Source organism: Diadema setosum, chromosome 5 (genome assembly GCF_964275005.1).
Source record: "Diadema setosum chromosome 5, eeDiaSeto1, whole genome shotgun sequence".
NCBI lineage: Eukaryota > Metazoa > Echinodermata > Echinoidea > Diadematoida > Diadematidae > Diadema > Diadema setosum.
The window spans coordinates 42,842,186-42,986,364 of NC_092689.1; the positions used below are offsets into that span (position 1 = coordinate 42,842,186).

Below are 144,179 nucleotides of genomic sequence, written 5' to 3' on the forward strand. Positions count from 1 at the left end.
TCATTGTCTCACTAATTGTCCTCGTAGAAGCAGAGTAGAGGTGGGCGAAGGGCAAATATTATTATACATCCACAGGCGAAACAAATTTTACATTGCACATGCTAAAAACGGAAAATCAACTGATACCCCATAATAAAAGTATTTTGTAGCTGAAAATCAACTGATACCCCATAATAAAAGTATTTTGTAGCTGAAAAAAAAATACGAGCTTTTAGAGCCGTTTCGGTTCATCACCACTCCCCCCCCCCTCCCGTTATTTACGGTAAATTTAATTTTCCCCTTAGGCCTAATTCTTTTTTTCTTTTTCGCTATTCACTCTGTATATTTTGATGAAATTCCATGATCGTTCATGCTGTATAGTTAAACTTTACTCATTAGAGTCCTCTGTTGAATGCATTTGGTTGTTTGTTATTTTTCAGTCATATGTTGTTTTGTTGTTGATGTTTTTTCAGTCTGTGAAATGCCCTTACTAAATGATGACGTGTTCTCATCTGTCGCGAACGTGCGCACAATAATTACACACGCGATACAACTATCCGTAGTTGTATCGGTGTGAGAGAATCGCAAATTCCAAACCAATGCATCGACGGTGCTAGTCCCCCCCCCCCCCCCCCCCCCGCAAGAAAAGAGAGAGAGAGGGAGGGAAGAAATAATAAAAACAAAGAAAAAAGAGAAAGAGAAAAGAAGAGACGTTCCTATCTCCCTTCTTCCTTCTCTGCATGTTTATCTGTGCGAGTGTATTTTTTTTTTCCTCGTGACGATCCGATATCTATCGCTCGCTCACCACGCTTTCTGCCTCATCTCAGCGACAGCTCCAATAATCCTTTTATTTCTTTTGCTCTTTCCGCCCGGCGGGACGCTTTTTATATCAAAGCCATCGCCGTCGCCGCAAAGCGACGTGGTCCACCGTTAAAGGGAGATCGCAGTGACGCACCGGTCTTTGTTTCTTTATACAGCAAGCAAATGTTCTATTCATGCCCATCGTAATTTCAACCATGATCAATAATCGAGTTGAGTTTCAATGCGGCGTAAGACTAAGAGGAGGCGCATTACACAGGGCTGCACCCGGGTATCGCAGCCTGTTCTCTCGCATTGGCCGTCGTTATATTATGTTAGCACATACAATGGTCATGCGAGTGTGGGCGTCGGTTTTCCTTTACACTGTACATCTAAAAGAAGAGTAAATATTATGTAGAAATAATTGAGTTAAAGAGAATAGTAACACCACTTATCTGACATTCTGTAATTCTGTGAGGCCATACGATTTTGTTAATTTGGCACAGGGTTATTTAGTGTAATGGTCAAATTCAAATAGGCGAATAAATTTTTGAAGCCCTGACGTTTCGCGAACAATCCATTCGTCAAACCAGAAACAGTTTTTCATCGCAAATGACCTCTCTTCCCGCGGTGCGCTCAGCTTTACCGGTCGATTAATTCTTCTTGTTCGAGGTGCTAGCTGAGCGTTCCCTTTAAGCGAGGCGGTCGCTTCCGTCTCCTCACGCCACCCTTTGTGGGTGTTAACGATGCGTTATGCACGGTTCACGAACGATCGTTATTTACGTGCCTGCAGCAATCCAATGTACTGGAGACAGACCCCACCCCCGCGTGATCGGTCTTTGTTATCTTTCTATTTTTCATCTTTGTTGATTTTTGTTGTTGTTGTTGTTGGTTGTCTTTCCTGAAAAGGTGGGTGCATGAGCTATAAGTAAAAAAAAAAAATCGTTCTCCTCGCCTACGGAAGCTCGATAAATTTCTTTAAAATGAACGACGAAATTTCATTCGAGGCGGCGTGTTTGGTGGAAAGGGGAGATTGCAAGGGAATTCAGGCATACTTGCACATCTCCACGACAGAAAACTGTCTGTGTGTGTGTGTGTGTGTGTGTCCTTCCGTTCACAGCTAAGCGCCATCTTTGCCTGAGAGTTACACAACACATTGCGTCTCTTTTCCCATGAGGATGAATCGGTGTGATTTTTAGTTTTGCGCTCAGACATGCAATACTTGAGACGGATTTGCGACTCTTCGTGCTCAATTTAGATAAGAAGACAAATATGGAGAAAACATTTCCTGAACAAACTATAACAATATTATGAATCTGTATATATATGAAGGCACGAAGGAAATGGTTTTAGCCAGTGAAATAAACAGACTTCACTACTTACACCAAATGCCTGTAACGATATTGTGTTTTTGCGCATGCTTTGACGAGTGTGCATGTCGTAGGTGTGTTTATGCGCGTTAGAGGTTACTACAGTAATATAATTAGTCCCAAGCTATTCTGATATCCGCAGTGCTGGGCTTGGAAAACGACACTGTCTCCCGCACGAACTTCGGAAAGTTCGCGTCCCCGAATAGCAAACGACCTGCATTCTGGTAAACATGCGTATCCCTACTGTTTACTCACGACTCACCATAGCATGCTACAAAGCCTCGCAGCCTCTTCCCGCGGAGGTCACAACTCCTAAACGCGAAATGAAAACACAATGCGTTCACTCGCCTGCCATTTATTCCCGACTTGCAATTTTTAGGTGATCCGAGTATCCTCTCGGATCACCTTCTGTATCTGTACGGATTCTTTGTTCTTCTTCTTTCTTTCTTTCTGGACAAAAGTTGTGTTTCGATTAGCTCAGAAAGTGCTCTTCCTATCAATGTCAAACTTATACCATATATGTATCGAGTCCCAAAGACGACAGATCAAGTAAAATCATTGTGATCAGTCGACCGTGACGTCACTATGACGTCATTATATGAAAACACATTTTCACTCACATCTCATTAATAGAATGGAATTTTTCAATGAGATTTACGTCACATATATTTCAAGTCAAGCGAATTCTACACATATTCTCAAAATTCATCTATACCCATAAAACGTGCGCGTACGCGCGCGTTGAAATATTTGTATGCTCCAATCGAGCTCAAAATTTTTTTGCACACGTTTCAGACCATTTGGAGCATTTTTTGAAAAATTGAAAAAATCGGACGGACGCGTACGCGCGCGCGCATATACGCACGCACAGCTCATATGCAATAGAAATTTCCCGTTTTTACACTTTCATCGGATGTCTGAAATGTCAAGGAATATTTCTACCAAGTTTCAAGTCAATCCGACTCAATATGACGTCATACGGGCCCGTCAAAGTTGAAATTCCGCGCGCGCGTCAATGGCGATATACAGTGCAACTATGCCAAAAAACCGCCAATTTTAAATCCGATTTTACTCGTCACGATGGACGGTGACCCCCCATTTTCTTTACATATTCTGAAAGCTGATGAGTTGTACATGTCATTTCATGGGGTGGCAATGCTGGCAAAATGATTAAAAGATATCAAATTTCTTAATAAAGTAAAAAAAGTAAATTTTCAAAATGACGTCATCAAATTTCAAGTTTATTCGGGCATATATCACTAATCCTTTGTCAATTTTCACCCAGATTTCAGTATGTTGTAGCTTATTAAATGTTCTTTCATTAATATAATAACAGTGTTTTGATTAGATGATGGCATCACCTCGTAAAAATGGATTGAAAGTAATCTTGTCAAATTTGTCCAGTTTACGTGTTATCTCTATGGGAGTGCAGTTTTTCTGGAAATGAAAATTGACATGACTATCTTTATCGAGCACTAGCTCACTTATACTTCGGTGAATTTCTCCCAGATTTTAGTATGTTGTAGCTGAGACTTTGTGCTATCGTAAGTGTGCCCTTTGTTTTTTCATACGATGTCTGCATCACGTCAAAAAACTTGGTTGAAATTAAAGCTTATCTTCGATGTATTGAAATATTTCTTTCTTTCTGCAACTTTATGTGCAATAACTCAAGAAAAACATACCCTATCACCACCATATTTTGCACATGTTTAGTTCATGTCACGAACATTATTTGATAAAATAACAACTACTTGATCAGACGCCATCTTGGGTATGTAAATTAGGGTCAAAGGTCATAGATGTTTCATCCTGTATCTTGGTGAGTACATGTCCTATCTTTGCCATATTTTGCACATGTAAAGACCATGTTACAAGAATCATTTCACACAATAGCCACTTTTTGCTCAGATGCCATCTTGGGTGTGCAAAGTGGGGTCAAAATTCATATGTACTTCTTTCTCAATCTTCGCTATTACGTGTTATCTCAATGGGAGGGAGTTTTTCTAGATGTGAAAATTGACATGACTATCTTTATCAAGCACTATCTCACTTATGATTCAGTGAATTTCTCCTAGATTTTAATATGTTGTAGCTGAAACTTTGTGCTATCATATAAGTACCCTTTTTTTCACACAATGTCGGTATCACGTCAAAATACTTCGTTGAAATTAAAGCTCATCAACGATGTATTGAAATATTTCTTTCTTTGCGCAACTTTCTTTGCAAAAACTCAAGAAAGACATGCTCTATCACCACCATATTTTGTACATGTTTAGTTCATGTCACCTACATTATTTCATAAAATAACGACTTCTTGATCAGACGCCATCTTGGGTATGTAAATAAGGGTCAAAGGTCAAAAATGTTGCATTTTGTATCTTGGTGAATACCTGTCCTATCTTTCCCATATTTTGCACACGTATATAGACGATGTCGCAAGAATCATGTCACAAACTAACCACTTTTTCCTCAGGTGCCATCTTGGGAGTGTAAAGGTGGGTCAAAGGTCGTATGTATTTCTTGCTGTATTTTCGTTATCTAGTGAATACAGAATTTAGTACCAAGGATGGCAGCTATGACTCCCTTTTCTAAATGAGAATCCAAACATCACACGGCCAATGTCTCTAAACACAGATGAAACCTGTATGGTCATGCGTATTGCGATCAGGACTCGAATCATTGATAAAAAAAATCGGATCACCTTAATTTGTCAGTAATGACAAATTACAATCTCTAGTTAGGTGATCCGAGTATCCTCTCGGATCACCTTCTGTATCTGTACTGATTCTTTATTAGGTGATCCGAGTATCCTCTCGGATCACCTTCTGTATCTGTACGGATTCTTTCTTTTTTAGGTGATCCGAGTATCCTCTCGGATCACCTTCTGTATCTGTACTGAATCTTTCTTCTTTCTTTGTTTCTTTCTTTATTTCTCCTCAAAAGTTGTGCAGAGGTTAGCTCAGAAAGTGCATTGCCTCTCAATGTCAAACTTATACCATATATGTATCATGTCGCAAAGACGACAGCGCAAGTAAAATCATAGTGATCAGTCGACCGTGACGTCACTATGACGTCATTATATGAAAACACATTTTCAGGCATATCTCATTAATGGAATAGAATATTTCAGTGAAATTTACGTCACATATATTTAAAGTCATGCGAATTCTACTCATATTCTCAAAATTCATTTTAATCTCAAAACGCGCGCGTACGCGCGCGTTGAAATATTTGTATGCTCAAATCGAGCTCAAAACTGTTTTGCACACGTTTCAGACCATTTGGAGCATTTTTTGAAAAATTGAAAAAATTGGACGGACGCGTACGCGCGCGCACATATTCGCACGCACAGCTCATATGAAATAGAAATTTTCAATTTTTTCACACGGATCGGATGTCCGAAATGTCAAGGAATATTTATGCCAAGTTTCAAGTCGATCCGATTCAATATGACGTCATACAGACCCGTCAAATTCAAAATTCCGCGCGTGCGTCAATGGGGATACACAGTGCAACTATGCCAAAAAACCGCCAATTTTAAATCGGATTTTACTCGTCAGGATGGACGGTGACCCCCCATTTTCTTGACATATTCTGAAAGCTGATGAGTTGTACATGTCATTTCATGGGCTGGCTATGCTGAAAAAATGATTGAAAGATATCAAATTTCTGAATAAAGTAAAAAAAGTAAATTTTCAAAATGACGTCATCAAATTTCAAGTTTGCTCGAGCGTATCTCACTTATCCTTTGCCAATTTTCACCTAAATTTCAATATGTTGTAGCTTATGAAATGCTCTTTCAAAAATGTAATTACACAAATTTGATTAGATGACGACATCACCTCGAAAAAATGGATTGAAGGTAACCTTGTCAAATTTGACCAGTTTACGTGTAATCTCTACGGGAGTGCAATTTTTATGGAAATGAAAATTGACATGATTATCTTTATCGAGCACTAGCTCACTTATGCTTCGGTGAATTTCTCTAAGATTTTAATATGTTGTAGCTGAGACGTAGGGCTATCGTAATTGTGCCATTTGTTTTTTCATACGTTGTCGGGATCACGTGAAAAAACTTGGTTGAAATTAAAGCTTATCTTCGATGTATTGTAATATTTCTTTCTTTTTACAACTTTATGTGCAATAACTCAAGAAAAACATACCCTATCACCACCATATTTTGCTCATGTTTAGTTCATGTCACGAACATTATTTCATAAAATAACAACTACTTGATCAGACGCCATTTTGGGTATGTAAATTAGGGTCAAAGGTCATAAATGTTTTATCCTGTATATTGGTGAATACATGTCCTGTCTTTCCCATATTTTGCACACGCAAAGATCATGTTACAAGAATCATTTCACACACACAAAAAAAAAACACTCTTTGCTCAGATGCCATCTTGTCTGTGCAAAGTGGCGTCAAAAGGTCATATGTACTTCTTTTTGTTTCTTCGTTATGACGTGTTATCTCTATGGGAGGGAATTTTTCTAGATGTGAAAATTGACATGATTGTCTTTATCGAGCACTAGCTCACTTACCCTTCGGTGAATTTTTCTCAGATTTTAATATGTTGTAACTGAGATTTTGCGCTATCGTTCCGTGCCCTTTGTTTTTTCATATGATGTCGGGATCATGTTACAATACTTGGTTGAAATTAAAGCTTATCTTCGATGTATCGAGCTATTTCTATGTTTCTGCAACTTTCTTTGCAATAACTTAAGAAAAACAGCCCCTATCACCCCCATATTTTGCACATGTTTAGTTCATGTCACGCACATTATTTCATAAAATAACAAATACTTGATCGGACAACATCTTGGGTATGTAAATTAGGGTCAAAGGTCACAAATGTTTCATCCTGTATCTTGGTGAATACATGTCTTATCTTTCCCATATTTTGCACACGCAAAGATCATGTTACAAGAATCATTTCACAAAATAACCACTTTTTGCTCAGATGCCATCTAGGTTGTGCAAAGTGGGGTCAAAGGTCATATGTACTTGTTGCTGTATCTTCGTTATAGTGTATACAGATTTGGTACCAAAGATGGCAGATATGACTCCCTTTTCTAAATGAGAATCCAAACATCACACGGCCAATGTCTCGAACACAGATGAAACCTGCATGGCCATGCCTATTGCGATCAGGACTTGAATCATTGATTTAAAAAAAAAAAAATCGGATCACCTTAATTTGTCAGTGATGACAAATTACAATCTCTAGTTAGGTGATCCGAGTATCCTCTCGGATCACCTTCTGTATCTGTACGGATTCTTTGTTCTTCTTCTTCTTCTTCTTTCTTTATTTCTGGACAAAAGTTGTGTATCTACGTACTCAGAAAGTACTCAGAGTATCAACTTCAAACTCATACCATATATGTATCATGTCCCAAAGACGACAAATTTTATAAAATCATAGTGATCAGTCGACCGTGACGTCACTATGACGTCATTATATGAAAACACATTCTCATTCATATCTCATTAATGGAATGGAATTTTTCAATGAAATTTACGTCACATATATTTCAAGTTATGCGGATTCTACTCATATTCTCAAAATTCATATTTTCTTTTAAAACGTGCGCGTACGCGCGCGTTGAAATATTTGTATGCTCAAATCGAGCTCAATTTTTTTTTGCACACGTTTCAGACCATTTGGACCATTTTTTGAAAAATTGAAAAAAATGGACGGACGCGTACGCGCGCGCGCATATACGCACGCACAGCTCATACGCAATAGAAATTTCCCGTTTTGTCATACTTATCGGATGCCTAAAATGTCAAGGAATATTTCTACCAAGTTTCAAGTCAATCCGACTCAATATGACGTCACACGGGCCCGTCAAAGTTGAAATTCCGCGCGCGCGTCAATGGCGATATACAGTCCAACAATGCCAAAAAACAGCCAATTTTGAATCCGATTTTACTCATCAGGATGGACGGTGACCACCCATTTTCTTTACATATTCTGAAAGCTGATGAGTTGTACATGTCATTTCATGGGTTGGCGATCCTGGAAAAACGATTAAAAGATATCAAATTTCTTAATAAAGTAAAAAAAGTAAATTTTCAAAATGACGTCATAGAATTTTAAGTTCACTCAAGCGTATCACACTTATTCTTTTGTTGATTTTCGTCCAAATTTCAATATGTTGTAGCTTATTAAATGTTCTTTCAGTCATATAATAACAACATTTTGATTGGATGACGGCATCACCTCGTAAAAAGGGATTAAAAGTAACATTGTCAAATTTTACCAGTTTACGTGTAATCTCTATGGGAGTGCAATTTTTATGGAAATGAAAATTGACATGACTATTTTTATCGAGCACTAGCTCACTTATGCTTCGGTGAATTTCTCTAAGATTTTAATATGATGTAGCTGAGACTTTGGGCTATCGTAAGTGTGTCCTTCAATTTTTCATACGGTCCCGGGATCACGTCCAAAAACTTGGTTGAAATCAAAGCCTATCTTCGATGTATTTTCATATTTCTTTCTTTTTCAAACTTTCTTTGCAATAACTCAAGAAAAACATACTCTATCACCACCATATTTTGCACAAGTTTAGTTCATGTCACGTACATTATTTCATAAAATAACGACTACTTCATCAGACGCCATCTTGGGTATGTAAATTAGGGTCAAAAGTCATAAATTTTTCATCCTTTATCTTGGTGAATACATGTTCTATCTTCCCCATATTTTGCACACGTAAAGACCGTGTTACAAGGATCATTTCACAAAATAACCACTTTTTGCTCAGATGCTATCTTATCTGTGCAGATCGGGGTCAAAGGTCATAATGTACTTCTTTCTTTATCTTCGTTATGACGTGTTATCTCTATGGGAGGGAATTTTTCTAGATGTGAAAATTGACATGATTGTCTTTATCGAGCACTAGCTCACTTACCCTTCGGTGAATTTCTCCCAGATTTTAATATGTTGTAGCTGAGACTTTGCGCTATCGTACGTGTTCCCTTTGTTTTTCATTTGGTGTCGGGATCACGTCCAAAAACGTGGTTGAAATTAAGGGTTATCTTCGATGTATTTTCATACTTCTTTCTTTTTCCAATTTTCTTTGCAATAACTCAAGAAAAATAGCCCCTATCAACCCAATATTTTGCACATGTTTAGTTAATGTTACGTACATTATTTCATAAAATAACAACTACTTGATCAGACACCATCTTGGGTATGTAAATTAGGATCAAAGGTCATAAATGTTTCATCCTGTATCTTGGTGAATACATGTCTTATCTTTCCCATATTTTGCGCACGCAAAGACCATGTTACAAGAATCATTTCACAAAATAATCACTTTTTGCTCAAATGCCATCTTGGGGGTGCAAAGTGGGGTCAAAGGTCAAATATACTTCATTCTGCATCTTTGATAGTGTATACGAAATTCGGTACCCAAGATGGCAGGTCTGACTCCCTTTTCAAAATGAGAATCCAAACATCACACGACCAATGTCCCTAATCTCAGGTGAAAACTCGAATCATTGATTTAAAAAAAAATCGGATCACCTAATTTGTCAGTCTTGACAAATTCCGAGTCTAGTTAGGTGATCCGAGTATCCTCTCGGATCACCTTCTGTATCTGTACGGATTCTTTCTTTTTTTTCTTTATTTCTCCCCAAAATTTGTGCAGAGGTTAACTCAGAAAGTGCTATGCCTATGAAGTTCAAACTTATACCATGTATGCATCATGTCCCAAAGACGACAAATCTAATGTATCATTGTGATCAGTCGACCATGACGTCACTATGACGTCATTATATGAAAACACATTTTCATGCATATCTCATTAATGGAATTGTATATTTCAATGAAATTTACGTCACATATATTTCAAGCCAAGCGCATTTTAATCATATCCTCAAAATTTATTTTTATTTCAAAACGCGCGCGTACGCGCGCGTTGAAATATTTGTATGCTCAAATCCAGCTCAAATTTTTTTTGCACACGTTTCAGACCATTTGGAGCATTTTTTGAAAAATTGAAAAAATCGGACGGACGCGTACGCGCGCGCACATATACGCACGCACAGCTAATATGAAATAGAAATTTTCAATTTTTTCACACGGATCGGATGTCCGAAATGTCAAGGAATATTTCTACCAAGTTTCAAGTCGATCCGACTCAATATGACGTCATACGGGCCCGTCAAATTCAAAATTCCGCGCGTGCGTCAATGGGGATACACAGTGCAACGATGCCAAAAAACCGCCAATTTTAAATCGGATTTTACTCGTCAGGATGGACGGTAACCCCCCATTTTCTTTACATATTCTGAAAGGTGATGAGTTGTACATGTCATTTCATGGACTGGCTATGCTGATAAAATGAGTAAAAGATAACAAATTTCTTAATAAAGTAAAAAAAGTAAATTTTCAAAATGACGTCATCAAATTTCAAGTTTACTCGAGCGTATCTCACTAATCCTTTGCCAATTTTCACCCAAATTTCAATATGTTGTAGCTTATTTAATGTTCTTTCATAAATGTATTTAAACAATTTTGATTTGATGACGACATTACCTCGAAAAAATGGATTGAAGGTAACCTTGTCAAATTTGACCAGTTTACGTGTAATCTCTATGGGAGTGCAATTTTTATGGAAATGAAAATTGACATGACTATCTTTATCGAGCACTAGCTCACTTATGCTTCGGTGAATTTCTCTAAGATTTTATCATGGTGTAGCTGAGATGTAGGGCTATCGTAAGTGTGCCCTTTGTTTTTTCATACGTTGTCGGGATCACGTGAAAAAACTTGGTTGAAATTGAAGTTTATCTTCGATGTATTGCAATATTTCTTTCTTTTTGCATTTTTTTTGCAATAACTCAAGAAAAACAGCCCCTATCACCTTCATATTTTGCACATGTTTAGTTCATGTCACGAAAATTATTTCATAAAATTACAACTACTTGATCAGACGCCATCTTGGGTATGTAAATTAGGGTCAAAGGTCATAAATGTTTCATCCTGTATCTTGGTGAATACATGTCCTATCTTTCCCATATTTTGCATACGTAAAGACTATGTTACAGGAATCATTTCATAAAATAACCACTTTTTGCTCAGATGCCATCTTGTCTGTGCAAAGTGGGGTCAAAGGTCATATGTACTTCTTTTTCTATCTTTGCTATGACGTGTTATCTCTATGGGAGCGAATTTTTTAGATGTGAAAATTGACATGACTCTCTTTATCGAGCACTATCTTACTTATGCTTCGGTGAATTTCTCTCAGATTTTAATATGTTGTAGCTGAGACTTTGCAGTCTCAGGACTCGAATCATTGATTAAAAAAAAGATCGGATCACCTTAATTTGTCAGTGATGACAAATTACAATCTCTAGTTAGGTGATCCGAGTATCCTCTCGGATCACCTTCTGTTTTTGTACGGATTCTTTCTTCTTCTTTTTCTTCTTTCTCCCCAAAAGTTGTGTATCGATTAGCTCAGAAAGTCCTCTTCCTATCAATTTCAAACTTATACCATATATGTATCGTCTCCCGAAGACGGCAATCGAACTAAAATCAAAGTGATCAGTCGACCGTGACGTCACTATGACGTCATTATATGAAAACACATTCTCAATCATATCTCATTAATGGAATGGAATTTTTCAATGAAATTTACGTCACATATATTTCAAGTCAAGCGCATTCTACTCATATTCTCAAAATTCATATTTTCTCTTAAAACGTGCGCGTACGCGCGCGTTGAAATATTTGTATGCTCAAATCGAGCTCAAATTTTTTTTGGACACGTTTCAGACCATTTGGAGCATTTTTTGAAAAATTGAAAAAATTGGACGGACGCGTACGCGCGCGCACATATACGCACGCACAGCTCATATGCAATGGAAATATCCCATTTTTTCAAACTTATTGGATGCCTGAAATGTCAAGGAATATTTCTATCAAGTTTCAAGTCAATCCGACTCAATATGACGTCATGCGGACCCGTCAAAGTTGAAATTCCGCGCGCGCGTCAATGGCGATATACAGTCCAACAATGCCAAAAAACCGCCAATTTTGAATCCGATTTTACTCGTCAGGATGGACGGTGACCCCCCATTTTCTTGACATATTCTGAAAGCTGATGAGTTGTACATGTCAATTCATGGGTTGGCGATGCTGGAAAAATGATTAAAAGATATCAAATTTCTTAATAAAATTAAAAAAGTAAATTTTCAAAATGACGTCATCAAATTTCAAGTTCACTCGAGCGTATCTCACTTATCCTTTGCCAATTTTTACCCAGATTTCAGTATGTTGTAGCTTATTAAATACTCTTTCATAAGTGTAATAACAACATTTTGATTGGATGACGGTATCACCTCGTAAAAATGGATTGAAAGTAATCTTGTCAAATTTGACCAGTTTACGTGTTATCTCTATGGGAGTGCAGTTTTTCTGGAAATGAAAATTGACATGACTGTCTTTTTCGAGCACTAGCTCACTTATGCTTCGGTGAATTTCTCCCAGATTTTGATATAATGTAGCTGAGACTTTGCGCTATCGTAATGTGCCCTTCGTTTTTTCATACGGTGTCGGGATCATGTCCAAAAACTTGGTTGAAAATAAAGCTTATCTTCGATGTATTGAGATATTCCTTTCTTTTTGCAACTTTCTTTACAATAACTCAAGAAAAACAAGCTCTATCAGCCCAATATTTTGCACATGTTTAGTTCATGTCACGTACATTATTTCATAAAATAACAACTACTTGATCAGACGTCATCTTGGGTATGTAAATTAGGGTCAAAGGTCATAGATGTTTCATCCTGTATCTTGGTGAATACATGTCCTATCTTTCCCATATTTTGCACACGTAAAGACCATGTTACAGGGATCATTTCATAAAATAACCACTTTTTGCTCAGATGCCATCTTGTCTGTGCAAAGTTGGGTCAAAGGTCAAATATACTTCATTCTGTATCTTCGTTAGTGTATACGGAATTGTGTACCATAGATGGCAGGTCTGACTCCCTTTTCTAAATGAGAATCCAAACATCACACGGCCAATGTCCACTAAACACAGATGAAACCGGTATGGTCATGCCTATTGGGATCAGGAGACTCAAATCGTTGATTTACGAACAGATCGGATCACCTAATTTGTCAGTCTTGACAAATTCCGAGTCTAGTGTTAAACTTCCCGTTGTCACAAAAAAGTTCTTTCTCCTCAAATGTTGTGTAGAGGTTAGCTCAGAAAGTCCTCATCCTATCAATGTCAAAATTATACTATATATGTATCATGTCCCAAAGACGACAGATCTAATAAAATCATAGTGATCAGTCAACCGTGACGTTACTATGACGTCATTATATGAAAACACATTCTCATTCATATCTCATTAATGGAATGGAATTTTTCAATGAAATTCACGTCACATATATTTCAAGTCAAGCGAATTCCACTCATATTCTCAAAATTCATATTAACACTTAAGACGCGCACGTACGCGCGCGTTGAAATATTTGTATGCTCCAATCGAGCTCAAAATTTTTTTGCATACGTTTCAGAACAATTGGAGCATTTTTTGAAAAATTGACAAAATCGGACGGACGCGTACGCGCGCGCGCATATACGCACGCACAGCTCATATGCAATAACAATTTCCCGTTTTTTCACTTTGATCGGATGTCTGAAATGTCAAGGAATATTTCTACCAAGTTTCAAGTCAATCCCACTCAAAATGACGTCATACGGGTCCGTCAAAGTTGAAATTCCGCGCGCGCGTCAATGGCGATATACAGTGCAACAATGCCAAAAAACGTCCAATTTTAAATCCGATTTTACTCGTCAGGATGGACGGTGACCCCCCATTTTCTTTACATATTCTGAAAGCTAATGAGTTGTACATGTCATTTCATGGGTTGGCAATGCTGGAAAAATGATTAAAATATATCAAATTTCTTAATAAAGTTAAAAAAGTAAATTTTCAAAATGACGTCATCAAATTTCAAGTTCATTCAAGCATATCTCACTTATTCTTTAGTTGATTTTCGTCCAAATTTCAATATGTTGTAGCTTATTAAATGGTCTTTCAGATGTATAATAACAACAATTTGATTGGATGACGGCATTACCTCGTAAAAAGGGATTAAATGTAACATTGTTAAATTTGACCAGTTTACGTGTTATCTCTATGGGAGTGCAGTTTTTCTGGAAATGAAAACTGACATGACTATCTTTATCGAGCACTAGCTCACTTATGCTTCGGTGAATTTCTCCCATATTTTAGTATGTTGTAGCTGAGACTTTGGGCTATCGTAAATGTACCCTTCGTTTTTTCATACGGAGTCGGCATCATGCCCAAAAACTTGGTTGAAATTAAAGCTTATCTTCCATGTATTTTCATATTCCTTTCTTTCTGCAACTTTCTTTGCAATAACTCAAGAAAAACAAGCTCTATCAGCCCAATATTTTGCACATGTTTAGTTTATGTCACGTACATTATTTCATAAAATAACAACTACTTGATCGGGCACCTTCTTGGGTATGTAAATTAGGGTCAAAGGTCAAAAATGTTTCATCCTGTATCTTGGTGAATACATGTCTTATCTTTCCCATATTTTGCATACGTAAAGACCATGTTACAAGAATCATTTCACAAAATAACCACTTTTTGCTCAGACGCCATCTTGTCTGTGCAAAGTAGGGTCAAAGGTCATATGTACATTTTTCTTTATCTTCATTATGACGTGTTATCTCTATGGGAGGGAATTTTTCTAGATGTGAAAATTGACATGATTGTCTTTATCGACGACTAGCTCAATTACCCTTCGGTGAATTTCTTCCAGATTTTAGTATGTTGTAGCCAATGTAATACTCTTTAAGTTTTCTTCAATCAAAGTTTTAATCGGATGATGTCTTCACCTCGTGGAAATAGATATAATGTAACCTTGTCAAATTTAACCAGTTTACGTGTTATCTCTATGGGAGGGAATTTTTCTGGAAATGAAAATTGACATGACGGTCTTTATCGAACACTAGCTCACTTACTCTTCTGTGAATTTCTCCCAGATTTTAATATGTTGTAGCTGAGACTTTGCGCTATCGTTTCTTTGCCCACTCTTTTTCATGCGACATCGAAATCACGTCGAAAAACTTCGCAAAAATTAAAGCTTAGCTTCGATGTATTTTCATGTTACTTTCTTTCTGCAACTTTCTTTGCAATAACTCAAGAAAGACATTCCCTATTACCCCCATATTTTGCACATGTTTAGTTCATGTCACGTATATTATTATAAGATATCAACTACTTGATCGAACACCATCTTGGGTAGGTAAATTAGGGTCAAAGGTCATAAATGTTTCATTCTGTATCTTCGTTACAGAGTATACTGAATTTGGTACCAAAGATGGCAGACCTGACTCTCTTTTCTAAATGAGAATTAAAACATCACACGGTCAATGTCATTAAACACAGATGAAACCTGTATGGTCATGCCTATTGCGATCAGGACTCTAATCATCGATTAAAAAAAAAATCGGATCACCTAATTTGTCAGTCTTGACAAATTCCAAGTCTAGTTAGGTGATCCGAGTATCCTCTCGGATCACCTTATGTATCTGTACTGATTAGGTGATCCGAGTATCCTCTCGGATCACCTTCTGTATCTGTACTGATTCTTTGTTCTTCTTTTTAATTAGGTGATCCGAGTATCCTCTCGGATCACCTTCTGTATCTGTACTGATTCTTTGTTTTTCTTCTTCTTTTTCTTTTTTCTCCTCAAAAGTTGTGCAGAGGTTAGCTCAGAAAGTCCTCTTCCTATCAATGTCAAAATTATACCATGTATGTATCATGTCCCAAAGACGACAGCGCAAGTAAAATCATTGTGATCAGTCGACCGTGACGTCACTATGACGTCATTATATGAAAACACATTCTCATTCATATCTCATTAATAGAATGGAATTATTCAATGAAATTTACGTCACATATATTTCAAGTCAAGCGCATTCTACTCATATTCTCAAAATTCATATTTATCATTAAAGCGTGCGCGTACGCGCGCGTTGAAATATTTGTATGCTCAAATCGAGCTCAAAATTTTTTTGCATACGTTTCAGACAATTTGGAGCATTTTTTGAAAAATTGAAAAAATTGGACGGACGCGTACGCGCGCGCACATATACGCACGCACAGCTCTTATGCAATAGAAATTTCCCATTTTTTCACACTTATCGGATGCCTGAAATGTCAAGGAATATTTCTACCAAGTTTCAAGTCAATCCGACTCAATATGACGTCATACGGGCACGTCAAAGTTGAAATTCCGCGCGCGCGTCAATGGCGATATACAGTGCAACTATGCCAAAAAACCGCCAATTTTAAATCCGATTTTACTCGTCAGAATGGACGGTGACCCCCAATTTTCGTTACATATTCTGAAAGCTGATGAGTTGTAAATATCATTTCATGGGTTGGCGATGCTGGAAAAGTGATTAAAAGATATCAAATCTCTTAATAAAATAAAAGAAGTAAATTTTCAAAATTTCGTCATCAAATTTCAAGTTCACTCGAGCGTATCTCACTTATCCTTTGCCAATTTGTACCCAAATTTCAGTATGTTGTAGCTTACTAAATGCTCTTTCATTAATATAATAACAACATTTTGATTAGATGACGGCATCACCTCGTAAAAATGGATTGAATGTAATCTTGTCAAATTTGACCAGTTTACGTGTTATCTCTATGGGAGTGCAGTTTTTCTGGAAATGAAAATTGACATGACTATCTTTTTCGAGCACTAGCTCACTTATGCTTCAGTGAATTTCTCCCAGATTTTAGTATGTTGTAGCTGAGACTTTGGGCTATCTTAAGTGTGCCCTCCATTTTTTCATACGACGTCGGTATCACGTCGAAAAACTTGGTTGAAAATGACACGAGGCTTCGATGCAGCGTCATTTTGCTTAATACACAGGGCCTATGGAGAATGAAATAGGTCATTGCGTAGCGCATCCGACTCGTAATCCTAAGGTCCCTGGTTCGAGGCTCACCCCTGCCAATATTTTTTTTTTAAACTCTTTTTAGGTGATCCGAGAATCCTCTCGGATCACCTTCTGTATCTGTACGGATTCTTTGGGTGTTCTTCTTTTTCTTCTTCTTCTTTATTTCTCCTCAAAAGTTGTGTATCGATTAGCTCAGAAAGTGCTCTTCCTATCAATGTCAAAATTATACCATATATGTATCATGTCCCAAAGACGACAATCGAACTAAAATCAAAGTGATCAGTCGACCGTGACGTCACTATGACGTCATTATATGAAAACACATTCTCATTCAAATCTCATTAATGAAATGGAATTTCTCAATGAAATTTACGTCACATATATTTCAAGTCAAGCGCATTCTACTCATATTCTCAAAATTCATATTTACGCTTAAGACGTGCGCGTACGCGCGCGTTGAAATATTTGTATGCTCAAATCGAGCTCAAAATTTTTTTGCACACGTTTCAGACCATTTGGAGCATTTTTTGAAAAATTGAAAAAATCGGACGGACGCGTACGCGCGCGCACATATACGCACGCACAGCTCATATGCAATGAAAATTTCCCGTTTTTTCATTTTGATCGGATGTCTGAAATGTCAAGGAATATTTCTACCAAGTTTCAAGTCAATCCCACTCAAAATGACGTCATACGGGTCCGTCAAAGTTGAAATTCCGCGCGCGCGTCAATGGCTATATACAGTGCAACAATGCCAAAAAACTGCCAATTTTAAATCAGATTTTACTCGTCAGGATGGACGGTGACCCCCCATTTTCTTTACATATTCTGAAAGCTGATGAGTTGTACATGTCATTTCATGGGTTTGCAATGCTGGAAAAATGATTTAAATATATCAAATTTCTTAATAAAGTTAAAAAAGTAAATTTTCAAAATGACGTCATCAAATTTCAAGTTCATTCAAGCATATCTCACTTATTATTTAGTTGATTTTCGTCCAAATTTCAATATGTTGTAGCTTATTAAATGGTCTTTCAGATATATAATAACAACAATTTGATTGGATGACGGCATCACCTCGTAAAAAGGGATTAAAAGTAACATTGTTAAATTTGACCAGTTTACGTGTTATCTCTATGGGAGTGCAGTTTTTCTGGAAATGAAAACTGACATGACTATCTTTATCGAGCACTAGCTCACTTATGCTTCGGTGAATTTCTCCCATATTTTAGTATGTTGTAGCTGAGACTTTGGGCTATCGTAATGTACCCTTCGTTTTTTCATACGGAGTCGGCATCATGCCCAAAAACTTGGTTGAAATTAAAGCTTATCTTCCATGTATTTTCATATTCCTTTCTTTCTGCAACTTTCTTTGCAATAACTCAAGAAAAACAAGCTCTATCAGCCCAATATTTTGCACATGTTTAGTTTATGTCACGTACATTATTTCATAAAATAACAACTACTTGATCGGGCACCTTCTTGGGTATGTAAATTAGGGTCAAAGGTCAAAAATATTTCATCCTGTATCTTGGTGAATACATGTCCTATCTTTCCCATATTTTGCATACGTAAAGACCATGTTACAAGAATCATTTCACAAAATAACCACTTTTTGCTCAGACGCCATCTTGTCTGTGCAAAGTAGGGTCAAAGGTCATATGTACTTCTTTCTTTATCTTCATTATGACGTGTTACCTCTATGGGAGGGAATTTTTCTAGATGTGAAAATTGACATGATTGTCTTTATCGACGACTAGCTCAATTACCCTTCGGTGAATTTCTTCCAGATTTTAGTACGTTGTAGCCAATGTAATACTCTTTAAGTTTTGTTAATCAAAGTTTTAATCGGATGATGTCTTCACCACGTGAAAATGGATATAATGTAACCTTGTCAAATTTAACCAGTTTACGTGTTATCTCTACGGGAGGGAATTTTTCTGGAAATGAAAATTGACATGACGGTCTTTATCGAGCACTACCGCACTTACTCTTCTGTAAATTTCTCCCAGAATTTAAAATGTTGTAGCTGAGACTTTGGGCTATCATCAGTGATTCTCCATTTTTTCATACGCCGCCGAGATCACGTCAAAAAACTTGGTTGACATCAAACTTATCTTCGATGTATTGAGATATTTCTTTCTCTCTGCAACTTTCTTTGCAATAACTCAAGAAAAACAGCCCCTATCATCCCATATTTTGCACATGTTTAGGCCATGTTACAAGAATCATTTCAAAAAATAACCACTTTTTGCTCAGATGCCATCTTGGCTGAGCAAAGTTGGGTCAATGGTCAAATATACTTCATTCTGTATCTTCGTTATAGTGTATACCGAATTTGGTAACAAAGGTAGCAGACCTGACTCTCTTTTCTAAATGAGAATCCAAATATCACACGTCCAATGTCTCTAAACACAGATGAAACCTATATGGTCATGCCTATTGCGATCAGGACTGGAATCATTGATTAAAAAAAAATCGGATCACCTAATTTGTCAGTCTTGACAAATTCCAAGTCTAGTCTTCTTTATTTCTGGACAAAATTTGTGCAGAGGTTAGCTCAGAAAGTACACTGCCTCTCAATGTCAAACTTATACCATATATGTATCATGTCGCAAAGACGTCAGCGCAAGTAAAATAATAGTGATCAGTCGACCGTGACGTCACTATGACGTCATTATATGAAAACACATTTTCATTCATATCTCATTATTGGAATGGAATTTTTCAATGAAATTTACGTCACATATATTTCAAGTCAAGCGCATTCTACTCATATTATCAAAATTCACATTTATTATTAAAAAGTGCGCGTACGCGCGCGTTGAAATATTTGTATGCTCAAATCGAGCTCAAATTTTTTTTGCACACGTTTCAGACCATTTGGAACATTTTTTGAAAAATTGAAAAAATTGGACGGACGCGTACGCGCGCGCACATATACGCACGCACAGCTCATATGCAATAGAAATTTCCCATTTTTTCACACGGATCGGATGCCTGAAATGTCAAGGAATGTTTCTACCAAGTTTCAAGTCAATCCGACTCAATATGATCTCATACGGGCCCGTCAAAGTTGAAATTCCGCGCGCGCGTCAATGGCGATATACAGTGCAACAATGCCAAAAAACCGCCAATTTTAAATCCGATTTTACTCGTCAGGATGGACGGTGACCCCCCATTTTCTTTACATATTTTGAAAGCTGATGAGTTGTACATATCATTTCATGGGTTGGCGATGCTGGAAAAATGATTAAAAGATATCAAATTTCTTAATAAAGTAAAAAGAGCAAATTTTCAAAATGACGTCATCAAATTACAAGTTCACTCGAGCGTATCTCACTTATCCTTGGCCAATTTTCACCCAGATTTCAGTATGTTGCAGCTTACTAAATGCTCTTTCATTAATATATTTACACCATTTTGATTAGATGACGGCATCACCTCGTAATATTGGATTGAAAGTAATCTTGTCAAATTTGACCAGTTTACGTGTTATCTTAATGGGAGTGCAGTTTTTCTGGAAATGAAAATTGACATGACTATCTTTTTCGAGAACTAGCTCACCTATGCTTCGGTGAATTTCTCCCAGATTTTAATATGTTGTAGCTGAGACTTTGCGCTATCGTACATGTCCCTTTTGTTTTTCATACGGTGTCGGGATCACGTCCAAAAACGTGGTTGAAATTAAAGATTATCTTCGATGTATTTTCATATTTCTTTCTTTTTCCAACTTTCTTTGCAATAACTCAAGAAAAATAGCCCCTATCATCCCCATATTTTGCACATGTTTAGTTAATGTCACGTACATTATTTCATAAAATAACAACTACTTGATCAGACACCATCTTGGGTATGTAAATTAGGGTCAAAGGTCATAAATGTTTCATCCTGTATCTTGGTGAATACATGTCTTATCTTTCCCATATGTTGCACACGCAAAGACCATGTTACAAGAATCATTTCACAAAATAACCACTTTTTGCTCAGATGCCATCTTGGGGTGCAAAGTGGGGTCAAAGGTCAAATATAGTTCATTCTGCTTCTTTGATAGTGTATACAGAATTCGGTACCCAAGATGGCAGGTCTGACTCCCTTTTCAAAATGAGAATCCAAACATCACACGACCAATGTCCCTAATCTCAGGTGAAAACTCGAATCATTGATTAAAAAAAAAAAATCGGATCACCTAATTTGTCAGTCTTGACAAATTCCGAGTCTAGTTCTTTCTTTATATCTCCTCAAATGTTGTGCAGAGGTTAACTCAAAAAGTCCTTCGCCTATCACATTCAAACTTATACCATGTATGTATCATGTCATAAGGACGACAGATCTAGTGCAGCATTGTGATCAGTCAACTGTGACGTCATTATGACGTCATTATCTGAAATCACGTTTACATTCATATCTCATTAATGGAATGGAATTTCTCGATGAAATTTACATATCATATACTTCAAGTCAAGTTCTATTCATAAATTTCATTAGATGTGATCACGTTCATAGTAAACGAGCGCGTACGCGCGCGTTGAAATTTTAACATGCTCTAATCAAGCTCAAAATTGTTTTGCACACGTTTCAGGTCATTTAAAGTATTTCAAAAAAAATCGACGAACGCGTACGCGCGCGCACATATACGCACGCACAGCTCATATGCAATAGACATTTCCCGTTTTTTCACACGGATCGGATGTCTAAAATGTCAAGGAATATTTCTACCAGGTTTCAAGTCAATCCGACTCAATATGACGTCGTACGGGCCCGTCAAAGTTGAAATTCCGCGCGCGCGTCAATGGCGATATACAGTGCAACTATGCCAAAAAACCGCCAATTTTAAATCCGATTTTACTCGTCAGGATGGACGGTGACCCCCCATTTTCTTTACATATTTTGAAAGCTGATGAGTTGTACATGTCATTTCATGGGGTGGCAATGCTGGCAAAATGATTAAAAGATATCAAATTTTGTTAATAAAGTAAAAAAGGTAAATTTTCAATATGACGTCATCAAATTTCAAGTTCATTCGAGCGTATCTCACTAATCCTTGTTTGATGTTCGTCCAGATTTCAGTATGTTGTAGCTCATTTAATGTTCTTTCAAACATAAGATTGCAACATTTTGATTGGATGAAGGTATCACCTCGTAAAAATGGATTGAAAGTAATCTTGTCAAATATGACCAGTTTACGTGTTATCTCTATGGGAGTGCAGTTTTTCTGGAAATGAAAATTGACATGACTATCTTTCTCGAGCACTAGCTCACTCATTCTTTGGTGAATTTCTCCCAGATTTTAATATGTTGTAGCTGAGACTTTACGCTACCGGTAATGTGCCCTTCGTTTTTTCATATGATGTCAGGATCACGTCAAAAATTTTGGTTGAAATTCAAACTTATCTTCGATGTATTGACATATTTCTTTCTTTCTGCAACTTTCTTTGCAATAACTCAAGAAAAACAGCCTCTATCACTTCCATATTTTGCGCATGTTTAGTTCATGTCACGTACATTATTTCATAAAATAACAACTACTTGATCGGACACCATCTTCGGTATGTAAATTAGGGTCAAAGGTCATAAATGTTTCATCCTCTATCTTGGTGAATATATGTCCTATCTTTCCCATTTTTTGCACACACAAAGACCATGTTACAAGGATCATTTCACAAAATAACCACTTTTAGCTCAGATGCCATCTTGTCTGTGCAAATTTGGGTCAAAGGTCATATGTACTTCTTATCTGTATTTTCGTTATGACGTGTTATCTCTATGGGAGGGATTTTTTTTTTAATGTGAAAATTGACATGATTGTCTTTATCGAGCACTAGCTCACTTACCCTTAGGTGGATTTCTCCCAGATTTTGATATGTTGTAGCTGAGACTTTGGGCTATCGAGAATGTGCCCTTTGTTTTTTCATACGATGTCGGGATCACGTCAAAAAACTTGGTTGAAATTAAAGTTTATCTTCGATGTATTGAAATATTTCTTTCTTTTTGCAACGTTATGTGAATAACGCAAGAAAAGCATACCCTATCACCACCATATTTTGCACATGTTTAGTTCATGTCACGAACATTATTTCATAAAACAACAACTACTTGATCAGACGCCATCTTGGGTATGCAAATTAGGGTCAAAGGTCATAGATGTTTCATCCTGTATCTTGGTGAATACATGTCCTATCTTTCCCATATTTTGCACACGTAAAGACCATGTTACAGGGATCATTTCATAAAATAACCACTTTTTGCTCAGATGCCATCTTGTCTGTGCAAAGTGGGGTCAAAGGTCATAGGTACTTCTTTTTCTATTTTCGCTATGACGTGTTATCTCTATGGGAGGGAATTTTTAGATGTGAAAATTGACATGACTCTCTTTATCGAGCACTATCTTACTTATGCTTCAGTGAATTTCTCTCAAATTTTAATATGTTGTAGCTGAGACTTTGCACTATCAGGACTCGAATCATTGATTAAAAAAAGTCGGATCACCTTAATTTGTCAGTGATGACAAATTACAATCTCTAGTTCTTCTTCTTCTTTATTTCTTTATTTCTCCCCAAAAGTTGTGCAGAGGTTAGCTCAGAAAGTCCTCTGCCTATCAATTTCAAAATTATACCATATATGCATCATGTCCTAAAGACAACAAATCTAATGCATCATTGTGATCAGTTGACCGTGACGTCACTATGACGTCATTATATGAAAACACATTCTCAATCATATCTCATTAATGGAATAGAATTTTTCAATGAAATTTACGTCACATATATTTCAAATTATGCGCATTCTACTCATGTTCTCAAAATTCAATTTTCTCTTAAAACGTGCGCGTACGCGCGCGTTGAAATATTTGTATGCTCCAATCGAGCTCAAATTTTTTTTGCACACGTTTCAGACCATTTGGAACATTTTTTGAAAAATTAAAAAAATTGGACGGACGCGTACGCGCGCGCGCATATACGCACGCACAGCTCATATGCAATTGAAATTTCCAGTTTTTTCACTTTGATCCGATGTCTGAAATGTAAAGGAATATTTATACCAAGTTTCAAGTCAATCCGACTCAATATGACGTCATACGGGCCTGTCAAAGTTGAAATTCCGCGCGCGCGTCAATGGCGATATACAGTGCAACTATGCCAAAAAACTGCCAATTTTAAATCTGATTTTACTCGTCAGGATGGACGGTGACCCCCCATTTTCTGTACATATTTTGAAAGCTGATGAGTTGTACATGTCATTTCATGGGGTGGCAATACTGACAAAATGATTAAAAGATATCAAATTTCTTAATAAAGTAAAAAAAGTAAATTTTCAAAATGACGTCATCAAATTTCAAGTTTATTCGAGCGCATCTCACTAGTCCTTTGTCAATTTTCACCCAGATTTCAGTATGATGTAGCTTATTTAATGTTCTTTTAAACATAAAATTACAACATTTTGATTGGATGACGGTATCACCTCGTAAAAATGGATTGAAAGTAATCTTGTCAAATTTGACCAGTTTACGTGTTATCTCTATGGGAGTGCAGTTTTTCTGGAAATGAAAATTGACATGACTATCTTTATCGAGCACTAGCTCACTTACCCTTCGGTAAATTTCTCCCAGATTTTAATATGTTGTAGCTGAGACTTTACGCTACCGTAAGTGTGCCCTTTGTTTTTTCATACGATGTCGGGATCACGTCAAAAATTTTGGTTGAAATTCAGGCTTATCTTCGATGTATTGAGATATTTCTTTCTTTCTGCAACTTTCTTTGCAATAACTCAAGAAAAACGGCCTTTATCACTTCCATATTTTGCACATGTTTAGTTCATGTCACGTAAATCATTTCATAAAATAACAACTACTTGATCGGACACCATCTTGGGTATGTAAATTAGGGTCAAAGGTCATAAGTGTTTCATCCTGTATCTTAGTGAATACATGTCCTATCTTTCCCATATTTTGCACACGCAAAGACCATGTTACAAGGATCATTTCACAAGATAACTACTTTTTACTCAGATGCCATCTTGTCTGTGCAAATTGAGGTCAAAGGTCATATGTACTTCTTTTTGTATCTTCGTTATGACGTGTTATCTCTACGGGAGGGAATTTTTTTAAATGTGAAAATTGACGTGATTGTCTTTATCGAGCACTAGCTCACTTGCAATTCGGTGAATTTCTCCCAGATTTTAATATGTGGTAGCTGAGACTTTGCGCTATCGTTCAGTTGACCTTCGTTTCTTCATACGATGTCGAGATTACGATAAAAAACTTGCTTGAAATTAAAGCTTATCTTCTATGTATTGAGATATTTCTTCTTTCTGCAACTTTCTTTGCAATAACTCAAGAAAAACACGCCCTATCACCCCCATATTTTGCACATGTTTAGTTCATGTCACGTACATTATTTCATAAAATAACAACTACTAGATCGGACAACATCTTGGGTATGTAAATTAGGGTCAAAGGTCATAAATGTTTCATCTTGTATCTTGGTGAATACCTGTCCTATCTTTCCCATATTTTTCACACGTACAGACGATATCGCGAGAATCATTTCACAAAATAACCACTATTTCATCAGATGCAATCTTGGGAGTGCAAAGGTGGGTCAAAGGTCATATGTGCTTGTTGCTGTGTCTTCCTTATAGTGTATACAGAATTTGGTACCTAACATGGCAGATATGACTCCCTTTGCTAAATGAGAATGCAAACATCACACGGCCAATGTCTCTAAACACAGATGAAACTTGTATGGTCATGCCTACTGCGATCAGGACTCGAATCATTGATTAAAAAAAAAATCGGATCACCTTAATTTGTCAGTGATGACAAATTACAATCTCTAGTTTTTTTTTTCCTTCTCTTCTTTCCTTTCCGAGTTCTCTCGCCTGTCTTTCCATCTGTCTCACCTTTTGTCAGTTTTCGTCGCTGGAGCACGTTGCGTCCTAAGCTCATTGACCTGTATTGACACTTGACGAACGGAAACAAATCGTTGTCACATCAAATTCTGCCCGGTTCGGGGAATCATGCCCCTATAAAATAGCGGATTTTGATTTGAGTTTGAAGATTTTGAGATGCCTTTAGGAGATCAGTAACTCAACTGTATGTCGAATTTGTGGAACTAGAGTGGAATGGTGCGTCATTAGAGGGGGTTCACACACTACAGTGCCTGGCAACCATTCCTGCTTGGACGATGCGACAATCAATGTAGAGGAGAGGTGTTATAATTGTCATCACGTTACATTTCGCTATCCCCCTTGAGTCTATACAGCCTCCACGCCCAATATTGATCATTTGTCTCTGTGTGTATGTGTGTGTGTGTGTGTGCGTGTGTGTGACGCAGAGTACTTTAGTTTCAACCGTGTCCATTACCACGCAGCTTGTTCTTCATATACATATATATTTTTGTTAGATCAAAGAAGTATGTATAAACGTTTGATGGTCTTGATGTGGGGAATGTATTTATTTATTTATTTATTTTTAATACTTAAGGTGCTACATATCCTATAATGGGGCCAAAATATCAATAAAAATTGTAATTTGAGATTTTGATGGCAATGTAATATTGAACTATCACTAGATCTACCAAAAAAAAAATAGTTTCGAAATTTCACTCTAAGTATGTAAAAAATTGATTAAAAGTTAATGTTTCTTATTGTTTTTTTAACCTGATCGGCGACCAGAAACAATGAAAATATAGAGAAATTCAAACTGTCCTAAAATTATCATTTTTTATCCAAATTTCACAAATGACATATCAAAATGAAGGGCAGAGCCTGGGCTCTTAGACTAGAGGCACTGAAAAACAATATGCTGCCATCTAGTGGGAGGAATGTGACAGATATCTCTGACTCATGCCTTTGCTGTGGCACTTCATAATACTTTCACTACCTAGTTCAGTTTCTGTTGTTTTATCGCTGGGATATTCCAAACAAAACCTCAACAATGGGAAAAAGAAAAGGCAGCTACTATAAGAAAAAGGGTTTCAGGGGGATTTCAGCAAATGTTGTGAAGAAAATGAAGCTTGGAGCAGCTGCTACACCTGAGGAGGACACTGCTTCCAGGAGAAAGCTTTCTTCACAACACAGTCCCACACATAGACTTCTGTGTGCTGAAAATCCCCCAACCCTTCCCGATCCAGAGCCCGAGAACGAGAACATCATAGTCAACAAGCGGCTCCTTGGTAAAGCTCTTGAAGAATTCAAGGGCCATTCTTGCCCAGAAGGTGAGTAAGCTTGCATTGTTTATCATCTTTATTTATGTAGATGTTGTAATTGTTCAATGTCAGTGCAGTGTTCATGAACAGACTTCGCCGTTGGTAAATTTTATAGTCAACAGTCTAAAAGAAAGGCAATGTCAGTAAATAACTTCTGTCCGCAGTTTTAATCTTTTTTTTTAACGTAGGCCATATCCAAGGTTCTGACTCTGATAAAGTAACAACTCACCGCTGATATTTGGTCAGGTAGAATGTATGATTAGGTTCTCTAGTAATTTTGTTTTATCTGCATAATTTGTATGTAATTTATTTCATATTATGTCACGGAAAGCTCACACCCATTTATCATGCCAGGCCCAGGATTATTGTGACATGGCTCTGTGATGGTATTATGATGGTTAGACCTACAATGTAGTGGCTATTGTATTTCTAGATGCAAAGAGAGCAGGTAGGAATGTTATCATTAGGATTAAAATAAGTATGCTTTTTTATTGTCATTTCCTTTCCTTCATTTCTATATAAAGTACAAATACTACGGTACATAATTTGCATATTTCTTTCATTGTATGCAGCTTTCCTGCAGATTGATGAGGCTGACCAGCAGCGTAATGGACTGTGCAGCACCCTTGTCCTCCGGTGCTCCATCTGCAAGATGGAGCACACATTCAGAACATCACCAAATGTAGCAGGGGGTGCTGGACAATCTGCAGCCATCAATCGGCGGTCCGTTCTTGGAGCTATGGAGGTGGGACTCGGGCGGGAAGCTCTGGCTGACCTGTGTGCCTACATGAACCTTCCCGCCCCGGTGAACAGCAAGAGCTTTCAGGATCACCTGAACCACCTGCACACTACTAGCAGTGAGGTAAGAGATACTTATCTTCATTCCCACAGATCTACAATTTGTAAGTTGTTAAATTTTGTAAAAAGCCTACCACTACTGTTTTTATATCATAGGTATAAACATTGATTATCAAATGTTTTCTGTTTCCTCTTCTCTGTTTTTATCTATTCATCCATTTTTGGTTTGGGTTTTTACAGACTGCAGATCAGCAGATGGCAGAGGCTGGGCAGCGTGTCAGGGAGATGGTGGTGGCAGAGAACCCGGAACTGGAGGAGGAGGAGGTGCTGGATGTGGCAGTATCGTATGATGGCACGTGGCATAAAAGGGGCTTTGTATCTAATCATGGGGTGGGGGTAGTTATTAGCATGGACAGTGGGGAGGTTTTAGACAGGGAGGTATTATCTAAGGTTTGTAGGGAATGTAAACTAAAGGAGGGGTGGGATAGGGATACAGAGGAGTATAGGAACTGGTGGGAGGGGCATAAGGACAACTGTTTGGGAGGGCATAAGGGATCTAGTGGGAAGATGGAAGTAGATGCAGCAGTAGCAATATGGGGTAGGTCAGTAGATAAGCATAGGCTAAGGTATAAGTACATGGTTAGTGATGGGGATAGTAAGGCATTCAAGGCAGTAGAGGAAACATATGGGGAGGGTCATAAAGTAGAGAAGTTAGATTGTGTAGGGCATGTAGGGAAGCGTATGTTTAATCATTTGGATAAGTTTAGGAAGAGCGATAGCCATAGTCAGGAGTTTAGGAAGTTGCTAAATAAGCGGGGGGCTGGACGTGGGGCAGGGTGTTTACATGGTAATGCGGATGAGGGGACAGTAGGTAGGCTTAGTAAGTTATATAGAACAACAATTCGTAAAGCTAGCAAGGGGATAATTAGGAATAGTGAAGAAAAGGCGAGGGCAACACAGGATTTGCAGCGGGCAGTATTGGCTATTCTCTATCACAGCTGCAAAGTTGATGATGAGATCCGCCACCAGTACTGCCCTAACGACGATTGGTGTGAGTATAGAAAACACGGCAAGATGGAGGACAAGGACCACCATCTTGATGGGCGGCTCCTCGAACCCCTCTTGCCTGTGTTCCAGCGACTCAGTGATGAAAGTCTTCTCTCGAGATGTCTTCCAGGGTACACCCAGAACCAGAATGAAGCCTTCAACCAGCTCATCTGGAAAAGGTGTCCCAAACACGTATGGAGGACTGCCAAAGTTGTTCACATTGCAGTCAACATGGCTGTAATGGCGTTCAACAGCGGCGCCGAGATCGGTCGCCACAGACTACTACAGAGCCTCAATCTCAGCATGGGAGCTCATGCCTTGTTGTCTGCACGTAGGAAGGATAAGGCTAGGATTAGTAATGCAGATAATCGGGCAAGGGAGGCTAATAAGAAGAAAAGGGAGGCAATTAGGCAGGGAAATAAGGAAAGGGAGGAGGGCTATGTGGAAGAGGAAGGGGTACTGTATGAGGCGGGAGGGTTTTAGGTGTGTGGGTTTTCATGTAGTAGGGGTTACGTGTAATTTTTTAAGTCGTATATAGTTTGTATGATGTGATATGTATATTTATGGTGCAATGTTTTATTATGACACATGTTTTGTTATATATATGCTGATTATTTCATGATTTTGATTTTGTAGAAAATTTCCAGCTGTAAATATCCTTTATAGACATATGATTTTGATTTAATGTAACATTTCCAGTTGTACATATTCGTTATAGCTTATATGATTTTATTGAATTTTTCATTTTCCATTTGTAAATAATAATTGTATTTATTGAGTTTAACTTTGATTATTATTTTGCTACAGCCACTGCCTCATCCAGCACCAACTGCCATTATTTGCCAGGTCGCCAGTGGTGAACCAGACTGCACGCTGTCGCTGGCGACCTGGCCTCGTGTGTAAATAAGTTTTTTTTTTTTTTTTTTTTTTTTGTTAATCATTTTCTTGGTAGTAGATTAGTTAATTAGCAATTATTTGTCATAAATGTAAATACTTTGAATTTCAGCTGATTAAATGTTTGTATATATTGGCTATGTAAAGATGCTTCAATGCCTCTTTATTACAGCATCAAACTTTGGCCTGAGAAGTGAAGTACATGTGGTATGTTAGTGAAGGTGGCTGCGTAGACAAGAATATTACATTGGTCAATTAGGAATAATTATAATTCCCCCTAATTAATAACTATCAACCATATACTTCATGTGAGAGAGATATGAATGGTGTTGAATGGTGTTTGTGATATATCCATAGCTGTTTTTGGTGAATGGTAGTTGTTTTGTAGCTCCATATGTTTTTCCTAGAAGAGTAATGACCGATGTATTGTGCATATTGTAATACCTTTTTGTTTCCTTTGTTTTCTCAAAATACTACTTTCTTAAGAAATTAGTATTTTGTTTTATTCATTAAAAATACATGGTTTAACAGAATGACTTGAGAGTTGGTAAGAAGATTTCTGAAAAGATACTTGAGCTCATAACCGTTTCCCTTTTTTCATAAGAGTCATAGAAGTTAGTTAATTAGTTGCATGAATACATAATTAGCCAACTTGGATATGAGTGTTTGAAAAAAAATTAATTAAAAATATTTTACAAGTCAAATCACAAAACCAAAACGATTAATCTGTTTATCCTTACATACTTCATTTACATACCAAATTTAGAAAGATTAACACTAGGGGTTGTCTGTATAAGAGCAAAACAGTGTTTTCTTATTATTTTCTTTATATGTAGAACGGAACAGGTGTCGGATTACATATGGGCAGAAAATACTCCTGAAGGCTTATGTTATACACCTATGTCAAAAAAAACAATGAAAATATAACCTTGGTAGGAAATACAGACCCTAAACACAATAGGTGTGATATCCCCTTAAACGCACCAGCTGCTGTTGATCGAGATAAGAGGGATTGCCGCTCTAATGCCCTTGAGCCACTCTTTCCACGTTGATTGCCAGGGAGATCCATGTCCTTTTCAAAATGCCCACGAGTAAACTTCGCCAGCACAGGCGATACGTTCTCGGGAGCCGATGGGACAGTTTTTCCCAGACGGGCTCACGATATGCTCCATCATCGGCACGACAATCGCTACTTACGATATGCCCGTCAGCCGCAAGGTCCGAAGCCGCAACGCGCCGAATGCCCCGCCAATAAAAACCTGCGAACAATGGCCACCAGAACAAGAAATCCCGCCGCACGCATCGACGCGCGTATATGGAAGCTTTATACAAAGGCGTCCTGAAAAGGACCGCTATAAAGACTTACCTATATTGGTCGATTATTGGGTTCCTTCGCCATTCATTGCGCCAATAGAGTAAATTCTCCCGCACTGTATGACGTATGATAAGAGCAGAGATGAACGTCCTTTATTTCCCTTACTGAAGAATGAATTGTACCTTTTGTGCCAATCTGGGAACTTATTCTGACGGGCTTTGCAATTATAAAGCGGTATTCCCGCTGGCCAAACTTTTTCGCTCACAGTTTGCTAGTCTGCATTTTTCTACTTGAGTTTGTGAGCGAGATTAAAACTTGCGAGATCATAAGTTTTTTTTTTTTTTTTTTTTTCGGGGGGGGGGGGAGACACTCACAGATAATCAGATAGTATGATAGCTGAATAATACTATCATTCTAAATGTGCGTCATGTACCACAATAGCACACTAACACCGTCTTCGGCTAGTTTGCAGGCACAAACCCTTGTTGGTCGTATAGGAGTCTGCATGTGCCAAGACTAATACACGCACCACTACACTGCAGCCTCTCCCAACAAGGGTTTGTACAGACTTATAAAAACAGTTTCTCACGGTGAAAATCAAACTCCACCCTCTACCCATGTGATTGGTTGCTTTCCAATGTCCATCACCATCTCTGGGGACTTGGCTTGCAGCACCCAATAACTGGATAATTAGGAAGACAGATTAGGCCGATATCACCAGTCCATGGGTGAAATAAAAACAACACTGGTCACACAACCCTTCCTCCATGGATACCAGTACACCAGATTCCAAGGGGTGTATCAGGTGACCGTTTCTCCCTACTTTACACAGTACAGTAATCTTCTGTAAACCATGGAGTAACATGCAGACCTATGCTTTGTGGATTCATGTGTAAACCATGAAATGACTAAAATGCAATGAGATATTTTTAGGGGCATCATCTGCTTTTCTGAACAAGATTTCAAGGCATGTTTTAACTTTTTGCAACAATTAACGATAATCCACTTATATGACTATCAAAAGAGCATAGGCCCTTACATATTATTCTATTTCTAAGAGGAATTAAAATATTGTTTGACGAAAATCAAATTTGAGATGGTTGAGATATCCCAAAACAAATTGTTCCTATATGTAATGAAATGTGGGAACTTTCTTTTATATGGACCACTTTGCTTTACTTTGCTTTTGGATATTTCCAAATCCGACTTTCATCAAATAAAATTTTGATTACTCTTTAATATGTCAAGTAGTTTCTATCATGCAAAAAGTTAAAAGCTGAATCACCATCTCAACCAAAACTACCATCCCTTAAACGCCTTCTTTTTTTCTTTTTCTCGCTGTTATACTGTGTAGTCCTAGGCCCACTAATAAACACAAACCTAGGTTCATTGTAAGTGTACCAACCTATGTGATAATTCAAAATTAATACCCTTGAATTTCATTATGTATAGGTTCTAAATAAAACCTTAACTTTGAGAAAATCAAGGTTGAAAAGCAAAGAACAGTTCTGGTGCCTATGCAGGAACCAGACCCAGAAAAACATTACTTCTAAAAGGTTTTCTCCTTCAAAGAGTAATCTTTAATACGTAAGTAGAGTCAGAGATGGTCTTCTGTATAGTAACTTCTCACCCTAGTTTGATCTCTCTCCTATTGCAAGTTCCGACAGTTTTTCAAATTCACTGTGAATTCCTCTCTATGTACTATTGGTCTGATAAAACAATGCATTTCCTGAGTGAATTTATACATGACCAGTTATACATCTTTTAAAACTTGTGATAGATATCAATGTAAAATCTCCTGGATGCTGCAGTTGATCATAACTTGCAATTGATTATAATTCTCTATTCTATACTAGTAAAAGTCAGTTGCTGGTTGCAATCAATTGTTTTCCATCTTTATTGATTGCATATGAAACACTGAAAGAGCTAATACTTACTTGTCATGTGTTCACTCAAAATGAGTTGAATCTGCTGTGTCGTAGCTGTAATAATCTAATTAAGTGCTTTTTTTAAATGAACCTGCAGTCTGTTGGCAACAGCGTAATATTTGTCACTGTTGACCAATGTTTTGTCATGATAACAACATTATTCATATTTTTTAAATCATTTACAATTTTGTGGATCAAGCTTTTTCAGTTTTTTTTTTAACCATTCCAGTTGCAATTTGGGAATCATGACCATGCACTGTATAATAATGTTATTTTGCACAACACTTAAATAATTCATATGTAGAATTTTCAATATGCCTCTTTCCATTGAACATTAGTATTTTTATGGATAAATACAAAGTCACATGAATTGACCTAACTCCCTCGCTTTTTGAGCATTAGACTTGAAATTTGGCACATGTGACCACCATTGTAGGCCTATACTGTATACAAATTTTATCTTTCGTCATTGTCGACAGTGTTTGCCATGGTAACAGCATTTTTATCAAAAACATTTGTGGAACAAACTGCCCACTTTTTGAACATTTGATTTGCAATTTTAGAGACTAATGATCACTCTTACTTACATGTAGGGCCTATGTCATTTAGCAAGACATTTGTGTGTGTATGCGTGGTTTTCAGTCTGTCTGTTGTCATGACATGAATATTTTCTTACAATTACAAAATTATGTGGATTGATCAACTAACTCCCTCAGTTATTGAGCATTATATAGAATTGAAATTTCACATATTTGGCTGCTAAAATGTAAAGTGAAGATATGCAAACTTCATCTCTTGTCATTGCTGACCGATGTATTTACGTGATAACATACAAATTACTAATTGATTTAGCTAAATCAGTTTGTAGGATTTGACATGAGATTTGACACATGTGACCAATACACATTTCAATTGCTCAAAGCATTTCTTTCCTCAGTGTTGAACAATGCATTCCCATGGCAACATCTTTTTTTTTTTTTTGATAAAAGGTGTAAACAAATATTGTGGATAATAATATAGAACTTACTCCCTCAGTCTTCGAACATTTGACTTGATATTTGGTACATGTGACCACTGTAGCACGCTGTCTTTGGAGTATGGCAAATCTGTGTTGCATTTTATAGGCAATTGTCAAAAAAAATATTCACTTCTTTCATCATGGACAGACAGTATTTGCAACAAAAATTACTAACTTTTTGAATAAAAATCAATCATACAAAAACATTATGGCTTATGCTATTTTCCTCAGTTTTTAGAATGTTGTTATAGCTTTTAATAGATTTTGGTACATTTTGGGGGACCATTATAGATTTATATTCATAATTATTGAAAAACACATCTTTTTCAATGTTGAATAATGCATTGCCACGGTAGCAACCTGATAAAAAGCACACAAAAACATTGTGTACTGAGCTAACTCACTCAGGTTGAGGTCCATGGGGTATTAATCACATTTAGTGATAGTTCTAGTCTGGATTGCATGTATTGTTGCTGCCAGTCCTCGCCTGTGGTACACTCTCTTTATTTTCTCAGCAACACATTTTTGCTTGTTTGTTTCAATGAACTTTTTTTTTTTTAAAGAAGTGTAGGTAGGCTACCGAAAGCCCGTTTTTGCAAAATCTCCCGTTCTCCCGCTTGAGATTTAATTTCTCCCGCTCTGGCTCTATGTCTCCCACTTAAAATGATTTCTTACATTGTGTGTTCGTATGTTGTAAAATAAGCCTTAGATAGCACAAGAGAACATTACGAACTCTAATTATTAGAGCTTCCAGAGCTCAAGCGATCCCTGGACCCCGGCCGCAGAAAACTTCGCGCGCATCAAGTTGGAGTCTCCCGTTTGCTAGGGGTTTCAGGTGGGAGAATCTCCAGATCAGAAGGTACTTGGGGTTGAAGTCTCTGAAACTGTAACCATTTCTCTTTAAAAAAAATGGGCATATATTCCTTGGTAATGTAGCCCACATTATGTGTGGGACCTTGATATTTTGACCTGGTTATAGAAACTTCAAAAATTCATAACTTTTTCTTTATCTAATTTTCCTCAAACTGTCACTGATATGTTCTAATAATGTTGCTGAACTCTCTCAATCCACATGTATGTCAACGTGAACTTGCACAGTACATATCACTTTTACGATATCATCAAAATATATATTATCTCTTTTCTTTTACTCCCCGAAAGCATTACAGCATTACTTCAGTTATGCATTCATGGCTTAATGACAATGCAACACTGTTTTATAGAAATATCAAACAATTGCAAGAAATATTTTGATGATATCGTAAAAGACAAATTCACATTGAAATACATGTGGATTGAGAGAATTCAGCGATTAGAACATATCAGTGACAGTTTGGGGAAAGTTAGATAGAGAAAAAGTTATAATTTTAAAGATTCATAACTTTGTTATTAAGCTCTATAATATTATCCACAATATTTGTAAGAAACAGTTTGAATGCATGACAATTACAAATTTGACTTTGGTGTCAGATTTTTACTTGAATGGATTAATCCAGGTTAGCTAATTTTATATCTCAGCTCCTATGGGTCTATTGGCACGTATTTCGTTGAGAATTTGAAAACTTGAAATCTGTATAAAATGTTGGTACATGTACTTCACATTAGCAATAGCACGAGCAAGAAATTACGTAGGCCTGAAGGGAAAGGTCATCAAATTATGAAGTATAGTAATCTATTACTGTAGATGAATAAGGCTTGGTACATTTCTTTTCAAAGTTCGAGTAGGCAAATTTGACAAAATGCATGATAAGCAGGCACTATGCATAAATTGGTAAATTAAGGTTTTATGTAGACTCGCATTAAATCAGAATGTCACATACAAAGCTACATATTTCTTTTTAAACAGACAAAGGTTAGGCTCATAAAGACATATAGTTTGGTATAATCTTGATTAAGATTTAGGTATGTTTTAGCTCTTCATGCATGAAATAATAGAAATATGAAAGAAGGAGTTTAAATATGACACATTACATAAATATGTACGCCAGAGGCCAAAAAAAAACCTATACATGTTAGGTAGACTGATATATATATATATATATATATTTATATATATATATATATATATAAAACTACAAACGTGCACTGATATTTCATGCAAATGGGGAATGTGTTTTCAATGTACAAAAACAGAGAATGATTTATTTAGTATTTCTTTCACAAAGAGATTTATTGAGAGAAAGGTGAAAATAGAGGGAAAATCATGTTGGTCTTGACATGATTCGGTAATTATGAAGAGTAGACCGACAAAGAAAGAGTAAGATCTAGTGAGAAAAGAAGAAACAAACCGAAAGCAGGGAGGTGGGAAGAGATTCCCACCTCCATGCAGAAAGGGAATGGCTGGGATATGTTCCTTGGTTCCTCATGTGCAAGGAGGTGGTCACTCATTGCAGAAGGGAGCATTCTGCAAGTCTTACATAACAGTTCAAACCACCATCTGGCTTTCTACTCAGGTTGACCTTTATCTCAGTGGGGGTCAGCCAGACAGCCCCCCATAGGACATGTCAATCAGGGTTACCATGGCAATCCTCTCAGAGTGAAGCTCCGCCCAATAAACATGAAAAGGTGTTTATGGACCCAAAGGTTGTACAAACCCTTGTTGGGAGAAGCTTCAACACAGGGCCTATGGGACAGTGCCAAAGTGGTGCATGTAGTAGTCTTGGCGCAGACTCCTTTACGACCAACAAGGGTTTGTGCCTGCAAACTAGTCTTCGGCCGAGGTGATAACTTTACCTGCTGCGATGAAACAAAGTCTGTATTTTGTATGACGAAGACTAATGTGTTCGATTACGTGCCGCAGCTTTTTGCCGCGCGAGTTTCTTCTCGTGATGAATTATTTCACCCGAATTTAAAAGAAACGTAGCGAGAGAAACGCAGACAGATAGATACTAAAAGACAGAGAGAGAGAGAGAGAGAGAGGGGGGGGGGGGGTAGGGAGCCGGTGACGCGAATTGTGGCGCGCCGTATTTACGCAAGTGTTTAAATGTTCTCTATTGATCTTCTTAACTTCGGCTTGACTGCTTCTGAATAAAATTCATGGTTTCGTGGGGAAACCATCGCCAGCCGGATCAAAAATGCTCGGCTTTCGATCTTCACTACAACCACCCTAGCTTTTATCAGCCGTTATTTTTTTTTTCTCTCTCTCTTTCCAGCTATTTCTGTCGAAGGTCCCATTATACACATCATGGTTGTTAGTAATGGCACGAGTCCGTTAGTTACAAAGACGAACTCATTAATTTAGAAATACTGTTGTATAATTTTGGTTGTTAGTAATGGCACGAGTCCGTTAGTTACAAAGACGAACTCATTGATTTAAACATACTGTTGTATAATTTGTGTTTGTATATGTTAAATATTGTAGTGAGCAAATATATTAACATTTCTCGGTCTGGTGTCCGTATTCACAAACAGACGATCAGAGAGGGAAAGATGAATGTTAAAACGGACAATCAGTATGGCTCATCACAAGCTAACGAAACTGTTGAAATATGAAGTCAAGATAATCTAGATTAAGAATTATCCAGTAATTTTCAAACGTGATTCCCAAAGTTTTTTTCTTTTTTTTTTCCTTTTGGCGGTCCGGGAGCAACAACAACCATTATAACCAGAAAAATAATAGCTACTAGTCAACAGCAAATAAGAACACACAAACACAACAAAATATACGGAGTCTGGGATAATAAAGTTCACAACTTCTAACCGCTTTTTATTCGTGTCTGTACCTAGCCTGTATAGCTCGTTGCAAAACAAAATGTCACGTGCAAGGCCGCTAATAGCAGAGCGTCGTAAAAGTCATTATAAGGATATTATGATTATGACGAGAATCTCGATATCCAGTGGCTATGAGAGCTATGGAAAGTCGGAATGATTTATCTCAATGCTGCAACGTTTCCCTTTCTACCTGATGTGGGTGAACGACTGCCTCGGGTCAGGGCAGGACGTGTTTAGCCATCTTATGCTTGTTCGTCAAGCCGCTTATTTTTCTCCCACCTCTCACCTCGGGCCCGGGTTTTCAGAAGGAAAAATAATAATAACTTTACGCAACGTGGAGAAATTGTGTGCGTTTTTCCATCAGGTAAAACTTTTGCAACCGTCCAATGTAAGTAAGAGCATCAGACAGCCATCAATGAGTGACAATCATTAAACATAGATTGCCTGGTGCTACAGACATCACGATAACAGCGATGAAGTCACGTTACCTGTATATAGGCCCTAATGTTTTGCACCGCAGGCAGTTATTTTTGCTTTCGACTAAACAAAATGATACCCATGTCACTCGTTTTCGGAAGACACAATCTCTTTATGACTGTGAAGATGTTAGACGAATTATCCTCTCGATTTTTCCCTAGTTCTCATCTTCTCAGAACATCACTCCGAGGGAGACCAAAGAAACCACGTCGGGGGGTTTTGTGTTTGTTTGTGTTGTTGGTGATGTTGTTTTAAGGGGTGTATCGATCAATTCGTCTAATCCTTGCAATGAATGAAAACAATCCTAACCGTTCGATAATGAGTAACATGGGATGTTCAATCTGTTCTCTTGTGCCAGGGTGTGGACAAGGTGCTTCATATCATCCCTGCTGCCTGGGAATTACGACTGCATGCTGAAGTGTCGCTCAGGTAAGCTTAATATTTAGGCTAAATACCTCTTGTATTTTCACTGCTCTTCAGTATTATTTCAAGGGATTTTCTTTCTTGCTTTCTTTTGTAATATAAAATGCATTGCAGAATTCTTTTTACTTGCCTGTTAGAAGCAGCTCTCAAGTTTCATTTTCATTTACGATGTCTGCTCAAAGGTGTCTTGACGTTGGCCATTACATTGCATACGGAGGCAGTGGAATATTGCCATAGCTTGAGAGAAGACTTTCATTTTTCATATGGGACTTGCGCAAAGACTAACGTCCACGGTCATTAACGGGGATATAAATTGGCGCAGGAGGGGGAAATCGAATTATGGCCCTGGCTTCCGTGGAAGTTGAGACGCGATTTTTCTCTTCCCCCCCCCCCGCCCCTCAGAGGGGATGGCAAGCAGACCCCTGCACCGTGATATACGGGGCGTACGGCGGGCTCGGCGAGTCGTTAACATACTTACCCGACCCCTTTCAAGAGATTGCGTTGAACGACGACAGCATAGAGCAGACATTATGGTCGGGCAATTACGGACGGTAATTGCGCAGACGTCGCCTAGCTGATGCTTGATTGCCAGTAGGAAAGGGAGGCTGACGTTGAGTTTATGATCAAACGGAAGGCTAAGGAATTGGAAAACAAGCTTTCTGGGGATAAGGGAGGGTGATCTCGAGGTAAGAAAGCGCGGGCACTGTGAAAACACGTTGAAAGGAATACTCTGCCACGCACGAACGGTGCTGTGCTCAGCGAGGAAATGGGATTTATGTCGGTTAATGCGTATCTATCATCCCATATTTTCAGCAAGAGACGCACATTTTGTGATGCCCTACTCTGCCACAGTATCACCACATCACTAGTGCATTCCAGTTTATATTCGTTTACTGTGGAGTTTGGCATAGAAGAAAATGGTTGAATCTTACCATCTATAGCCTGCTAGCTTGCCTGTAGATTACAGTCTCGTCTTAAAACTCGCAAAAATCATCGTCATGTATATCTCGCGAGAACGTATTCGTAGTCCACACGGCGCTGGTGTTTTTGTTCCGAACACAACGACTTCTAGTCCAAAGCAGACAATAAATAAAGGGGATCAGAGCCGGACATTACGATCAATGTCTGCCGTATGCTCTATTCCCAGGAGATAGTTGACGGCTGGTGGGTTCGCGGCGCAAACGATTTAGCACGACGCATTGCGCGACACGTCCCGTTGAGCATTCAGCGACCCGATTATGGTTTACACTGGGAACTGTTCTCAAAGCCGGATCCGTTGACGTTGCCTGTGCACAGCCGTTCCTTGACTCTCCCTCTCCCTCCCTCTCTCTCTTCCTCTCTCATCAACCCTATGACTGGGAAAGTCAAGGACAGAAAGAGCAAAGTATTGATGATATTTTGCTCTGTTTTAACCTTCATTGCGTAGTCTGTTCCTTGCTATTATATTAGTTTGCTGTTCCAACACTTGTGTCAGCGCTATACTTCATACTATACGGAGTATAACTGACGCTAGTCAAACATGTATCAAGAAAACGACGTGCGTGTCTTGCCCAATCATAATGATCGATGCCATGAAACCTTCAGTGGAAACTCCTCTCTCCATGACTAATGCCCTTATTCTGATTTTAAGGCCGAGTTGAATACATGCCCTGAGCAACGTCTATTGAATTTAAGACTGAAGGTCTGTTCAGCCAGGTTCCCTCGTCGCCACGCCGTGGTTGGAAATCATAAAATAAATCGAAATGATCTGCTTTTGTTGGCACGTAAACCCCCGTAATTTGTCTCTTCGTTTCTCAAGGACTTTGTTCCCCACGCTTTTGTTAAATTCGGTCGTATAAACTATCCGTTTCCCCCCACCGCGATTATTTAGAGATAGCAGGAATAATCTATTTTCGTCTTCAGTTCCATTATTTCAGATATCCACCACTCATTTACCTGATCAACTCCGTATCTGCGACTCAAGAATTCCGAGCAGGTTCTGGAAGTCCCGTCTCTTTCTAGCCGTAGTCAGCAGCGCGAGCGACATTCTAACGCCCCCCCCCCCCCCCTCCCCGTCACGTGTCCGAGAGAGAGAGAGAGAGAGGAAGAGAGAATTGTTTAAATGGCTTGGCAAGTCTATGATCTATAGTCGCTCATTCTGAACCCTTTCCTATCTAATCAACGGAACTCGTCCCTCTCATATGCGATCGGTGGCGTATTTCGCCGTTGCTATGAAACGGATCAGCTTGATCGACCGACAAAGGCACTTCAAAGACGCAATCGTGCTAGACCGCAAAAGTTCACGGATTTGCTCGCGCTGCGACGTAGGCTTGGTACCGAAACCGTTATGACACAGAATAATTGACAACTCGAGTTTCATCGCACGAACGCGTCACCGATGGAGGCAGAGGGCTAGGGAGGGGTGGGGGGTGGGGGGGGGGGGGGGGTGGGGGGTGGGGGGATTTAAAGCGTGAGGGAGAGGGATAGAGGGATAGATAGGATAAGAAAATTATGTCGCTATTACGGTAACTAGGTACATGTGCATGTAGGGCCTCGTAGTGGTATATCGTGATTATTAGGACATGAAAACCTAAAACCTGAAAACATTTCCTGCTTTTCAGTGCACTCTTATATTTCTAAAATGGCCTAAACTGGAAGTAGAAAGACTGTAAACATGGAGCTACTCTTTTAGCTCCATGGTATAAAAATGTATACAATAGGCCCGTTCACACACAAGGGAAAAAGTGCGATTTAAAAATCGATTTTCTTATCGCGATCAAAATTTCGAAATTTTTTCCAGTGTGGACAGAAAAATCTCACTAATTACCGCGATCCTTATCGCGATCCAACTCGCACTATTAGTGCGATTTTTCAGAATAATCGCGATTATTTTGCCAAGCGTCGTGTGTGTGAGCGCGATCGAGATTCGGAAATCGGTATTTTTAATCCCATCGTTCGTAGCGCGTGCGAAACTCTATTGGGAATGCGGCGGGGTCAGTCTTCGGTCATGCAAGATTCGCGCATGCGCAGTTTGGCCACTGATCGTTCTTCCCTTGCTGCGAAGTGCGAATTTTCCCTGTGTATGAACGGTCGAAAAAAAAAATCGAAATTTGGATCGCGATTGAAATTTCGATTTTCGTTGTTTGTGAACGGGCCTATAGTATTTCAAAAATCACGAAGGAAATGGAGTAAGCAATATTATGTTAACAAGTCTCCGTGGACATCCTTGGGTGTGATTATCGCCATGAAATTCGGCTATTGACAGTGATAAGCACGTACCAGTTCCTCACTGAGCACGTTCCCAAATACGTGATGGGAGCACTGGTGGTTGAATACTATCTAGCACGCTCTTGCTTTGACATTTTGCGACTCAAGCCAGGATTATTCCTTCACGAAGAGGTGGAAAGATCCCCACATAGTGGCAATTGAGTTGGAATCAGACAGGTTCATTTTGTTTGAAAATATCATGCGTTGTTGCGTTGTTGTCTGTCGCTGACTTCCTATCATTTTAACGTCTCGGAGCAGATATTGCCTTATATCTTGATATCCACGTTCGCTGAAAATATCAACCCTGTGCTGCGTGTTATGGAGAGTCGGAGAAAAAACACCCTTTGATAAAGCCCCGATTGCATAAACGTGTCGCGCAAAGTTCAATTTCCCTCCCGCCCCCGTCTGGTCTTTTAAACTTCCGCCAGGGCTCGCACCGCCGCGATCTATTTTTCTCGCGAAATCAAACACAAACACTGCTAGACGAGGAGTAAGTCAACAGCGCACAGGCGGGGTATAGAGCGAGCGGCGGGGACCGGCGGCACGCATTTCTGAGGATATTAGCGGTGAGCATAGGGTAGCTATCCTCCTCGAGCGAGCGAGCTTTCCAGCGGGCTCGGCCGACCTACGCGACAAACCACCGGTCTGTGAGCAGACACAGGTACAGCTACGTTTTTCTTGTTTGAATAGGCCTTCGTATCTGCGTTATTACAGTAATGTCATCGTAATGGTAATGTCATATGGTATTTATTCACTGATGATCATGATGTCTTTTCTGCTCTTGAAACTAAACGCCTTGCATAGCCACACAGTCTTGTGATGACTTCGCTTTAAACGTTCCGTGAAATCTTAATTGATATTTTACTTGGTGAGACTCTGGCATTGTGTAAATTGCTAGAAATCACGTGGCAGTTCTTCTCAAGGAAAAGAACGATCATTATTTGGCCTGTATAGTAAGGGTTTGAGCTGTACGTGTGCTTGTGCCGTTTGGTAAATGTGTCGTTGTGTTTGTTCAGAAGTAGCCCTTGTTTGAAGTCGACGTTTTTTACCCTTGGAAGAGACGGTCGAAAGCCAAACGCTTGGTTCGAATTTCACGTCGACGCATAGGTCACCCGATACGCAGTTCCTCGCTCTGTGCATGGCATACAATAATCGCTTATAATTTGATTGATTGATATTCCCGAATCGGAGCGGCAAACGGCCTTTTATTGCGAAACATCTGCGGGTAAAACAAACGCGGGGAGAGTTGCGACCCGGCCGTGCGAAATCGCCGAGGAATCGTAACAATGTGGAACAAAGCAAATACTGCATAAATATTTATGATTGCCGCGCGCCGTAGAGCGAGGTGCACTGTTAGCCAATCAGTGAGCGAGGCTGCGTTGTCTGCGATAGTTATGTGATTATAATTGCGGAAGGTTCTCTCGGCGCCGATGCTGCTTGGAATCGTGCAAATAATTTCATTCTAACCCTCAGTCACGAACCCGATAATTGCAGACCATCGCTCGAATATTTTTTCCCCTCTCCGGTGAAATGTGTCGCGCAATCATCGTGGCGAGTTAAAGGGGGAGTCAATATTTTAGTCCACGTACAGTATGTATGTAATTCCGAGTGCATTTTGTTAGCTTGTGGGTGTGTGTGATTATTAGTGTGCGATCACCTCCCTGTTTGTATCTGGTTGTATATGCATTGCGTTGTGTATAGGGTAAATTACATGTAATAAAAACGAGACGAGAACTGCGCTGCAATAATGTATCGTTAGTGTAGTCTTAACATATATTGAAACAGAAGACAATATCTGATTATTCCGGACAGAAATGTCACGTCTGCGTAATGAATTATTTTTGTCTCTACCTTAATGTGTCATCTGAGAGAGCATTTATGCATGTTTGACGTGTAGGTATGAACATTACATTGATATAACTAATCACGTCATCATTATTTGAGAACCCAATATTTTATCCCCCCCCCAAAAAAAAAAGAAAAAAAAACAAAAAAAAAACAAAAACAAAACACGAAATATCAATCGCATGTTATAGAAAATTGAAAAAAAAAGAAAAGTCTTTTTCAACACTGAACACTGCATGTATTTCATGTGATACCACAGATTAAAGTTTTAGTTTGATGTTTTCATTATACTTCTCTCTGTATTCCTATGATACCGTAATATTTTTCCTCACTTCAGGAATGGTTTTAACTGCTCTTTCATAGTATAGTTGTTGGTATCGGTAACGCACTGGAATAGAAAGAAGTTACAAAAAGGTAAAGTATTATAATCAAATTTTTCATAAACCTATAGACATGAAATAATTATGGATTTTATTACATCACTGCCATCAGTTACATTTTGAAGATACTTATTCCAAGAAAAGCTAGTTTCGAAATTAAACATGGAGAGAGGAGTGAATAATTTTAAGCAGTTAAATGATAGTGAATCATCCAGGGATGAACGTCCCTTGGTTTGCTTAAAAGCAACGTCACCATTTTTTTTTTTCATTTTTTAAATATCGACGTCAAGTTAAAAGGATGACATCCTTCGTACGTCTTGCTTTCATGACAGCAATTTCAGGAGATATGCTTTTGGTCTTAATTGTCTTATCTTATTGATTCTAAATTCTTCCTGAACTTTCAAACAGGGATAGACACTATATTTGCTTTCTGCTTGCCACCACAGTGTTTATTTTGAAATCATGTTATTATCGTAGTTAGGGAAAATATAGCATCATTATAATTGGACTTCCATAATGTATGATAATGTTCGTAAATATGACCTCGCGTCGGAATGAAACTAGGAAAGCAGACAGCTTCCCGCTGCAATCACCCAAATGAGACGATAACCGACAAGGACGCATTTAATGCCTACGGGTGAACGACAATGTGCTTACGTATATGTCATGCAAAATGTGGCTATAAATTTCATTTCTGGATTACACCTTTTTACCTCCCCAGTATACTCACGTATATAACATACTGTTTTTATTATGGGGTGTCGCTTATTGACGATAACGGTACGCATACAAGCTCACAAACAAATGGGTCCTGTATCTCTCGCTCAAATACACAAACGCCCCGTGCCCCCTCGTCTGCTTTACGTGACGTGGTTTTGCGATAGGTTGAATCGGGGAGATGGTCGAGGCAAGCACGTTAACATGGTCGAGCATGGCCCATGAATTACATTTCTGCGACGGAAGTGAGAAGGAAGAGTGGGATGATAATGACAGTAGGGACTGCCCCCTTTAACGACACGAGCGGCGAGAGACGAGAGGCGTTCTTTCCGACGCGGAATCAGCGAAGCGGAGATAATGAATAATTGGATAACGGCGCTATCAGAGAGCTGCGCGCCGCGCCGAGTTGTCATGCGAAAATGCGCCTTACTCCACCCTTTCGGCGTAATGATGACATTCCCAGCTGGGATGGGTTTCGTGCATACGCAGTACATAGAGTGCTGGAAGAAAGTAGAATTGTTATCATGATTTCTTCTTCAGTGTTGTATTGATCAGTGATGATGCTGATTAACATTTGCAACCATAAACTGGGATATTGTAACTGTCTGTCTACCTTAACTACCACTCCTGATATATAAGGCTTTTCTGCCTGGTTCAGTATTCCGGAGTTGGTACAATCGAAAAAATTAAGTATCATCAATCCCCGATTGGACTTTCAAGCAAGCCTTGTCGTCTTCATGCATACCTGGATATTGCGTTGCTGAACTTCCTAACAAATAGGTGCGTCACTTGTCTTCAAGTTTCTATGAATCGGTTTTTTTTTTTTCGGTCGCAAGGGTATTTGATGACTCCATTTTCCACCAATATAGAGACTGGATCACACACGAATCTTCGTGCAATTTCTACTTCGTCATGCACATCAAGATTTTCTCCGTAACCCGCTCTGAACTTGGCAAGGCCACATCATCATCGACCCCTCCCAAATCGTCCCCAACCGAGCTGCGGTGTAGAGATATCAACGCTTTTAGTCACAACGGCCACATGCTTGGATATACAATACGAGTAGAGTTTTAGAATGAAGGTCCCGAAAGGGTTAAGGAACTTAAAGGCATGTGTTGCTAAAGGCAGGTTAGTAGTACCTAGCCTGCGAAACACCGCGATATCTATACCGTTTCTCTCCCTCCCCCTTTTTTTAACGGGGGGGGGGGGGGATTGGGGACTTTTCTATGGTAATCTTTGTGACCATGGATAAATTCATAGGAATTATTGCTCATCGAAAATCATTTCAACATTGTTAGGAAATGTATATATTTATGGTGTTGCGTTGAAATTATGTTTACTATAGCCTACTGGTAATCTCCCAGGTAGTGGTAATTCGATATTAGCGTACTCTGAATTGGATATGAAAAGATCTATGTTGTAATATTTCACTTGATATATTTTTTTTGTTTGTCTTCGTCTGCCTTTTTGAACATCACGTACACATAGCCACGATTCTTGAATATTTCACGGAATTTCCTATTCCTCCTCATGGTCTGTTCACCCATGCAGTTGTGATCTTGGCGAGTATTTTCGGTAGCACGTCGCTAACATTGCTCTTCAGCTATCATTATCCGCTTACTTGTGTGAACCGAACACTGCTCGATAGGACTACGCTTGATTGAAATAGGAGACTGCCCTCTGTAGTCAGATTATATACAGCGTATATCTGTTGATGAGCGATATCCCCACATTATATTATTATCGCGTGATGGTTTTCTCTGAGCAAGGATGTAAAAAGAGCTTCATGTGGCAAGAGGAATCATTTCTTATTATGATGAACTTGTGTTAAATTATATCCTCCGGCCCGATGTATTCTACCTTAACATAATTCATTTTACAATAAAATATACCAATTATTAAGCGTCACTGTTTGGTTTTTAATCTAAAGTTGAATATCAAATCTGAAGCCTTCATGTATCAGTATACGATATGGTGTAGCGTTTATGTATAAACTTATTAATATGTGCTTCTGAAGATCGTCCACCTCTTAAATCCAAGGAATGGAATGTTCTGAAGTGCCTGAAAAGGGATAAGTTCGTGGTAAATCTAGATCCCCTTTTGGGTCTTCCTCGATAGTTTAGTAGTTATTATTATATGCGGAGAGCGTACCGTGTTGACTAGACGCTTAGTCATATTATGATGACTAATGGGAAATTGTTGTTGGAGTTTCCCTTCTGTAAGGACAACTTGTGTTTTCGTCTTATTTGTTTTGTGGTTATGTGATCATGAATAACCCGTGTGGCTGCGTAGTCACGTGGTTGTGGTTGATTTGCTGGGGTCGTCCCTTTATCTGCGTGTTTTGCTATCCACGGTGGATTCAAACGTTGAAGTGAAAAACAGAGAACAACCCATCACCCTCGTTACACCTTTAGTGTGCAGCTCAGTCCCACCATTGTCCCACTAGGCTCGCGTGGCAGCCAAACAAGGGGGCGTACCCGACTTTGGCTGGAGACGAGCCTATGTCGCAGTTTTTTGTTTTGTTTTGTTTTGTTTTTTCGCGCCGCAGTCTCGAATAAAGCCTAATCGGTTGTTTGTCAAAATAGAGCAGTTCTCGCTTGATCTCGACTCTCATTAGCAGAGACGTCTCGGCCAAACTTTCTCGAGGAAATTCCGGAATAAACACTAGCCTTTACCCCGCTTGTCGCCTTCTAAAATGCTAAACATAAAGGGTGCTTCAAGAGCACAAATTAGAATGAGGTCTCTCAAGGCGCGACTGCATGCTGTTTTTATTTGAGGTGACAAATTTAGCCTGGTTCACCGTCCAGGATGTTTTTATAGCTTCCTGCCTCGAAAGAACATGATTGTGGACTTTGTTTCACTATTTTCATTGGCAGCGATTAGTATGGGTAACTGTTTCATCACTACTGATTGCCATAGAAACGTTTCCGGAAGAAGACAATTTTCTTACTGCCTTCTTACTATGAATGTCGGTGTTTTGTTTTCTTTTCTTCATTTACACTTTATCCGATAATAATTAGGTCTCGAGTTCGTTCGCCCATTTGTTTGTTTTCCGTGTTGGTTGCTTTGTTGGTTGGTTTTCTAAGCTTTCGCCTGTGTGGACTGTTCTTATCTTTTAACCGTTCAGCATTTTTGTAATATTGATAAGTTTACAACCATAAATTATTATAATGCCAATTTGGAATCATAACATCACAAAGCACGCGATGCACTATACACGTGCAGGCATATGCACATACACTCTTCTCACACATGTAAATGATATGAAGATTTTGATGTGAAAACAGGTATTTTTGTTTGTTTATATCAATTTGAATATTTGAGATTAATTAAAGCTTCTGAAAAGAGAAAAATCTACGTGATAATTTTAATGATATCTTCAAAATATTTCTTGTTATATGTAACGAATGCATTACCATTGACAAGATTGTATTTTTCTTTATCTGATTATTACCTCGCAGAAAAAAAAAGAACAAGTTTAAAATGACGTTTATCTGTTTATGCATTCAAACTCTTTACATCGACACACACATACACGTACACACAAATAATACACTGGAACATGATGTAATGCAGAGCAAAAAATTTCAAGTGGGATTGGATTCCTTCACAAGAGAAAGAATGAGAGCGGACCGGGTGTACTTGGTCGAACGATAGGGACAAAAGTCTCTGTTTTTCAAGTTTATTGCCACGTTTTTAGGGGTGTTGAAGAGAGATGTCACTTCAATGCGATGGAATCGCGATTCTGTGCTCATGTGTTCGGGTCAAAGCATACTCCTGATGCGAAAAGGATTCATGGATTCGAGTGTGTCTGGTTAGTGATGATAGTGTAACAGATAGTAGTAGACTGTCATTCAGCATAATTATAACGCACGCACACACATACACACAGGGAAAAATGAACGCAGTTACCATTGAAAAAATTACAGACAGCCGTAAATAGCTTAGGATAATTTTTCTCCTGCAATAGAATTTTGGTGTTTTTATCGTTATTGTGGTTTTATTACCAGTTGGTGATATATTTGCTGTATTTTTTTTCTTTCACTGTACCAGGATGTATTCTGTCTGTCAGTGCCGCGTGCACATGCGAACAGACCACACAGTAGACACGCATGCGAAACCAAATAAAACGAATTTGGCATTGCCAATGACGGTAATGGGCGGTCCATCTAAAACTCCAGAACACAGTCGCCATGCCGACAGCCAATATAGCCTTCGCGCCTACATGCAATAATAATAGCAGGCAAGTATGTCATATATTCTCGCAATGGAATTACGTCGTCGTCGCGAACCCGCTATAAAGCTCATCTCAGTTCTATTATTAGCGGCACGAAAGCGCCGATTATTCCGGTCACCAGCCGCACGTCCATGTAGTTCGCTGGCGATGACGTAGACACCCATAGGAGCGCGCCATATTTGCCTGTCTGTCTCACCGTGCTGTGGAGGCACACTCCACCCGGGGGAACAAGATACGCGTTAATTCTGAATACGGGGGGGGGGGGGGGGGGGGAGGGGGATATAATTTTCATTGTAAGTTCAATAAACCTATTGAAGTCAATCACCTGCTGCCCCTTGTAATTACAGGTTCAAAAACACTCATATTGGAACTAAAATTATGGTGTTTACAAAATGCAAGTTTTATTACAGAATTGCAAGGTAAAATGTCGAGAAAACAGGACGTGCTTTTGTAAAAAAAAAGAAAAAAAAAAGAAAAAAAAAAAGAAAAACTGCATGCAAATGGCTGGAATGAAATGCAATCAAGATATAAACCATCAACTTTGGCAACAAAATTATGCTGCTGGTCAACGTGCCATGCTCTTTCTTAAATTTTCTAGGTTGCACTGTCCTCAAAAAACACGAAGGCGAGAAAGAGAGGGGGAAAGAAGGAAGGGAGAAAAGAAGAAGAAGAGAGAGGATATCTAATTGCGTTAGCCAGCGCCATTTTGATGACCGATAGGCATATCGAAAATCAAACATGCCGGTCAATACAAGAAAGGCATGGACCAAAGTGCTCATTCAATTCGAGTCACTAACATAATTTATGTATATATGCAAGCGGTATGCCATAATTTGGCAGACGGGCGATACGACGTGTTTCGTGAGCCCACGTTTCGTGGTCAAAATGGCTTTGTTTGCTTCGTCACGTTCAGACGTGGCTCTGAGTAAATAGGCAGAATGCGACAGCTAAGTGATAGTCTCCGTTCAGGACGTTAGCATGGTAATCCAGTCCCAGTTTTATTTTCCTCCATGCACTCTTACAGATCAAAAGGAGAAGTTAAACGCTCGCTACTGATTCATCTTTCATTTCTGTCGCCTGTATACGAAGCAGCAGGAGAAACCGTTGAGAGCCATTATATTGCTGAATCTTGACAATTTCATGGTGTAAGCATAAATGTTCAAATAGAAATAATTACGCGCACAGAAAAGTATTTATGTATTACATAAATCTGCAAAAACGCGTTTCACGCACACAGCCACTGACACACACAATATATACCTACATCTACAAAGTTACACATTCTTTGGTGCATGAAAATAATGATCGTGACTGAAAGTCACAGCTGTTGTCAAAACCTTTGAAAAAAGTGCATTGTAGTCACATTATTCCAGATTCTGAGTCATTTATTAATATCTAATTTGTAACGACAAGTGTCCTTCTCAGAGGCGAAGGATGCATTATGAATCCTGTCATGAAGACCTACATGAATGTCTCCGCCTGTAAACTAGACGCCATGCTTATCAAATTAATGCTGTGAGTATTTTAGCCCATGTAAATATCGACTGAGTAGGTAAGGCTTATTTGGTTTCATGCAATCCCATGGAACCAAATAAGCCTTTATACCTGCTCATTGTCAAACTGTTTCCGTATGATTGCGATATTAAAGTGATAAAGAGTGATAAAGAGATAAATACAGGACTTGCCCTTGAAGGAATACAACAGTATTCTTTGTTTTCTGTCAGGAGATCAAATCAAGGTTCAGAAAAGGATTTGTGACACATTTTGATAGTCTTTTTGCAAATATTTACACTAACAAAGTATTCTAAGACATTTGACTCGTCAGGCGGGAGTCCACAGGACTGTAACGTGTCACAAGTTATTTTTTCCCAATTATAGCAAACTATAGTCTTTCATTGCTTTGTTTGTGGACTTGCTATGTAGGATTGTATACTACGTGTTAATTTGTTGTGAAGTGATTCAGATCGAGATCTTTGTTTGTTTATCTGATATATCTGTGTACTGCTGCATGGCTTGTCTATCGATTTCAACAATAAAACTTCTTGCTTTCGGCAATGCGCTCAGCATGACTTTTGACCCTTGTTTCTGATTTCCGGCCGCCAGCTTCCGCTCGCCAGCAGCCAATATTGCATCCACATACCGCTCAAATAAAGCGCTTCAGATTATCGACAGAATTTCTTCTATTGGTCAAGTCAAGGGATACACACCAACTTTTTCCTGTGGTGGCCCGTTCGGGCCGCTAAAATCTTTACATGTGAAATTTTGGTGGCCCGAAAAAGAAACGTAATTGCCTCAAGTAAACGAAAACGTAACAATCCATTTTGAAGCTGAAGTGCCCGATCGGGCCACCAAAGATGTAGATAATATGATGTAGAAAGATGTAGAAATTATAGCTTCGAGGTTGAACAAAATCTTGTTTGCCGATGCATAAGAGTGGGTATGTGGGACTAAGCCAGAATGTTTAACGACTAGCAAGTCATGTGATGCCGTAACTATGCGGGAGTCGTAAATCTCTCTTAATCATAGAAGCGCATGGAAAAATGTACAGCGCATCAAATGTCCGTACACAACACTGATGGGTGAATTTCTGAAAGAAAGGAGAACAAAACGGGAAGTGAAAATCATGGTGATATACTGTGTTTGTAGGGTCAAGTTTGGGTTTTATTGTCATCTTATTCGCCTTGTGTCTACTGCACGGAATGATTGCTCTACCTATTATTCAATCCACCCTCTAGATTCCATTGGCTATCCCCTGTAGATATTAAACTGTCAGAATATCGTGTGTCGTCAGCTCACATCAGTTGGTCAGTGTGAAGCGAAAAGGTCGTTTGAACTCGAGTTTTATTGTTTGTAGACCAATCTTACCTCTCTTCGTGGTTTGAGATCGAGCTCAAAAAGAGTGCAACCGATTTGAAAATAAAATTGCAGATGTTCGTGCGATTTCGGACGTGACTGTCCAGGCCATTGGTCGTTATGCGTGCCACCGTGCCGTTAAGTCAACACTCGTGTCATTTGGAGCCAAGCGCAATGTACTAACCCACTAGAGATGACTGATTTAATGAAAAGGATCGCATAATATTTGACATTATGGCTACCGGGAAGTTTTCTAACTATGCTGTTACAGGCACACACACACACACACACACACACACACACACACACACACACACACATTTTTTTTTTTTTTTGGGGGGGGGGGGCGCTAAAGCCTCTTCTTGTCCAAACCATGAATGAAAGCTATTGCCTCAAGGTGCATTTAATCATTACGTTCGTTCTTCAGTCTATCGTATATAGTATATACATTATACATATAGTGAACTACATACGAAGGAAAAAGAAACAAACTTACGATAATGAACAATAAAACAGCCGAAATGACATTTTATGTCAAAACAATGTGGAACACATATCTTACACGCGCTTGCACGCCCACACAGACACACGTGACATAGTGTGTAAGAAGTTAGTTCAACGCTCAAAGCCCAAATTCTTCTATCTCAGCTAGGCCCCTCGTGACCCTATAACTTTCCTTTTCCTCTCCTCTTCCATATTTTACATCAGCTTGCTCAAGAAACGTTTGATTACAGCGAGCGTCACGCCGTGCGCCATTTAATCAAGGCGAGTCGTGACTTCGCAACGAAGTGAAGCAGGAGAGAGTTGAAATTCACGTCTTGTATTATTCACCGCCCGCCGGCCTGTCACAGAACAGTGGCGAGCCAGAGAACGCACGCACGTCCATGAAAATTTCTCGGCGTCGAAGGGCGCACCCGCCTAACGACGCCATCAGTACGTGCTAGGATCGTTCAGAGCGTTGATTTTTTTTTCTCCTCTCGTGCTTTAGGAGAATGCAAAAGCTTCACAATTTATGCCACCGAGCGTTTACATCGGCCAAAGTGTAACTGTATATTTCTCTTCTTGTATATTGCTGTTTCTAGTAATTTTATAGAAGAGACAGAACAAACAACACGCTCTGTTATGTCACTCGTGGGGTTATCTGCGTCCTTGCTCTCATGCATGTTCGCTAATTTGTCTGGATGAAAGGTGCTCAGTATACGCACATACGCCCACACACACACACACATACGTGCATAATGCACACACACACACACACACACGCACACACACACACACACACGCACACACACACACACACACACGCATCTCGCGAGCACATTTTTCGTTGTTGTTGTCATGCTGTAGTTTGCAACACCACCGTCTCGTTCTCTCTCTCTCTCTATTACACACACACACACACACACACCGCCCAAGCATATACACAGCACACACACACACACACACACCGCCCAAGCATACACACAGCACACACACACACACACATGCGCTTATGTATCATTTCTTCATGACTGCAAGGTTTCTTCGGCAATGTTAAATAATCACACGAGGGCCTTTCTCTGTTTGTTGGTGTGTCACAGAACGGATATTTGTGAATATAATAAGTACTCGGATGCTCTGACACTGGAAAATGAAATCTAGAGAGGAATGCGGGGGGGGGGGGTTGAAATGTAGGAACACTATTTTCCGATATCAGTGTTCTGATTAGCATCGAATGTTATGCGCTAATGTAGGCATGACATTAATGCCACCAATTAATAATTGGTACTCTATTTCATTTTTGTTATTGTTGCCATCCTCCTTCCTCATTGATATTATCATCGTTATTCGGTCGTTAGTATAATCAGAATCACTAGCAGTAGTAGTAGTAGAAGTAGTATCATCTATACCATCGTCACCTTCATCTTAATTTCCGTCGTTATTATCTCTTGAACCTCTTTATTTTTCATGCCGTCTGTATCTGTACCCCTTGCCGTCTCCGTTATGTGTTTTTCTCCAAATCTTGAGGAACGCAGGAGCTGGCTTGTCTTCGCGTTGAAAGACTCCAAGCGTTCGCATCGGTTATTTCAGAGCGTGCGGCACCTCTTTTGCTGCTCCCTCTTGCCCTGATCCCCCCATGCAAATGGGATCGGACAGCCCGCGGGCTCCGGCGAGCTCGTTGCGTGTTTAATTTAAACGCTGGATCGTTTTCCAGCGGAGTGCTTTATAATTCATCTCGACTTGGACGCATATATGTTTATATTCACATCGTCGGCTTCTGATTTAGGGTTACCGCGAACGCACGTTCGCCCAGTAATTGATTTAAAAGTTCGACGTTCACGCATGGCGAATGTTTGAGACGGCGCACTGTCGCTTGTTATTTACTCCCTGGATGCTTCTCATTAGGATATTCGTTCCTGCGACCAGCAACTCGCTGTGAGGGGAGGGGACGCGGAGCAAAGGTTTACGTACCTCAAGTATGTACATATTCATGAACACGTTTATGATTGATTATCGATGGCTTCATCTGTGTATTCTTAATATTGTCATACTCAGCTTGATGCTCCGTTTGATACGATCGAGTCGTCAGCGGGTCGCCTTTTATTGCTGTTTTCGTGTTTCAATGAAATCACACTACCTTCGGTCCTTTCCAATTGACGATGCTCCTCGTAAAGAGCCATTATAGTTATTGTTCTCCATCGTGGCCTGGTAAGATATTTCTCAGTACTCTTGCATGTTAGTTTTCTTCAAGCCTTTAACAATAGGCCTAAACCTGGACCTTGTTTCCCCCCCCCCCCCCACCTCTCTCCATATCAGTGGTCACGCCTGATAATGATATTCCTTTCTTTACATTATTATTTTCCCACTAATCAAACAAACACACACATGTACGTACGAACCCAAATACTTATATATTCACTCTTGCTCATCATAAACACGCACTGACCCTCACACACAATACATAGGGCCTACATACATCCCTTACATATAATACTCATATGGCACACACACACACACACACACACACACACATAATTTTTGTGTAGAGCCCTCATATTTCACATGTGATTGCATTCATTCTTGTTATTTGTTTGTATTCGACAAATTACTTTGCACATTCAAGTGTGGAATATGGAGCAAGCAGACTATCAACGCGCGCACACACACACACACACACACACACACGCACATACCACACCCTTACTCCTTGCACACACACACACCATACCCATACACAAACACATCAGGCATACACGCATCCTTGTACATAATACGCACTCGTATAAACGCAAACGCACCACACACACGTAACCAAACAAGCTTACACTCATCAAGCATTGTCCTTTTTTGTTTTTGTTTTCTTGTTCGCTGTGAGAGAATCTTTCGTCGTTTGTGACGTGTGTTCTCCCTCAATCCAAATTGTCAAGTCCCAGTTCTAAACCGAGCGTCATTTTATTCCCATATTCTTTTGCTCTCCCCCTCTATTTCTATTTCTGTCTCTTTCAATGCGTTTATCTATCTTTCTGCCTCTCCTAATTCATCTTTCTATCCACCCCTCTATCTATTATTTCTCGATCTATTTATCTACTTATGTATCAGCGTAGGGCTCTCGTTCAATCTTAGGCCTGTCTTGTCTATCTCGTACAGTAATGTGTTTCTGTCGATCTGTTCACGTCTATCTACCCCTCCTCGTCACACGCAGCTCCCGCCGGAAGCGCCGGTACGTCAATAAGCTATCAATTCATGAGACTCGCAAGGCATCGCAGGAGATTAGATTGCCGATTTTTCGTCGGACTCGTTAACAACCAAACTCCTTGCGCCGGTGACGCCTGAAATGCCTCCTTCCTCCATCAACTGGAGATGTTGACGAAATGTAAGGTGACTGGGAAAAGCCTTGCTTCGAGCCTCATTGGAATCGCGAAATAAATCTAAAGAAAAAGAATAAGGCAAAACGGGATTGGGGGTGGGTCTTGGTTTCACAAAGCGAGCTTGCCGTGTCGAACCGAAAAATGAGACGTGTAGCGTCCTGCGCGCGCTCTGCTCTGTGTGCAAAGAATGCGTTATGCCTCGCGGCGGAAGAGTATAGGCATTAGTTTATTTTGTCCCAATTCGCAATGGATTATGGGGCTTAGGTGAGAAAATGATTTTATTGAAACGCCGTCGCACGATTATCCTCACTAAATTCAGTTAATCGCCACAGCATGGAGTGACTGTTCATGAATAAATCATGTTGTATTACTTCCCAGAATCTCGAGGTGCAGTACGTAAACCCAAAGAGCAATGTGGGTTGAGTGAAAGCAGTAATATTAGTTAAACACATCAGTGAAAGTTTGAGGAAAACCGGGCAATCGATTCAAAAGTTATGAATTTTTAAAGTTTAGGTGTTGGAACTGCTGGGTAAGGAGACTACTAGAGGTTATGACGTATGAGTGGACTACAATATAAAGAAAATATAAAGGGAATTCAATGAAAATTCATTTCTCATGAAAATTACACATTCCATCAACTTGATACTGACATTATTATGTTAGGGGTAGCAATTATTCCCCCTGCTTTCTGAAAGCGGTTTGTCAAGTACTCTTTCATTTTGCTAGAAAAGTAAATTTTTGTGGAATTCCTTTTATATTTTCTTTATATTGTTTTCCACTCATACGTCATAACCTCTAGTAGTCTCCTCATTCAGCAGTTGCAACACCAAAACTTTAAGAATTCATAATTTTTGCATCGATCGTCCGATTTCCCCCAAACTTTCACTGATGTGTTCTACTAATGTTAAAGATTTTTCTCAATCCACATTGCTCTTTGGGTTTGCGTTCCCTTTAACAATACTTCGTCCTTCTTATCTCACACTATAGAACACAATTTCGTAGTAACATTTTAGTACATTTTTCTTTATAGAAGTTTACCTGTGAGTGCTAGATAACTCCAAGTATATACAATATCACAAAAAAAAAAATAAAGATGTTCCAATACCAATGTATGAAAATTCCGACGATATCATTAAAGACGCAGTGAAGAGGATGGGATGACCATAATGGACTGTTGGTTACCGATCTGCCGAGTAGTTAAATGTAGCAGTGTCACTGATTACTGCTTCTCCCGAGTTAGAGCGGGACTAGGGTTCAGTTTACTTTTTCACAAAACAATATGACAATTTATCCCATTGATCAGATTTAATGAATGACACGAATTCTTTCCTGATGTCATAAACCGGAAGATATTACGTTGAGCTCGAGGAACAATGTGGTGATAAGACACACGTGATAATATTTCAATGAGGTTTTGTCTTGTTGATATACTCTATAGAATTCACTGCTCCTCTGAAATAGTCCCTCCTGGTTGTGATAAATCCCTCATCGTGATACAATTATGGCTATACACCATCGTAATATTCGCGATGCTGGTTAATGACCAACAACTTTTCTCTCTATCTTCAAACCCCTTCCCCTTGTATCTCTCTCTCCCTCTCTTTCTGTCTGTGTCTGTTTGTTTCTCTCCCTATCCCTCCCTCCCTTTCTACCTTTTCTCCTTCCGCCAATTTGGTTGGAATCCTTCCATGTCCTCATTTACGTTATCCGCTATTCCTCCTCTCGCATCACGCGGATCATTATCAGTAGGAAAGCCATCGGGAGCCCAAGGACGACGCGACTGACACCTTTCCCTGCATGCATGGCGCGCACATCACGACAGTACTTGAAACGCGTTGCTCAATTGCCTTAGCATTTCCCCGTGACTATTATCACCTGTGGTGATAAACTGGCATTTTGCCTGAGAGAAAAACAAGACAACACAAAATATTCAGTAAGACTTTGTGATGGTTTATGTGAAAGTGGTTGCGGGACGTCGGCTTTGATAAGATTTATTCTCTTTTCTTTCGTTTTCTTTTAATGCTACGTACGCAATTTTCTCAATGGTTAGCACTTTACTCACACACACACACACACACACACATACACAAATGTTTCAAGATACTGACATAAAATGCCTTGTCCAACATTGTATGTTTGACACCTTATAGTTACACGGAGTGCATGGGTAAAAATTTTTAATGTGCACTCTCTACAAGTTCACAGGGAAACACTATTCTATTTTAATCATGGAGTGTATATTATTGTCTTATATGCACCTTATTGTTGTTCATGAGTAATAATTCTCCTGTGAGACGACAATCACTATCTGAACGTCAATCTGATTTTCGAAGACTGATAGTCCACTGTAGTCTGGACAAGCGAACGGACGTATTCTGAAACTAAAGTTATCTAAAGGGGGCGCTGTACAGGTCAGGATGCAGTCGTATACGCTGAAGGTTCAAAGGGCTGCATAATCTATGCGCCATTTTTGCTAAATTCCGTTCTAATACTTTCTTCCTTTATTTTCAACTCCAGTAAGCATACGCTCTGCTGGTTGTTTTGAAGAAGAAATTTCAACTACTTATAGTGTGCATGCAACAAAGAAATTAGCATCTCTTGGTTGTGAGCAGCTCATAAGTTAGGTAAAATGTTTATTTAAAAAAAATTGTTTATTAAAAAATACCCATGCGATGCCTTCTCCATGGTCTGGATACGCCCTTATTGACAGTGGTCGCTCATGCCGGCTTTTTGTCTGTGCTATTTTTCCTCATTGAATTTACTGCATCGGCTCCCCGTCCCCTCCCCTCCCCCCTTCCCATACACTCGCCCACGTGTACACACATATACCCAGTGCACGCACACATTATAGACATATATCAGCCTACTCTTCCATTTCGCATCACTTTCCCCTCTAATGTCTGTCACTCCGTCTCCCATATTCTCGATAACTCCCTCATACTTTCTCGTGCACCGCATCCCCAATAATTTTCTCTAAGCTCCGGTCGGCATCAATTCATCTCGACTCGCTCGCTGCACCAATCAAAGAAAATCCCGCCGATTCGCTCTCGGAGGACGTCTGCGATCGCATTTCGCCGGGCCTTATATCGCTGATTATGGTTATGCGTTATTAAGAATAAAGTATGTCATATATCAGACGGAAAACCGCGGTTTAGATTGCAAAACAGGCCGCACGCACGTCCGCCGCGACGTCAAGAGTCGTACTGGTGTCGTGTTCCGGAACACTGTAGCCTACATTAAAGCCCTTGATGGCTTTATGTCAATTAGCCGAGTTAGGTGACGTACGACAAGCAGCATGGAGCAAAACGCCTAAAACAACACATAAGAAACCTAAATTTAACTGAAGAAAAACCCACGGTAGATGTAAAAAGAAAAGTTACTCGTTGCGTGCGAGTTACCATGTTAATGATGCAATCTTTTCACAACTTTAATGCCTGAGTTCTACATAATGGTGATATTCTTTTCATTCATTTCTTTAATAATTGAAGTTGTAGGGAGGTAAAGGCCAAGTATAAACAAAATGACACGCCTCATACTGTTCACAGCTACAATTCGGTCGCTGGTGCTACGTAAGAAGTTATCAAGATGTTGATCAATCTGTCAATATCACGTGATCAATAATTTTTGAATTCTGATGAGAGCAATAATTTGGAAATGGTTCCTGTCGTCAGTAGATCGAATGAATATAGTACACCTGTTAATGAATTAATTACTGAATGTTTAATATTTTTTCAATGTTTCATCGTCGATTTTTGACAGATGCAGTTCTCAATCACATGTCCTCGACATTTTATTATAATTATCAATCTCTTTCTCTTGCTTTGTTTTCCAATCATAATTATATTCTGCCGATAGTCGAGATAGGAACACCCCTTTCGCAAGGCCTATTATTATTTTTCACATTTTTTTTTTCTCCAGACGGTATTTAACATCGGATCATGTGTCAAAATTAGAGCACAAGCAATGCAGAAACGAAAATAAATTCATTTTCAGAGTGTATTCCTAGTATCATTTTGTGAGATTATGTTTGCATTTGATAATTCCTCTGTGAACATAATACAATAACTTGCATCATGTAAGTAGCATTTCTCTACTTCTGTCAAAGAATTTGTTTCCTTGATATGATTTGCTATGATTGACATCAAACAATTTCTTGAGACTCTGACAATTATCTGGATTTTTTTTTTCTGTTTCAGAATGTTGAAAGCCGGTGACACCTTCCTACAAATGGCGTCCGGAAACCTTGTAGAAGCCTTGATCAGACAAACTCTACTGGAGGAGAACATTCCTGGGGGTCATGACCCTCCATCCAGGAGTGACGGAGGGTGCAAGATCAAGAGTAAGAAGCGAACCCGCGAAAGTAACAGTGATGGACACCCTAATGGACAGAGGGGGTCGAAGGCTGGGAAGGGAAAGGGTGAGGGAGGTAAGGGTGGGGCGAAGAAAAACGGTGACCCAAAACCACCGAAGAAAGATGAGTCATCCGATTCCAAAAGGTCCAAGATTGACCAAAAGCCGATGGAAAATGGAAGTAGTGTTGAGGTGAAGTCGACAGGCGACATAGGTTGTGACAATACAGACGATAAAGTCTCTTCCAAAGAGGAAACAGCTGAAAGCAGTGAAAGCGTCTCTTCAGCAGAGAAGGAACCCGTGCAAGGCGGTAAGAACGTTGTCAATGAGAACAACAACGTCGACGTCGCGACAAAACTAGGAAATGACACTACAAAGGAAAGTGATGATAAAGTGAAAAAAGTTGATGAGGACAAAATGTCGGATGTTATTTCAAGTGATACCGTGGCTGACAAATCAGGCGACACTAAAGAACATAAATCAGTAACTAATGAATGCACTGACGTGAACAAAAGTGATGTCAATTGTAATGCAGCTGAAAAAACGGACATGTCCAGTACAGATACCCATTTGAAATCGCCAGAAACAGTGAAATCAATTCGATCTCACACGATAGGTGGGCTGACTATCGCAAGTATGATCGAAAAGACCTTAGATGCCGGAATTATTTCGTCACTCAGAGGCGAAAAGTTTAAAGCGCTCTCCCTTCATCACAAATTCAGAGCGAAGGAAAGGGGACTCGATTTCGACAAAGCAGATCATGGAAGTAGTAAGATATTCAGCCCCAAGAAAGAGAACAATCCCGGGCCGCCATCATCGTCTACGATGTCGGTGACTTCGCCGGTGAATCCGTCGTCGACGAATTCGTCAGGTGTAAACAAATACAGCGTTGAGCGCATCCTAGCTGTGCCGACTCGCTCAGACAATCCCAAGAAAGATCTCCTCCTCAAAGGCATCATTCCCGCCACGCGAAATGTCGACCAGCAGTGCCTCGACTCCTCGAAGCTGCTGTCGTCTGCCACGCAGGGATCGTTGGCACCCTTCACGATTGACATTCCCAATGCGACGAGTTCGACCGCTGGGGGCGGTAACGTTGGCAACGCATCGCCCAGCTCGGACAACCTCCTGTCGCCCGACGCCAGTGAAGGATCCATGTCTGGGAATCACAGCGGAGCCAGTGATAATGGGGCTACCAGCCCCACTCCGGCTGATGGCAGTTCGGGCAGTCAACAAAAGAAGAAGAAAAGAAAACGCTGCGGTGTGTGTGCGCCGTGCCTTACGAAGCAGAACTGTGGCGAATGTTCAAGCTGTAAGAACAGGCGCACTGGACACCAAATCTGCAAACAGCGCAAGTGCATAGAACTTAGGAAGAAACCTCCAGTTGGTTTGGTAAGTGAACAATAAGTGACATCAGACAGGAGTAAGATGAGTTCCTACCTCCCTCTGTGTTAACAGTCACACGCAGATGGTTCAAAATGTTTGGAAACCCTGAGCTATCTTAAGACCAGTGAAATGGTTCTTTGCTGGGTTATTGCTAATTATTGCAGCATTGTTTCATATTAGTGTTTACAATCGATGAACGAAAAAAAAAGTTTAGGCAATGCCTTTGCTAAATGTTTATTACTTGACAATTTTGGCCATTATTTTCAGTTCCATGGTCTCTTATAATTGCATATTTCAAAGAATGAAAAGAGAGCATTAACGATTGTTATTCTGATGCTGAATTATGTTTATGTTGCCATCTTCAGTAATTTTTTACATATCTACACCTCTTGACTGATGATGCACTGTTCTGTTTCGCTCTTTGGGGTTGTAGTTCACCCAGGCCTAGTTTTTGCCTTGTTTGGCTTGTAGTTTGCGGAGATTTTGCTTTGTTACGCTTTTATGTAGTTTGCACATTATTTTGTTTTTCTCGATTGAACTTTATTCCCAAATTAGACGCTTTCAATAATGTGTGATTTTGTACGCACGGATAGAGAGGATAATTACACATTGTTTGCATTGTTTACTGCCAGTCTATGGTTGTTGTGTTTTCATCGTGACTTTCAAATTTGCTTATCATTGTGCTGCATGTACGCGGATTATCATCATTGTTATCATTGTAATTATCATCACAATCATCATGAAAATCATTGTCATTATTTTCATCATCTTGTCATGCAGCGCTATCAGGCCTTGATATCCAATACTCAATTCTTTCTCGGTGTGGAGAAACGTCAGACAGCCCGCTGTTGGTTTCAGATCGAGACGTTTTTCACTAAAACTGTATATTCTTATTGATCTTCTCTTATTTAATGTTACTTAAACCCATTTGATGAGCGATTTCATTCAAAAGAATCAATTATTGTTAGAACAGGGGACGAAATTGTTGACGATATTTCAAAGGACGTGACATCAAGCACCGGAATTATTACATGCCAAGATTCAAAGTGCGATTTTTGTTTTGGTTTTAAACCTTGAGACTGCACCCCGGAGTGCACATTGAATGTTGTTACTAAATTTAAATAAGACAACAGCCAACTTGTCTCTTTTACAAGTACTGCTCGCTCAGCAACCAAAATGTGAACTTACCTTGAAATTAAAAAACAAAGAAAAACAACCAAATATATCGAAACAAAAAGCGTGTTATGAGTAACTTTCTCAACTGCCGACTGTTAGCCCAACCACCAGAGTACAGTCATTCACTGAACTTATCGCAAGCGGTGAATTCGACTGCCGCCCTCTACTGTTGACATTGGGATGGCTAAGGGGAGTTTCGAAACTTCGGTATTTATTACACGCGCTATTTGGCTGTGTGAATGCATGGAGATGCCCAGTGTCACCACTGACTGCACAGTGTACGATTCCTGCCGAATGCCCGCTTACTGTATGTAATACTGTATATGCGTGCGTGCTACATACAGTTCATGCTGTGGCTTTTGGCTCAAGCTAGATACATGCAGCGGAGACGGAAGCAGACAACAAAGCCAAGAGGCGATAAAGTAAATTCTGCTTTTGTAATTGCTGCAAACGATTTATGTAAGTAGCGATCATATTTGCCCGATTTTAATGAAAGTGTAGTTTGTTCCATGAGGGCATGTTTTTCTTCAATTTTGATTTACACAAAGAAACACGATGATATGATTGGTTATGACTTCGAATAGTAGTATGTGTATGTAGGGCTCTACGTTCTCAAGTCTACCACTAAGAATGGCACCGCTACTGCCGGCTGCAGTATCCAGGCCTCTTTCAGCAGTTACACGTAAGTTTAAACACATGGGACAGATCTACTAGAAACCGTCTACTAACGGTTAGATCTACTCCCGGGGCCAAGGCTTTCAGTTTACAGATGAGATACCAGCTGGAGCTACTCGTCGTGACAATGTTGTGTGGCTTTTTTACCAGCCTATATGCTCCCTCTGCCCTCTGCTGGCTCTGGTGTGTGGAGGGCTGCCTTAGAAGTGGATTTGTGGTACCTTCTATGAGTAGGCCCTACTAGTGCTTACTACTTATACTAGTAATAGAGGTTTCTACTACTGCTAGATCTACTGGGCTGATGAAGACCACATTCACTGACAAATGACAAGTTACATGGAACTTCAAATGGTCAAAAGCTTTTCGATATTTTTACAGATCTTTTCAGTTGGAGATTTGTTGAATTGATTCCTTGGTTGGTAAGGAGGTAAAATTCTCATTGAATTGATCGCAAGCTTCACTTCCTCTGACTGATTTGTAAATTTACCTTTCTAGTATTGTGTCCGTTTTACCTTTTGTTGGAGAATGACTTCAATGAATAATGCGTGTCCAGAGCTGAGAGTGAAACCGTCTAGACACCAACTAGGGTGGTCTATTGTAATCTTCATTGGCAAAATGAGCAGTGAAAAAAGATACAAACAAAAAGAACACGACAACGTACAGCCTAGTGTTTCTTCAGCACTCGCATCGCGGCGTAGGCTTGTTCCAGTTGTTGGGATTAAGGTGTGTAGAATCAGCGAGCATTTGTCCATGAAGACCCGGAGAAGTTTTCAAACCACAATCAATAAAGCATCAGTGAAGGTTACTCGAGGTAGCAGTTAATGAGTGTACATTTATTTATAGATACTCATTTGGATACAGAATAGCCACCAAATTCCAGTACTTTACATCTTACCAAATATAATCAAGAACATACAGAGCACTCCCGTTATAAAGAACACGGTTAAAACAAAATTCCGGTTACAACGAAATAAAAATTCAGACTGTAACGCGGCCCACACTATGTATTTTGATTATTTATTTGTTCGGTTTAACGAAATTTCGATATAACGAAAAGAAACTGCTGGTCCCGAGGACTTCGTTATAAAGGGAATCCACTGTATCTAATGTACTTGTAGTCTTTTCAGACCAAGAGAGTGGAAGCAAAAAACGCTTTTTCTAATACTTGTTTTGCTTTCAGACTCGGCATTAGATTTCAGATTAACATTTCAAAGAATTTCAAAGATGTTGAACCAATACGCAACATTACTTAGGTAGAACCCCATTCCATTGTAATACAAATACGTTCTTACACTGTAATTCTTGTTGCCGACATAAACAACAGTAGTTCATAGAAAACTTCAATGATTTTACTTTTACGCATTAACATACTTTTCCTGGCTTTCAAATGAAGGGGTTAGGCCTACATCAACGTACATGATCATTGTGCTGTCACAGTCAGTAACATTTAAATGCGCCTTTTCACACCGTAGCAAAGTGGAGTGAAAGTGTACACTAGTATAGTGCTTTATACAAAATAACCTCCCCTTATACAGTAGTCACATTGCATTCTATTCAAATTTTGCTTTGAAATACTCCAAGTACTGTTTACATACCAAAGTATAATTTGTAGGGAATCACAATCTGCTTCATTTTGCTCAGACTTAACTCTCTATGCGCCATGGTGTAAACCCCGTGTGCCACATTATTTTGAGACGGCAACACAGGGTGCTTTGGGAAAACGTTGTTTTCCATAGCTCCATATAACTTTTATAGATTTTCGTATTGCTGGACATGCAATACGAAAGGTTGCAGAGGAAATTTGCAGTGTTGCAGCCATCACTAGATTAGGAGACTACTGCAGTTATTGATGTCACATATGTAGAATGATATAAAGAAAATAAACTGAAAATTCCATTAGAATTTCACTTTTTATAAAAAGTAAACATTTCCTGGATTTTTTACTGACATATGTTGAGGACAATATTATTCCCCCGATTTCTTGAAAAGGTAGTGCATGTGCACCACTCTCTATAGTGAATAAGTTACGAGTAATCTTTTACGTAACCATATAACCATCATGCTTGTGCTTGAGGTGGAGTCTCACGACCAAAAAGTTGGGAATTTTAGAATATTGAGAGATGTGAAAACTTAAATACATTGACAAGCAGTCTGATGAAAGTCCACAAAATGTGAGGAAAAACATGGGTTTTTAATTTGCAATGTAAACACCTAGTCATGTGACCATCACAGTAAACTAAAAAGAAAACTGTGAGCAACAATTAATAATGATACTTCCCTCTCCAGTGCAGTGGAACTTGTGTTAACATGATGTGTAGTTTATGAAGAACACTGATAACTTGCACATGATCATGTAGATTAAATTCCTTTGTGGCTGTCAGTAATTGTATCATTGGTTAGGGATAATCTGTCTGTAGTTGGACTTAACACATTAATCATGTTAAAAACAGGGTGCAAATCACTTTCTTTATAATCTTTTTCTCTCTACAAAGGGGGAGTATTTAGGGGTATCTTATTGTTGCTCCCAACCTAATTTTGCATATTTTTCGAATGTAATGATGGAGCACTTAGAAATTCAACATCACCAGCATTTTCTTTAATGTGATTGCATAGTCCATGGGGAAAAAAGAAGTCTTGTTAGAGTTTGTTTTATTATGTCTTGATTTGATCAGGTACCAAAAAATGTCTGGCAACATAGACGCTTGTCATTAAAATCCAAGTCAAATTTCCCTAGTTTTTATTGTATGTTGAATGCGCTTTGAACAACAAGGCAGATAGTCTCACAAAAATCATGCAGTAATGAATTTACCCAGATTTACATTGATTTTTAAAGTTGATTTGATTTCGCCACATTCTGTAAGGCTGTAATGTAGAATTATATTCATGTTCTTTCATAAAAGTACTGTAAAAGTGGATATTTTTGCGCAACTAATTTTTCGCGCTCAGCGGGGTAAGAAGAGTTTCACATGTTTTTAATTCCACGGAATCAAGGTATCAACTACTGGATCATATGCCAAGCAAAAATATTTGCGTGCTTTTATTTTTGCGCTAGTTTCTGGTTGAGTGAAATGCATGAAAATTTCCACTTTTACAGTAATATTTCTCTTCTAAACAAAAAAAAAAAAAAAAGAGACGAATATTGTAAGTTGAGGAATATGACTGCCATAAGCACTGACCCATTATTTATAGATGATTAGATTTCATTAGTGCATTCTCAAGAGACTGTAACAAAAATGTAGACCAGGGTAATTGATAAAGCTGTAGTATTCGGGGCATTGATATCACAGAGTACCGAGGTTGAATACCGGTATAATCGAAATCAAATTGCCGTGAACTAGAATCATGTCTTCTGTTCTTTGTTTATTGGCCAGCAGTTGTAGTCATATGAATGAAGGAGAAGAAATATATTGGACAAGAACAGAAATTCACGTTTATGTCTTGTAAACTGTTATAGGCATCGGTCAGAGCGTATAGTCACCTGAACACGAACACAGAGAAAGCTGTGTGATTTGTTCAAATGGTGGCTGGGTGCAGAAAAACACTCGTTGCTCACTCACGTGGGTTTGTTTGTGGGGGAAACCCCACCTTTAAAAAGTTGTAGTCACTAAAGCGGTCGCCAAAGCCGAACAGCCCTGCTCTTGACTTGGACATTACTTTGACTTGGAAACACGATCATTCCATATGATTTCAAGCACATGCCAAATCCCCTGCGAACGTATGGAATGGCCCATTTTGTAGATCCAAAATCTGGTGTTGAATGAACCCTGTGGAGTGGCCACATTGGTAAGGACACCCCTGTATTGCAAGTGGAATGGTCTGTCTGGAAGTGTGCAGGGAAGCATGGTATTTATAGGGGGGAGACCAAGAACAAAGAACGACCAATCAGATTCCAGAATTTCACAACCCTGTACACTCATTGCAGCTGCTCCTATTGACATGATAATAAGCGTGCTGAATAGATAATGAGCTGAACTCCTGACATCAAGTCATGAGTGTGTGTAGGAAGTGAGTATGCATACTCCCCGTTATATTTTGGGTAGTAAAGTAGGACTTGTCCGTGTACCCTATAGTATTTACTTGTGTGTGCTGTGTGTGAATTGGCTCACACACTGCATTGTAGTGAATAGGCCTTTGTACGCTACTTCAGTGTGTAAGAAGTGCACAGCAGATGTTTTCTGGGTTTGTATGTACACACTTTTCTCCACAGGGCTATGGTTGCCCTTTAAAAATACAAGGTGTGGGTTTTTTATGATACTGGAGAGGACAACAGAACAATTTGCTTGATTTCCTCCACAGAAGTCACCTCTGATATGGAATTTCATCCAGTTGTATCAAAATGGATCAAGTCATTCATATTATTTTCTGAAATAAGCTGGATTGGCCTTAACTGATCATTCGGATGTGGAAAGCCGGAGACATTTTTGGGAGAGAAAGGCCGGTTCACACATCTGACATTGTGTGCATGCCACAAATTCCATTCATAGACTGAATGTTTTGTGTACAAGCTCAACTTCGCACGGTTGTGATCAGTCGGTTTCCTTGCTTACGCAATCCGGTGTGTGTGTGTAGTCGATTACATCGGTCCTCGCTGTATCGCGTGTGCGCCACCACATTCGTTCTGTAACATACCCGCGGGATATACGATTTGGTTTTGAACATTCATGTTTGTATACGCTCATGCGTTGCCGACTCATTCATCGGGACAATCTGTTCATTCTCGTTTGCAGTTTCAGTCTCTTTCCGATAACTGCACCTTGGATGTTATTCAGGAGCCGTAATTATTTTCTCATTTAACATTGCTTAAAATTCCTTGATACTCGGAATAGAATCCTGGGATGCAAGTATATGTCACTATGCCAAGCACAGGGCCAGCTGTGGGAGTCTTGGGGACAATCGTTAATTAATGTTCATATTGCCTCCTCTGCACCAGTGACAGGCATTTACTCATAGGAAATCTGGGTTTCCGGATGACAATTTGACTGGGGGCCCCTAAGTGGAATATCATGCTAACCCCTTGCGGGAAAGGTTCACTGTGATCGCTAGCAGTGCTTTTGACGTGATTGTACCCGTCTTATCTTAATTGGCCCAATGCAGGCCCCTGGTGCACCTGGGCAGCAGCCCCCGGGCCCCATAGATGGAGGGTCAGCTCCACCCAGAATGAAAAGTGTACGTCCCCCCCTGCCACCCACGGTAAGTTTATTTAATATATATGCCTCTCCAATTAGTGCACCCAGAGTCAAAGAAAATATGCTACTATCATAATGAGAAATATTAGTATTCATGAGACTGATGCACACTGGCCACTGTTCTTGAAACATTTCTCTCTTTTTTAAATTTCCAAGTGTCAAGATGTCTACTGGAAGTCAATATAACCCAGAGGCAGTCAATATAACTCAGAGGCATTGCATCCTGGCATTTTACAGTCATGCGTTGCATCAAACCATTTACATAATGCTGTGGTTTGCAGCATGTTTATTTTTTGAAACATTTGAAACAATATTTTGAAGCATGTCAAAGTGAAATGAACATGTGCCAATTCTGTGCTGCTATTTTTCAGTTTAGCGTCTTCCATTAGATTCTCCCCTTTCCCCATGTTTTAAAAGCAGAAGAAAAAGAAAGAAAAAAATCCACACTAACAAGTCACAAATATTGCATGAGACAGTCATTCAAATCAATCTGGGGATCCAGGAAAAGAGGGAGGATTTCATTCATTCATTGTAAACTTATAATGTAGTAAAGGCCCTGAGAATACGCTTCTTCAAGGACTACAGGGTAAAACAGAAGAAAGTACATGAGAAATGTGAATGAACCAGATATTATTTAAAAAGAAAAACAAGTATTTGAAGATGCAAGCACCATGGAATGGAATGACAAAATTGTGAATAAGTGTCTGTAGTGGACAAATTATGAAAATAGCTCTGTTTAAATCATCTATTTATTATTTTTGCATATATACAGTTATACATGTACATGTACATGTACAGTCAAACCTGTCTGTAGCAGCCACCCAAGGGAGACAAAAAAGGTGGCCATCATAGACAAGTGGCTGCTATAGACAGGGTCATTAACATCGTGGCTCTCTGGGGGTGGTGGGAATTATTTTTAGTGGCCATATACAGCAGGTGGCCACTAAGGCAGGTTCAACTGTATTTATTCCAAAACAAAAACAACAACAACAACACCAGCAACTGGTATACTTGATAACAAAGAACGCATCACTATTCGGGCCATATTCATGCATTTCTTTTCTTATCAAGCATCAAAGATCAAACTGTCATATCCCAGTGTTTGTCCCTGTGAATCAAAGGAACGCAGACCAAGGTTTTACACATTTGGAAATAAACATGATACACTAGTTACGTTCACAGGCAGTTGCCAATCTTGAAGTTTAGGTCAAGAACTTAACTGTCGATGAGTAGCTCCACTCCAGAATTCACAACGTGGGTCCACATGCGCACCTAAACTGTAAGTTACAACTTACGAGCAAGCCCCACTCGATGATTACAACGGATGTGCAGAGTCTTTGCTAGATGACCTTGTGCCCATACAAAATAATGCAGCGAACGAGACGCGAGGTTCGCCCCAAGATGTCTCATGGTTCTAATCATCGACTAAACTATTAGATTGCTATCTGTCGAATGCTTCCACACGGTGCTAAACTACAAGCTAATCATCGAGAGTTAATTTTTTGACCTAAATTTAAAGTTTAACAGCTTGTGAACCTAACTATAGAGAGATAGTGTAGATACTATAGATACTCCGGTCAGATTACAGTTTGAGGTGACCCCTAAGAGTAGGGACAGGAAATTAAGTTTAGTAAGCCACGTGCCATTCTTTCAGGATTGTTGATTACATGTACAACTGTTGTAACTATTGCATAAAAGGCTAAACTTCCACAATGACAATTTATGGTAATTAAATCATTAAGATGCTGCAGCTGTAGCATTTCTTAAAAGTAGAAATTTTGATAATCGGAAGACATCCATCACAGTTTGAATATGAGAATTAGTTTTCAAAGAATTAATTTTACCCAACTCTCTGTAACGCGTTAGATTGTGAGTGAAAGTTGAAGTACCTTTGTCTTCCTGTTGGTATTTGGGCTGCTTTTGGTACATGTACATTTATATACACAAATGTTGTTACCCAATGTCGTTTATGTGATAAATTTATAGGCCTTGTTTTTGTTTTCAAGAGCTGTTTCAGTAATTCTTCAAGAAAAATCTTCTGACAATTGGACTCTAATTACAAGGAAAACACCTGAGAACATCAAGAAACAACCAAGCTTGCAACATCTGTACGGTACATTGTAAATGGTGTACAGCATACATGTATCCCATTGCAAAGCACAGAGAAACCATTTAACCCTTAATCAGTCATGCTGATCTTGTCAGGGAGTATTATCCCCTACACGCTGCTGTGGATGGGTTCTGCTGTGGATGGGTTCACTGATAAAACGAGTCCTTATTGGGTCTGGCAAAGCCTGTGGTTTATTCTTCCTTTTGATATGCAAATGAGGTCTATTGACATAGTATCCTATCCTCCCAAGTGAATGTAAAAACTCATCAAGTTTGTGATAGACAGGCAGGGAAGCATTGATCCAGATCCCCCGTCTCCCCCCCCCCCCCCTCCCATCCCCTTGTGATCACTGGGCCAATCCAACCCTTCTTTCAAAACATCTTATTCATGGCAGAACAAGTGAGCTGTAGATTAGCTTAAACCTACTTATCCAGCTTTGAAAAAGAAGTTATGTTGGGACATGTGTCTCCCAGTAGAATAATGAATTTGCTTCCTTCCTACTTTCCTGCACAAAGGCAGGATTTATACTTGCGACAAGGTTATCCACAATTGCTTTGGCATGCACAGAACATGAAATGACAGTATTATAGTACTCAAGTGAGTTAGACTACAACTGTATGGAGAATTTCTAGGGAAAGCTAGTTTCACTTCAAAGGCGTTTCAATTATGGGATGAAATAGATGGCCATTAATCATGTGTGAAAGCCCCCAATAAAGTCTCAAAACTATCAAACTTTTGAGACAGGTTGCTCTCCAGGCAAAGATGAATTTCAACAATTTAGTCAATTAATTACATTCTGTCATCAGTGCATGACATTAGAAACCAAATCTTTCTTTCCATTATGATGTCAGCAGCAAGGGAAATTAATATTTTAAAGTGTGTGTAGTACAAAATGATCATGCTCAATGTTGTGTGATGAAATACACATGTACATTGTAAACCCATAGTTTCCTTCAGATGCAAAACTACATGTACAAGTACATATCAAAACTATTAATGAATACTATTAATGAATACTATTAATCAAGAGTGTCCATCAATTTCGGCAAAATAGATTATTTTGTATTATGCTGTTTCAAAAAAGTCCTACAGTGTACAAGATTTGTCACCATTTTACTGATCTGAAAACGGATGTTGGCATTTTTTGGTTGTTGCCTTGGACTGTAAGAGTATAGCAAGGGAATGAGAAATTACAGTGTATGTTGTAGCATGTTGAACGGCGATTTGATTTGGATATGTCCTTGCTGTAGGATAATGTAAAACCTATCAATATGCAAAGCACATGTAAATTAATTTGCTCAATGCAAATTCATGTTGGCAGTTATAATGTCTTTTTGTTTTTGTAAGCATTGTGTAACCAGTTATGAAGTCGCATTCATGCACCATTTATAAACAGAGGATATACATTGCAGTGACACTGATGCTCATACCAGTGTTGTTTCTTGAATTATTCTGCAAAAAAACACATACCAGTACAGTGTACATGGATATGACTACGTGGTGCTAGGAATAGCTCCTGGGTATTTGTCCATAAGAAATAGACCTCTTCTATTTTGTTAGTCTTAAAAAGGCGTAAATATGTATTGAATTGAATTATTTGAAAGGTATCTTATTTAAAATCACCCATGGCAGCCTGCAGGCTGAATTACATGTTCTGTAAGGATACTTTTTACATGGAACCTTTCTGAATTCAATAAAATATGGACGAAGCAATAAAATATGCAGAATTTGGTCAAATTGCATTCAAAGACAGCTTTTCAACACATTTCAAAAATTGACATGATTTTATGCTATGTATTGCAAATACCAGTACTTTATGAGTGTGTATTTCATACCTGATACACTGTTTGTTACTGTATGAAATAAGCACACTCTGCACACACACACACACACACACACACACGCACACACACGCACACACAGGCACAAAGAAGAATGGAAGACCATGGCAAACGACTCACTTTTGCAAAGGAAATGGTATTTTATCTAATCAGGAAGGGAATCTGCTGTAAGCTCTGATAGCGCTCTTTTCCTGGTCTGAGAGTGATTGCAGTGGAGGAAGACACAATTTCCAGGTATTCGCAGGCTACAGGAAACTCAACGTAAAGCTCGTACCACTCCAGCCCAAAACTAGACTGTGTACTCTACATGTACGTCCACATGTGATTGGATGAGACTTGGTTTACAATCATACTCTTACATTCCATTTCATATGAACCGAAATATCCTATTCTATAAAGCCAACCCACTAAGTCCCAAAAACCGTGTTTTGTATGGTTTCTTGCTGTACATGTATCATTTTATGTATAAGTATTATTAAATACTTATAGTTTTTACCATTGATATTGTTTGATATACATAGTAGTAATTTAAAAAAAAACAACAACATAAGTGCTCATTTGAACTCCTCATTGTTCATGCATAATTGTTTCTTTTGTTCTTTTGTTTTGTCTGTTTTAGGAAAATTTGATAGTACTACAATTAAATAAGGTACGTTATTCCAAAACTAAAAAGAAAGTCTGTACTAATGAGCATCCTGATTTACGAACATTATTTTGCTTTTGGATTAATGAACCGTTAGAATAACAAGCTTTTTTTTTTTTTTTCATTTTTGGATTAATAAACCTTTGAAATAATGACCCATCAATAACAATTGTTATTTCATTTTCGGAATAATTAACTTTCAGAATAACGAACTGTAACCATGATTGAATAGTGTGGTAACATTTGATCATAGATAATTTGATAGTGACAGCATGTGTACATGTAAGTTTAAAAACTTGTGGGTTTTTTTTTTCCAGTGTTTTGGTCCATTTTAACAATAAATAGCTCAGTCAACTGAGGAATGTTTCTTAGCATTTTTAGTCTTCTACGTGTTTGAACAAAACCTTTCAGGTTAGGATGCATTTGGAGTATATATTTTGCCTGACAGTTCATTTGAGTGTGGACCTCCACTTCTAGTCCTTGAAATAGGCAGAGTATAAGTTACAACACTGTACCTCAGAGACAGACCAATATATTCCTTGCCAACAGGAACCAGGTTGCCTTTTTTTTTTTTTTTGGAAACCTTTGATTATTTAAACATCTAAGAAGCAGTGGGTTCAAGTGTCAGGCACTCCTTCCTGTTTTGTTGTACATCCGTATGAATGTTTATTCTTTTGGTACTTCTGCCCGTCTTCTGCATGGAGAGTAATAAATCCCCATGCAAAAAGTTTCTCTTTTTTTTTTTTTTTTTGGAGGGGGGGGGGGTGGTTCTGAAACAAATTCTGTGACAACATGCATGAAGGTCAGTGGGTTACTTGTGTGTCAGTTCAGTCAACACCTCTTCTAATTTAGGTAATTGTATTTTTGATCAATGTTAGTGTTTGGTTTTTGTCACCAAAAAAAATAAATAAATAAAGAATAAAAATTAAACTCCAAAATTCTTCACCTTTTCCTGTAATTCCAACTTGTGGAAACCACCAATGGATCCATTAATGCGTTACAGAAGAGTGGATTTGTTTGCTGGGAAATCATATTTGGTGCCACCTGTTCACAGCACAGATTCATCCATCCCTAGGTGGCGCTACACATTTCACATCATCAACATCGTAATTTGAATGTGTTGGTGTCAATGAACTTGACTGCTGTAACACTGCGAGAAGACTTTTTGTGATATCTATTCCAAAATAGAATTTAAGTGACAATACAATAACATTGTACATTGTATGGAGGTTAGTAGGATACATTGTATTTGTGGTGCAATTCAGTCACCACCTCATGTAATTTAGGCAATAGTATTTTTGGTTAATGTCAGTGTTTGGTTTAAAAAGAAAGAAAGAAGAAGAAATAGATCTTCAAATTCTTACCTCTTCGTTACATATGTAGCCTACTTCCAAGTGTACAATATTGTATGTCTGACTGTAAAGAACTTCTGAAATTACAAAACATGCCTTATCCAGGAGATATAGTTACAATTGATTTATGATTTATTACCTATACTTCATGAGTTCAATGCATTTTATTTTGAAAATGTGTTATGAGTTATGAGAGTCTTTATCAGTGTTTTAGTTGTGCACTGTTTTGAGAGATGACATTTAGTTTAGTTATGACTTAAAACATGCAATTATTTGTCATACTTTGTAGCGCAAAGAAGTTCTGTGAGTTTGTTAAATGTTGCTGCATAACCTAAAATTGTGTTGTAAATGCCAAGGAAAGTATTAGGGGGCCTACTTCCACACTCCTTCCCCTCCCCCCCCCCCCCCAAAAAAAAAAAAAGAAGTCGTGAAGCACAATGAATAATCAGATGAAATATTCAGACACGACATACAAAGTAACCCAGATCCGAAATGGTCTGTAATAGGCCTAAAGCTTAGCAGGGAAACATACTGTAAGTTGCAGGTTTCATGTACAGTAAGACCCACACAGGCCCAGCAGATGAGCCGCTAGTGCCTTGGCCTTCAGAGCCCTTATACCATCACATTCTACCATTCAGTGAAATTTGAGATGTACCAATGCTGGCACTCATGATTTCCAATATTTATACACCGTCAGCCAAGTCAAATGGACAGGGGCTCACTTTCATTGCCAGCACAAAAAGTAGTGGACTTGATGTGTGCATACAGTGTGTGTCCTCTTCTCTGAGAAGGTGTAGAATTTGAAGAAGGAAAATAGAATTAAGGTTGGGGAGGGGAAAAAACCAGGAAATTAAGGAATCTAAATGTGATGATATCACAGCCTAAGTTTAGTTTACAACCTTAGTAGGATTATAGATATGAATGGAATATGACTACCTGGTATGCGAGCGCATCACTTGTGCCTTGTATCGGGAATAGGATGAAGGGAAATGAGTGAATATAGTCATATACAATTTCACATTTAGAATGAAAAAATTAAGAAGATTTCAAATATTGCTGTATGATAATAAAGCAGTAGGCCTAACTTTTGATTAAGGAAATGGTATCAGTCTGGACTGTCTAATGCTTTTCAAAAAAATTTGAGGCCATTTTATCTGGGAACATGTATACAAAGTGAATGGTTGTATCACACTTGCCAACCAACTGTTGTTGACTAATGTCCTGTAAAATACTTTTGGTGAGCCCTTGCTTCCAATCCAAAATGAATCCCATTTGCACCATGCTATGTAGGTCCCAGTGCATCAGGTAGTGTTGTTAGAGGAAAAATAAATCTCCACACACGATAGCAATGTTCAAAATATGTATGTAGTTGCATTTCATGACAAATGTGTAAGGACTTTATTACATACAAATGTACCAAGGTAAAATGTTGAACTCATTCTGTACTTGAATTTCAGTCTCACCTGGAAATGCATACAATTTGGTACTTTATACAAAATTGAGGAATTATGACCTGCTTCAATATTCTCAAGGGATCAGTAATTTTCATTTATAGGCATCACAATTTAAAGCTAGAAATGTATGAGAGGGAGTGCTAGATTAGTGGCGGACTAGCTGTCTTTGTCAATGTGGTTGATGCATAGCGTGAGTTTCTAACAGGGCCAATAATGACTGCATTATGTAGGCTTCCTGCTTGTGTGTGTCTGGTTAGGCCACTGGGTCAATTTCTTGAAACAGAGAAATTATGAGTGCAGGGAGCTCAGCAAGCCAACAAAAAACACCGCCATTGAGTGTGCCACTCCGTGCACGCACACATACACACATACACACACTAATACACACAGATGCATGCAGGCTGGGGCCAGGATATTGATTGCTGTATGATAAAAAGGTGTGTTTATCAAGCATGGTGTGCCTGTGTGTACGTGTGTACGTGTGTACGTGTGTGTGTGTGTGTGTGTGTGTGTCCATTTGTGTACTAGGGTGACTCCCCATCCAGTACAGTGCATTAAAGACTCTCAAGTACAGTCACAAGTCCCAGAATGCAGTGCTCAGGGTGTATTTTTAGGTATTAAATATTGAGGCCTGGTGTTGAGTACCTGGGCAATGAGGGTACTGTGTAGGCATACAGGATATCCTTTAAATGTGTGTAGGCCAACGCATGTACATCCTGGATCAAAGGCATTAAATAAATGAATATATAACCATTGTCTTCCAATCAGATTCTGCACACAGGTACAAATAAATTGTGTACAATCCCTTAGCTAGAAATCCTCACTTCTAGCATTTTGTAGGTAGTCCTCAGACAATATTAATGTTTTTGTTTTGTTTTTGTTTTTGTTTTTTTCACTTCCAGTGTCTTTTGTGTTACGATTAAAGACCTTCTTGTAGGACCTATGTGATTTTCCTGGAAATGGTTTTAAAAAATTAATAAAAATGGGTCTATCATTCAGGCAGAACACATACAATTTGTATTCTGTCAATTGCAGCAAAGTCCAATGATCTGTAATTCCACTCAAATTTTCACAAAATTTCACAAATACCTAGTTGTAGGTCCAAAGCCAGTATGTTTGGAAGTGTACATGTTTGTAGAAAGGCATTATATGAAATTAAGTTGAAATTATCAGTCCTGCGGTAAGTCCTAATATTCATGTAATGTGGGATTTAAGTTGTCAGCCACCACAAGTACACAAATAAACATCAAAATTGGCTGAAAACTGCACTCTTACATTTTGTACACAAATGCAAATACATTGTATATGGAACAATCTATTACAAACATTTTTTTTTTTTTTTTTGGGGGGGGGGCTGACATTCTGCATTCGAGCAATGCGAATTAATATCAATACTTGGTACATTCTGAAAGCATTCAAGGAATTTAATTCCAGGAAATATATCTTTCAGCAACCTACTCCATATGAGCATGATATCAACACAATGTATCTTGATTCAACAGAATTATCATCAGAAAAATAAAATGTGCTGTCTAGAATGGGCGTATTAAATGAATGTCATCATACACTTTGTATAAATATATTGTCATGTTTATCTGCATTCATAGCTTCTCGTCTATTTTTACTGTCATAAATGCTCCGACACAATGCATATATGATCTCCATGTGATCGAGAGCGAGTGATAAGAATAGTCGTAAAGCTATTTCTGTCTCTCTCTCTCTCTCTCTCTCTCTCATATGTCATACTTTTTTGGAAGTATACCAGTTTCTTTTCTCATTCAGAATATGGGAACTACAGAATGATTTACTCCGTAGTGCGCTGTGCATGATTACGAAAACTACCAGAAGGGGAATATCATCACTTGCCGTTGCTCAATATTGTCCTGTTTCGATTACAGGGGAAGAGCATCTTTCATAAGATGTCCATGCCACTTGTGTAGTTCATACATTTGAATATTATGATCATGCATGCCTCTTCAATTGAGATACTGTTTTTTAGCAGTTTCTTAAATTCAGTGATGTATTGTTCAGGTCAGAGATTAGATTAGAGTACATGTACAGTAGGAGAGTCTACTATTATATGCTGTTTTGTTTTTGTTTTGTTTGTTGTTGTTTTTTTGTCAAATAAGGTGGTCTTTTTTTTTATATTGTCACTGCTCTGTGTGTTTTCAGTATGTATTGACATTAATATCTTTTGAATTGTTGAACCATTAAAACATCACTTTTGCAAATTTTTCTTCGAAATTAACTTTATACAATCATTCAGGCAACATTTTGAGATATTGATACAGACTTTACCTGGAAGAGGAAAAGAGAGACTAGTGAGAAATGTTAACAAGAATATACTCTAATCACAGATGTATAAAAGGGGAGGAGATAAGTGTCTAATAGCTCTCATGGAGGTAGATGTAAATGATATTGGTAATGACATCTGCCTTTCTGTGGATGGATGAATTGTACAACACTGAATTAATACCCCTTTCAGGTAGTCGTGGATGCGGATAATAGGAGTACTAAGTCGTAAAATTTTGATTACATGAACGGGAGAGGAGTAAAAAAGTGCGCATTATTTTGATGCTGCTATTATCCGCATTATTGCAGCATGAGGAGTTGATCGAGAATACATGAACGCGTTTTACGACTTATGCGCACTAACATTCCGCACTTCGGTCAAAGGTCACTCGATTTCCTGCACAACCGCTGATTGCTGAGCTTGAGCGAGTTCTGTGCATACACGTGAGTATATATCACCGGAAACATTACGTCATTATAGAGGCATGCGCAGTAACCATGACAAATACTCCCGTCTTTCGCACCGTTAATATGAACGGGCGCTCGTAAAAGTAGTGCGCACTTCATGGGATATATGAACGCGATTTTGATTACTTCATCCGCATTATTTGGATGCGGATAACTGAACCGCGATTACCTGAAAGGGGTATAAGATTGACTGAACACTCACCAATACTGGCAATACTGGGCAATACACTGTACGTTCATTTCATAAGTTATTTGTGTTGTTTTTCTGTCAATATTACACCTCTCGAATCCATAAATCCATTTCTCCACATCTTCTAATAATCAAAAGTATTAGTACATTATTCTATCATCAATCACTGATGCCTTTTTAGCTTTCAGTTTCTGTGATTGTAAAATTTGGGTTAATTGCTGATGTTGGCCCTACCAACTGGCCAACCTGTGTAGTTCTGCAGCGTCCATAAATATGCCATCCTTTGAGCACTGGTGGCATGGCCTTGCTGGCTTCTATAAATTTGATGAAAGCGAGTTGTTCTCATTTCGTATGTAGGGCAGCAGTGGCCTGCAGGCCTGTCCAGTTGAGGGAAAAAAAAAACATAGTCTACAAACCTAGACTCCACTGTGATTTTGATACAGGTGTACAAAATGTAGTTGGCGAGATGGCAGGCAGTACTACTTTTAGGAGCTACATGTACTATATTACACATTCTACAAACCTTGTGGGATCAAGATATGTCATGATTTGAAATTTTTTGTTTTACTCAGTACCTTTTTTGTTCCCCTCTCTCACTTACATCGCATGTGCCATTGATTCACCCTCCATTAAAATGAATACGTACTGTTGACTACTGTCTTTCTAGTGAGGACTCGATCAAAAGCTGTGACTGAGAAAGAAAGCGAATAAAAAAAAAAGAAAAGTTGGTTTTGCTTTCATACTAGATGCACATGTAGCCAATCCCACATACCACAAAGCCATTGTTTACACTTTGTGGGAGAGAGAAAAAAAGCAATCTCACTCTCCCAGCATCCAGACTTGACCTGTATATTCTAGATACCCAGACCTCTTTGTTGGCAGTCGGCTCTGTGGATGTGACAGCATGCTGGTTGTTGTTTGTGTTTCTTGCTGTTCAGGAAAAATACAACCAGTGGAGAGAGGAAAAAGGCTACTTAATGTGAAAGCTGATCAGTATCGCTTGCATTACTGTCCACACATCTGTGATCAATTGTCACGTTCATTGTCCTGATAAATGATAAAGGATTCCGTACACGTGTAGATTGTACCAAATGGGGCAAGAGCACTACTCGAATCTCGGCATGCTTTGCATTTTATAGAGCGGTGTTTGGAGTGAAAATGAAATCTTTATGGTTTGAGTAAACAAGGTAAGCAGTGTTTGCAGGTTTCTCAGGCTTGCATCAATTTCCATCCTATTGTGGTTGTTCTCACTGTACACCGGTCATTGCATCACGACACCATCCTAGCTATCAGAACCAATTTGTGGTATGACATAAGCAGGGTCTATGACTCATACTAGTCCCGCAGCTCGGCTGGGGGGTTGCCCTCTCTCTGACCTCATGAGGACAAACCCTCCAACCTGAGGAGCAGAGGGAAAAAATATGTGACTGAAGGGGGGCCTGTGGTGGTGGAGGCAGACCTTGTGTGTAGCAGGCAACTTGTTTGTCAGTGCATGAGCTGGCAAAGCAAGACAGAATTTGGCTCTCTCCACTCACGCTAGCAGTAGTGTTGGATTCTATTCTAAAGATGATTCAACTGAAGGGAGTGCAAATATTACTGAAGAAACCAAAGACAGTTCACTGACTGATGGAAGCTTGATTGGTCATTCATTTACTGTAAAACATGATATTTTAGCGGCATGAAATTTTAGCGAATGGGAGCTGACTGCCTTTTTCACAGCATGAAATTGTCGTGAAGTGCCTCTGGCATTCAGTGCATATAGTGTAGACAAGAGCCTTTGCGTGCATATTAATTTCGCGAATCTTGGCTCATGCGAAATTCATGAAATTTAAATGTCCGTGAACATTCCTCGTTCTACAGTATGGAGCAAAGTTCTCCTTGGATGTATCAATGGTGAACAATGTAGGCCTATGTGTATTGCAAGGTTTAAGAATGCCATTTGATGATGCCTCAGAGAACATGCAGGGGAATGCCCTTCCATGTGTACACTGTGTTTCATTTTGGTAGCTGTGATTTTAATAGCTGTCATAGGTTGCCTCGGTATGTTTTGGATCTTGGATCGAGATCAAGGGGATTACCCACACAATAAGTGCGATTTACCGGACATGTTTTTGTAAAATACTCTTGTGCACTTGTGATGAAGGGGGTGGGGGGGGGGGGGAGGCATAGAGAAGTCGATGCTGTGTATAATATGACATTTTGTATCTTGGTGGAGGGGGTGAGGGAAGGAATGCATGTGGATGTTTTTAACAGGCGCCAGGATTTTCATTTACATTATAGTTAAAACACTACTTTATCATGTAAAACAAACTCCCTTTCCAGTAGGCCTACATGTATATAATGCACTTCATGATGGGTTATTGCCCTTACTTGTGAAGTACCTCTGCTCTGAAGAAGAAGTACATTGTAGGAGTGTGATACAGAAATCGTAGCAGTATAGTGACAAGTTGTAGTGCTTGAGATTAACAGTATGAACAACCTTTAGTCATATGGTCATACAGTATTAGAACACTACACACTTCAGTGACCATTTTAGTAGCTACAAAATTGTAAGTAGAGGAAAGCATCAAATACGGTACTTTTACTTTTCTCTGCTATTCAAGTAGCAGGGTTGAGTTTCATTTGTAAGGCTACTTATAATATGATGTTTAGTAATGTAGTAATGGTTTCTATTATCTAGGTTAAACTTAGTGGGAAACAGGAAGAGCACAATACTTATACGTAGGTGGAGCATTTCTGATTACCAGTATGTGCAAAGGAAGCATTTTCGCTTCAAAACGACATGAGCTGTTACTTCTTCGGATCTTTCGTTCCATTTGATGACATGTTCTCAAAGCTTCTTGTGGCCTGAAGGGGCAGTTGTAGAGTTCATATCAGCAACTGTATCATTTTAGGGGTTAGGGCATGAAATACGGGAGCCGGGGTTGGCACATACAAACACCATTAGTGCGATGAGTGGTCCAGATGTTGGCTTAGTCAATACGCAACATTTACTCATGCGAGTGCGTGAACCCTTCTTCTGCCAGACAGTTCAATAGCCTTGGGCTATGTCTGATGAAGTTCAATGGGTACCATAAACAAACATTGGCTCCCACGTGTTCCCCCGTTTGCTTTTATCCCGGAATCCCTTGGACTATGTAACTGGTACGCGTCAGACGTGATCTCAGATGCACTCGCAGGCATGAGTTCTATGGCAACTGTATACCTATACTTGTAAAGTGTAGCATACCTGGAGGGGAATATATTTATCATTATCAGTAGCCATGATCCGAACATTATCTGCTGAAAAGCAGAGGAATGTCAGTATCATGTAATAAGATGTTCACTCTCTTTTTGTCCGGGATTGTTCAACTGTACAAGCATGGTCGTCTTCTCTATACCAAGCAATTTTGTGTTTGTTTTTCTTACAAGCACTGTTCAACCGTGTTTTCAGACTATAAAATCGTATCTGCATGGCACTACATTGTACTGTCCTACAGATATGAAGCTACAGTATGAAAATTCAAGATTGAACTTGATTGCTGAATTGTTAAAAAGTGAAAATCTCTGAGTGACTAGATTTGCCAGACTCAATATTTCGCATAAACAGTAGTATTCAAGTAAACCATACAGCTGTACACTAAATGAGGTTAGAGTTCATTATTCTGAAGGTTTGTTATTCCAAAGGTTAGTTCATCTGAAAAAAAAAGAAAGATTTTTTTTTTATTTTCTGAAGTTTCATTAACTTGAAAACAAAACAAGGTTCATAATTCCTGAGGTCTGTTAGTACATGTACACTGTATGCACATTTGTTCCATTTTCAGATTACTTAATAAGGAATTTGTATGTTTCAGAATAACAAACCCTCAGAATAACGAGTATGTCCCACTATATCATTTATCAACATGGTAATATTTGTTTATTATAGATCTTTCAATAGTGACAGAATAATTTTCATAACTTGTGTATGCTGGATGGCTTTGTTGGTGTGTGTGTGTGTGTGTGTGTGTGTGAGTGACTTTGAACATCATCATATGGCACAGTCAAAAAAGAACAAGAATTTCTGAAATTGAGCCACTACAATGGTTTCAGTATCAGTTTATTTTATTCAATCATGGCAGTTTGCTTCAGGAAAGCTGTCCTCGTGTGCATCCATGGTAAACAGTGTCTTTTTCTCAGAATAGTCCAATTTGGCAGGCACTTGAACATTGTACATGTAGTAACACTATATGCCTGTTTATGTGAGAGTTCAAACCCAGTTCTTGTTCCAGCCCTGGTGGCAGAGAATGAAACTTGTCACTTGCTCTTTGTGAATCCTGAAATATAATACGTATGTAATCCCAAAGTGGCAGGGCTTCTGTCTAGTTCACCATACATGTGACTTCATGAATACTCTGCTTACAACATGTACTTTGCCAGCCAGTGTGTGGGATGAAGCACCATACTGCATGAACCTCTCTCTCTCCAAGTTTTGTGAATGGAGCTTGGACGTGGGGAAGGTCAACATGAATCCCTAGCTGGGACAGCAGCCAAAGTTGAATGAATGAATGGAGGGCTTGTGTGTATTCTGGACTATTTATTGCTTAGGTCACTAAGCGTAGGAGGCACTCCTGATTGTCTTGGTTTCCTCACTATGGAATACTCGACATATCTAGACAAATTTCCCAATCTACTCATACCATAGCACAATTCTCGTATAAATGTGTAATTAGTAGATTGTCTCACACCTAAACTGTTTTTTCCCCTTGTATTGAACACCATAGGACCTACTTTCATCAAAAAGATGATGCATAGAATCTATAAAATTACACTTCCCCCTAAGTTTTGATTTGCAGTACACATACCGGTACGTAGTTGTATTCACTCATAGTACAATAGAGCTGTTTTGAATACAGGAAATCAAACTACAGCTTTCTGTTTTGTCCATTTCATTTTCACACAGTTCTAAGGCATAAATTCAAAGGGCAAGTCCAGCCTTGTATTGTGTTGCTTGTTGTGAAAGTAGAAAATCACAGAGAAGTCTTTTTTTTTTTTTTGTGGCATGGAATTTCCACAAATTGTCACTGGCATTCGAGCATATAATGTAGAAGAACTTGTGCGTGCATTTTAATTTTGTGAATCTTGTCCTTTGCAAAATTCTCTAACATTTCCGTTTTTTTCTGTACTCAAGAACTGTTTTCTGGAGAGGAAATTGAAAATTTGTGAATTTTTGTCTGTAAACCGAATAGAGAGCAGCTCAACACTTACATGTACATCACACAGAGATGCCAATTTGTGTTTGACAGTTTATTTGACTCATGGAAGCCATACAATTTTAAATTGTTTTAGTATGAACATGCATTGAGAAACCCTGTGGTTGTGGCAATGTTGGGTCAGTTTTGTGTTGACACTGGTCTGACAAATGCTTTTGAGATCATATCAAAGGTTTGACGTGAACAAACCTGGCCTGATCTGTCAACATGTGCTAATAGGAAAGTCCCAATAGATCAGGATGCAAACTCCACAGAAAAGAATGAATATCTTTAGAAGTAGGATATCTAGGGCTCCTAGCTGAGTGATCAGGTATGAGATTTCCATGTCACATGGTACCGCATGCTGAAAGATGAGGGATGGGAACAATCTCAGCGGAAGCACGGCTGAAAATTAAATTTTGATCAAATTGTGACATATTTATATAAAATGTACACAAGTGCTCAAACCTGTACTGTAGTGTAGGAAGTCTATGTCTTTGTAGAATAGTCAAAATTACAAATTTTGTTCTGGATTAATACCTACACATTGCAGGGTCCCAGCAGTCACAATCTTTGAAGAAGAAAAAAAAAAAGTAGCATCGAAATCAATCTTGCGAAGAATAGTTTTAAAAGACCATTTATGCTACAAAGTAGAAGAATTATCTTCAATCCATATAGCCCGTTTTTGCAAGTGGTACTTGCAACAGGTTTTCAGCCATCTTTGGTGAAGTGAATTTTACATAGCATCATTATCATACTTTTTATGAGTTTTCTAATGATTCCAAGTAGAGAACTGTGTTCAACTTGTTATTGTAATCTGAACATTGCCAGCATACGTTGTACATGGTTTCTTTCAAAATGAAACAAACAAACATGAAGCGTGGAATAATATTTCTTTGTAGTTTCTTTAAAAGCATATTATGACTGCTATAAAGCAAGGGGTACCGGTACATGTATGCAAAATGTATTTTGGTCAATATCTACAGACATTTAACTATTGCATAACCCCAAATTGACTGTCTTCTTTCATGTTTGAGTGTGCCAACACTTTTGTCCAATGAGTGAGGTTGTAACTGAGAAATAAACAGCAACCCCCCCCCCCAAAAAAAAAAAAAAAAAAAAAAATGTGATGTATTTTGAAAAAGGTGTCATTATCAGCTCCCTTGTGCTGCTCAGTAATCCATTTGAGAGGATGAATCGACATGTAAAGCTTGATGCATATTTTTTGTCCTTATGCCTTGTTGCTCTCTACCACACATGCCTAATGCTAGTGTACATGTATCTCCTTTAAACTGGCAGTTGTATGCTGCTGCACACCCCCGTCCAAAAAACCTAAACAGAGTGAAAAACAAATATCAAAATGCAGAAGCATGCTCAGGATAAGCAACCACCAGTGCTCGTTAGGTATTCCACAAAGCATGTGGCCTTCGGCTTCACGTCTTATATTCCCCCTTTTTTCTCTTCCTCTCCATCTTCTCTTCTGTCTCTTTTCACATCTCTTCCTCGCATCCTTCTTTTTAATTTCCTTTCTCTTCCAGCAGACGTGCTCTGTTGCCAGGCAGAATTCATTTGTTTGTTTTAAGAGACTGTGCACAGTGCAATCTGTTATGCTGTTGGTGTGATGGCTGACAAAGCAAGCAAAATAGAGTAAAAACATCCTCCCCCCCCCCACCCCAAACTCATAATGATTACAGGGAAATCCATAATTCACGTGTAATGCCAAGTACATGTTATACATGCAGACATTTACAATTTCCAATAATTGCATTCAGTACCTCAACCTGAGCCAAGCACATCAACACAAAATGAATTTTACTTTGATGTTGTTGTTTTTTCAAATAGTCATACATTGTGTGCATATATATATATACATGTATTTATTCACAGTTTATGTGTCAGATATGCAACATTCAAGTAAGAGGTGCATGTCATTCTCTTCAGGTTTGGCTTTCACATCAGATTCATAGAATTTCACAAATATTGTCTGTTATTCTCTGAATATCTTCACACAACACTCCCCCATAGTACCCACATTTTCTCACCAATTTGTTTTTGTTTTTGTCTTTGTATCTTACAGAGTTCTACTGATGGGCAGACCATGCCGAAAGCAGCGTATGTACCAGGTGGGCCACCGCCACCTCCCGAAGCCACAAGACCACAGGTGCCTGGCAAGAATGGTCCCATCATGCAGTGGAACCCACCGGCCCCAAGTGCTCCTCCACCACCCCAGCTGATGAATGGCTACTCTGATGCATACCCCCATCTCCAGAACCACCACCTCAGCCAGCAGCAACAGCAGCTGAAGGTGGAGGAGTCCATGAAGCAAGGACCAGAGCCTACCAGGAAGGATGGACCCCCTCCCAAGACTCTAGGAGAGCCAAAAAGTGTGAAGGGGACTGACAGCAAAGAGCAAGGTCTCTCTGCCTTCTCCCCCACACCGGACAGCAGTAGCAAGCCTCACATACCAGCAAACACACCACCAGCAATGGCAAGGGAGCTGGTAGAGAGGCACCACTATTACGAGAAGATGCTCCAGCAGCAGAAGCCGGGAGAACCCCATGCCGCCATGGCACTTAGAGGCATTCCACCCCCTGGCTTCCCCCATCATCCCCATCATCAATCCCTACCCCATAAACCTGACCTCAATAACCATATCAACATCAAGAAAGAGCCCACATCAGGTAGTAGTCTCCCAACAACGTCAATTCCACCCCCAGAAAAGAAGTCTCTCTCACCGGTCGATGCTGCAGAATCTTTACTCTCACTAAGCACCACAGTACCTGACAAAACGAATAAACTGACTGCAAGTAATTCATCAAGTCAGGCCAAGCCCTCCATCAGTACCATGATGCTGGGACCTCTCCCACAGGTTGTCAAGAAAGAGGGCATTGATCCAAAACCCAGCACAGCTCCTAGACTGACTGCAGATTCATCTCTTCCATCATCTATTTCATCATTATCAACATCTAGTTCATCTAAGATTCCCTTCAACCCTCTGGACCCTGTCCATCCGGATGGGGTGGCAGCTAGGGCCGAGGTGCAGAAGCTAGCCCGGCAAATGCCCCCCAGCCCATACAGCAATATCATGCTGCCGACCCTGATGCAGAAGTCTGATGGGCGGCCGACGCCCTCTAAAGGGGCCCTGTCCATGGGCTCGCATGGCACCAGCTCCATCCAGGCCATTCAGGGAGGCACAGGGGACAAGGGAGAGGGGGGCAAAGGTACCACGCTGCACCCGACCCCGCCCACTGTGGACTCCCTCTTGGAGAGACAAAAGCTGGAGAAAGGCTTGCAGACTCCACCAAGGCCAAGCAAGCCTGAGCTGGACACCCCGGAGAAGAGACACATGCAGCTGTTGTCGGAGGATGCTCGCATTGAGGCCCCCGACTGTGGCTGTCTCGGTAGGTCGCCTACATCCTCCATTGTGTTCTCATGATGTACAGAGATGATGGACTTAATTTGGCAGTATTCAAAGACTTGCTTATGGCACAGGATAATTCAAAGAGTCATTTCTTAGATTGTATGTGTTATTGAAAAAGGAGCATTGCATGAATGCGACATCATTATAGAAATGAAGAATTATAAACAATTTTGGTTTGGTAACTGGAATAATGCATCATGAATCCTCCACACCCAATGCCCTCCCCCCCCCCCCCAAACAAAAAGTAAATAAATAAAATTAAGTAAGATTAAATAAAATGAAAAGAAAAAGAAGAGAAGTGCTGTTTAATGATTTCTTTCAAATGTAAAGTTGTTTTTTTTTTTTAACACAGTTGCTGTTTTCTCAATTTGGTCTCAATTTGGTAACAATTTGGTAACAATATTTTTTTTCCTTGTCTGTATGTTCTTGTTCCTTCAGAGAATGATATGGATGATGCACCTTACTACACTCACCTGGGCTATGGACCAAACCTGCCAGCCATCCGTGAGCTTATTGAGAAAAGGTGAGGTGGTTACATTAACCCGTTGAAGACTAGTCCCGAGTATACTCGGGCAGGTGTCTATGGAAAATGCATGCTATAACAAAATCAGTTCGTCCTCAACGGGTTAAATATCACCTTAGAGATTTTCATGTAAGCAATGTGCAGGATTAAGATGTGCCATCGACTTATTCACTTGTATTAGATAATGAAAAATCCTATTGAGCGTTCCAGTGCAAGTTCTGGCACTGAGACTATGTTATCATTTGAGATAATTATCTGATAGTTCTTCAGTGTTAGCTAAAGCTCTAAGGAAAATGATAAGAGCTGGATCAAAAAAAAAAAAATTATTGTACATTTTATAATGACATTGTACAAGAGATATATTTTCCCTATTCCAATGTGGTCTAGATCAAAGAATGCCAATGATGAATTCCTGTGAAAATATGCACAGTGTCAGCTAAAGCTCTAAGGAAAAATAAGAACTGAATCAAAAAGCACAAAAAAAAAATATTCTAAACTTCTTAATAATAGCATTATACAAGAAATAAATACTTTCCCTATAACAATGTAGTCAAAAACAAAGAATGCCAATGATTAATTCCTGTGAAGAATTTTTTCAAATATGCCTTAGGGTGAGAAAATCTACAATCATTCATACTATTTCCTGCACAGTGTATGATAAGGTCTGCCATTGCCTCCAACAGCTTTTCTATGTGATATTATTCTGCTTTAAGCAAATATCATGTTTTAAATATGTTCTTACTTTGACAGGAGTTCTTACCATGGTACTCAGGTGAGGATTGAGAAGGTGGTGTTCTCTGGGAAGGAGGGAAAGAGCTCTACAGGATGCCCTATAGCAAAATGGGTAAGCGACATGACATCTCCCTTTAAAATTGTAATGTTTCTCATTGTGTTCAATATCATCAATTTCATCCTCTTAAACTAGTGCAAAAAGTAGAACACACAAGCACTTTTGTTAGATATCAGAATATGTACATCCTCTCACAGAGACTCCAACTCTTCTACCTTGAGGCCATTTTTGCAAAATCTCTCGCTCTCCTGCTTGAGGTTGAATTTCTCCCGCTTCAGCTGCGTGTCTTTGCGCTGAAAATGCATTTTCTCCCACTTAAAATTTACATTTTTCTTTACCAACTACCTCTTTAAAACATAGAATTTATACTAAATTCAAACACTTCAAATATTCATGATCTTATCAGTAGATTGCATATGCTTCATTTAGTGATGTCACATATGTTCCAAAATAAGGCTTTAAGACAGCACCAGAAAGCATCTGTAACCCTAGAGCTTGGACCATGGACCCCAGCCACAAGGGACGTCACACTCCATGCTTGTGAAGTGTGTTCCGCACAAAATATTGTGCACATCTTCACACAATCAGAGTCTCCAGTTTGCTAGAGGGTCCATCCAGGCAGAAGAATCTCCTGTGTAAGAGATGCTTGAGGTTGCAATCTCTGCTCTCATCTGTGGAATTATAGCCAAGAGATATTCGGTTGAATCAGGTCCAGTGCAAAAAATGAAGTTTCCTCTTTGATGAGTACTGTGATTGTGTGGGAGCGAGGTTGCAGCCTATGAATAGGCAGTCAATCTTGCAACTCACTCATTGTGCAGCTGAAAATTGGTTCAACTCACTTCAGGAAGTATTTGTCAGAAGAGTTTCTGCAACATGACTTTATTATGTGGGAATTTCTGTAACATTTTAGATCACTTTTTGGTTGTTAATTTGTTCCGCTCTACATATTCTAATTGTATCATACACATTTTTCCAGTTTTTTGTCCCTTGTCTGTTTTGCAGCGTTAAAGGGGTTGAATAGAAAGAAAGCAACATACAAGAAAAAAGGACACACAAACAGACACACACAGACACACACACACACACACACACAAACACACACACACACACACCAATAGACATAACAAAGTAAATATTTGATTGGTCATGCCCTGTCACACAGACACGCCTCCTCATGGGGCATCCATGTATGGCATTTCATTCAGCTGAGCGCTTCAGAATCCTTTTGTTACAATTTTCTATAGATTCAAGTGTCTGGTGGGGAACCTATCAGTTCTTTCAGTGGCAGTCATTCGGAAATTCTGCCTGAGATTCACCCGGGCAGTCTGGCAAATACAGCTCCTGATAATGCTCTACATAGGTGTCTTGTATGCAGACTGTGGTAGAGGTGGCTTTTAAGGCAGCTTATGTGGCATGTCTTGTGACAGTCTGAACCTACTTCAGCCAGAATGTACAAGAGACAGATGTGAATTAGGCCCTCTCTCTGTGTGAGAGAGTGTTGTCCATGTGTTGTAAGGAATAAGTGATGACCCACTGCTTGCTTTTATCACCTTTTATTTTTGGGGGGGGGGGGTGGGGAGTAGGGACATGTGTATAATGGTTTGTATTGCATTTGAGAGACTTGCAATTTCCTCATAAAGGGTCTCTTTTACACTGCATGAATAAAACCAAAGGATTTATATGCCTCCTTCAAATGCAAGTAAAGCTCTCGTGTTGATGTTATCACTTTCATTCAAATTTTTGTTAATAGCGAGCTCCAGATAATGTGGTCATTTAAATTTCAACAGAAAGGTTAACAGTCTTGTGTACTGACTGTGACAGGGATGTTTAAGTCACAATGAAATTTTATGTTCTGTTCCATATGTAGATAATTAGGAGGTCGAGCAGCGAAGAGAAGATCCTGGTCCTGGTTCGACATCGACCAGGACACCGCTGTGACACTGCCTACATCGTCAACGCCATCGTAGCTTGGGAGGGTGTGGACAGCCACGTTGCCGATGACACCTATGATCTGCTGAGGACAACACTGCCTAATGGTGCCATTCCCACTGTCAGGCGATGTGGAACCAACGAGGAGTGAGTTTGTTTGTTTCATTTCCATCTGAGGAGATGGCTGGATAGCCCATATTCAGCTGCAATAGCCGGTCTTCCATGGGGTCCAGTTGGATATAAAGCGTGACCATTTCATCGGGTTAAACACCCTGCTCTTTGCGATGAATAAATGAAGAGGGATCTTTTATGTGCATGAGTTGTGACTGAGCACACAAGTGCTCACCATGATGTCAGTTCCAAGTAGTTCTGTCAGGACGCTCCCTGATGATGAAGCAATGTGGATCCGTACACTGCAGGAAAATATAGAGAGAGATATAAAAACCTTCCAAGCATAGGGAAACATGAAGAGTCATCAATTTCAGCACTTTCTCCATAGTAGAGGAAACAGGATGTTCAGCTTCATAATTTTGACATGATTATGGAGTAGGCAAAAGCAAAACTTCCTTCTCTCACAACTAGACTGATACTAAGCAATGGTATCTAGGACCACATTTAATGCAAAAGCAAATATAAACTTACAGATTCTCAAGTGTCAACCTCTTTATTGTCAACAAATTCATGTAAGTCTCGGTCAAAATGATTAACACCAGCTATATTATACATCATGGTATGTTGGGACAAATTCCACTTTACTACAGCATCAAGTTTCTATATCCATTAATCATTCAAAATTTGCAGCATGTTCTCCAAGTTGGAGAAGGAAATATCTTTTGTTTGACTTGTGGTGGTGTGTAAAAGCTTTCGTTGATAGAAACCAGGGCAAGGGTCAATGTAATTTATGACGAATCTAAACCAAAGACCATGATTAAATGTATCGTTTAACTCTCGGTAGACGGAGATGAAGAGAGGTGATCACTATGATACTTGATGAGGTAATCCCTCGTGCATCTCCAAGATGCTAAACTGGGATGAATTATAAATATGTTTTGGGGAGGTGTCATGATGATAAAGGATGTGTGCTGTGTGAGTAAAATCTGGATACATCTTACTTGAAAGAATAAGAGTGAGGTGAGGATATCACTCTAAAATGGAATATCAAGACAAAGGACATTGGGTGATTTCAAGTTCGGTGCTAATGTTAATGCTATCTCCCAAGAAATTGCCTTAAATCAAGCTCCAACACCAGAGGTCAGACCAGTGCAAATGATACCAATCACAGTTATCAATCAACAGTGCCTAGCCTTGTCTTCACGCCACTGCAAAGTTTGTGGATTGGACTGGAATTGCACAACCAAAAAAGTAATGATGTTCGGTTCAAGTAATATACTTAAGATGTGGTCGTGACTGTTTAGTTTTAGGCACATAATATGGGAGACTGATTAAAATGCCATGAATTTCATATCTTCTCCAATCTACAACGATCTTAATTTTTCTCCCAGGTTCAAATTTATATAGCCATGTCTACAGGAGTGTTCTTGTACATCCCACAGGTGACCATTACGTCAGTATAGACTAAGCATGTACAATGTGTATCTTTTATGGATGTGAATGTGGGTCTTGCACATAACAATGCTAACACCAACACCAAACCTGCCAACACCGACTGATTTTTAAGTTCAGTTGTATCGCCAGTGCTAGTGTTGAGATGGCACTAACACCCGCAACTAGCACCGAACTTAAATTTACTTGTTGATAATCAGAGTTTTGCCACCTCTCTGTATTCCATCAGTGTCTCATTTCTCTCCACTATCTCCCTCTCTGCCTGCAGGAAAACATGTGCTTGTCAAGGGTTCAGCCCAGACACCTGTGGTGCCTCTTTCTCTTTCGGCTGCTCCTGGTCCATGTACTACAACACCTGCAAGTTTGCACGCAGCCGGACACCAAAGAAATTCAAGTTGCTGGAATCTAACCCTGACATGGTGTGTGATTTTTATGTGTCCCTTTTCCCCCTTTTTGTGTATATATAGTCTAAGTTACCTCATTTAGTTTCCTTTCTTCCAATCTTTCTCCCGAGTATCCCCTCATACCCATCTCTGTTTCTTTTTGTTGCGTTGATCCTTAAGCAACTAAAGATTCCGTACATAATGGCCTATTGTTCCCTAGAAGGTACAGCAATATTACTATTACTGTGATTATTTTCTAAATTATGTAAAATAGCTCACTGCATGTTTATTTTTATCTTGTATAAGTAATGTTAATTTCTTCGTATTATAAGTTATGTTTATTTGAAAGCCTATCAAGCCTTTACTGAGAGATTGGAGTGTCACAGGAGTAATTCTGGCATACTTTTGTTAACCTTTGACCTCTTTCAAATTACATAATTATATATTCTATATGAAAACAGTAAAAGTGGTAAAGTATAAGACTTAAAAAGAGCAGACAGGTGGTTTCTGGCCTTTTAGGGAGTAATAAGACAGGTGGTTTCGGTGGCTTCAGTTACTAATGGGTTACTGTAAAAGTGGAAATTTTCGCATTGTTGAAATTCCCTTGCATTTCATGCAACCAGAAACTAGAATGAAAATTAAAGCACACCAATATTTTTGCCTGCCTTATGTTCCAGTAGTTGATATTCATTTTGAATCGAAGGAATTAAAAACAAGCGAAACTCTTCTTACCCAGCGTAGCGCAAAAAATTAATCATGCAAAAATATCCACTTTTACAGTAGTCTGAAGACACTCCATCAAGAGATTGGTGATGTTTCTCCGATTAGAAAATCAAACATCTTTGAAGTTCAAGCAAAATGTGTCCCTCACCTGTGATGGGCAGACCTTCCTCGGCATTTAGTTATTTATGGGTATTTATAGGTATGATGGACCAGCATTATTGAGAGTCTTTTATAAACTTAAAGTAAGATCTTGAAGTGGATTTGCTGATAGAGTGGCAGCCAGTGGAGACAGAAAGAATTGATATAATACGTTCATCTACCATTTCCATCTACACAGAGTATTTCAGAAAAGTGAGAGAAATGTGGACTTAGTTTAATAGGTATGTCATTATGTGATTCTTGGTTTCTTCTTCAGGAGGAGGTATTGTCTGAGCGCTTCCAGAACCTTGCCACAGACCTGAGTCCTCTCTACAAGCGCCTGGCCCCAGAGTCCTTCAACAACCAGATAGCCTTTGAGGAGGAGGCCATTGAGTGCCGACTGGGGAAGCAGCAGGGGAGGCCTTTCGCTGGAGTGACGGCCTGCATGGACTTCTGTGCACACGCCCACAAGGACCAGCACAACATGAACAATGGATGCACAGTGGTGAGTATTGCTGCCTTGTGGCTGCAGAACTCTACAGTCAATCTTGATATTGGTGTCCAACATTTTGTGATTAATACACAGTGTTGTAGTGGACTGGTGTTCAAAAATACAAAGAGGATAGACAACAGCACTATTTTTCAAACCAGTTAATAGACAGCTTATAAGAAACTGAAATGCCAGTGGGTGATGCACTACTCTGCCTGATTAGATACTGTAAAACCACAAATTTTTGCATGCATGAAACTTTTGCAAAAGTTGAAAGCACACAAAATTAAGTTTTTGTCTACAAAATGCATTAAATAACAGTGCAATATGCTCAGAAAGAGTTTCAAAGTTTGACCCTACGTATCGATTACATCCTACTTGTTCCATGAAATTTCCTTGTACTTGTCAAATCTTGTTAGCATTTCCCGTTGAAGACACATGGTGTGTTGCTCACTGCTAGTGCCTTTCATTCTTGGTCTGTTCACAGGTGGTCACATTAACCAAAGATGAGATTAGGAGTAAGCGACCTGACCCAGGAGATGAGCAGCTGCATGTCTTACCACTCTACTACCTAGACAGTACCGATGAATTTGGCAGTGCTGAGGGGCAGCAGAATAAAGTACGCAATGGAACTATAGAAGTTCTCACACACTACCACCACAAAATGAGGCTGCATGGTGGGGAGCCAGTAGTGCCGAAAGGAGCTATGAAATCTAGGAACTCTTCCAGCAATTCTAGCCCTGGCCGAGCCAAAGCCGCTGCAGCTGCTGCTGCCCAGGCTCAGAGGGAGCTCGAGAAGGAGCGGGAGCGGGAGAAGGAGCGCGAGCGCGAAAAGGAACGAGAAAGGGAGAGGGAGAACGAGAAGCGAGCAGCAGCAGCTCAGAAGGAGCTAGGAGGAGGAACCCACGGAATTCCCAAGGTGGAGCAGCCAGTGCCCCCACACTTGAATCCTCAGACCATGCAGATGTGGCCTCATTACCAACAGAGCCTGGAGGCCCTACGTGCCCAGTGGCCCGGTGTGGAGATCCCTCCAGGTTTGATGGGGATGCGCCCCGAGTCCCACGCCCTGATGATGATGAACGGCTTGCATCGCGAGATGTTGACTCCTGGCGGAAGTATGCCGCCAGAGCTGGCCCACATGTATGCCCACTACTCCCGCTTCATGCCCCCTGGCTACGTTCATCCTGCCATGGCAGATATCATGATAAGAGAACAGCTTCAAAACAATCCAGCTGCACTTGCACGGTTTGTGACACCCTTCGGTCAGGATCCATACAGTGGACAATCAGCAAATCCTTATATGCAATTTCCTCAGTACCCTGACATCAAGCCAGATCCTGCACTACTCAACAAGGCACGCCTAGAAGGCCTCTATAGTCCTTTCCTTAGCCCTCACATGATGTCCCCTGGTGGGAGGGAAGCAAGCAGGGAAGCCTCACACACTCCTGCAGAATCCTCAAAATATCCTTCACCAACCCTGAATGGGATCCGTCAGGACCAGCATCACCCACAGCCCCATCATCCATCTCCATCCTCCTCCTCCTTACCCTCTGCTCCACCATCCCATGGTAGCTCTCACGGCTCCTCGCACAAGGATGGGATATGGCGACCGCCCATATTCCAGGACAGTCCTAAGAAAGCACCCAGCCCTGCTCATCATCCTCACAGTAGCAGCAGTAGCCATCATCCTGAATCCTCCAAGACACCTCAAAAGTCGCCTGCACCTGTTGACAAATCAATCCGGCCAGGAGATCCCAGAGATCCGTATGTGTTCAGGGACGACACTCCAAGTACTAAGCCAGTCCATCCCCATTTCAAAGGCTCTGATGGGAAGCAGTCAAAGAGCAAGTCTGACAGCCACCCTCATCCTGAGAGAATGAATTCTCATGACAGCAAGGACCTGAAACATGACTTGCCTCATACTGCCCCAAGTCTGCAGGATGCTGCACATACCCCACCCCCAGCCAGGACTGAGGAGGAGTATTTCTCTGACAGTGAAAAGTGTTTTGAAGACCCAACCATTGGAGGGGTAGCGGTTGCCCTCACCCATGGCTCGGTGCTGTTTGAGTGCGCCAAGCGTGAGCTTCATGCCACCACGTCACTTCTCAACCCTTGCCGCCAGCGCCCCACACGAATTAGCCTTGTCTTTTACCAGCACAAGCGGATGACTTTTAAGAACCATGGTCTGGAGCTGTATGAGAAGAAAATGGCGGCTCGCTCCCTGGAGCAAGAAAATGGAGAATCGCCTGGCACCCCGTCAGGCAAAGGCAAAAAGAAGCGGCCAGCTTCTACTGACGATTCAAATAAAGAATCTGCCAAGAAGAAGAAGACGGAGGTTGAGCTGCCCAAAGTGCCCACAAAGTGTGCTGTAACTCCCTTCACTAACAGCACCGTGACTCTTGCATCTTATGCTTTCCCCACTGTAACAGGACCATACCAAAAGTGGGTTTGATGTGTAGACAGGTGTTAGTATCCCCTCTGGTGATGCGCAAGTCTTGGTGCAAGGTCCCTCACAACAGACACATTCATATTAGTAGTTTTCTCATGCACCATTCTAGCTATGCCACTTCTCAGGATGTGATTTGCAAGCTGTCTTCAAACAGAGTTCACATAGGTGGTCCTATAACCAATCATGTAAAGGAACATTCTTCCCCCAGCGTTTCTTCTCAACTGCTGTATCAAAATGGAGTTTAGCTTTCGATGCTTTGTTCAGTTGTTTACATTGTGCCATTCCAAAAGCCACATTCAATATTGTGCAGTGTAAACGTGCCTTTTGCCTTCTAACCAATTTTGATTTCTCACGTGCGTAAGACAGATCTCTGTCATAACTCTTTTTCGTACACTTCACTTCACTGCACCCCAAGACTTCAAAACAGTGATATGACGTCTTAGATATCAATATGAAGCTGCAGCATCATTTACAATTTTTCAACAGAATATGTGATATTGTTGCATAATTGATTATATGCATCAGAGCATGTTCACACTTGTATCCTCCCACTAGTTGCTTTCTTTTTACACCACAAGATAGTCGAAGTGAACAGGGACCAAACTTTTTATATGACAGCATACTCTAATGATAGAGTTAGATTTTATTTTTGTGAAGCAATGAAGTAGAAGTAGTTTGTCAAATGACGTAAGGTGCTTTTTCGGTGTGATTTTTATCCGGTCTCAACCTTAGTGTTTTTACTGTACAAATCACCCTAGCGTCACACTTGATAGATTTTCTTCTTTTTTTTTTTAAATGGATGTATCATAGTTTCGGACAATGCAAAACTAGATATTGTATAGTGCTGTTCTATTTAATATACTCGAGTGTATCACGCGAGCCTTCATGGGATTTATTTTATGTGTCTTAGTGTAACTGCTTACTGAAATGTGTGTATTTGTGAAAATTTAGTAGCAGAACCCTTAAAAAAATAGCAATGGGGTGTATAGTGATTGGATAGATGGTTTTTAAAAATCTGCCCATAAAGTGTGTGTAGATCAGCTCTCTCACAACCTGCCGTGGAAGTAGTAGGTGAGTTACGGATATTTTCAGGACATTCTTTGGAAGTCCTAGTTGCAATATAGACAGTTTGTTTCAGATTGAACAAGCCCTGTTTGAATACATTCTTGGCTGCAAATATATTTTGAGCTGGTTGTAACAGATGACCTCTCCGAGGTGTCAGCCTTTGACGTCTTTTCACTTTCGGTCATGCAACTCCTTCTTGAACTCTGGCAAGTGTTTTTGATGGCTGCCTTGAAGAGAAGAGGTAGTTCACTTCGATCTTTACAAAGTATATCAACTTTCCCTGCTTAGTTTGATCAATGTTCCTTGGGGAAAAGAAAAAAATTTCAGTGAGTAAGCATCTTGTGTATGCTGTATCTAATAATCTTCTGCTTAACCAGGTATTGTCAAACACAACTCATGCTGCATTTACCTAAGGAGATGGTTGAAGAATTCAAATTATGTGATTGAAATTTGTGTGTTTTTTAGGCATATTTTGAATACTCAAGGGACAGCACACAAACAGATGATTTTGTGTGGGGAAGCTAGCTGCATTAATCCCGAGTGTTGTCAGATCCTCAGGACTCACTTTAGCCAGCCCAGGTTTATTTGGAATATGAATTGTACGGCAAGTCATATTCTGTTTATTTATTGTGTAAAGTTTTAAGATATTTAAATCTTAAGGGGGAAGGTATGGAAGTCTTCAGTAGACCAATTTTGATCTCATGTTTGAAAGTAGTGCTGGAAAGTTGAGTTTGTGATAAATGAACTTGGGAATGATTGCTTAAAGATGTGCACAAATGATTGTTTTGTGTATTAGTTTTGATCAAGTGAGTTAAAAAAAAAAAAGATGGTATGAGTTTTAGAAGCTGGCCTTTGGATAAGTTCTCTTGTTGGTTCAAATGGGTAGAAATGTTATCAAGTTGAGTGTCCTGTAATGTTTTTCTCTCTTAATTTTTTTTTTTTTTTTTTTTTTTTTGGGCTTGGCTCAGAAGGTAAACTAAACACTATAATAATTGTAAGGCAATGTGAAAATTAATCATGTACAACAACACCTACCTCTCAGGAATACCAGAATAATTGATGGCTAGTTGGTGATATTACAGAGACAGGCTTGTCTCTGTAGTTAGCTGTGTGGCCATTATTTCATTCCACACACTGTCTAAGCTTTTCATTCTTACTTTCAGCTCTAAGAATGCTAATGCTGCCTACTTCAGACACAGGTAGTGAATTCATCAGTGGCTCTGGTTTTTTAGTATGAGCATATACCAATCATTGATGTGATTGAGACTATTTGTGCTAGCTGCTAGCACAGCTGCTCCCATTATCTGCCATGTTTTCCTTAACTTAAGGTGATTTCCACTTCTGTTTTTACTGGTATATATTCCAATGTGAATTAATTTGGTTAAAATGTGAATCACAAAACATAGTGATATGTTTTCCTTCCTTTTGACTGATTTTTGTTTGGGACCGTGTGAATGGTTCCGTTTTTTATTTATTTTTTATGTGATAGTGCATTACATATAGCTCTGTGCTCTGCTGTGTCTGTGGGTTTGTGTTTGCTGTTCCGTTTTTCAAAGTGTGATTAATTGTTATACAAAAGAAAAGGATAAACGAGAGTGACTATGGTTGGAGATTATCTCTGTCAAGTACATTGGCTGTGGATCATTGAAAAAGTAGCATGTGTGAGAAATGACACACAAAAAAAGTTTATACATTGTGTCATGTATATTGCAAATGAAAGTATGTTTTGGAAAGTGTCAAATGAAAATACGTAGAATTGCCTTGTTCTTGTGCAACTTAGCATGCAATGTGTTTTAAAGAAGTGGAATAGGGATGGCTGTTTCGCTTCATTTTTTTTTTTCATCAATTTTTAAGATCAAAGCTGCTCAGCATGAGAACTTCAATTTTAACTGGAATTTTACAATCAGCCATCGTGCTTTTAACAGGCAATTCTAGAATGTGTTTTAATGAAATAATGTGAAATGAAATTGTGTAAATTTGAGATTAGAAGATAAATTTGTAAATTGTATGACATAGAAAAAGCATGTAGATTTAGTAGAAAATGACTAGCAGGATATTGTAGATTTATGCTGAATATGTACGAATTTCTCTCAATTTGATTTGATCAAACTATTGAATTCATTGTTTCACTCGGTGAGTTGATATGTAAAACCGTTCAGCCCTGTGTAGCAAGTCCATATTGTGTGTATATGTATTCGTGTGTGTAAAATGTATAAATATTGCATCAATTATTGAATAGATTTGAAATTCATGGACGTAGACTGAGGAGAGAATCAAAGAAAGTGATTTTTAGGTCAGGCCTAAAATTGTCTTCAAACGTAAATTAAAAATGTCTAATTTTGACATATCTCTTCTCAAGATAACTTGTGTTGTATTGTCTGCCTTTCTATGACTTCTTTGAAAGTAATGAGGCGACCAGGAGGGAAGGTAGCAAAGCCTTGTTTCATACACTTTTTTTTTTTTTTTTTTGATTTTATTGGAACTGGAGCAACACAGAAGTGAAGGTGTGAGATTTAGATGGTCAAGTAGATTTTAATGGGGGATGCCTATTACTTGCTTTTGCCCTCTGATACTTCTTGAATTTTCACATGTTATTGTGTGCTATGATTAACTGTCTATGTGTTGTTTGAAAGTTAGCATGGTGATGTGAATGAGGAAGAGAAGTTTGCAGTGCAACACCATATGTACGTAGTCCTTTTAGGGACCGTGGCTTGACAAAAGAAGAGCCTAGAATGAGGAAAGTGGAGGAGGGATGTGACAGAAGGAGAGTGTAAGGAAGGCAAGTAGTGAGAGTCGAAGGGCAGCGGTGAGCTGAATGTGGAGGTTGCACTTGTGGAGACGGGAGAATATGTGATAGGGAGAGTTGTAAGGAAGAATAGAGTGAGAATCAGATTAAGGTTTAGAAGTCGGTGGGGGAAGAAAGATAAATCAGACAGGAGAGGGAGAAGACGATAGCTTAAAAAAGATCATAATGATAAGAGAGAGAAGTGATGAACGTGTGAAATTCTGAACGATGCAGGGCCTACATAAAGTGTTAATCACGAAACGAAGCGAGAGAAAACTAGGGGGAGGTGTTGAATCGTAGAAAGGACTCCTGTAGGGAAAAAGCTGTGGGAGATAATGAATAATGATTAAAAGTGTAGTCCTGAAAAGGACTCCTGTAGAAGAAGAAGGAAGTCCTGAAAAGGTTCTTGTAGTACAGTACTGTCCAGACAGCGAACAGCAGGGTGCCACGGATGAGTTGCAAGCACTCCTGAGTAAACTATTCTTCGAAAGTGAAAAATTAGGTGTAGAATGCAAGGCAGAATCAAGAAGGGAGGGTACATCAGTGGAGAGAAGCTAAAAAACAAAGTGACAAATTCTGCTTACCTTTGAGGTTTGATCACCTCGGATGGAAAGAGTGATGCGTGAAGCAAGTTAACAAATTGCACTTGTAAAGGAGACATTCACCAAAATGAGAGTTGTATTATAGCAAAGAGAAACCTTAAACATGACCACTAAAATTCGGGTTCGGAAGTGTAGTGGACGGTCTGCCGTATTGTACGGCTGTGAGAGGTGGACATTGCATGAATCCCTGGACTGCAGAATTCAAGCAGCAGAAATGTAGCTCTTGAGAATGTTCAGGATGAAAGCATGGATTAGGTTCATGATGGCAGCAAGGGAGCAGATGGGTGAGGGTTGAGGTGTGAGTTTTCTTCAGTTTGTCTCCCTCTATAGATGACAGGTTCGGTTCCACGCTGGTTCCCCTTTTCCCGGCATGTTTGTTAAAAATTATAGATTTAGCAGTTGCGATCGTACAAATATCATTTGTAGAGGGAGAAAAATTGAAGAAAAGTTATGCATGTATCTCAACGTTAAGGATACCATGGTCTTACAGAATATCAAATGAAGATGTATGTACTCGATGAGGCATATGTTTGTTTGTTATATTTCAATACTGTTACAAAAAAAAAAAGAAACACCATCAGCATCAGGGCTGTTTTTCAGTGAGTCCGTATATCAGTTTACAGCACATAAAACAACACAATATGATATAGAACAAAAGATAACATTCACAACAAGAGCACGAACAAATTGAAAAAAAAAACAACAACAACAGGTAACCTGAAGCAAAAAGTATTAATAGGAAACAAAAGACGATCAAGGAGATGTCGATAGCATCATAAGGAAACGGATTTCGGTCTGTTGGTCACATCATGGGGCGAGCAGACACAGAAAACAGGTTCCTAACAGGAATACTTGAGCGGGGAGTAATGTAGAGGGAGGTGAGATGTATTTATTTTTAATTGGGCTGACTTGAAATAGCAGAAATGACACATTAGACAAAGAGACAGAGATAGATGTGTTTAGTTGGAAAGCCTCGATTACCGATGTTTGGAAGAGAGTTGACACCTATCAAGCAATCTCGTGCGATACTCAATTCTTTCCTGTTGGAATGAACTCGTTGCAGTGGAGGTGGCAAAAGGCTAGAGATGTTATGATAAAGATTGAAAGCACTTGGCTTAAAACACGTGGCTTGTGTATGAAGTACAATGATCCCCGCTAATGTTCAAGAAGACCCTTTCAATTTATTTTGTTTTTTCAGCTCAACAATTAATTTTTGTTTCCTTTATAAGAGAGTGGGGCAGATGATTATAGTCATGGTGATGGCAATGGCTATGGTGTTGATTGTGATTTTATTGGTAGTTACATACGATGGTGTAATTACATAACTATATTTCAGTAACTATTGCATGATAAGAGCCAACTCCGTTGCATTTGATAGAAATATTGTAGTTTTAATGGAAGTCGAGAAGCATAGTTATTCCTGCTGCAGTGTACCACGTCCAGCAAGAAACTTAATAAAGAAACAACAATTGCTTTCGAGTGAATCACCTCTTTTTATGCATAAATATGCTTTAAGTGACCCTCGGTTGTTGTTGTTGCTGCTGTTTTTTTCCTGGTAAGTCCATAAGAATCTGACTGTTCAATTAGATTCACTATAGCAAACAGGTTGCAGAAACCACGTAGCGAGTTCGAAATGGATGGCTATGATTACGCGCCAGGAGGTACAGTGCCTAGCCCTATTTAGCGCCCTCTGACGTCCAGTTCGAGTCATGCCCACAGAACTTAGTTCTGTGGTCATGCCATCTGGACGACTCGAGAAATCATCGCTCCTCGGCTTGCCCTATAAAAGATGTACCAGTTAAAGCACTCCTTTTTCAAAGAAAACCACTCTTTATACTCTTGTTTAAGGTGGCATTGAAGGCGAAAACTAAACCAGCAGTGATGAAAGTTTCTTAAGAATCGGAAAAAAGGAAGCTTTTGATGGTACATGCTCTTATTTCATATCCTACTGTCATGAAACTTATGAACTTGAAATTTGATTGTCTGCTTGTAGACAGTATAGTGTCATTTAAAATCTAGTACAGATACACACATGGACACAAGTCAAAATGGTCATTGCCACAGCATGTAAGAGATGATATAACAGTCGGCTAATAGATATACCAGTGTCATCAAGTCACCGTAAAACGCAAAATATAAACAGGATGTAAGTGCTTGAATGTATTTTGACAATCGAAACCTTTGATGCAGCCAAACAAACCCCCAAATATTGCATTTAGATGAAGAGAGAAAGAGAGTGCAGAAAGAAATAAAAAGGGGTGGATCTCAATTTCTGTTCTCCAAGATTGGTGAAATATTTCGATGCTACGGATATGGTGACATGGAGCTACAAGAGATATGTTACTATGTTTCGAACTTGCTTTGAAATTCACCGATTGTTTACCACCTCCTCCTCCCCCAACACATGCGTCAAACAATGTATGACCAGGGAGGTGAGACTCGTATGACCACGTCCTTTATCAACATGTTATCTCCCAAGAGCTCGAGCAGATATCAGTTATTATTGACCAGGAAGAAACTTTTGCAAACACGGTCCAAAATATTGACAGTGGCCAGAGGTCAGAGCAAATATTGACCACGGTCAGTCTTTCAAGGACCACGGGATTTGCTAGAAAACAATATACTATCACCCTATAGTATGCCGGTCTCTTTATATCACCTCTATTTGCAAGACTCTCTGACTTACCTTCCTTTCTTTCTCTCTCTCTGTATTGTAGCTCATCGGTTAACGTGTACATACATACGTACACATACATACATACATACATACATACATACATACATACATACATACATACATACATACATACATAAGGGCTCGACACTAACGGTGGCCCGGTGGCCCGGGGCCACCAAAAACGCAAGTCGGGCCACCAAAATTTCAGAAATGAAGAATTTGGTGGCCTGATCGGGCCACCAAATAAAGGTCGGATGTTTGCCTTTGGGCCACTAAAAATAGAAGTTAGTGTGGAGCCCTGACTGATACATACATACATACATACATACATACATACATACATACATACATACATACATAGACATACATAACTATAATGTATTACTTTGTAATTGTATTAATCAATTTCATGTTCCAAACAATGAAAATGCAAACACTTGCTGATCACTATAATGACTATCAACTCTCACATAAGCCAAAATGAAACTGCAATCCATAAATCGAATAGATAGAATAAATTGGATTTTAGAGTAAAATGGATGAGGTTTGAACCTCACAAGTCTCCCTTTGACCTGTTCACGAATCTTCACTTAATATCTTTTTAATGAACTCAGTAAAAGAAAAAGGATAATGTCCTTGTCACCATCTTCTAACAGCGTTGTAATTAGGCAATCCTGACTATGACTACTTTTTCATGGTATAAAGAGCTGTTGTTGCTGAATTATTGGCGGAACAAGACCAGATATTTTTTTTTTTTTTATTGAACTGCACTATTGATGCTCATGTTTTACAAACACAGATTTCATATCGTCATAGTTGTCTCTGTTGATACCACATTGTTGCAATGTTTGTGGATGTATGTGCATATTGTTCATTACAGGGCCTCCATGAACAACAATGTTCAGCTCACTGACGGAGCCACTCAGTGAAAATTGGACAAATAAATAGATAAATACATGAATTGATAAACAGACTTCAATGGCATAAAATTATTTCTACCGATATGCAGCGGATCTTTGTCTTCCTTTGAGCAAGGTAGTGGTCTTTCTCTCATGAAATTTTCACCAAGTTTCACAATTGAGGAGACCTGCTGATTTTGATTATTTGCTCTCAGTATCGCATTGTCCCAAATAATCACGACCCCTTAGAAGAACGTTTCTATCGAAAGATTTAAGAAAAGAAATGTTGACTTCAGAACCCAAAGGTCAGGAGTTTTACTAATTATGTACTGACCGGTGATAATCACGATTTGCATTGTCCAAAGGGAACAAGGATATCGAGATAAAATAGGACAACAAATTTGTTACTCAAATTAGAAGCAGCATCTTCGTAGGGCTATATTTCGTGTTCCTGCACCCCCCCCCCCCCCCATTCTCTCCCTCTCTGTCTGTGGATTTTAAAACTGGCTTTATGAAATTGGGAAATTCACTTTGTATCGAGGGACCTGACCTACAGATATTTACACGAGCTCACCCAGACAGCCCGGTCCGGTTTTAGTGTGAAAGTTTCAAGGCTAATGCTTTTCCGATTTTTATTTTTCTCACCCCTCGGAGTGCATTTGTTTTATTTTTATTTTTCTCCAAAAGAGTAACGTCACCCCGGAACATCATACGATGAGGGAAAGTCGTTACCTAACCCTGTCATTGAGTCAAGGTGAATTTAAAGAACCCAAAAGCTTATTACATTGAATACTTCATCGATACTGTACCATAATCCATTCGGCTCCTCTCACTCGCGATGTTGTCCAAGAGTATTTAGAACCATTCCTAAAACATTTCACACCCGAAAGCGAGATATCTCCTACCGTCAGCCCATTTTAGCTGAAGAGCAAATTTTTGAGAGGAATGAAAAAAAAAAAGAACTCCATCTTCTATATTGCTTCCCGAGACAGAGGAGCGATATGGTGAAAAATGCTCTTCAGGAACACTGCAAAAAGTCCGGTGTTAAATATGAAACACCGAGCTGGTGTTAAATTTCCGGTGCTCATTCATGGTGTAAGATTAACACCTCCGGTTGTCATTTCAAAATTTAAAATTGTTTTTTGAATAGTTTCTTAGTTACTGCACTTCTTGTTAATTTTGAACTTCAACAAGACGACAAAGAATTTTCCGATTAAGTACTTGATTTTTGAAAAATCTGTAAATACATTTACACCACAGTAACACCAGTTGGTGTGGTCCCCTATTGAAGCTGGACGGGTGTTATACCATCGAAATTAACACCACCAATATCAAATCAACACCATGCGGTGTCATTATTGAATTAACTCTAGCGGTGTCAAAAATATCACCAGCCACAGTGTCAAATTAACACCACGAAGTGTCAGGCGAACACTTTTTAACACCGTCACAATACATTTTCTACACCTGTGGGTGTGGCCCTCTATTGAAGTTTGATCGGTGTTAGATTTAACACCCATGGTGTTAAATCTAACACCAATGTTTTTACAGTGAAGGATTATTGTAAAGAGGTCATCTTACGAGACCCACACCCACGAGTCATACAGCCCACGAGTTCGACATTTAAAAAAGGTCCGTGAGTCATACAGCCCACTATAACCATTCAGCCCAAGGGGTTCGACCAGGCAGGTCGAAGAGAGATCCACCTTCCTGGTTCGACACTAGGCAAATAACGCCTATATGAGTTCATCTCTTGGTAAAATTAGCCCACGAGTTCAACAATATAACACGGGGCTTGATATGTCGGTCTCGTGGGAATTATATGCTTAGTGTCGAACTCATGGGCTGTATGACTCGTGGGCTGTATGACTCAGTGGCTGTATGGCTCGTAGGCTGTATGATTCGTTAGTGTCGAACTCGTGACGTGCACCCGTTGTAAAAGGGGAGGGGTGCTGCAAAGAGGAACATGGCAGGGGAAAGCGGTTGAGGATGGGAGGAGGTGTAGATGTATTCTGTATCTCGCCTATATCTTCTCTGAACCCTTCCTCCTCATCTTATCACCGCGATTGTTCTCGAAGCTCAAACTTAGAGTCGACGAGGAGAAGGCACACGTAGATTTCAGTTTTCGTCGAAGTATATTATGTACAGCTATTAGTAAAGTCCCATCTCTAAGATATGACATTGTTATTAGGCGCAGCTCTGGCATTAGCAGCAGGAGTCCATTAATGAGTTTGATGACTGCACTTATCACGTGGTCCCTCATTCACTGTCACCTGATTGTCTAATGGGGGGGGGGGGGAGGGAGGGGAAATTGATCACGCATAGACACGAATACTCTACTATTAAATATTCATAGAAAATAGGATTACTCAGTCCAGCATTTCAAAATACCTGCCATCGGAAATCAAAGCCACATGCTCAATGTCACTTTGTGATTAGGTGAATTTATCACCTTGTGAGTGAACACACACACACTCACACACACACACACACACACACACACGACCAATGGGCGATGTAACTTGTTATAATAATGTTACTGATCAGGTATTGCCACACATCTCGCATGCATGCTGGTGTGAGCCTCAACTCCATATTACAGTCATCACTTCACATAAAATTTGCCTCAAAACAATCCAGCATTCATTTCTCACAACTATGACAATATAATCACCTGTCATTCAATGGATTATTCTCGTTATAAAAAAAATTAAGGAAATTTTCAGTATATATTTATAGAATAATGTCCATATTAAAGAAGGTAGATGTTAACAAGATACCTTTTACGGGTCTTTCAACATATCCAATGTCGACATGTATGCAGGATTATGGTGCGTTGATATGTAACAAGGCTTGTTGTTACCATACTGTCCGTGACACGTATACAGGTGGAAACTCGTATACAGGTGCATGGAGACTCATACACAAGCTATTTCGATTTGCTCTTTCCTTTCTCTCTTACGTATTTCTTCTTCCACGAACATAAGCACTTATTATCGGAATTGCATATCATTAGCCAACATTACAGGCGTTAGCCCGAACTGTAATCGGACGTATGTTAGACTTTTCAAGTGTTCCTTCCCTTTCGTTCGCCAGAATGTTGAGGGAATTTCCTCATTATCTGCAGGATAATATTTCCGAAGAAAGAATCAAACATGTTTCAAGCACCACTAAGTAGTAGTATATCTACAGCATAATATAACGACTGTATCTCTGTTTACAAATACCTGTGTCTTTATTACATGTTACTATGTTCATTACATTGTTGTACTGATAATGTTCACTACGCCTATATTGTTGTACTGATTTCGTGACATTATTCATATACCCTAATATTTCTGCATACTGAATTTGTTAGAGATGAAATAAAACAACATGAACTTTAACTAATTAACTCTACCCAACATTTAGGCCTGCCCATACCTAAACGTAAGTATGATGTATATAGACAAGCAGTGATATCTTACAGCGGTACGAAGCGGGTTAATGGTAGGACCCATATTACTACAGAATCAGTCTGGTTTCTATCTCATTCGATTACAATGTATTTCACTTCAGGCTGCTCTGGAACTAGAACTTACGTAATATGATAGAGGGCAGTGAACTCAACCGCTATGTGATTTTGCGGTGGGTTGATTCCTTTTCCTGAGTATGACACATTTAAAGGGATGCTATAGTATTGGTGGACATGATGATTGGGCTTTTAACTTTTTGCAAGATACCAAGAAACCACTTGTGAAATGATAGAGCATTCCATTCTGAGAGGAATTCAAAGCTTATTAATATTAGATGAAAATCGGCTTTGGAATGGCTGAGACATCCAAAAACAGCATAAAACAAAGCGATCCTAATAAAAGGTGGGTCCCACCTTTTATTAAGATTGCTATGTTTTGGATATCTCAGCCATTTCATTATCAATTTTTGTCAAATAAATGTTGAATTCCTCTTGAAATTACATACACTTTCATATTTTATAAGAGGTTTCTCATCATATCCCACCAAAATGTTAGAAACCTGAAGTCAGGTCTCAACCAAAACTTTACGATCCCTTTAATCTCACGTAGACTCGTTGACCATGATACAGTTCCGCTATGCAATGCATTCGTCATGTAGTGGCATGATTCTCTATAAGATAAGATAAGAGCAGAAATAAGGTCACAGAGTGTCCATGTAAAATGAGCAGGCGCTACTAACTCGTTCCAGCTTCAATTCGTCCATTTATTCACTTTCTTTTATTCATTTCATTTTCATGATGGCAGATACCACAAAAAGCATTCTTGTCTAGAGTTGGGATCCGATTAGAGGTAGATTTTTTTTTTAATCCCCGGGGGTGGGGGTTGTTGTTGATGATTTTTTTTTAAACTATAGAATGATGTCTATTGCAGTCTCTGTTGAAAAATTTCATTCTCATATTATGGAGCTACACGGTCCTATCAATGACACAGACCAGAGTGGGTATAATGAAGAAGCAAAGTAGAAAAGAAGTTACAAGTGTCTTACAATCACTTAAACAACTTATTGACGGCTGCCATTGGAGGTAATTTGCTTCGAAGTATATATTTATTTCTCCTTTATTGACCACGTAAGATGGATTTACACTTCAACGCAAAATGCACATCAGACGTCACACTTTCACGGTTTCTGTGATCGTAATGCAACCCTGCTTGCCGTTGAAAAGTCGGCGAGGTTTGATGAGAGAGAGAGGGGGTGGGGGGGGGGGACACCTCCCTGGTTTGATGTCTATTATGTTCAACGAAAACAACAAGAATAAATTTGGTCGCCATCGTTACCAGCTACGTCTCTATGTCTTTTGCACTATTTTGTCAGAGACAAACGCCGTAGCAGACCAGACTAACCAGATCACAATCGCCTATGACGTAAGTATTGTCACGAGTTCGACCTCAACGGCTGCTATGGTCCAAGGAGACCTCAGGCCTCACCCCGGTCAAAATATAGGTCGAGGAGCGGAACTGGTTCACTTGGTTTGGACCTCGTAAATATCGAGCAATTGTCCAGTTTGTCCGAGTCGTGAGGGCAAGGTTCTAGGTCTGCCCAGCTAGTCCAGCCAAAATACACAAGGGCTAAACGGCTCCCATAGGAGTGTGGGGAAAACATCTGGTGGTAGTTCGTCAAGTTTATGGTTTACACATTTCTTTGTTGGGCGACTTTGAACGAGAGCTGAGCACGCCGTCTAGAATTTGTAAATTTCTTTTTTTTTATTCAAAGCATCGATAAGTCGGGGGTGGAGGTGGATGGCGGGACAATACAAATCGACATCTAAAATGATATCAAGCAAATGTATCACATTCATTCATGATTCCAGTATGGGTAGTGATTACTGACTGGTTAGTGAAATAACGATGCATCTTTAATGAGTAACATCATTATGCCCAAGCTCGCTCTGGACAGGGAGGTGGACCACCTCCCTGCTTTGGATGAACGATTCCTCATGACAATACACCACATGAGATTACTAGTAAGTTTTGCAATAAGAATCTTACATTCTTTTGTTTTCCACGTTTTATGACGATATGTGAGATAAAAACTGTGTCATGAAACTTGAAATGAGAGATAATAAAACTAAGCCATAGCTTGATTAATAAGGAGATATTAGAAAAGCTACCGTACAAAGGTGCTTACATTCATACCTTTGATAAGGAAAAGAGAGCCTTCTGTGAGCTTCATTATGAAAGTACATACATGACCATGAATTCTTGCCCGAATAATTGGACAAATTCAAGTGAGAACATTCAATATTTTCCTACCATTAGACTGCTTCACCTTTACCTGACACCTAGAACACATGTTTATTTTTCAGCATACGGTTAAATATTTGAGTGACGACAATTACCATATTAATCGGTCCGTTCCTTTTTATCTGAATGCTTTTATTTCAGCTGAAACACATTAGATTAATGCAAATCTCAAGACTGAGACAGATCATGCTCATACGAGAGAGAAAAATATGAATAAATGACTATAATTATGTATGTAAACACATAATTTATCTAGTACATGCATTTGTGTGTGTGTTTGCGTGCGTCTGCATCAAAATAGAAGAGGCTAAGAAATAGTGCAACTGACGATTCAGTATCTCTCATGTGACACAAGTTACGTAATGAGTTATGTAACGTATTGTCCCTTAGACAGAAAGGAGAACAAATAGCTGTGAGTGATAACAAGGAATTAATCGACTGATAACTTGTTGTTAACAGTCGCTGTACGATATAAACATGCCCTTGATCCATTCGAGTGAAGTGGCACGTAACATTTCTTCAAAATTCACCCATTCTTCTTCTTGGTTGCATTCAGTTGAGAAGGTTTCCAGCTGGAATATTCACATGCAATGATTAAATTCAGCAAAGTCATGTCCTGAAATTAAGAGCACACAGCTCTGTCATCTAAATGATACTGTGCTCCAAGAAAAAAACTATTATTGTATCTATTTCTCCGTCAAATTGTAGGAAGATTGTGATACCAGCTTTAGTAATCTTTCTAAAGTATAGTTTAAAGTAAGAAGACGTTCCACCAGAAACCCCTAGAAACTGGTGAATGAGTGAAAAATTGTGCGAAAGGGGAAACAGTCGTCAAAACGTTAGGAAACACATTCAAAACTTACACGGATGAAATAAGTTACCCAAAGATAGATATTTGTGAAAACAACCAAAAAGTTGGACACACATCAGTAGAGACATACAGTTTGCCTGTTAGTTGATCATTTTTCATGATTTCGCGGAGAATCCGTTTAGATCTCGGGACTGAACTGTGCCACGGCTCCTCTCCGTGTAGCCGTTTGCTTTAGAATTTCTCTCGAACGATATTATTTCCTTTGCAAGATGATGTTACCTGTAGGAACATTATCAGAAGTCTGCGCCCTCACACACCACTAAATACTAGTATCTCTTTTATAACCGTGGACAAAACGAATGAAAAAGCTCTTTATATTTATGTATTTAAAAAAAAAAAAACTTTAGAAATATTCTTGGCTGTCCCCTGGATGATTTGCAGAGAATAAGGTCATGATCAGTTCAATATTTCAACTTCTTTCAAACTCTTATCTGAGTTAGCGTTTGCCTTGATTCAAGTGGTGCTGATTAGAAAGGTTTCCCCTTTTATGACGTCACATCTGTCAGAAGGAAAACATCAGCCGAGAAATCATTCGCTGAGATGCAGAACGCGACTGAAGACGGGATGACGTTTCCATCATGATTGGTGGATATGAAAATTGGGCTTTCAACTTTTTGCGAGATACCAAGAAAACACTTACGATATAGTACAGAGCATACCATTTTAAGAGGAATTCAAAATCTATTTGATCAAAATCGGGTTTGGAATGACTGAAACATCCAATTAGAACAAAGTAAAACAAAGTGATCGTAATAAAGTGTGGGTCCCACACTTGATTAGAATCGTTCTTTTTGGATATCTCAGCCATTTCAAAACCAATTTTCATCAAATAAACATTGAATTCCTCATAGAATTGAATGCTCTTTCATATTTCATGAGGTTTCTCATTATCTCACCGAAAAATGTTAGAAACCTGAAATTAGGTCTCAACAGCGTTTTCTTCGATGTTTGTCAAAAATACTGAAGTTCATTCTTATCCTACTAGACAAAAAGATTCTTTTCATCTTTCTCCTGTACGGACCGTATCTGTTTTAAAAACAATAACCACTACAGGACCTACATTTTGGAATGAGTTGGATAGAGAAATAATCCAATCTAAGTCTCTTTATTCATTTAAGCATAAACTTAAACTAGTTTTTCTGAATTCATATCTATAGCTATTCTTCAATCCTCCTCGACATTCTTTGTTCATACTTCACATTACTGACATTATTGATCATGTAACATGTGCCTCGCTCGTGATTTCTGTATTATCTCCTGAACTTCCTTTGTACACTTGGTATCTGTGCTATTGTACACTGCATCTGACTTGTACCTCGCTCGGGTGATAACGCAACTCTCAAGAAGTCTTGTGCCGTGGACATTGTTTTCTTTGTGTGTGTGTGTGTGTTTTTTTTTGTTTTTTTTTGTTTTTTTTTTTTTGTTTTTTTTTTTTACTTTTCGACGTTTATATTGCTCCAATTCACAAATTGTTATTCCTTTAATTACATATACCAAGTAAGAAATAATCTCACATCCGCATCTGGGAATCTACACCCTATACAAGCAATGCTTCTATGTAGATTCCTCATATTTCACGCTTTTTATTGTCTTATAAGCTGTACTTGACAATTCATCCATGCTTTTGTATTGTGATGTTTATGTTTTATGTATTTGTTGAAATGTGGAATATGGAACAATAAACAAACAAAACCGAAACTGTACGATTAACTCAGAGACAGTTTGTGGCGAAGAAGAGGCATTTAGGACCCCCCCCCCCCCCCGACTCAAGTGGCCATCTGTGTTGCACAAGCGTTCCCGATTTTTCGGGAAAACGGGTATATTTTAGGGGCTAAATTCATGAAAAATCATTGAAATAGGGGGGGGGGAGGGGGCTTTAGTATTTTCCCTAAATATGTTTGGTGGTTCTGAAAATATAGACAGAAAGGGGTAGCGCAGCTTCATAGCGTTTGGCGATTCTCCCGAATGCACTTCTTGTGCATGTTTTGCTGCAAAGCATGCCGGGCAAGCCTTGTTTTCGCAGAATATTTCGCCACACGCACGCGCTGCACGTATACATCACGCTACTGGTACACACGCTAGGAGGCTTCCCTGCAAAAAAAAAAAAAAAAAAAAAAAAAAAAAAGATTGGGAAGTAATTTCGATGGCGTCCCTTCCAAAAAGCCTGGGACAGGGAGTCAAAATCCTCGCTCAAACATATGCTTGACCGACTGAGTGGGTGGGTGGGGGGGGGGGGGGGAGTTAGGTGGTGTTGTGGTTTACTTCTAAGGAGGTACTTTTATAGGGGTCGTCCCGCGATCACGACACCCACGAATCATACCGCCCACGCGCTTGACATTGAAATAAGGTCCATGAGTCATATACAGCTCACGAGTCATAGAGCCCACGAGTCAGCACCCTAAGAGCTCGGCACATTGCAAGAACGGTCGACCCGTTCGACGCTAGGCAAATAAGGTCCATCAGCTCGACACTCTACTAAGAAAATAAGGCCCACGAGTCCGTCACTAGGCAAACAAGGCCCATGAGACCGTGAGACTGCGTAGGCCTGCATTAAACCCCGTGATGTAATATCGATTTCGAGGGCCCTTTCTACCTATAGTGTCGGACTCGTGGGCCTTGTTTGCCTAGCGCCGGACCCTTGGGCTCTATATGCCTCGTGTCGAGCTGGTGGATCGTATAGCTCGTGGGCACATATTTTACTTGATGTCGAGTTCGTGGGCCTTGTTCACTTAGTGTCTAACTAGTGGGCTGTATGACCTGTGGGCTGTATGACTTGAAGGCAGTATGATTCGTTGGCTTGTATGACTTGTGGGCAGTGTTACTTGTGGGCTTTATGAATCGTGGTCTGTATTACTCCTGGTGTCTTGCTCGTGACGTGCATCCGAGACATAGACATTGCATGTTGAAAAGCTCAGAGATATTCCTCAGCTCTGAGTTGGCAGTTTAGGACCTACTATAGTAGTCAGGTACGTTGGCAGTTCTACGGAGGCAGTCTACCGCCTCAGACTGGTCGATGAATTAAATTGTCAAAGATTTATAGCTTCCTTTCAAATCTTTTCTATCCATCACTGCTGTTCGAACAATGTAAAATCAAGTTACAAAGCATACGGCATTAGAATATGAGCAAAGGATATGTATGGATTTCTGTTTTAGGAAATAACTTTGATAGAAAGACAACTCGTATAGTCGGAGAGAAATGGCGGCTAACGAGTTTTAGGGGAAACTGGTGATGGGAAAGGGGGCTGTCAGGAAATGTCAATAGCTCACCCAGCGATGGAAGGAAGCTATGGCTTTTTGTATTACAGCAATGGGAATCAAAAGGGGTTTCAAAGTCACCTTCCATTCATGGATTGTGCATCGATGTTCTACCTGGTAACTGTTCTCTTGAGAGGGGAAATGTTAACCATCACTGCACATGTGCGCGTCACATGGTGTTTGAAAATACCACATGCCACATGAATTTCCCCGCAGGTTGATTGGATTCAGGAAAGGGGAAATTAAAAAGTCAGTTTAGGAGTGTCTGGTTGGGCTGTGGTTAGCCATACAATCTATATAGTTCTCGCTGGTACAACATAATATGTAGGCCTACATCTAGGCCTTGGTAATTCTTGATTAGCGCGATTGATGTACTGACACTGGACATCCATCCTTCTTGGTTGTTTGTTGCGAGAGAAGTTAATGCTATGGAAAAACAGGAGAAGAGCGGGAAAGAGAGGGAGAAAGGGGGAAAGAAAGAAAAGAGGAAAGAAATGAAAGATATCCACCAATGCCAACCTATTACCTATATAATCTTCCCTTCCTTCTCCGCCACTAAAGAATGTGGAAAAAGAGTAACTACCTCAGCCTATATTGTAACCTTCTATTATGGTGTTAGACTTCAAAATATTATCAACATTTATGTCATCACATTATATCTATCTTATCAGTTGACTTCAATATGCCATTCCGCCATTCCAAAAATAAGGATGCTTTAAGTAAAATTCAATATTACAATGACAATATTACAACAATCTTAATTATGAAGTATCTTTTAAAAGTTCATCTCAATGTTTATCGCTTATATCCTTGTTTTGTTTTGGTTCTTCGATTTTCGCAAATTTCAGCTTCACGAGCTCCTTACTATTAGAACACACACAGAATAATTAATTATCAGAGCAAGGGTCGAAGGACAGCTTTAGAGGAATCTCTTATTAGTTCAGGTTTGCAAAGACATCTGCATATCAGACACAATAGTTAAATTCCATGAGCCCCCCCCCCTCCCCCCTCCCCCTCCCCCCCCCCCCGAACAGAAACATAATTTGCGACCTGTTAGCAAGACAAAATATCATCATTGAAAAGCAGAGTGATTAGGGTCCTATCTAATTCAAGCTGCAACACACAATATACATTCATGATGTCATTATTGTAAGTCACCTTCGAAAGCTAGCAGCCATTCCCCTTAACATGGCAGGCAGAAATTATCATACAGTTTCCTGATTTCGTTTCTGTCACAAATCACCTTTGCCAAGTTTACCTCGTAAATGGCAGATGGTAATTTCATGGGGTCATCAAACGAGACCGACACCCACGAGTCATACAGCCCACGAGTCATACAGCCCATGAGTTCGACATTATAATAGGCAAATAAAGCTCATAAGTTCGACACTATAGGTAAAAAGAGCCCACGAATTCAACATTACAACACGGGGCTTCATGTGTCGGTCTCGTGGGCCTTGTTTGTTTAGTGTCGAACTCATGGGCTGTATAGATTAGTCGTTGGCTGCTGTATAGTGTTACTCGTGGGCTGTATGACTCGTAGGTGTCGAACTCGTGACGTGCACCCTATTTCATCTCTGCCAAGATTTGCTAAGCTCGGTTCGTTTTTTTCTAAGGGTTCATCATTCAGAATTCCCTAAAAAAACGGTATTTCTATATATGCCATTAGAAATTTTCGAAATACCGAGCATTTCAACATAATGTGTCAAATTCTGACGATCAAACCGGCTTCTGGTTTTCGCACATATTATATTATGATCAAGCTGCTTTTTGTTTTTCCTTCCGTTTTCTTGATGATAAAAAGTTAATGGATGCGTATAACTTGATTATCATGAATAATGATAAGGCGCGATTTCGGCTTCCAGATGATATTACATCGTGCTAAGGCATTCTTAAAGGAAACCAAAACCCAAAGAGCAAATGCGGATTGAGTGAAAGCAGCAACTTTAGTAGAACATATCAGTGAAAGTTTAAGGAATATTTGACAATCGATGCAAAAGTTACGAATTTTTAAAGATTTGGTGTCGTAATCACTGGATAAGGAGACTACTAGAGTTCATGACGTTATGTGTGGACAACAATTTAAAGAAAAATCAATTAGAGAGAGAATTCCACAAAAATTCATTTTTCATGAAAATTATACATTCCATCAACTTGATATTGATATATGTTGAGGGTAGTAATTACTCCCCCTGCTTTCTGAAAGCGGTTAGTGAAGTGCTCTTTCATTACGCTAGAAAAGTGAAAGCATGTTGAATTTTCTTTATATTTTCTTTATATTGTTGTGCACACATGACGTCTTAAACTCAAGTAGTCTCCCTATCCAGTGGTTCCAACACCAAAACTTTAAAAATTCATAACTTTTGCATCGATTTTCCGATTTTCCTCAAACTTTCACTGATTGTGTTCTACTAATGTTGCTGCTTTCACACAATCCACATTTCTATTTGGGTTTTTGGTTTCCTTGAAAGTTGAGAACCCCTCACCATATTTCGTGGTTCTTCTGCTTGGTCCCCGTATACCACGGTGAGCTTTGGTGATGAGAATTTGTATCGTCGATGCGATCCCAATGATCCAAAGACTACGAGCTGAACTGAGTTTTCTCTCTGCAAGTCATTTCGTCGCGATAATTCGGATCTTTCTCGATGACTTGCAGTTACTTCCATTATGCAGTAAAGACTGCGAGTAAAGGAGTGTATTGTGAGGGAGGGGTCCCTGCAAACTTAATCTTTCGGAGAGAAAACATTAAGTGAAATAATGTTTATCTTTATATTGCCAACATGCTTAAGTTCGTAGAGGTAATTTTGTCTAGGGTTGTGATATAAAGATTATCCTTCGCATCTAACAAGTTTTTCGAGAAGACAAAACAGCAATGGAACCACCCCGTGACTGTCTACTCCATTTATTGTTATGAAAACAATTCTAATGCCAACAGTCTAGTCAACTAGATTTTCTTTTATTTGCTTTTTACTGTGTTTATCAACAGTGCAAGCTTAATTTGTATGTTTTAAGTTTCATTGTTTTGGCAACAGGGACAGTTTATTTTACAATTACTGCAGTGAAATATCTGCGTTGAAGCGTCTTTTTGGGGCGGGTATTGTCCTTGTATTGAATTATAAAACAGTGTAATAACAAGTTAAGTGGGCGGGTAAAGCATATAACAAAAGAACGTGTAAGCACAGCAAGGGACTGTCTTTGTTGGCATTCTCCGTTTCTATTTGTGGAAGAAAAATTATGAAATAAGATTATGAAATGTTAATCATTATAAAGTTATAAATAGTGTATCTTTCAATTTGAGTAAATGATAATCAATATTTCCTTCACAAGTTGATTGCATGGCTTACATTGTTTCAGACCTATACAGAGATAATAATAATCAGTTTTCTAGCATGATGAAACAAGCACTTTGCTAACCTTATTAAGAAGGCAGGGTGATACCTTGGACATAGATATACACTCTAAAAACGAAATGGTAAATCCATCATTTGAAATGTTCCTCGAACATTTTGTGAATGCTGAATGTAAAATTCAATACGTTAGATTTAACATGTTGCAAAAGGTTCGAGGAGTAACAACATTTAAAATGAAGGATTTACCATTTCATTTTGTATAGTGTAATAATGATAAGAATGATCATAATAATGCATGTGACTTACCACTCTGCAGAATGCAAAATAAAGAACCAAAGGGGCATATACGGACTCGACACAACTAATAAAGAAACAGGTACATTTTTAAGTAATTCTTAAAAGGATTGAAATGATTTCCTATACTTTCTATGTCATCAGGAAGATGTCTTGATATTACATGTCGAGATAGTTGATTTTCGAATGAAATGGAAACGAGTATTTACTGAGCGTAATCTTCGAGCAGGTACTCTAAGAACTTACTAGAGACACGTTATATTGTGGAGCTGAACCTCAAACGCAGTGAAAAACCAACAACAAAATGTTATAAACAATACGATTTCTAATCGGTATAACCAGCACAGAATTTGTCAAACTGAGGCAACATGGGTCAGAAACAATGTGAGCAGCAGCCTTCTGAAGTTTCTGTAATTTAGACAATTGAGTTTGGGGGAGGTTACACAAAATATATCTGCGACAAGTCGAGAGGATATGAATACTTTGTGTGAAGCTGTTTGGGAAGTTCTCTTTATATATTCACTTAATTTTTGTTTTACTATCGTGACATCACGTACTGTTGTAAGTCTTCCCATGACGACAGATGGATTTCACCAAAACTCTCTTGCAGACATCATAAGTTTTGAAAGTTTTGAAATTTACCCCAGGCTCTATTGGTGCGTTCTACTTATCTTTCTGCAATCTTTAAAATCCCCATTATGCTTGGGGGGGGGGGGGGGAGTAATCCCCCCCCCGCACCATGATTTAACTCTGAAGAATGGGGAAAAATCAAACACACAGAAGAGAAATGTCAAGTGACCATAACATTTGAAACCTTGAAATTTTACGACTTTTCACAATTTTGTCCATGTTTGTCAGATTTGCAGAGGAATTTCTTTCTTACTTGGGAAAACACGTTCAAATTTTGTATGGATGACCTTAGAAAAGCGCGATGTCTGGAAGCATGTCCAGATGAGAAATAGACTATAGCATTGCGCTGATGCGTATGCATGAACGTTAACATCACAAAACACACCGTTCTATTTCACATTCTTTTCTGAAACATGTAAAAAAAAAAGCACTGACTCAAACTAACTCAAAGATAGCAACTGTTAGTCTCTTCGTTCGATATCAAAAACTGATTACCTGAAAAGTTATTATGTTTATGAGAGCAACAGACAGGAACATGTATATTACCGGGCACTTTGTAATTAAAGTGAATAGACATAAGGAAGTCTGGGCTTACAGTGAGCAATCCAACACATTGTAACAGGACGACTAAGACTTGGTGAATCGAGAATAACAGTTATATGATCATAAGTTTTATCACTTTTATCCGATGATGATCGTACGGCATGTTACGTTGAATGATTGTTCACTTTCTACGGATATCCTTTGATGAGACAAATGCTATGATTGACTGCAACGTCTGTCAAAAAAGTGAGAAATTATCGTACGATATTCCTGGGGATGTAGTCTCTCTTCAGACTGACGGTGTACTATTTTCCAAAAGCCTTCACGGTAATGACTATAGGCCCTACTTGTCTGATTTGTTTAGCCTTGTATCATGTATATTGTGTATTATGATTTATTTCACGCGACTATGGGACCGACTGCTTTGAATCCTCTGCGGAGGACGAGATAATAGTGATAAGTGTCTTGCGGAGGAGCACAGCCGCTGTAACCAGGGGCTCGAACCAGGGATCTCGTGATTGAAAGTCCGTGTTATTATCCACTGAGCCACAAAAGCCTTGGGCGAAGGTTGTGTATTTTCCTCTACGGCACTCCAATGTGGTGCCAGGTAGAAATGTCAGCAGCAAAAAGTCAGGGCATTCTGTATATCCTTTTAACATTATTTATCTATTTATTTTATACATACTTATATATACCTCTGCTGTCGTTGTACCGAAACCTCTGACATTTTTACTACCGCCTTTTGACCTCCGACACTCTTTACCTTTTTACTCTTTACATTTTTGTTTGTTTGACATAACCTCTATTACCAAAGTCGTTCTTGTTCACTGATTGTTTTTCTTTTTTTATCAGACCATGACTTTCAGATGATGATGATACACTATTAAAAAAAATGGCAAGTAGGGCCTAAATGTTTAATTCCCGTATGGTTATGGGTATCAAAATCAGATTTGTTATTTTCTAAAAACATGTATACGGCGCATTAGTCCCGATTGTTTGCTTTGATATTATATAGATATTTAAAACAATAAAAGCAACAGGCGTTTGACATACCAGACGAGTAGGTGAAACATCACGTGACGAGAACGATTAACACTGCCATCCGATTGAAGAGCAAAGGAATAGCTTCCCATTGGTTACTCAATGCTGTTAGTTTCGTATACATGTCTCAAAGTCTATGTAAGAACACGAATGTTGACAGAAAAAAAAACAAACATTCAATGCAATGTTCGCCAATTACTCAAAACCCTGTCACCTCCCTGCTTTGAGTGATTTTAGAGGGGTCATCCCACGAGCCCGACACCCACGAGTCATGCGGCCCACAAGCTCGACTTTGGAAAAAAAAAAGATTCATGAGAAGGCCCATGAGTCCGACAGCAGGCCAACAAGGTCCGCGAATCCTTCACTTGGCAAAAAAGGCCCACGAGTCCGACACTGCATGCATTATACCTTTGAGCCATGTGATGTAAGGACTCGTGGGTCTTGTGGGTCTTGTTTGCCCATCCCTTTGCCTAGTGTCGAGCTCGTGGGCTGTGTGACTCGTGGATGTCGCACTCGTGACTGCATCCATTTCAGACGATCATAATGGGTCTGGAAATGTGATGAAAACTATTATGATCAGGCTTTCCTATGACGTCATGGCTGAGATTCACCCTGTAATCAGCACAGAAAGAGTGTCAGTGTTGAGAATTCCTTTAAAGGTAGGGGATACCTTTTACAGACCTCCCAAAATGCAGCAAAACATTGAATATGACCCTCAGGGGACTTGTTTAGGCCACTGCTGAGAAATTTGGAAGTCAACAGTTATCTACAATTTGAATAATGCACAAAACTCAACTACTCAGTAGTTCTGTGTGTCAGCCACACTTAAGCCTTTTTGTTGCAGTCTTCTGTATTTTTTATCTCTAACCACAAATCTAAAAGTATAAGAGCTGATGTAATAACATAATAGAGTGTGTGGCAAGAATGTATATAGAAATGTTTGTAAGTTTTGATGAACTTTCTTCACAAAATATACATGATGGACACACATGCAGTGCATGGGTCTGCAAAGGTAGCCTAGTAATGTACTGGAATTTACGGTGAGCCCCGAAAAAATTTCAATTCGAAATCTAACGGTCAATAAAAATGTACTAAATGTTACCTTCCACTTTCAATACTTTATGGGAGTTTCTAAAATGATACTCTCTTCAACATACCACTGTATATACAACTCTTCATTTGAGGCATGCAAATGGGATTCCCCACCTTTAAAGGTCCAGTTTACCTTTGGGAGCAATGATTTTAAAAATGTTCAAGATATCACATTTGATGCATGTGTAGGTCTGTTGTATCACAAAACGACCTACCATATAACATTTTTGCAATAAAGCCTAAAATATAAGTAGATATCAGTATTTTTCTCAGTAAACCGTAACTGTAGACGGTTTAATCTGGAAGTATTCTTATTATAATTATTGTTCACATTTTGTGTATTTAACAATACTTAACATCGATTATACGGATTCATTTTTTTTACAGTGGTTGTTTCTATCCCTAACTCGCATTTAGAACTAGTTTAAAGCACTAATGCTGGGTTTTTGTTTCATCTGCAAATGGTAAACTATGCCTTTAAATCTAGGCCTTATATCGAATGAAAATAATGACAATTCAAGCAAAATCCTAGCACACCCTGGGGAAAAGAGAAGAGAGGTATGTATTTCTTATCTTTTTTTTTTATAAGCTGGTGTACCATTGTTGATTATGAGGACCTACAGATCATGAGTCCAAAGATTCAATAAAAACATTCTCAATGGTAGTAATCCAAGCAGTTCTAATTCTAATTTGTATTATGGAAGCAGCAGAAAATAAAATTTGTCATGAATTATGATATAAAAAATGAGTGCCAACATTTTGCTGACTTCACTTCGCTTAACGTGTGTCTAGAGTAATGTCTTTTTTCAAATGATCGAATAAAAGAGAAACAGAGTTGAACAGAGATTATTTTTCTTTTTTTTTCTTTTGACTCTATTCATATAGACTTTAACGAGATTAAAAGAAAATAATAAAACTGCATTTATATTTTGCTGACCCAAAGTTTTGATTCCATAATAATCCTCTGATCGGACCACCCATGCCAACGACTGTCGCACGTGTCATATCAGACTATACCCGATCCAGGCACCAAATATGAGTGCCCTGACCACGGTGGTACCACATGACGAGCGGTGCACAGAACAATGAAACACACTTTGGTTATCTTGGTAAATAATTAAGAAGCGTGTGGAGATAATGCAAAGAGCTCACACACAATGGTGTAGTTCAGGGTCAACGTTCGATGGTGTCACTTCAATATACTTCTTGGTCAAAAAGAAAAGAAAAACAATGGCTTCCTAGATAATAGACGTTGCTGACAACTGCAGACAAATTGAGATTTTCGCAACTAAGCAGAAAAACGTACATTAGGAAATAAAAATTTCAGCGAATCGCCAAATTCTATGGCTTTTCGTATTGGTTTCTCCGAATAAGCCTGTGATTCACAAGACACTGCATTTCAAACACGATGTAGGCCTGAATACTGTCGTTGTATCTAAGCACATCTGATTTACATTGGTCTCCCCAAGTCCACTTGAAACCTTTGTCATGAGAAAATTCGGAAATTAAATGTACGGGTACACTAGGCAAAAAATAGTTTTAGGTATATCCCCCCCCCCCCAACCTTTCATACCCATAGCCTGCCCCTGTTAATAACGTGCACATAATGCACGCGCATTACTCTATGATATACGGTAGAACAGGCTATCCAACATTAGTGGGTATCAGGCCGTTTGCCTCGATTTTATCTAGGCTTTTTAGAGGGGTGTGGTTGGTGTTGCTGTCAGTTGTATTCTTGTGTATCTCACAAAATTAAACAAATAGGTCGTTTCAGTAATGCATTCAAATACTATGCATGATTTGGTCACAAAAGTTGGCCTTAACAACCACAAAGCTAATTGCGGGAAGCTTGTCCGACCTAGCAACAACAGAGTTTTACTATACCATGAATTCCTACCCAAGGAACTTAATTGGAGCTCAGGAACAGGTGAATAAAATGCTTCGTTGCTATAGGGGCAAAAAAAAAAAAACCAACAACATTCATGACTAATTGTAATACAATATGCAGAAAAGGTCTAATGCGGTCATGTAATATTATGATAGAAGAAAGGCTGCAGACGAAACTACATTTCCCTGCAGGGTAAACCTAGAAACACGCATTAAGAATAGCCATGGAAGATCTTATACATAGAGTAGTTTAAATCTTTAGAATCAAAGTGTTGACTGTCAGCATAATGTTCCAATTATAGAAGCATATGAGATGAACTTCACATTAGAATTAGACGAGAAAACGAAAGCTGAATGATGTGGGCATGTGATGCGACCTTGATTTCAAATTGAATGTAGCTCATCAAAGTGAGGATTGGCTGGTTCGAGAAATGCTAAGAATACACTGTTTACCCATGCGTGGAAGAGCAAACAAAATGAACAAACATCATGTGTTTACGAGCAGGTGATTACCAGCCGATGTCTGTCAATAGGAGCAAATTTGGCATTCATTATCTCACAAGCTCATGATCATCCTTACTCATTCTTGCGTATTACTCCGCATTTCATTCACTGGCAAATCGGGCTTTCATCATCTTCTTTTGCGTCTGCCATGGCACAGTGGAAAATTCCAGGTCACTGATTCAAAATGTATTTTTAGTCGTGATTGTTTAAAAACGCGTGTACCACACCTATTTTCGACGTAGACAAGGACCGTGGGCGAAATGGACAATACTCCATACAGACTCATGACATAAATTGTGGTCCACAAGGTGTGATATTCTTGAAGTGAAATAACGCCCCATGGTAAAGAGGAGTTCAGAATACTTGATTAGATTCAAACAGAAATGTCTCGGACATAAAATCACAGAAGAAGAAAGTGATGGCATTTCGAAGTTTGTTTGTTTGTTTGTTTGTTTTTTGCTTTCAAGACAGAGTGATCATTATAGACACAATTAGCAGCAATGCTAGTTTAGCTGAAATAACAATGTCATTACCCCACAGCTCTCATGTTCATTTCGACTATGCCTACTATCATGAAAGACGTGTTTTTGGTAAATACTTGAGCACATCCAATCCCTTCCAAATATAGGTTTTCATTGCTTTAGTTTGTACATTAACTTTACGCCTATAAGCATGCTAACAAGCAAAATTTTCACAACTTGTAAAATTGAGCTATCACAGAAATCACCACAGTGCTAAACAGTGCCCTTAACCTCCTTCCTGTCTTAATTGGTTTGCCTTTAAAATCACTTTTAAATTGGTCCTCTTATAGGCTGAGGCGCCATTTTATTTACGCCGGCGCCACTATATGCACAGCCATGAGCTGAGACAAGATAAGCGGACGGAGGTTTGCCATCCTGTACGCGATGCCTATATCCAGTGAGCTGTTTGAAATGCCAAGACTATATCGGCTGTGGGCACTCTATTCCCGGAACCGAGTGACAATCATAATCATACATTATCATACTATAGCGATACTAGGATATGTCCGATGACGTATCACGATCAGAGGGTGAACGACTCGGCGTTAATCCACCGCGAAATGGCCACGATACCCACGAGCAGGATCTGTTTTCAAGACAGGATTTCACCCATCTCCCCTCGCGCCATACTCCACGTATCGCACGCATCACATGACTCCTTAAAGGCCACACGTCTGCCAACGAAATGTCACCTCATCTTGCAGTACGAAAAGATGAACAAAAAGAAATCTGAGAATATCATGAAGAGGGAAGCAAATTTGATAAGAACCAGTCAGATTAAAGGAACTATGCATGCTTATGCATATTATTTTGTGTTGATCCATGAAACCTTCAACATCACCTATGTGGCCAAAAAATATCTAAATAATGTTAGGTGTCATTATTTTACAGTAACATTTGTACTATCTTTATGCGTTGCGTTTTGTTAATGTCATGAAAGAAATAGAAGAGTGTCAATTATAATCTTACTTTCCAAAGGATTTAAAACTGACATTTGGATTGCATATTATAGCAATCAGTGTGCATGAGAACAGTTGTGTGTAGTTTCTTCGTCCTGATCAGTTTAGAATACAATCGTACTAATCTATCTTTATTATAAAACATAAGTTTTCACACTTTTATAGTGCATGGGATCTTCAATAAAAGTCAATCGCTTGCATCTAAAGTCAATGATCCCTTAACGAATGTTATGGAGATTCAAAGAAGATGAAAGAAATTTCACAGAATGCTTTGATCCGTCCTTTAAATAACTATAGCGAGGGGTAAGCTTGTATCTTTAACATGTGACACATGCCTTCTCATGCAAATTGCATAGTCCTACGCCTAAGATATAATGGTAATGGGTACAGGCGTAACCCTTCTCGCGTAGGGGTGGCATACAGCCCTTCATACATGTCACAAATCATGTAGCTCTTATCCGGGAGCACGCTTTTGGTAGCTTCTTAGTTCGGCGAAAGACAAATAATATTGATAGCTCATCCCTTCCTTCCTGGCAAGTTTTTGTCACGGTTGATGACTCTCCGTCTCCCGAACGTCATCCTTTCTTCACTCCTTCGAGCATCCGCCTTGTATGAAGCCCCTGGATGAAGGTCACATCGTCAATTCGCCCTTCCAAGGAAGGTTATATCACCCATTGATCAGCCACGGAGAGAGCCCGCAATGAAAAGAAAGAATGATGTACGGACAATGCACCTATTCTCTCGACCCCCCCCCCCTTGTGTTAAAAGACAAGTCATCAATGGGCCAATAAACTTTCCGCAGATCTATTCATAACAACAGATAATATGCAAATCTGTTCAGTGCACTCAGTGTCGACAAACTTTTTGTTGGTGAACAGACTCTTTGGTCAATATTTGGATGCTTAGTCTGACCCAAACTAAAGACCATTTAATTCGTTTCTTTTTTTTTCTTTTTGCTTTAAAATATTGACCCATTTTGGCGACTGAAAAAGCAGTTATTCTCTGCTCTATGAAAGCTCAATATTCTTTTCAAGCATTGTGTGATGGCGTCCAGGAACAATAATAATCTTTAAAAAAAAACACACACACACGTGTAGACCATGAGAGAGGAAGATGAAGCAGTAGCCGCAATGTCACTGGACTTTTTCCCCCTTTTTCTTTCTTTCTTTTTGCGGTTCTATCACTTGAATTTTGTTTATCCGACTTTTTTTTATTTTGATATTTTGGTCACACATAATCCTGATTTTGATTGGTCAGTTACTTTTTTACGGGGTCATCTTCCTTTATCGGTACCCTGTATACCCCGAAATGATTATGTTTGCTTTGATTGTTTGTTTTTTTCTCTATCTTTAATTTGCATGTTTTGTCACGAGTTTTGACATCATTATGTATTGTAAATTCATATTGGGTGTCATTTAGAAGGAAAGGTGCTCAAGACTCATCAGCAAAATGGCAACATTCAGGACAATAATTGTCGAATATATAATACATATTTATACTCGTCACTTGGCGCCCAAAAACGTATTCATTTTAAATATATGTTCTTATGTATTTTTCCTACACAAGATAACACATTCCTCTCACATCGTGATATCATTTCGCAAGTTATGTTATGTTATATTATGTTATGTTATGTTATGTTATGTTATGTTATGTTATGTTATGTTATGTTACGTTATGTTATGTTGAGTTATGCTATATGTTATGAGCTTTGATTTAACATACATGATTATTCTCTAACTTATGGACATGTAGATATTCCTGCTCGATTGTACAATTTACATTTTGATATAGCAAAGGAAACAAAAATTTATTTTGATTTCTTTCGTAGTGTGTCGACAGGCGCTTATATATATACACATATATATATATATATATATATGCTAATATGCAGAACGCCTTCACTGCCTTGGCAAAAAAGAAATGGTCATAGCTGGGGAAAACCATTGAGTTAGCTATAGCTCCATGGAAAGACTTAGAAATGACCGTCATTGATTCTGTAAGTTAATTTGCGTTAGAGGTTCAAAAGGTCAAAATAAATTGTGTGATTGTTAATCTTTTTCCTGCTCTGTATTTTGCCCCAAGTTTAAAGGTCATATTAAGTTCACTTTTCACATCTCGTAAAACTGACAAATACACTTTTAAGGACAGAGTGACCTCGGACAGTCATATTTGATTTGGGATTGTGGTGGAGAGCTATCAAGATCACTGACTGATTGGGACTGAGTGCTTCTATTGCAAATCAACAAACATGAACAAAATATATGAATGATGGAAAGATTAGGAATAGAGCGACGTCATTAGACCACATTCTGGTCCTCAGTCATTAGACCACATTCTGGTCCTCAATTAAAGGGCGGTATCCGCTCAAATGACGGAATTAAGCATGTCTTTAAACGGCAATGAGGTTTTTTGTTTTTTGTTTTTTTTTTGTTTTTTTTTTAGGCGAGAGGGTGAAAAATTCGCTTGTTAATAAAGGTCACACATAGATGCTACATGAAAGTTATATGTTGAATATCGTAGTGAAAATATCGGCCCTACAAATCAAATTCAAGTAGCTGGGGTTGACCACTTTTTATGTATACGAAGTTGTCATTTCCTCTAAAGTATATTTATACTCCATGTTACACTTCTGTTTCTGTAATTGAACAAAATATCTCGCAAATGGACTATTGTCTCCATATTTGCCCACACTAATTAATGTTTGCAGATAATAGTATCAAATTATCAAACAGAATTTTCATTTTCCAGTCCCATCTAGCTTGACGAAAATGTTTGTTATATTTCGTTCTTTTTGTTAACATAATGTACATCAGGTGCGAGCGCAAGCGCGCGCGTGTGTGTGTATGTGTGATTCAAGTAATATATCCCTGTTTGGTATCTGAGTTTCACCTTCCGATTTGCAACGAAGCAGAGCTAACTGTTTCATGTCTCCCGTACACTATGTCCTCCAAAAAAAAATTACAACCGGATTTTCGCATTGAAAACTTCCAATATGATTAAACTGTCTGAATGCTACCTCAGGGTCTTAAAATATAACATCTTACCTACATTTTACAGAAAACCCCATTCAATTTGGTTAAGTGGTCACAGAGAAATGTGGATTTTTGTAAAGCATGTCATGGGTCTGATTCTTCCAAACTGAGTATGGATGCTCTTGGAATTGCATAATGTGTGAACACAATGGACAGAACTCGGAGGGAAGGGATACCTGACGTGCTCTACAAAACTCCTCATTTCTTTCTGACCATTGAAGCAAATCGGATGGGATTTTCTATAAGATGTGGGTAATAAGTTATAATTTCATACCCTGAAATTGTATTTGGATTGATTCATTATTTCTTAAAGTTACCACTGTGGAGGGTCCCGTTGTATTTTTTTTTTTTTTGGGGGGGGGGGGGGTGTGGACATACGGTATAGACAAGAAAATATCACTTTAGATGTGAAACATGAGAAAATATAGTTTTGAGGAAACTTTGAACACTGTTGCATTGTTCTCTCTCGTCAATAGCTATAGACAGTCACACTCGAGTGTCATTGTCACAATGACAATCACATGCAGATATCTATCGTCGTCAACCCACATAAGTATGATTAACTTGTCATTGTTCGTCGAACAATGAGTGTTGCTTTGAACATTAATGACATTGACACAGTAAACCTTTATCACCAAACAGTCAAGCTACTTGATAAAGCATGTGACAAGCGAACAGCACACTGAGTAAAAGCGTTAGCCCACTTTGAGACTTCCGACAATTTTTCGTTCAACTGTAGTTTTCTGTGTAGTATTTGTATTAATGAAATTAGTAAGAGCCATTATAACAAAGATAATACCTCCACATCTGAATCAAAGAAAGCAACAGGATTTCTGCATTTATGTTATTTAAGACAGTGTTAGAGTGTCTTCAAACAACCTTTATGTAAGTTGAATTGATATCATTTCAATGGTCATGAGGTATTTTTCACTAACCAAAGTTACCTCTTAATATTTTGGGGCACTGGGTTACTACCTTCGTTTCAGAATCAATTTCTCAGTAGGGGAATTCTTTTTTTCTGGAATGATTGATTCTAAAATGAATGCGAAGTTTCAAGTGATTGGTGGCCAGTCGCATTCGTCCAGACTGTCACGCGGGACAATGAGAAAGTCATCGAAATGGCCTTGTCGCAGGAGAGGTTATCGTACACGTGGTATCGATCCGTTATCGAAAACTCGACCAATCTTTTCAGCTGCTCGTAATCACCAATATCTCCTGTTTGCACGTGGTGGGCCCACCAACTCCGGCTGTCAGTGCTTCCGCGTGGAGGAATCTAACCCACCGACCTCTGGGTGTTTGTGCGAAATTCGCCGGGGTCAGGTGAAGACCACGCAGAAGAGTCACTTCCCCTTTCCATCATGTCTGACATATCGAAATAAACAACATGGTTTCCTTACCAACGTTGGCGTAATCGAATGACTTTGAACCCAAACGTCAGGTCTTTTCCGCGTCCTTTCCTGCTAAGGTTTCGTATCAGCGTACGGGGAGATTGATCCGATTATCGATGTGCAAATGACATGCACATTTTCTGAAAATCTTGAAATTTATGTAGCAGCTCTATCACCTCGTATTGTTGATTTGAGGTTCAATTCCCTACTGGAAAGAACATAGTGTCCCACAAAGTGTTCAGTGTGGTCACATAGTCAACTATGAAAACGCTCGAATTCAACAGTGTGGAGATGATTTCACACTTTGGTTTGGTTTTCACAGAGTGTTCCCATGGTAATGTTCTGATCACACTGTGAATTGATGATTCACAATGTGTTCACACTGTTAAAACACTCGAATTAAACATTGTGAAGAGCATTTCACACTGTGTTCACGATGTCTTCACACTGTGTTCACTTTGTGTTCACAAAGTGTTTCTAACACTGTACGTGGGACACTGTGTTCTTTCCAGCAGGGTTACATCAGGAGACACCATTCTTTTTTTAACATTATGAAGGTTTTTGATGATCTCACTCCAATGATTCCCTTGAATGGCTTTGGTGTGACTCTCGGTTCCGTGACATTTGCTCCTGCGACAATTGCTCTCATGAAATACCTGCACGATAATCCCATCATAAATTATACCAACAAACATAACTTTAACCCTATTCCTAATCTTCATATCAAATTAAACCTGTAAAACCCTATCACAGCCGTAACCCTAACCCTAACCCTAAATCCTTTCAGAAAATAAGACCGGAGCAATTGCAGCAGGAGCAAATTTACGTCGTGTCACCGTGACCTTCACCTTGTAGCTCCATGCATGCTCTCACCAGGGGAATGGGACCTCCCACTTCCCTGCTCTCACATAGAATCCAGTGGATTAGTTCTTTAACCCGTTGAGGACGAGCCCCAACTATAATTTATACTCGAGCAAGTGCGTGTCTTTAACATTGGAAATGCCCGTTGTAGCAAAATCAGCCCGTTCTAACAACGGGTTTAGAGGACTAAGTATGATAATCAAAACGTCTCGCCATATTCTTATTTCCACGCTGTTTTGACGAGAAATGATTATCATTACGAATGTCATGTAGTCACTGCTTAAACAGCTGCTAAAGACCCGCGTTTTCCTGAAATATTCCATGTTCATCCTACCCTGTATTATTAAAGTGAAATATCGTTAACATAGTAATTATTTTCATTGATTTAGTGATCTCGGAGAAAGTAGTGTTTTTGTTTTTTTTTTTGGGGGGGGGGATATTTTCTGTCCCAAATAAGGCAGTTTTTGGACATATACTTCGAAGAATGTCATAGCCTTAACTTTCTCCTTTCCTCTGTACTTTACTCTTTGTATCACGAGAGACTGATTTCTTTTTATTGCTTTTAATGTTCATTTCAAGTTTCGTTCTCGTGTGACATGCGTCGTGATTTACGTCTCGAATTCTCGAAAAACAACAAAAACAAAAAGTAAAAAACAAAGAAATACATACGAAATTCAATAAACAATAAAATACATAAGAAATAATTATTAAGCCGAATTTTTGCTTCAATATTATTGTTGAAGATATTGAAAAGAATATGTTCACCAAAAATTAGAAGTCTTGAAGTTTTATTTTTTGATTTATAGGCAAAAAAATATATATATTTTTGTGTAAATTAGCATAAATCAATTAATATAAAATACATAAATTAAAATTTGAAAAATCTAACTTTACAATCTTGTAGATTACATTGGCCTCTACCTTACTGCCAATTTTCGCGAGGATCGCGCTATCCACGACCGAGATCTGAAGGGGGCCAAAAAGCCCCCCCCCCCCCCCCCGTGGTTTCAAGTCCCTCAAAAAACCCGGTGGGATTAGGGTTAAGTCAAAATAGTTTTCACGCTATGAATTTCATAAATCTCCATTTTCGCTTAATGCCTCGGAATTGATCACAAACTATCAATTTTCCTTCGTCGTACAAAATGATGCATTAAACTCTCATAGTTATTTATATGCATGATACGTTGGCACAAGGCAAATATACAGGAATGGAGTTTGAAACGGGAGTAACCTTTAGACACGTCCTGGTCCATGTCTTCATAAAAGTCAAGGTGCGCACATTTTCGCTCTCAACCCACCTCCCTGCCCTACCGGACTCACGTGAGCGAGAATGTGACTGCACACGTGTCTAGAACTTTCGTCTTGCCACTAGAACCAGGGACGTGGGGTGAAAGAGCGACTGCTCAAACACAGCTGTCGGTAATTCTCATGAGAGGCATTCCAACCATGGAGCTTCAAAATGATATCATGTTGTAGCTCCAAGTTTGTTCCGACATTGCCTTTACTCATGTACACCATCATGGTTTCTTTCCCATGTTTCCATTTGAATTGTCTTTTTTTTAAAATCCCTTTGTAGGGGTTGTATTGTAGGAGAGACAGTCGTAATGCCAATATCGTGATAACGTATAATTTATGGCACTGTTAGAGTTTAATCTCTCTTTTTTTTTTTACTTAAAGGAGAAATCCACCTCAAAATGAATAAACTTCAAAAGAAATAGAAAAAATATTTCCCTCAGAAGGATACAAAAAGAAAATGACAAGAATTGGATAAGAAAGAAGGAAGATATGACATTTTGAAATTTCACATTTCTTCAGAAAATATTTCTTGACCAGTGCTTATGAATATTCAAATGAGTGAGTTGATGATGTCATACCTCCTAATTTTTCATATTTGTCATTTATAAAATTCTGCAAAATTGTTATTTGTAGCTAATACAAGTCAAAGCATGTTCCCATACCAAGATATATCAGAGTTTACATCTGTTCTTTTATATTTTGGGTGGTTTTAAGGCAAGTTTTATATTTATACAGCTGAAATATGAGATTTTTGTCATTTCTGTATAGGAAATAAATAAGAAATTGTGAGAGCATGACATCGTCAACTTGCTCATTTGAATATTCATAACGACTGGTCAAAAAGTGTTTTCCGAAACAAAATTGCGAAATTTCAAAATGTCATATCTTCCTTATTTCTTATCCGATTCTTGTCATTTTTGTATCGTTCTGTAGGGAATATTTTTCCTTTTCTTTTGAAGTTTGTCCACTTTTGGGGTGGATTTCCTCTTTGAAGGTTTAGTAGTAATACCCGCTGTTATTAGGCGGCATGTTTTTGGTTGGTTCTTTTTTTTTTCGATGAAAGCAAGCCTAGGCTCCGGTCGTAATTTACGATTTTGTGTCGTTATTTCTATATCTGGCATATATGCAGTGCTGCACCATTAAAGAGTTGTTGTTGATAATAGAGTAAAATCAATCAAAAAGAATGGTGTCGGTTTCATCAAAATCAATACTAATTACGAATTAGTTGTACTATGATAACAATGTTTTAGTCTTCACATCATTTGTCACGAAAAGTAACATGGGTAGCAAATTAGACGGTGGTGATTACACAGTGAAGAATCTTATATCCAGCAAACCAATTAAGGGAGCTCTTTAGGCAAACCTTCGCTAACTTTCCTCGTCCATTGCGAATATTTTTCATCAATACTTCGCCAAATTAAGGAAGTTATATTTTTGCAGCGTTAGTTTGGCTGTTTGGCTGTTTGGCCGTCTGCTTGCAAAATAACTCAAGAAGTTGTGAACGGATTTGGATGAAAATGAAATTTTGAAATTTTCAGAAAAGTTGATAATGACACAAGGAACAGATGAACATTTTGGCAGCTGACCTAGATTACTGTCTGGATGTAGGAATATAGAGTGAAATGGGTGGAAATGAGCTACTTGGCGGATGTCGATGCTTTTTTAGTTGTGTGTGTGTGTGTGTGTGTGAGTGTGTGTGTGTGTGTGTGTGTGTGTCAGCGGATGTATATTGCAACAAGAAAGTTGCAATAACGAATGGTGGTAGATTGCATATGGTTGCGTTCTCTCTATTTATTGGTGAAAACATTCAAAACTTCGGCACATTTTATTGTTTTCTTATGATTAGTGCGATTTCGATAAAAACTGATATTGTGTTTATCTGTTTTTAATCAATTCGTTACAGGCATTGATATACGTGGAATTGCATCCTATATGACTACATTGGCCACTCCACTTGCCTAATGTCATGTGTCAATAGGGTAATATATAGAATTCAGGTTCGGTCCATTTACGGAATCCTTCTTTTAGCCAATGTCAAACGCGAAGTATTACCATCTTGCCCAAAATATAGCAGTAGATTTTAGAGCTCACCGGTTATCAGTAACGTTTTGTGTGCAGCCAAGGAGCTTCAAGCTGTTAGGAGCTCCTTGGTGGAAGAAGGTGGTTCAAGGCTTCCACCTCCATAGTGGAACCATGGAGCTACCAAACTCTTTTTGGTAGCTCCATGGTGGAACTGACTTGTGGGGGGTCCGTTCTAATCATGGAGCTACATGGTTCTAATAATGCGAGTGTATTGGGTGAGTACACGAGATTATTCTGTATAAGTTTTGCACACGTCATGCAAACTTGACTTCGTCTCTTCAACGTTGCGCACGCGATCCTCACGGGACATATTCTCAATCGCAGTCGAATTTGCCGCCGAGCTTACAAACTCTCCAAAACGCAGAGTGTGCGTTTGACTCAGAGTGGGGGAAATCTTCACTGAAAATAGTCCTGATAGCACTTTTGCTGGTATTGGAGAGCAAAATTACAGCCATTGTGGAAAAGAAGCGAGAAAGAATCGCAGTATATAGCTGTGAGACGTCTGTAGTCGAGAATATGAGGCACGAGTGTACGTGCGTTTCGTGTAGTCCGTGGAGTGAACTGTACTTTGATATCACACTACTCACTATGCCCTGCTACCGCTTCACTGCTGCTGTTGATTTTTCCTGGATCTCGACAATAAGAACGGTAGCGTGGGTGTGTGCGCTTTGTCGCACGATATTGACAAGTACTTTACCAGAAGATAGAAAATTTCACATTAATAATTCATTACCCATCATAACCTTTTTTTTTCAGTCGAAGGAAAAATTGAAATTAAGTGTCATAGTGAATAAAATCTCTAGACAAGGTAGGGTAATGTAAACTAAAATGCGTAGAATGTTTAGCAGTGTCCAGGGAGCAGCCCTGATTTGCATATCATCGTTAAAAGGGGGTATCTCATTGGATTGGAGACTAGGTTGCGACCTGGTGGCGACTTGAGTCTCGCTGGTCGAGGAGACGTTTTAGCGACGTCTTCGCGACGTCTCGTGGGCTGGAGATTTTACATAGCCTGCATGGTCTGCGGGAAGACGCCAGAGAATCGAACATGTTCCATTTCTTTTCTTTTTTTCCGGAGACTTTTTCCAATCTCAAGCTGGTCTAGGAGACGTCTCCGCGACGCCTTTGCGACCCCGCGGAGACCCATGACGACCTATCGACGACGATATTTACACGTCGCAGAGACGCTGCCGCGACTTAGAGGACGTTGCGGCAACGTCCCCGCGATTTCTCGGCAAGTAAGTTGCCACGTTGTTTGGAGACGTCTCAGAAGTCGTCCTGGGCCCCATTTCATAAAAGATGTTAGGATAGCAACTCTTGCTGGAATGGCAACTTCCCATAGCAACAGCCAATCAGGAGGCTGGATTCTTGTTGTTACCATGGCAGTTGCCATTCCATTCCAGCAAAAGTTGATACCATATCAGCTCTTTATGAAATGGGGCCCGGGAGTCGCCTTTTTGGTGATAGCGCGAGCCATTCTTTTGGTCTTTCGAGTCGCACGAATCACGGTGACGTCTCCTCGGTGAGGTAGCCGGGTGATAGTATAAGAGATAGCAGGGCTATAGTTACAGTGTGGTGGTTCATGTATTTCAGAGATGTTATTTTTTCAATTTGCAGTGGTTATTGTGATCATAACAACATGACCATAATTATTCTCTAACACATCGCACTAATCCATGATCAAACCATGTTTAAAAGAGGGGATTATCCTGTGTACTGCTTATTGTATACAACCTATTAAAGTCGGCAAAATCGCCCGTTAAACTGAGTGTGATTACGTAATTGATTAAAGCTACTCCCGTCCCTTATCCTCTTGTTGATTACCTGTCGATATAATCCCTTCAACGAAATCCTGGCATTTATGAAGAAAACACAATCCAGATTAGTTAGAGTCCATGGTTAATTATTGTGGCATGTAAGGCGATTACAATATGGTAGAAGTTTCATACTGATGGGGCATATAGGTAACTTGGAAATGGAAATTTTAAGTTTCGCATTTTTCAAATGCAAATCAGATTAGATACCGCCTTTGGAATATCTTTTCATATAAACCAATTGAGTCCCAAGTGGGGTTGATAGTGCAATAAATCCACACCTACATTCCCCTCACCCTTTAAAGTCATCTGTTGATACCGCTCCTCGATGATTCGATGCAACGGATACGACTTCTCCGTTTTCAGTTCATCAGTAGAGATTTGATGAAGGTTTTCATGTGGGCCAAAATGAGAATTGTGAGGGCAGTTGACATGCTTACCTCATTTAGTTTACATGTTATCAAAATGACCGTTTCATTAAAATATTACAAATGTTGATTTTGAAATTTATGCTGTCTATAGATAGAGTTTAAGGGACTTTTTTGTATATATGTTATTTTGATTATTATGAACAAGCCAGATGGGAGACAGCTTGTTTCATACTATTTCTGAACTTTAATTCTTTACGCCCTTTTCATAACACTCGCTTCTCGTTAAAACGCTTCTTTAAGTCCCTCGGAACAAAACTTTTGGTGATCGTTAAATTCATTCTATGCCTGTGCTCCTGAACTCTGGAATTGTCTCCCGGCAAAGTGTCGTTTTTATTTTTTTCATTGGTTTAAACTCTGCATGTAGATGTATTTCTATTTATATTATTGCTATGTTTATGTTATGTTTGTACATGTGTGATTGTTTCAGCGCTTGTAACTCGTGATGAAAAGGCGCTAAATAACATCCCTGTTCATCATGTTCAGCTGATTTATAACCTCAAAATGATTATGATAAACAATTCCACAATAAATCTATGTTCCAGTGTGATTGAGACCTTTGAGCTCAAGAAGATATGTGTTTCCTCTCACCTCCCTGGTTTTCACGGCTCATGATTGGTGTATTTATGAGTCTTATATTATGCTGTCGGCTGTGCGCGCACGCGCGCGCCCGCACACACACACACACACACGCAGTCTCGGGGAAAATTTCTAGGAAACTGAGCCCCTCGTTACTAGTTTCTAGCTGCCGCTGCTTGAGCTGGGCAAATTTACTTATCCCTCTCTTTTTTTTCTCTCTCTCCCTCTCTCCCTCTCCCTCTTCGTCTCTTCCTTCTTCTCTCTCTTTCTCGGAATTGCTATGAAAATGGTGTTCGTAGAACATGTAGAAAGATCGTACTTATTACGTGGAATGGAGATATGCATATTATTATGGTTCCACGAATCGCCAACTTAGGTTGATGAACTCCAAATTCGCAAGTGCATCCTATAGAAGGAGGTTTGATAAACAAATACTGAGTACGAGTTCAGCGCTTCCAACATTGATCGTCATAATTCATGACCGTGGCAGATCGGTATAGTGATATGCTCTTGAAATGTACAATGTTATTTCGTTGTCACAAAATAACGTTATTCAACCTTAAAGGGGGAATTTAAGGCCAGGTATATGTTAGTCATATAAGAAAGAGTAAATTCGTCTGAGATAACGGTGAAATTTTGATGAAAATTTCTTAGAAATTAGGGAATTTATGAATCTGTACAGTTTTACTAATTTCTGCAGAACAGTTCTTGTACAGTTGATGTGAATATTCAAAATGATGATGTCATCACCTCACAATTTTCCATTGATCATTAAAAAGATACGAAAATTCAATTTTTCTGCAAATTATGAAAGTTAAAAACAAAATGTTATTCATTGCAACTGGTTGACAAATTGCCCTACACCGATATAGATAAGCATTGAATTGAGCAGTTTTTTAGTATAGTACATTGTATAGAGACAAAAGAAATCATGGAGCATCCATACTGGAACAGAATTCGAACCTACGACCTCCTAATCAGGAGGTTGCTTTCACACGTGGACCCACAAACCAATGTGGAAAATGTGGGTGAAATGCAATATCAATATGGGCAAATGATGAAATCTTGGCAATGTTGCATCAGATGGATTCAGACATTAATTTTTCTCTTCGGTATTTGGTAGAATAGCGGTAGAATTATAATGTTGATCAACGTGATAAATACTATTTTGCGATTGCTTTGACCGAGACAGGAATAGTGCATGGCCTACTAATGAACACAATACTGAGTAGGCCTACTAGTATTTGAATTGGACAATTCAGGAAAATAACCGGATGTCTTCGGATTTTTGTAAAAGTTGTAAAAATGAGTGTGAAAAAAAAATATCACGATGAAATGCAGATACATTGGTATTACTATAACAAACGTCGTTTAATCAAGTTAATATGAACTTTTATTGGAATATTATGAAATATTGCAAATGTCAATGTGGTCACAAGTTCAATTTAGTTGTTGTTTTTTTCTTCAAGTAACTGACAGACGTCCACAAGTACGATGCTCACACAAGCACACACATTTGCACATAATGCATACACGAAGTTACTTATCTAATATCTATTGTTCTTCGGCCTGCTGTGTGGACGATAGCCTTGCCCTCTTGAGTGAAAAGCCTTGTCGGTTTCTTTTAGCAGGTCACTCTCTGCTACATACGTGTAGGCGTGTTTGTCGACGCTGTGCTTTACGTGGGATGAATTAACGAAGTCCAAAAGGCGAGGGCAGTGTCAAGTCTGGAAGATAATTGACCTCAACAACAACAACAACAACAACAAAAATTATGGATATCATTTTCTTGTTATGTTGTTGTTACTGCAGACGGTGGACAATGCTGTATTCTCGTGAAAAACATGTAGCAACTCGGGTTATAGCAGGGAGGTGAATCTCCCTCGACATCGACATCGAGGCACACATTCGTACCAAAAAAAGATGCTTCTCTCCCACATCCCTGTGTGTATGTGTGTGTGTGTGTGTGTGTGTGTGTGTGTGTGTGTGTGTGTGTGTGTGTGTGTGTGTGTGTGTGTGTGTGTGTGTGTGTATGTGTGCGTGTTTTGTTTGTTTGGTTTTTTTTTTCTTGGTGCACACGTGAAACATACAACCGCACATACACACTGCATCTCCGGGACCGTGGAACGTATGGGGTGGTTCATGTAACTCTCACTCCTCACCTAAATGAGACTAAATTAAGGGACAGAAAATAAAATATATGGATCAAACGGTCTCGGAACGAAATAGGTGCACAAAATAGAAAATGAAATCATCTACTTATCTGTTGAAACTATAACCACATAGCAGCCATGATCACTTCATGAAAACTAAAAACCTCCACAATAATTGGTAAAAACTAATATATTTCCTGATGGGAAAATATTGAAATTGAGCATAATATCATAAGTCAATCAGACAATCTGCATTTTAAAGTAACAGGACAGGGGGCAAGTTGAACAGCTGTTTGAGGTAAAAATTGTTGTATGGTCGAGACCAGTTTTGCCAGGTTTTCAAGACGATATGAAAAATTTGCACGATACCAAGAACACCTGTTGTATGAAAAGCTGACTATGGATGTGATGTTTTCCGAAAACCCAACCCACTGGCTGGCTTTCACACCTTGCTCGTGCGGTTGTTTACGCTCCATGGAAAACGTATTTTCTAAAACAATGGCATCGTATTATCGTAGGCATGTTGTGACTTCCAAGGTATCTACAGGTATTACAAACAAGTGCGATTTGAAAACAATCCAACATCTTTAATCTAAGCTCAAAAGAACAACAAAAACATTGGAATGTTAGACAGCCAGAGGTTCGACAGGTGATATATTCTTTCACACCTGAAGAAGAATGTATAATAGTGCGAGGAACAGCTCGGCTCTTTTGTTGTCGCTGTTGATGTTTGTATTGTGAAATCGTCAACAACTTGGGGGTTTTCGTTATACGCCTCCTTGCACTGCAATCAATGTCATTTGGATTTGCACTCCCTTGTATGGGATAAAATTTTGCAGCTCAAAACGAACTCTATAGTCTTATTCGATATATGAATATTATGGCGGAAGCCCTCATTAATATGGGAATGTTGGATGATGTATGAATATATCAATACGATTCAAACTCTGATGGGACACGATTATAATAAACCATATACTATCATTGTTTTTAGTCACAGTGAGATGATCTCTTTTGCGGAACAAAACAAATGTATCCATCTATTAGTATCCTTTCTTTCAAAAAGAGCATTATGAACTCCGACATTGCGTTCGCTCCTTCGCTATTTTTTTATCAACAAGTAATGCACTAACAGTCACAGCCGAGTTCGTTTTGCACAATATTCTCAGTTTCTTGGTGCACATGCAACAATGCACAATTGGCTTGAAACTAACCCAGAGTACATGATATTGAACAAACAATGCTGCAAGTATGTCATTAAAATGAAGAATACTCAATTCAATTCAATTCAATTCAATTCAATGTAAAGATTAAAGATCATGTTTACCTTTGGGAGCAGTGATTTCAAAAATTTTCAAGATATCACATTTAATGCATATGTGTAGGTCTGTTGTATCACAAAACATCCTACCGTATAAAATTTTTGCAATAAAGCCTAAAACATGAGGAGATATCAGCATTCTTCTCAATAAACCATAACTGTATACGGTTTAGTCTGGAAGCATTCTTATTATAACTATTGTTCACATTTTGTGTACTTAACAATACTTAACATCGATTATACAGATTCAAATTCTTACAGTGGTTGTTTCTATCCCTAACTCACATTTTAGATATATTTTTAAGCACTAATGTTGGGTTTTTGTTTCATCTGCAAATGGTAAATTATGCCTTTGAGCGGCGTGCATGTTTCATTCATGAATACACGTGAAGCTGTAACGAAAGCATCTTTCTCAGGTATTACTAATCACAAATAGCCTGATACCTTTAGCTATTAATGTTTTTGTTTTTAGATATGACGCCATTTAAGACGTAACGGTTTTTTTTTTGTTTTTTTTTTGCAATTTCTTTTTTTTTCTCATTCAGTATTCAATAGTAAAAATGAATGGCATTTACAGCAAAGTATTCTTTGTTTATTTCAAATGTGTTCTTTTTCTGTTAAGAATCCAATAATCCATGCTGTGCTCCACCGCATTGAATGAAACAAGGAGGTATGCCTCTTTTAATGACATTCTCGTCTATTGCTATGTTGAATTTAGGGAGCTTGTTGTAGCTCCCAATGTCATTTCTAATCATCCAGTCTCTGATTAATTCGGCTTTCTGATCATCCTGATGAGATTCGTTGCTTAGGCAACCATGGCTAAATAACTCGATAAGCTATCGATCAATGATCAATGCAGTCTCTCTTCCATTAAGTCCAGCAAAATATAGGACGGCACTCCAATTGATGGTGAGTGCCTAACGTATCAAATGTAGATATTTTAGGCCCATATTAATCAAATAATGACAAAGTGATAACCAATCTGACAATAATCATGGAATGAAAATGGGGGATATCGAGAGTTTGCAGCGGAAAGTCGCCGTCCAGTGACTTTGCTGTTTAGAGCAAAGAATGGAGAGTAAGATTTGACAAACAGGAATCCTTCACCTTCACCTGCAGCCCTGGACACCTGTATGGCGTGCCACAATTTCCTCAAATCGCTAACGGTAGTCGGAAGAAAACTGTTATCGCTTTTGAGGCCACTGGACACTGGTCGTGAACAATAAACTGTTGCTAGCGAAATTCTTCTATAAATGTGGTCATCACTTTTTGCCCGCGTCATGACCGATACAAGTACAAGCGCTCGACAAACCAGAAGTTTTGCTTAGTTCTTGAAATATTTTCAAATAAATGCAAACAAAGGGAAACTGACCAGAAGTGTAAAATTCATAAGTGAAAATTTGAGAAAAGAAAATGGGATTTCATTTCTTTGCTTAATTTTTCACATATGAAATATTTTCTGTGAGTATATGATTGTGGCTACCTGACTGAAGATCCACCAAGATTTACATACGTACGCTCGACGTTGCAACTGCGTTGTTTTTCTTTGAATTATTATTTCATCATAATGCTGAAATTCGTCAGCAATATTGCCTCTGGTGATGAGAGATGTGTAACGTTTTGGGAAAAAAAAAAACCCGATCAAATATCAGTACGAATATTGCCTTCTCTATACACCCACGGAGCTCCGTGTACTACCGAACTACCGAAGGGGTGCAAGGCCCGCCAATAGTTCCTTTGCTCGCTCCTTCAATGGATTGGTCCCCGTCCTGTTGTTGATATATATATATATATATATATATATATATATATATATATATATATATATATATATATATATATATATGTATATATATATATATATATATATATATATATATATATATATATATATATAGCTTTCTGCTTAAGATGGTGGTCTCCTGCGTTTTGTTCCTGATAATTTGACTGAATAATGAACGATTATTGTTCATGCATGCCTGCATGATTGATACATGATTACACATATTATGTTTAATCTTTGATTTCAATTTCAATTTATTTCGTATTTCTCGATAAAGAATACGTGATAAAACAAAATATGATAATACAAAATGTCCAGCTTGGATACATACATAAAGAAATAGGAATACAAACATAATACATAGCGGTCGATGTGTCATTTTCAATCAAATTAAAGGATGCAAAGAGAAATACGATGGAACCTACTAAAAAGCAAAGCTTGTTGAGTGTAGGTCCCAACAAAAGCCTAGTGTGGGGTACAGGATGAGGAGCACGAGACAAATTAAAGACCAGACGGTAAGGATAAACAAAAGAGAATGACTATTAATATTCGGGGGTAGAGAAGATTCTTCTCACATATATATTATATGTATGTGTGTGATAAAATGAGAACAAGTAACCACATGCTGCACACTATAGCAGTTGCTCTAATAGCAATTTTGACATGGGAGTGATATTGTGAATAAGACATAATGTTAGGGTTTAAACATTCCGGCTTCCCTAGACACGGGGAAAGATTCGAAAAATGGAAAACATGAACAATTGCAATTCCTACATGTGATATACGCAGCCAGCGTATATCACATATAGGACTGGGACTGTATGATTAATCATATAGGACTGGGACTTAATGATTAATCATACAGTATGGGACTGTATGATTAATTCTGGAAAATCGTTTGTAACGTTATATTCACTTTGTGAAAATGCAGAAATAAATCAAATCAAATCAAATCAAAGACACCTATTATTAAAGAAGCACTTTAATGCTTTGTCGTTTGTATTTCTTGTCGTAAAATGAGTCCTTCTTGCCGTCATTAAAACAAAGCAAATATCCCATGCACTCAGATGTCTAGGTGTCAATGTAAACATGCTAATCAAAATGAAGTGAAAAGGAAAATGATGTCAGCATATACTAACATTTCTTCGTGAAAAAAAAAATACAGCGAAATGATGATGATAATGATGATGCCGGTAATATTAGGAAGCTGCAGTAGCCCCATAGATAAGGAAGCTTTCTTTTTTTTTTTTTGAATAAGTCTTTTTGTACGGTATATTTAATAGATTACACACATCGCATGGTCCAATACATGCCAATTGTTCATGTCCGATAGCATTCTGTGATCTATCGAAAAATCTTACGTATCAAACTTTCAGTCAAAACGTACCAAAGTACTGTTGCAAAAATAAATACGCATAGATAACCAAGATCACAATTACGCGCAAATATATAGATTGGCTTGATTTTGTACAATAAAGAGGAAAGGTGGAGAAGAGAAGGAAGAGGACACTTTTCCAACTGAAAACAATGTCTTTCATTTTCGATCATTACGAGATGAATAATATTGTTCTCACTTTTTAATGCAATTGCCCCATGTCTTTTCAAATGCATCAGAATATAAATGAATGAAGACAAGTACCTAGACTTCTGCAACTCAAGAAATTTCAGAACTCGACCGATGGCGCACGCGAATGTTCGTTCACAAAGCTTTTTTGCCCCTTTTGTTACAGGTACACCGAAACCTCGACGAACTGCACGTAGCCGAGCTCACTTGTTTTTCGCGAATCCTGCTGACTCCTCTTGTGATTGGCTGGTTATGACCTTGCCAACAGTGTTTCTCCCAAATAAGGAATATGCAAATCAGACTGCTCGTCCTGCATGCATAAATAGGCTACTCGG

At 39.1% G+C, this 144,179-nt stretch overlaps 2 protein-coding genes across 2 annotated transcripts; both read left to right on the forward strand.

The window, feature by feature from the left end:
* The first annotated feature begins 26,953 nt into the window (after positions 1-26,953).
* On the forward strand, positions 26,954-30,210 carry LOC140228316 (uncharacterized). Its single transcript, XM_072308542.1, has 3 exons — positions 26,954-27,345; positions 27,909-28,198; positions 28,375-30,210. The coding sequence occupies exons 1-3, from the start codon at positions 27,066-27,068 to the stop codon at positions 29,662-29,664; spliced, it is 1,860 nt and encodes a 619-aa protein (XP_072164643.1). The 5' UTR covers positions 26,954-27,065; the 3' UTR covers positions 29,665-30,210.
* An 8,676-nt stretch (positions 30,211-38,886) lies between these two features.
* LOC140228726 (uncharacterized) lies at positions 38,887-100,231 on the forward strand. Its single transcript, XM_072309007.1, has 10 exons — positions 38,887-38,953; positions 60,270-61,812; positions 68,752-68,847; positions 86,481-87,804; positions 88,263-88,347; positions 89,098-89,191; positions 91,005-91,213; positions 92,898-93,048; positions 94,151-94,378; positions 94,851-100,231. Exons 2-10 carry the CDS (start codon positions 60,271-60,273, stop codon positions 96,813-96,815), a joined length of 5,694 nt encoding a protein of 1,897 aa, XP_072165108.1. The 5' UTR covers positions 38,887-38,953; position 60,270; the 3' UTR covers positions 96,816-100,231.
* Positions 100,232-144,179: the final 43,948 nt, after the last annotated feature.

What these genes read in the sequence shown, in the direction of transcription:
- LOC140228726 (XM_072309007.1), top strand. Translation starts at nt 60,271, where the DNA reads ATGTTGAAAGCCGGTGACACCTTCCTACAAATGGCGTCCGGAAACCTT. An exon ending in GTCCCCCCCTGCCACCCACG is followed by an intron (nt 68,848 to 86,480) that starts GTAAGTTTATTT and finishes TGTATCTTACAG; the next exon opens with AGTTCTACTGATGGGCAGAC. An exon ending in CGTGAGCTTATTGAGAAAAG is followed by an intron (nt 88,348 to 89,097) that starts GTGAGGTGGTTA and finishes TTACTTTGACAG; the next exon opens with GAGTTCTTACCATGGTACTC.
- LOC140228316 (XM_072308542.1), top strand. Translation starts at nt 27,066, where the DNA reads ATGGGAAAAAGAAAAGGCAGCTACTATAAGAAAAAGGGTTTCAGGGGG. An exon ending in GGGCCATTCTTGCCCAGAAG is followed by an intron (nt 27,346 to 27,908) that starts GTGAGTAAGCTT and finishes CATTGTATGCAG; the next exon opens with CTTTCCTGCAGATTGATGAG. An exon ending in TGCACACTACTAGCAGTGAG is followed by an intron (nt 28,199 to 28,374) that starts GTAAGAGATACT and finishes GGGTTTTTACAG; the next exon opens with ACTGCAGATCAGCAGATGGC.